This window comes from Chanos chanos, chromosome 4, assembly GCF_902362185.1.
Source record: "Chanos chanos chromosome 4, fChaCha1.1, whole genome shotgun sequence".
Lineage (NCBI taxonomy): Eukaryota > Metazoa > Chordata > Actinopteri > Gonorynchiformes > Chanidae > Chanos > Chanos chanos.
The window spans coordinates 7,443,142-7,545,399 of NC_044498.1; the positions used below are offsets into that span (position 1 = coordinate 7,443,142).

Sequence of the window (102,258 nt, forward strand, 5' to 3'; positions counted from 1 at the left end):
TGTTAGAGACAACTGTGCGGTCAAGTAAACGGATCCCTTTGCTGGACCTGTGCTCTTTGATACCTTCAATAACTGATCCAGGATCAGTCTACTTTTAGTGTGTGTCTAGTCTGAACGGATTGTGTAATCATAGCCTTTTTGCGTGTGTGTATGTGTGTTTGTTTGTGTGTGTGTGTGTGTGTGTTTTACTTCACAGCACGCTCAGCAGCTGTACAGACACATTTTCCTGTCGTGTAAAGAGCAGGACAGTACGCAGCCTCACTTTGAGATGCTCTTTGTGTTCCTGGCTCTCATCAGCATGGAGCTTGCTAACGAGGAGGTGGTGGTGGACCTCATCCGCCTGGCACTGGCCCTTCAGGTATTCCACGCGCCTCCACCTGGCACTGAACTGTGTATTATCTGTTTTCTGTTTATTATTGATTAGTTAATTATTCTCTACAGATCTGTTTTTTTTAAGCAAACACATACGTTTCTCTCTCTCTCTCTGTCTCTCTCTCTCTCCCTCGCTCATTCTTCCTGTAGGACTTGGCATTGTCCAGTGAGGAGAACTTGCCTGTGTTTAACCGCTGTGCAGTTCATGCCCTCTCTGCCGCCTATCTCAATCTCATCAGCCAGCTCACCACCGTTCCTGCCTTCTGCCAACACGTCCACGAGGTCTGTTCCTGTCTGTCTGTTCCTGTCTGTCTGTTCATGTGTGTGTTCACCCATTCGTTTCTGTTTGGTGTGTTTGTGTGTGTGGCCCCACTGGTCCTTTGCAAGCAGCTGTACGTTTCTTTCCAAAAATGAAAGAAAGACAGAAGAGGAGAGTCAGTGCAAGTGTGATAATGAAGGTGTAATTGCTTTGTGCATGTTTAGGGTTTGTTGTTTTGTTATTAAGAAATTACAGCAGGCATGGACACTGCGGTACGGCTTTTTTCCGATCATTTTCACCCTATGATTTTTCGTAGGTGATTGAGATGAGACAGAAAGAAGCACCTTACCTCCTACCCGAAGACGTCTTCGTCGAAAGTCCAAAGTAAGCCCATCCATAACCTGTTTACTGAGCCGCGCTATCGTCAGTCATAGCTCCCTGGTGGCCTGAATAAAAAACTGACCCATTCCTGACTGTGTTACCATAAGGCTGACAGGCCTGGGGGCAGTCTTTAGCTGTGGCCCAGGGACGGGATTATTACCTTTTTCTTCAGTGTCCCAACTTCTGTCTCTGCCTGTCAATGCAGAACTCTCATGACTCTCACATTCCCTCTCTCTCTCCTTCTGTATCTCTCTCGTTCGCTCCCTCTGCCAGGATCCCTCAGACTCTGGAGAAGTCTGAAGAGGCGGTTTGGTTCCTGCAGACAAAGATCACGGAGGTTCTCGGAGGCAGTGGCTACAATACAGAGAGGCTCGCCACACCTTACATCCCACAGTTCACAGGTACGGCGCTTCCCACAAGCAGAAGAATCACCCACATTGTAACAGCATACTCCATCCTCTTTGTCAGTCCTAAATGCCACGGCACGTTAGGCAGGCAGCGTAGAGCGAAAACGATATTACTTCTCTGCACAAAAGCGGGAGTCCAGATGGCTAGATCTAACCGAGACAGTTCCCAGAATGTCTGGCTCAAAAAAAAAAACAAACCCCAAGTCTGAACCCCCTACCTCCGGCGAAGGATCAGACAGCATGTTTCTCAGCAGGACTGGGCTCTTTCGCTGAGTCCGTGTGGGCGGATTGTCTAAGGTCACAGGGGGGCTGGCTGTAAAAAAAACAAGAGCAGAACACCGGCCAATCCAGGAGCTGAGCCAAGAGTCACCTGCACATTTGTCAGAAGAAAAACCGGCACAACTCAGCAAAGAGCGCTGAACTCTTTACAGTTCTGGTCAACCTGCCCGGAGAGTTTGTTTGTATCCGATTTGTAGTGTCTATTGAACCTAAGTCTGTGGTCTGATTTTGAAACTTGCGTTTGTCAGACACAATTTGTTTTTCTTTTAATAGCAAGAAAGCAACAGTGTGTGAAGACAATGTGTTTTTTTTTTTGGGTTTTTTTTGGAGCAGGGGAGGTTGATTTGTTGTTTTTGTTGACTATGGGTTTTTCAGGACATCTGCCGAAAGATCTTTTTGCTGCTTTGTTTTGACTAGCACAGAGAACTTGTTCTACTGGTTTTGGCTGTGTTGGCTGGGAAGGATTGAACTGGTAGACTTAATACCTAGATTAGACTGTTTTGAGTACAAAAAGGGTCCCTGTGTTGATAAAGCGGCTTCTCTCTGTATTCAGACGAAGATCGTCTGTCGAAGCGGAAGAGCGTCGGAGAAACAATCTCTCTCCAGGTTGAGGTTGATTCCAGAAACAGCCCAGAGAAAGAGGAGGTGAGACATAAACACACAAACACACACACATGCACTCCCAATCTTAGATGACTTCTGAATGATAACTGTATAGTATAGATACACACATAGACTCACCACTACACTCGATGTAGATGCCCAAGGCCTCAGGACGGATCCAGGGGACCTTAATGTGAAGGGCTGTTTTGATTATCGTATAAATAGTATGTTCTTCTGTAGATTCATATCCTTCTCTAATGCCGATACAATACTTTCTCTCTTTTTCCCTTCTCTTCTCCCTCCCCTCAGAGAACCCCAGCTGAACAGATCACATTTGAGACACTAAAGAATACCATTGGTAAGTCTGGCCCTCTGTGCGTGCTATGCACGTGTTGTTTGTGGGCTCATGGGTAGTGTTGACAGAGATGCAGTACTTGTCCTTCTTCAGCCGTATGGAAATTACTGGTGGTCAGTTGTGGTTTTTTTCCCCCCACTGTGTTGTCTGCTTGTGACTTTTATTGGCAAACACAAACTAGCAAAAAAAAATGTTAGATTACATCAGGCAACTTTATTCTTAGGCCTTTCCATCACAGCCATTCTGCCTATATGTATGGATGTATTTATTGTTATCCTGTGTGTGTGTGTGTGTGTGTGTGTACCAATGTGTTCTGCAGTAGACAGCGTGGGAATGGAGGAGCAGGAGAGGGAGCGAAGGCGACAAGTCGTGGAGAAGTTCCAGAAGGCTCCGTTTGAAGAAATAGCTGCCCACTGTGGTGCCAGAGTGAGTTTTTCCAGAGCCTTAATTGTTTGAGTCACACAGCTCAGCCAACGACTATGCAAGATGCAATATATAAGGGACAATGAACTGGAAACAAATCAGTCTTATTTAGTCTAACTTATCTTCTTTCTTCTCATAGGCCACAATGCTGCAAAGCAAACTCAATCAGATCTTTGAAATCACCATCAGGTAAGTGGCACATTAGCATTCATCGTGATGAGATATTTTGCTTACTTTACTGCTTCTGCAAAAAAAGTTTCATCCTTTTCTCCATCTTTCTTTCTGCCCTCCAGGCCTCCTCCAAGTCCCTCTGGGACCATCACTGCGGGTTATGGTCAGACCCAAAGCCGATCTGTCCCTGTCTACGAGATGAAATTCCCAGATCTGTGTGTGTATTAGCACTAATTGACTCAGGAATCAGAAACACACTCACACATGAACACACACACACACACATACACACACACACACAGACACTCTCTCTCTCTCTCTCTCTCTCGAAGCAACACTGACTGGACTGTCTCTCAATCTGCACTGTAACTACTGAACATGTGGAAGAAAAAAAAACAAACCTTTAAACAAAAGGTCAGGATGAACTTCCTCCGTTTCATCTTTTGTATAAATTCACGCTGAAACGAAACGCCAGAAATTTCATCACGGGCGACGTGGTACGCATCTGTAACCGGGCGCACGAGGAAGAGGACATTCGCTGAGAGGAATACGAAGCAGAAATCCTACCACAGATATTATGTCCATGCTCAGAAAGTATTGGCCCTGTCTCTTCAATTTGGAAGCAGACGTCATCACCAAGTCTCAGCTGTAGCTGCGTGTGCCGATGAAAACCAGACATTCATTAAGAAAATGTGTTTTTTTTTCTCTCCTTTGTGGAACAAATTAAAATGAGGTCAGTTTGTTTGGTTAAAATGTAGTGTTCCAGTATCCACTGTTTTTATAACTCTGATTGCATTGGTGCTACTTTTATTTTGTTGCTTTTAATGTGACATCATCCTTTTTTTTTAAAAAAAAAAAATGCATTTTTTTAAACTCACACTAGCTGATTTAGGTCAATGCAGAGTGGTCTTACGTGTACTGATTTTTTTTTTTAGCCCTGGTAACATATATGGGGTGCTTTTTAGGAACCAAAAACGAAAAAAAAAACAAAAACCCTTTGTCCAAAAGTGTCCTCCAGTTACTCGTGCCAATTCCACCCCTTTCGGTCAGAGATGGGGTGAGTCATTTGAACAGCAAAAGCATATTTCCTCCAGGGCCTGGTCCAGTCATGTTCATTCCTACAGCCTTCAGATCAATCTACATTTCCTTCTTAAGTGCTTCAGACCTATACTTGACACTTTTCTGTTGTTTCTTTTAGCATGTGCTGCATAGTAACAAGCAACACTGTACTGGTTTTATTTACTGTACACAGCATCACTCTCTTTGAGACATATCATCAAATCTATGTAAATCAGTAGGTTTTTGGTGTACGGAGAAAAAGATCTGATTTTAGACTGCACGGACTTAGCCGTAGATTCAGAGATTCTGTTGATAATAGCGTATGTAGATGAGACTAAATCCTGTGTATTTATGGATAACTAACCAGCATATCCGTATCCAAATAAGCTTTTTTTTTTTCTTTTTTTTTTCTTAGATTAACCAGCCAGAAACATAATGCGTAGCCAGTTAAGTGCAGACCTTTGGGACAGTCACAAATTGAAATGTATATAACTGAAATGTTTTTGACTGTGAGAAAGTGTTTGTGATCCTACAGTGATGGTAGCATTGTTACACAAGACACAACCCCCCATTGTAATTTCACTATGGTAGACTAGAGGTCTAGTTTCCAGAAAGTGCCAATCAGACCTCAGAGGCCCTACTTCACATCCTTAACGAATGACAGCAGGAGCCCAGCTGCCTTACATTGGCCCCTGGTTGGGTGGCTATCCTCCTGTCTTACCAGCATTGACCTCTAGAGGGAATACTTACAGAGAGAGAGAGCAAGCACTCCATATTAATGTATTATGGCAATAATTCTACTGATTGAGGTTTTTGGTTTTTTTTTGTCTTTTTTTTTGGCATTGTTTTGTGAGGTTTGTAAAAATGCTGTCAGTAGTTTCTCTATGTGTATTTTTAACACCCATACTTTATTCTTTTTTTTTTTTTATGTTCAGAAATTGATACACGAAAGCCCAGTTTACAAAATAGATTAAAGCAGTCCTCCTTATTTGCCTTTGAGGACCATGCTCTCTGTACTTTTCTGTTACTTACAGTCTTAACTCCACTTTGTTCATGTCTAACTAGAGTCTTAACTAGTCGTCATCGTCAGCATTGGAATCGGAGTCTGTTCATGTCCCCAGTATCTATGTGTGTATATCAGTGTAGCTGTACACCTCTACATGCACTGAACATGATGTATAAGCATTGGTCCAATTAATTGTGGACTTTGCACTTTAAGCTTCATCCTCAAAGCTGGAGTAGCTTTTGAGTTTAGCACAAGGGCGTTATACATATATTTTTAGGATCACTACATGTTATCGATTCATTTTGATAAGGTGTTTGGTTTTTGGTCTGTGGATCTCTGAGGAAATTTGAGTCAAATTAACAAATGGATTGATGTGATGAAAGCCTGTCTCTAGCTGTACAAACAGTATATTTATAATTATGTTGCTGTCATAAAATAAAGACAACAGTAATGTTTGACTGAAACTCCTTTTTTCAAAAAAAAAAAAGAAAAAAAAGGTAGATGCTGTCATTCTCAGTTGGCTTTTAATATTAATTACCAATGAATTTGATAATGAGGGTTAAAGAAACATTGTATTTCCTTTATGGTGTTATTTCTTTGTTGTATATAATAAGTAAAATTTAATCAGGACAATAGTAAGAACATGTTGCTAGAAGCAACAGCGAGATAGCTCGCTTAAGATCATTCTCTAAAGGATTTTTTTTTAAAATTTCTTTTTAAATACCGTACATTTTGAGTAAAATTTCCAAGGTATTTTCTGTACTCAGAGTAGTGATAAATTTCATTCATAAATATTTACATAAACAATAATAAATAAAGAATATTAGGGACATCCCTGGGATTTGTGTGTGTGTGTGTGTGTGTGTGTGTGTGTGAGTGTGTGTGTTGTTTTATCTCTGTATCATGACTGTAACATGTCCAAGTGATCTGTCAGTTAGATAAGTGCGTTTTTTAAAGTAAAGACTAAAAAAAAAAAAAAAAAACTGCACAGCTATGCCTTCAGACAAAAAATAAAGGTTCAACAGCACTACAGCAAACAGAAAACAGTTTTTTATCACACGTTTTTTCTGACTAAATAACAGGAGATGTTTAAAAATTATAAAAAGTGGTAATTATTAGTAGCGATGTGTGTATAGTGGCACACTCATACGCAATAATGTCAGTGTAGTGTGTTACACCTTGCATTAATAAAACAAATACTGCCCATCCTTATTCAGGGAAGTGCAGAGTTTGAAAAAAAAGTGAACAGATTGAATTTTTGTTCATGTTTAGACGTGTCTGAAAGTTAAGACCACAGTGTATCATCCACTAGGGGGGCTGTTGATACTTAAAAGCCTAGAAAATCTTTTTTTTTACATGCTACTATCAGTATCAACTCTCCTCCACTCGACTAAAGACATCACGGATTCTCTTATCTACTGAATAAGAGAGGAAATTAAACTAATCCCCTAATTTCATCAGAATAGCAGGAAAACTGAGAACTGATCTTTGAGAATGTATGTTCAAGTTTAGATTTGTCTAAACATTAGGCTCAAAAACACAAGTCATGTAGCAGAAAGGTATTTTGAGGAAGTCAAGCACACTAATCATATATCCTCCTATTGTTTTGCTGTCTGTTCAGTCAGAGTGTCTCTCATTAACACGGTTTTTGTCTGGTGTAATATGATAAGGGTCCTCCCACTCACCACCTGACTGCAGTGGTGCACAACTGAAAGCAGAATGAAAGTACGTCACCATTCGTCAGAACGAAGCACAAATTACAACACTGTATGTAAAGACTTTTACTTAACCTTATGCTAATGTAATAACGCATCTTTTCATTTTCCTTTCTGAAGTTATCAGATTATCACAAAAGAAATTTAAATCATCAGTAACTTTAGAATATTCAACAGATGCTGAAGTGGCAAAAATGAGGAAGTGAAGAGATGTTTTGAATGAGTCTTGTGGGAGGCCAAAGCTTGGTCGCGGAGGGAAATGTGATAGAATGATTGTGTACATGTTTGTGCGTGTGTGTGGCCATAATGAATGACTCCTCTTCCTTTCAAGACGTTTCTCTGAAACGAGAATTCCAGTGTGCCATTGCACTACAGAAAGGGCTGCCTCTGAGGTGAATCTCTCTGAGGTCTGTGATGAAACAGACGCTTGCCCCAAAATGACTGACGCTGAGGATATTTCCACTGAAAGGTCAGAAAATGTCTCATTAATAAAAGCACAATACAAGTAATAATAAAGTGGATATATCCAGTCCAACATTACTAAGTATTTTATCTTGGTCTAATCAAAAGGATTTCTTCTGCCCTTGTTCAATTCAGGAAAGCTATTGGTCATCCATTTAACAGTACTAACTGAACATAAGTAAATTAGGGCAATAGGAGTATGTGCCATTTGAATTGTTGTAAAATCTGACACAGTTTTTAAAAACGATTTTACGTAGAGGGAGCATGTAAGGAAAACATTACTGTGCCAAGAATATATTCCTACCAAATGCCATATTATCATTTCATATATCTTTGACATATGTTCACCAACACTTAGAGAATATTTTCCTAAATTGCTGAAATTTTTGAAGTTGTCAGTAAGTTCTGGGTTGATGTTTCCTATGACTTTCCTTATGAAAGGCACTGTTTCTACTGCTACTACTACTGCTACTACTACTACTACTACTACTACTAATAATAATAATAAACACTGAGTTTGCTGGATGTTTGTCTTGAAAAGAAGATCTGAAAGTGATGTGTGATTTCTGTGCAGGATTAGATACTCTTTGCATATCAGCAGATACGCCAAGAATTGATGTGTTTCCTCCTGTAGTGAGTTAACCGCCAGTGGGACAACAGGTGATGGCTCCCAGTGTGACATTTGTGAGAAGCAGCTGATGGATGTCATCCCTATTCACTGTGGACACAGATACTGCAGCCAGTGTAGGTTTGACTTGTCTAAACTAGTCGAAAAAATGTGGGCAACATGTGAGCATCACAATACAATACCAGCACTTAAGAGACCCAGGCTGGTGGACGGGACTGAAGACCCAGGGCAGCGCTACCACGCTCAAGAAGCGTTCCCTGAGACGGAACAGACAGACAAGCATGTATGCAGTGCAGAGGACCACAAGAGCCTCAGCAAAATTCACAGAGAGGTGAGTATTAATGATACGTATTCATTATTCTCTTACACGAGAACTATTCTGTAGTATCTCTCTATGTCTCTTACAGGTTTCTGGTGTACCAGGCGCTCCGTGTCCTCTCAGTGCCATAATTGAGAAAATGACAAGGGAAGACTTCACAACTTTTAAAAGGGAACTAGCTGAAGAGTACCCCAGCTACTTTGCAACTCCATTTGAGGATCTCAGTGTTTGTGGTGTGGTTGAGAAGCTGCTAGAACTCTTTGGAGAACAGAAGTCTCTCGTGATCACACAAAATTTCCTGCACATTGGTAAGACCAATGTCTTTAATATACATGTCTGATGTCATTCATATTAAGGGTATGTGTCTCACCTTATGAGGCTGATACGATACATATCTTGATACATGATCAATATCATATTCGTGAAAGATACATTTCAAGCGGCCAACAATTAAATATTTAAAATGATTTGGCCTTGTTACGATGCGAAACAAATTGGTGCAATATGATACAATGCGTTGGGATTCAGCACAGTGCAAACAGCTTGGTTTTAAGTCTAATATGTTTTTGACACTGGTTCTGTTAAAAAATCTAGCAGGCAAAAATCAAAACAACTCAGATATATGGGAGAGAGAGAGAGAGAGAGAGAGAGAGAGAGAGAGAGGGCAATAAGTGCTGTAAAATGGAAATGAGGTGGAGGGTATTTCTGGAGAGCATAAGCATGATGAGCAGTCATTGTAACTGAAGCTCTTACCACATGTGTACCAACAATCAACATCCTTTCAAAGTTATTGAAATCCACGTTGTCACTTGACAGATTGCCATGGTAACCCCCTATCCTACTTTCACAACGTCCAAAAAGTGTTTTGCAGAAGGACAACCGACTGACATTTACCACTGGCGTTGCTTTTGTCGATATCTCTTGAAATAAGACCATTTGACCTTGAAAAGCCCAAAATACTGTCAAACCGGCCCCTCTGTCTGAAAAGTATCATGTTTGTGTTCACTGGAGCATTTTGGCAGATGAATACTCTATCCCCTCTATGGTCTCGGTCTTATGATGGTGTGGATCCTTTGACAAGCTAGAAGTGAATTGTATCACTTGAACAGAGTTATATTTACACAAAATATTGAGCTCATGTTCACATATAGATTACAGTAATAATGAGAATACAATGGTATACTTATTCTTTAATGATGTGGCCTCAGAGAAAAAAGGGCATAGGTCGCGTCTATCCTGTTTGGTAACTCATGATAAAGTTAATACCATGACCAGGTAAATCAAACTGAAAACTTAATCAAAAGATCAGATTGATGATTAATGTAAAACATTTACACCTGGCTTTTTCCACATGTTGTAAGGTTAAGTACCCTGTGGTCTGTCATTACCAGACATTTCAGGATCAACTTCACTCAATACACAAAAAGGATGGAAAACCATTGGTTGCATAGGATTTGGATTTGATATTTTAGGCTTTCCAGAGTTTCTTGACACATTCATACAGTTATTAGATATTTGCTGAACTATGTAGCACCACAATGAAATGTGAAACATTCAGAATTTTACAAACTATGCTAGCTAGCAATTAACATGCATGGTATGTGGTATGTGTTTGCTTATGTCTTTATTCACTGCAGATGCTTTGAAAAAAGTCCAAAAAAACATCAAAGTGAGACTTTGGGAAACACACCAACACATGTCAGGCAGAACATTATCAACGGGAAAACTTCCCCTTTTGAATGAGATCTACACAGAGCTGTATATCACAGAGGGTGGAAGTGGACAGGTCAATAATGAACACGAGGTCAGACAGATTGAGATGACCTCCAAAATGCAAACAATGTCAGACATTAAAATTGAATGCAATGACATATTCAAGACATCTTCTGACCAAAAGGAACAAATCCAAGTGGTTCTGACAAAGGGTGTAGCTGGAATTGGAAAAACCGTCTCTGTTCAAAAGTTCATTCTTGACTGGGCTGAAGGAAAAGCAAATCAACATATCACAGCGATAGTTTCTCTGCCTTTCCGTGATCTTAATCTAAGAAAGGATGAGTATAGTTTTATTGAACTTCTCCATCACTATGCTCCAGAACTGAAGGACATAAAGGATATAGAAGATGAGAGAGTCAAATTGCTCTTCATTTTTGATGGTCTGGATGAGTGCCGTTTTCCTCTGGATTTCCAAAGAGATGAAAAACATTCCGACGTGAGAAAGCCAGCCTCAGTCAATGTATTGCTGACAAACCTCATCAAGACAAATTTGCTTCCCTCTGCTCTCCTCTGGATCACCTCCCGACCAGCTGCAGCCAATCAGATCCCTCCAAAGTGTGTCCAGAGAGTCACAGAGATCCGTGGGTTCAATGACTGTAGGAAGGAAGAGTACTTCAAGAAGAAAATCAGCGATCAGATCCTGGCCAACAGAATTATCACTCACATCAAATCATCCAGGAGTCTCTACATCATGTGCCACATACCAGTCATCTGTTATCTTTCAGCCACTGTGCTTGAGAAAATGATGAGTGATGGAGAGAAGCGTGAAATACCCAAAACTCTGACTGAGATGTACACGCATTTCTTACTCATTCAGATCAGTTTGAAAAATGAGAAGTACCACGGACAGACAACAGACATGCAAAAGTTATCTCAATCTGACAAAGAGATGATTCTGAAACTAGGAGAGCTAGCTTTCCAGCAGCTGGACAATGGCAATCTGATATTCTATGAAGAGGATCTGAGAAAGTGTGGAATTGATATGAACAAGGCTTCTGAGTATTCTTCATTGTGCACAGAGATCTTTCGAGAAGAACTGGGATCCTACAGGGAGAAAGTCTTCTGCTTTGTTCACCTGAGCATTCAGGAGCATCTCGCTGCAGTGTACGCTCACGTTATTTGTGTAAATGAGAAAACAAGTGTTTTCAGCAAACCCAAATTCACAAATGAAGAAGAAAGATCATCCCTTTTTGACCTGCACCGGAGTGCGGTGGACAAAGCCCTCCGCACTAAAAATGGACAACTGGACCTTTTCCTTCGCTTCCTTCTCGGTCTCTGTCTGGAGCCCAATCAGATTCTCCTTCAAGATCTGATGAATAGAAGCGGCATAGAAAAAATAAATCCAGTGAACACCATTTTGTATCTTAAGGAGCGAATAAAGAAAGAATCATCACCAGAGAGGATCCTGAATATATTCCACTGTTTGAATGAACTGAATGACAACTCTTTGGAGGAGGAAATCCAGACTGCCCTCAGATCAGGATCTCTGTCGGATAGAGAGCTGAGACCAGACCAGTGCTCAGCTCTGGCCTATGTATTACTGATGTCAGAGAAAGTTCTGGAGGAGTTTGATTTGAATATGTTCAAAACATCAGCAGTAGGTCAACAGAGGCTGCTCCCAGTACTGAGGACATGCAAGAAGGCCAGGTAAGTCATGATTAATATCTGTCAAATACTTATCAAATTCCTCTTTCCAAATTAGAAATTGTGACATGACCTTTTGATGTTACCCTGATATTTTTAAGCTTTATTTATTTATTTTTTTACAATTTTGTACATTCATGAATGTTGAGATAAAAATATATAGATATTGGCTTTCTTCGGGGTAAAAGAAATTGTGTGTGTTGGGGGGGGGGGGGGGGGGGACAAAAAGATGAAATCAGATAATGAAAGCAACCATGTGAACCATACGAATTTGATCCAAAGAAATCATGAAACAAGTGTGGTGTGATTGTGCTTACTGTGAAATCATTTGAAACCGATTTGAAATGCTACTACATTGTCTACCCAGATTTGTCCTCATTACCTTGACATGACTAGCATGTCTTTTTTTTTTGGTTGTAGTAGTTTGGTTATGAATTGATTGAGTAAGAGTGAAAAATGTAAACATGAGAAATCATGCAATCAGATTTACAGTAGAAGTTTTCACTATTGGTTTCTCTGCTGTGTCCAGATAAAAATATGAGATTTAAAAAACCCTGCATTTCGGTGTGCCTTACTGCTTCAGCACTTGACAAAACTGTTGAACACTGAAACAAACCAATGACTGGTAAACTGTAGTAAGAAAGGAATTGTATTATGGTGACAAACAATTTGACTTATTATCACAGATTCACTGGCTGCATCCTCTCATCTGAGTCCTGCTTAACTGTGGCATCAGCTCTGAAGACAGTGAACTCACCCCTGATAGAGCTTGATCTCAGCTTCAATAACTTGAGAGATTCAGGTGTGAAGACTGTCTGTGATGGACTTATGAGTCCAAACTGCAAAATAAAGATATTGAGGTTGGTTTGTCTATATGCGTGTGTGTGGTTTTTTGGGTTATCTATAGATGTGGATGTGCATGTAAATATGGGCATGTGTATGATATCTAATTTTCTTCATTCCACAGGCTGAACGAGTGTAGTGTCACAGATGGCTGCTGTGTAAATCTGGGCTCAGTCCTGCAATCTCCTCACTCTAACTTGAGAGAACTGGAACTAAGAAACAATGACATCCAAGATTCAGGGGTGAAGTATCTGTCTAATGGACTGCTGAGTCAGCATTGTAAACTGGAGAAACTTGAGTAAGCATCAAGTAAACTTTTGTTTTGTTGTGAGTATGTGTGTGTGTGTGTGTGTGATAACTTGTCTGTTTTTCTTCATAGGTTGAGTGTGTGTAAACTCACAGAAGGTTGCTGTGCTGTGCTGGCCTCAGTCCTACAGTCTTCTCATTCTAAACTACGACAGCTGGAGCTGAGAGGCAATGACCTACGGGATTCAGGAATAAAACAGCTCTTTGTTAGGCTAGAGAATCCATACTGTAAACTATCTGCATTAGGGTAAGCCTGCTAATGTTTCTTAACACTCAAATAATTAAAAACAAAAAAAAGACATAAAAACACATTGTTAGATAGAGAAATGTAATAGTCAGTTACGTAGTGCTGTTTTAAGAAACACTGAAAAATGAAGCTGCAATGATAAATCAAATCAGTGATTAACAAAAATCCAGGCTAAATACGCATGTATGCATTTGGACTGTCGTCCACAGGCTTGGCGCATGTAATCTTACAGATAGCTGCTGCATAAACCTGTCCTCAGTTTTGCGATCCCCTCACTCCAACCTGCGAGAGCTGGAGCTTAAAGACAATGACCTACAGGACTCAGGAGCGAAGCTACTCTCTGCTGGACTGAAGGATCCACACTGTAAACTACAAAGCCTTGGGTATACACAAAAGGATGAACTTTTATACATTTATTTCAACAACAAATTGGGGACAAGGATTTCTGGTTCTTTTGTGGGTCGGATTGTAAACTATCAGTCAAACCTTTACACCTTCATAGCTCTTCAAACTTACCTTCATTATCCTTTCTCTGATTTATCGAGAGACTTAAACTGGTTCTGCAACTGCACCCTTTCAACAAAACCGTTTTAACTTGTGAACCCCTTTGTGTCTTCTTCAAAATTAAATTTAGCCTACCCCCATTATCCCTCTTTCACCTGGTGCTCGTATATTCCTATTAAGACTACATAGTAGTTCAAGGGATTACTTTTATGTAGTCTCAACATAAGACTGTCGAGACTACATAATGCCGATGGTTCTTTTTTCTTGGCTAGCTTTAGTCAAATGCAGTTTTTTGTGCATTTCTTTAATAATTGTATGCTGAAATATTAATATTTTTAGTTGTGAAAGTTTGCAGAAGAAATACTTTGACTGTAATTTATAATATGTGATGATTTACACTTTTGGATGCCCTGTAGTTAGAGAATGAGGAGTAACAAAAACTGGAACACACTGCTTTTATTTAATAGACAGATCTAAGACAAGATTTCCTCATGTCTTACTTTATCCTGTCTTGTTTCTTTAATGATTACACTCTTATGCATGTATGCAATGTCATTTAATATTTTCAGAGACATTTATACAACCAGCAGTGTTCTGTATGTTTTTTGAGATTTGTTTTCCTCTCCTTCCTGGTATTGTCTCGCATGTTGCTTTTCTGATGTATCTCCTTTAAAGCTGTGCGAACTCATTAGTGACGACCAATTGCCTGCCACGCTGTCTTAAAAATATGCACATAATATTGTTTGATTATATGTTTTACCTTAAACATGCTGTATACATTGCATATCAACTCACCTTGTGCATCCCATGGGACCTTACTGCATATTCCCACCCCCTGCTGAGAATCACTCTTCCAGAGAATCCAGCCGAAAAACTGTTTCTATCTGTATCTCCAGGCTGTCAGGCTGTCTAATCACAGAAGAAGGCTGTACCTCTTTGGCTTCAGCTCTGAATTCAAACCCCTCACATCTGAGAAAGCTAGATCTGAGCTACAATTACCCAGGGGACTCTGCTGTGAAGCTGCTCACTGCTTTGCAGAATGACCCATGTTATAAGTTGGAAGAACTGGAGTAAGTTGTGTCTGAAGAAACCACGCTCTCCCATTTACAGTGCTGCTGAGAGTTTATTACCCTTATGCAATCTGTCTTATTTCCCTACAGACTAGACCATGGAGGGGAATGCAGGCTGAAACCTGGTCCAAGGAAATGTAAGACTTTATTTAGAATCAGTCACATGACATAAAGACAGACAAAAGGACGCGGTCAAACATGTAACAGATGTCCTTCTGCCCGGACAGTTTTTGTCATTTGTTATTTTTTGTTGGAAAAATGTGTTATTCCTTCTGTAAAAAAACTGAAGAAAACTACTTTATTTCATGCTTACATGTGCCTATTAAATAGAGGCTAAATGAATACAGTTAGATAATTGCTGAGCTAAGGTCTGGTGTATGTCAAATAAGGACAAAAACAGGAAAATGCCTTGTGATTAACAAATAGCCAGCTAAAATGGTATGGGGTGTCATAGACAAGTTCCTATTTCTGTATGAGGAACATGAAATCCAATAAGCCCCTCCCGTATTATACAGCTTGCTTTCTAGTTCATAAAAAGGTCAACCCTAGAATACAAAGATTAGACAACTCTCTACTGTGATGCTGGATCGTGTCGTTGTGTGACTTGACTTCGGAGTATCGGTGTGTGGTTTAATAATTTTCATCCAACATTGTTTTCATTAACCCTTACTTCACTGATGTTAATCATTCATGATAACGATTTTATATTAATATCAACCCTGTCTTCTACAGATGCCTGCCAGCTTACACTGGACCAGAACACAGCACACAGATCCCTTTCTCTCTCCGAGAACAACAGAAAAGTGTCAGAGTCCCAAGAGGAGCAGCCGTATCCAGATCATCCTGAGCGATTTAAGGGTCTTCCTCATGTGCTGTGCAGAGAGGCTCTGAAGGAACGTAGTTATTGGGAGGTGGAGCGGGAGGGGATGAGAGCCCTCATAGGAGTCGCTTACAAGAGCATGAACAGGGATGAGGGCCTGATTGGAATGGACGACAAGTCCTTTGGCGTGCTATTTCAGAGGTTTGGATACTCCTCCTGTCACAATGGAAAGAGAAATGCTGAAATAGCACTCCCTCATCCTTCCACCAGAGTAGGAGTTTATCTAGACTGGGCTGCTGGCACTCTTACTTTTTACAGCGTCTTCCATGACGCACTGTCTCAGTTACACACGTTCTACTCCAAATTCACTGAGCCCCTCTATGCAGCATTTAGAGTTTACCCTGAATCCTCAATGACACTGGTGCCAACTGGAATAAAGGCAGTGGGTTATTTGTAAGGGGGGGAGGGATGCCGTGCCCCTTGTAAGCAAAATGACCAAAATGCATCCCCCTTGTTAACCTGCCATCCCCCTATATACTCTACAGAGTAGTGTCAGTGACCATTGGCCACCCCCCCCCCCCCCCCCGTTAAAAAAATCACAAATCATCTACTAAATAAAGGTAATCGTCAATCAGGTCACGAAACCAGAATATGTATGGTCAAGATTCCTCTAGGTCCAGTCTCAGCCTATATGCCTTCCTTTAAAGTTGATTATGTCTATTTTTAGTCTCCAGACAGAGTTTGGGGTTTGGGAGTAATGTAGATGATGACTTTAGATGATAAACATAAATTTTTCCCCACTTTTTTCTCTTTTCCCCCCCTCTTACCACTCTGAGGTACATATACAAACTACCCACTCTAATGACATCAGCCTATGGTCCATAACCAAAGTGATCAGGCAGAGGAAAGGTTGTTATACAGATGTAGATATACTTTGCAGATCAAACATTTCCAGAAGTAAACGAAAACATATTTTTATCACATGTGTGATATATTTTGTGTGGGCCCATTGTACATCTTGTGATCTACAGCGCAAAGAATCCAACTTACTCTCAAGGTTACTGATGTGTTATGTGTTCTATCTAAAGGCATGTAAACCTATGTAAGCTGTGTTGTTATGCCAGAGGCTCGTCTAACTACACTGTATTAAAGCTTTTAATGTAAGAGTGGTCACCTGTGTGTTCCTCCTTCGTCCTGGTTTGAAGATTGGATTCCGCAAAACGAACATAAGCTACTTTGGCGGTCTACAGGGTATTGCTGGAAGGTAAAGACTGGTTCAGCCTCATCGGTACCGGGCTGTAGAGAAGTTTTACAGCCTTGTTCCTCCTCTTTCTAACCATTCTCATTATTGGTAAGGGCAGCGTGATTCAAGGACTGAGATCTGAATGTTTTTTTTTTTTCTTTTTAAATTCACCATTATCCAAACAAGCATGTATCAGTTCACAAGCACATCGAATGTGCACAGAGGCACACACAATAACATAATGCCATAATATAAAACAAAATTAAAATGAATAACTGAAAGAGCCAAATACAGCATCAGAAATAAATAACCAACAGTGTGAGAATGATGAAGAAGGCTCCTTGCTCTGATGTGTAACCTAGTGGTGACCTAGTGTAACCTAGTGGTGACCTTGAATTAGCCAGAAATCAACTGTGCAGTTAGCAGGCAAAAAACCCTTAAACATCAAAAGACTAACAAAAGACTAACATCCGTGGCTGCGTGCCCTTGGGCAAGGCACTTAACCCAAATATCCCCTGGGTGCAAGAAATGCTGCCCACTGCTCTTGCGTCTGGTGTGTGTGTGTTCACAACTAGTGTACTGAATGGGTTAAATGCAGAAGACAAATTCACTGTTCACAGTGTGTATGTGCGATCACAGAGATTTACATTTACAAATGATCAATGAAACTGAAAGTAAACAAATCACGTGTCGTGCTACACAAATGACAATGCACACCACAACAGTAAACTTCATTAACCAGCCATTTTGGCTCAAGAGTTTCTTTTGGCAGTACAAGTGAGATAATGTCAACAGGTACCATCACTTTACAGTGTGACTTTACTTTAAACTGGAGCAAATGGTTGTGAATATATTCTTGTATAATTCTGAAGATTGTTTCAGTCTCGTGAGCTTTCAGTTGGTACCATCTCCATATTTAAGTGAGTTCTGGCCAAAGGCAAAGACATATAAACACATAGGCAGTGAATGCACTAAGAAAACTGTACCACCCACTGTAGCTTTAGTTTTCGCATGCTCTGATTGCTAAAACAATGTCAGACAACTTCTCGTCAAACCAGAACAGCATGTGAAAGGTGAACGTACTGGAAAAAATGAGGGATCTTTGAGAGTACATATTCAAGTTTAGTCATGCATAAACATTTGAGTCAGGCACCCAACATGTTTTCCGTTGAGCAGTAAGACAGCATTTAGAAGAAGTCTAAGAAACGAATCTTATACCCTATTGTTTGCTGTGTGTTCACAGTTAGACTGTCTCTCATTCAGCACTGTTTGTTCAAGTGTAATATGATAAGGGTCCTCCCACTCTCCATTTGACTGCAGTGGTGCACAACTGAAAGCAGAATGACAGTATGTTACAGTCCGTCAGATCGAAGCACAAATTACAACACTGTAAGTAAAGACTTTTACTTAACCTTATGCTAATGTAATAACACATCTTTTCATTTTCCTCTTTGAAGTTATTAGATTATCACAAAAGAAATTTAAATTCATCAGTAACTTCAGAATAATTGGCAGACGCCGAAGTGGCAAACATGAGGAAGTGAAAAAATGTTCTGAATAAGTCTTGCGGGAGGCTAAAGCTTGGTCGCGGGGGGAAATGTGGTAGAATGATTGTTAATGTGTGTGTGTGTGTGTGTGTGGCCACACTGAATGACTCCTCTTCCTTTCAAGATGTTTCCCTGAAACGAGAATTCCAGTGTGCCAGTGCACTAAAGAAAGGTTTGCCTCTGAGGGAAATCTCTGAGGAAACAGACGCTGAAGTGACAAACATGAGGAAGTGAAGAGATGTTCAGAATAAGTCTTGTAGGAGGCTAAAGCTTAGTTGTAGAGGAAAATGTGGTAGAATGATTGTGTGTGTGTGTGTATGTGTGTGTGTGTGCGTGTGTGTGTGTGTGTACAGATATACTGAACAATTTCTTGTTCTACAAAGGTGTGCATATCTAAACGAGCCTCCTCCTGGACAATGTGCTAGACAAAGTGGACCCTCTGAAATGAATCCATCTGCAGACTGTGAAAAGGAAGGTGCTTCCTCAGAAATGAACATTATGGAGGATATTGGCTTAAAAAGGTCGGAAAATGTTTTAAATGTATTGCATTGTAAACAACAAAATTTAAAATGTAAATAAATAATAAAGAGGAGAAATAATTCATCAATATAGAAAACAGATAAGAGATAAAGATCTGCAAGTGGATTTTTTAGTATATAGAAATAAATATGCCTTATGTATCCAGGAACATTTACTATGGTTCGTTTAAGGTCATTATTATCATAATAGAGAACTGTGTATAATAGCACTGTTTAGTTTTTATGATCATCAGTCTTTGACATGTTAAACTGAGGGCCATCGAATGACAGAGACAGGCTAGCATTTGACTCAGCCCCAGCACTTGATTGAATTCACTCTGACTTTAGTAAAAATCTCCACTCTCACTAAATGCATAGATCACTGACCTATAGGCGTAGACCGACAGATAATCAAACTCAGTAGCAGATCTGTTAAAAACCCCCTTTTCTGCTGGAAAGTAAGACATTTCCCAGAACATTTAGAGAGAGGACTGTTGCAGCGCCCTAATCTGGTATATGTCTTTTACCAAAAATCGTGAACGAATATTTGTGCACGTGGTCAGAGTTTTTGCTATGAAAATATGTGTAAATGTTGATTGCATCACTGCTTGCTGCTACCTGCTAAGCTAGGATTTGATGCTCATCATGGATACTAGAAATGTTATCCAAGTGTGAAGTGTGCAGGGTTCTTACTAACAACAATAGCTCTAGCCCATGTGTTGCTGCAAATAAGCTGACAGATGTCTTTTGTCAATCAGAGAAAGAGAGAATGATCAGCTGGCCACCCCTGGTGATCTGAACAGGTAAGTAAGCCTCAAGTCGCATCAATTTTAAACACTAGATGAGACTTACATTCAGGTTAAGTGTAGCTTTTGCCAGCTTTGATATGTGTGCTTTGAGATAATTGAAATATGCCTAATGGCATATTTTATCAAACAGCAGACTTCTCAAGGTTAGTAAATTAGGCCACGGCTAGTTGGCTCAAGACAGGAAAGTAGAGTTAACAGCATAAATATTATTGTGCGGGACTTTTCTTATATCTACAGTGAAAGACAGGAGAGACCGCCATCACCTGCAACATCTATGTTGTCCTTAAGACTGTTTTCCAGAAGTCCTAATCTAGGAAGCAGAAACTAGGAATTTCACGCTCTTAGTAACATCAAAACTGATGTTGTTAAGCCTGTATATACATATTTCAGACTAAGAAAGGGAAGCCTCTCCTCACCAACCACTCTCCCCCTCACCAGAAATGCTTTATCAGGCAACATGATCATTGTGATGATGATCCCTTAGCTACGTTATCCGCAAAGTGAAATCGTTATTAGGATTTACTCAACATGTGCTTTTCTTTTACTCAGAAATACATGTAAATTTGAGTGCCTGATCTCCAGCATCATAGGTACAGGTTGTCTTCAGCTTACAACGGGGTCGTTGGAACAGGCCCCTATCTTAATTTGATTTCATTGTCAGTTGAAAATCGTTTTATGTTATGTGAGTCATTTCGCTTTATGTTATATGAGTCATTTCTGAGGTAAAACACCCAAACACACTGGAACCAAAACAATAACAAATATTGCTGCCTTGCGGTAGTGTGCCAGGGGCAATGACATTGCGAAGCAGAGTGAACATTCGTCGTTAGATGTTACAACCGTCTAACTTAAAAAATAATAAAAATCTAGTGAGACAGCTGTCATAAGTCTTAATGGTCATAATTCTCATCTGCTTAAGGTCAAGGACAACTTGTATGTGTGTCCTGAAAAATTCATATTGTTGGTGTACTATTCTTTTCATGACAATCCACTTATGTCCTACTATTTTGGCTTGTTCTTACACTCACAGCAGAAGAAAGAAGAGACCGCCATCACCTGCATCATCCCTTCTGTCCTTGAGGAGTGAGGTCTCAAAGAAAAGCTGTCCTCCCAACTTCAGCAAAGAACCTCAAGGAGATACTGAAAGGTCTGGGCTTTTTCCTGTTCACAATTCATCTTAGAGGTTATGACTGTTTTCCAGTGATCTAGGAAGTAGAAACTAGGAATTTTATCCTGAGAGTTCACAGTGTCACACTTTTACAATAATATTTTATAGAGAGAGAGAAACAGATGACAATAGAGAAATAGAGAATCTGAAAAAAAAAGCAGTAAGAACATAATATAATCTACAAAATCTACAGAGGATCAGTCAAGGGCCAATGCAGCTTCAAACCCTTCATCCCTCAGACCTGCCAGGATCAAAGGTGAAGCGAGAGAGAGTTTTCAAATCTTCATGCTTCAAAGTATGGAACAGGGTCGGGTGAAGAATTGGAAAGGCATTTAGAAACACATGCACAGTAGCAATAGGGCTGACACTGAAAGTATCCTCATGTAGCAGTGGTGGTTTCACCGCTAAAGGATGTCAAATTCAAATTCTCAAATATTTCTCATAGTTACATGATATCGGTAACATGAACAGCTCCACCATAATTCACTCAACCTTTTGGGGGCATGGTGCCCCATCTAGTTACACTACAAAACTTCATTTTGAATGTGTGTTGATGAAAATTTAATTTGAATAAGTAAAACAACATATGAATTTAAGTATCTAGTCTCCAGAGTCACTTATTCAGATATGAATCTTGAAAAATTCAGATTATTGTGCGGGACTTTCCTTATATTCACAGTGAAAGACAGGAGAGACCGCCATCACCTGCAACATCCATGTTGACCTTGAGGAGTGATAATTCAAAGAAAAGCTGTCCTCCTAACTTCAGCAAAGAACCTCAAGGAGATACTGAAAGGTCTGAACTTTTTTCCTGTTTACAATTCATCTCAGAGGTTATGACTGTTTTCCAGGTGTGACCTGGAGAACATCTTTTAACATGTCTTGCCTTTGGCCAGAACTCACGTAAATATGGAGATGGTACCAATTGAAAGGCATTTGTTTCTGTAGTACCACAGAGTAAGATGTTATTCTACACTGAAATCAGAATACCTACATAGGTTATTTTTATGACGTTCCCTCATGCTCTGCGTGATCCTGTGTTTAAGCCACATGGGGAGTGTAAGATAGGTGCAGAAGTCAGGCAACTAAGAATTTCATAATGTTGGTCTAGATCAAATCACATATGGATTTATACGGCATTCCAACTCAAAACAACTATGAATCAATTGTCACTGCTCAGACCCCTGTTATTATCTTGCAAGGTGTGGACAAATCAATTCCGACTTCCAAAATTCAATTTCATAACCCTCGTTTTGTTGGACTGACAACCTGTCCAGGGTGTTTCCCCGCCTTTCGCCCAGTGAGCGCTAGAATTGGCTTCAGCACCACCTGCGACTCTACTTAGCGTAAGCGGTCAGAGAATGAATGAATGAACGAACCCTCGTTTTCATGACAAATTAAACTGGTCAATACTAATACTAATACTATCGTCAATCAGTGGTGGGGTTATGCCATAACAGCTTCAGCTGATTATTGCAAACCAGAATTTAATCAGATTACTCAGTAATAAGTTGATGTTTGTCATTGGTACAACAAAAGTGCACATCAAAAACTTTGCGCAAGGTGATTTACTAGCACAGATGAAAGGTGATTACTAGCACAGTGACCCTCTTAGCACAGATGAAACTGAACAAATAATCTAGATCCTTTAAAAAGTGTTGTATAATTGAAATAGCTGTCCATAAACACCTCATGTATAGTTTGTGCTGAGTGTAGAGATGAAAACATCAGGGCATGTCAAGTCCTTATCAGTTTGAGATTTAAATGTGACTTGAATATGAGTCTCTCACTTGAGTTCTGAGCTTTTTTTTTTTTTTTACGTTCAGCTGTATTTTCATGTTGCATTTTAAATTCTATTGCATGATTCAAAATGCACCTGAGTAGTATATTCCCTAGATGTTTTAGAATCATGCAGTTGAATACAATATATGTGTCTTCTCTCCTCCATATGTCTTCTAGTGAGGATTTCTTACAATGTAACGGATGTAAGCAGAACAGGCCAGATACCATTTCCATTCCCTGTGGACATGTTTACTGTCAACAGTGCATCTGCAAATGGGACTGGATTGCAGTACAAGAAGTCGGTAAGACTCATCTCACTCGCTCTCACTTGTTTTCAAAGCCACTTATCCTAATTAGGGTTGTGGGGGTGCTGGAGCCTATCCCAGCATGCACTGGGGCGAAAGGTGGGGAAACACCCTGGACAGGTTGCCAGTCCATTGCAGGGCTTACACACAGACGAATACACTCACTCGCACATTCATACCTAGCGGCAATTTAGTGTCTCCAATTCACAAACCTGCATGTCTTTGGAGGAAACTGGAGCTCCAGGAGGAAAACCACACAGACAAGGGGAGAGCATGCAAACTCCACAAAGAAAGGACACAGGCCTGTTTCTGATGCAGGTATTTTGGCATTTTGTCTCTCTAAATCCACAAATTCAGAAGAACAATTTAGACATATTTACTGATCTTCAGGAAAGGGTTAGGGTTAGGTTTAGGGGTTTCCCCGTAAGGGAAAATGCTGTAGTACAATTCCTTAGATGGGACACATCTTAAAACAATAGAAAAGGCATATTTCATTTAATTGGCAAAATACAGTAATTATTCAGCTTATTTTTTAGAGGAAGTTCTTACCAAAGATTTTGAGACTAAAAATGCAGTTTTCCCATATAGTTAAGTGTTTAATATAATTACCTAGGGTTTTATTTTGCACAGTTTTTTTTTATTCTGCTCAGCTTTAACAAGGGGGTGATCATTTTCAGCGTGAATAAACATAAAATGCTTGTGTCCTATGCAGTCATTTACATTATGCATGTTGAAATACCTAACACCTAATATTTAACATGTCTTTTGGGGACACAATGATATTTGTATAAATAAAATCTGTAAAATGTAAAAGCTATGTGTCAAAATAGCATCACATTTCCAACTTTAACAGTAATGAAACTCAATATTCACAACCATATTTTCTTCTGATCTCTCATGACAATGTTACAATTTGTGTTATAACTATAAAGCATGTGAATTTTTGTTTTATTCTTTACTCATTTAGATAATAAGTTAGAAGTCCAGAAAGCCACCAAGGAAAACTTTCAAAAACAATATCAGTGTATTTTGGAGGGAACTCCAACGGGAGGCCAAGGAAAATTGGCCTCTTTGAATGACATCTACACAGAGCTGTATATCATAGAGGGTGGAAGTGGAGAAGTCAATAATGAACATGAGATTAGACAAATTGAAATGACCTCTAAAGGACAAACTGTGACAACTCAGGAACAGGCAATAAAATGCAACGAAATATTCAAAGTGTCTCCTGGATGTGGAGGGAAACCCCGAACTGTCCTGACAAAAGGCATAGCAGGAATTGGAAAGACTGTCTCTGTGCAAAAGTTCATTCTTGACTGGGCTGAAGGAGAAGCAAATCAAGATGTTGTGGCTTTAGTCCCTCTGCCTTTCAGAGATCTTAATTTGAGGACAGAGAACTACAGCCTTATCAAACTCATTCAATGCCATGTACCAAGCCTCAAAAATCTTAAAGGAATTGAGCATGTCAAATTGCTTTTCATTTTTGATGGTCTGGATGAGTGTCGACTTCCCCTAAATTTCAAGGAAAATGAAACATTGAATGATGTTAAAAAGGTGACTTCAGTGGATGTTCTGCTGACAAACCTCATCAAGGGGAATCTGCTTCCCTCTTCTCTCCTCTGGATCACCTCCCGACCAGCTGCAGCCAATCAGATCCCTCCTGAATATGTAGACAGAGTCACAGAGATCCGTGGGTTCAATGACTGTCGGAAGGAAGAGTACTTCAAGAAGAAAATCAGCGATCAGATCCTGGCCAACAGAATTATCACTCACATCAAATCATCCAGGAGTCTCTACATCATGTGCCACATACCGGTCTTCTGTTGGCTTTCAGCCACTGTGCTTGAGAAAATTATAAGTGATGGAGAGAAGCGTGAAATACCCAAAACTCTGACTGAGATGTACACGCATTTCTTACTCATTCAGATCAGTTTGAAAAATGAGAAGTACCACGGACAAACAACAGACATGCAAAAGCTATCTCAATCTGACAAAGAGATGATTCTGAAACTAGGAGAGCTAGCTTTCCAGCAGCTGGACAATGGCAATCTGATATTCTATGAAGAGGATCTGAGAAAGTGTGGCATTGATATGAACAAAGCTTCTGAGTATTCTTCATTGTGCACAGAGATCTTTCGAGAAGAACTGGGATCCTACAGGGAGAAAGTCTTCTGCTTTGTTCACCTGAGCATTCAGGAGCATCTCGCCGCAGTGTACGCTCATGTTTCATGTGTGAATGAGAACATAAATGTATTCAGTACAAAGGAATGTAGATCATCAGTGTCCGACCTGCATCAGAGTGCAGTGGACAAAGCCCTGCAGAGTAAGAATGGGCACTTTGACCTTTTCCTTCGCTTCCTGCTTGGCCTCTCTCTGGACTCCAACCATACTCTCCTACAAGACCTAATAACTGAAAATGGCAAAGTAACCATAAATCTTATGAGCACCATTTCATACATTAAGGAAAAAATAAAGAAAGAATCGTCACCAGATAGAACAATAAATCTGTTTCACTGCCTGAGTGAGATGAATTACAACTATTTAGTGGAAGAAATCCAGACTGCTTTCAGATCAGGACCTCTGTCAGAGAAGTTGGAATTGGACCAATGTTCAGCTCTTGCCTATATGTTACTGATGTCAGAGGAGGTGCTTGAAGAAATCGACTTGGATTCATACAAGACATCTGTAGCTGGTCGTCAGAGGCTGCTCCCAGTGCTTAGGACCTGCATCAAGGCTAGGTCAGTCATATCTTCCTCTTCTCCTTCTCTTGCTTCTTCTTAAGCAACATGTTAATGTAAGGTGTGAATTCTGGTTCTTTTGGGAAATTGCCTCCAATTTTAACCCCGGTTTGGAAACGGACACTAGAAAAATTAGGATATTTCACCACAATGTGCCCCAAATTTTTTGCTCTAAACAAGGAAACTAGTCAGGCACAAACCCAGGCTAGAATATCATGGCCTAGCTTGTATATGACAGCTCTAATGAACGTGACCACTGGGGTACATATAACCTTTATATAAGTCTAAACCATGTGCATCTGCGATCTGAACAGTGGTGTACACACCCAACATTTGTAAACCTGCTCTTTCGTATACACGGGGGGGACACTGGTCAGTATATACACACATGCAAAAATAAACAACAGGGATGTCACGCCTCGGTTTCTGTCTCCCTGTCTTTTGCCCAATCACAGCTCTGCTCATCAACCTTTGTTAACCCATTCATTATGTAATCATCAAGTACACCTATTCCTTACTCATTATCTCACCTTGTTCATATATACCCCTTGATCCCCTTTAGTCAGTGGCGAAGTCTCTTACACGAGTGCAACAAACTGTGTCATTCCAGTTAGCTTTCTTTTCCCTGTTTATTTCCTTGCTCTTTTTTGGCCCTATTCTAGTTTAGTCTTGTTCCTGTCAGCCCTCCTGTTTCCCTGTTTGCCTTCTAGAGCTTTCTTAGCTCTAGTAAATCTCCCTGTTCTTGGTGCTTTCCCGATTCTGCTTAGCTGTATTGTTCTTGTGTCCCACCCGTTGCCGGTCTGTTCATTCTAATTCTTAGTCTTGCCCCTAGAAACCTGTTTATCATGTACTGAACTCTGCTTGGCCTTGATTTTATGATGAAGGAAAGAGTTTAAGCCAGAATAACTTCTCTCCATAACGTGAAAGCATGATTAATTTAATCACAAAAAAAACCTTCTATTTCCTAAAAATACGCCTAGTTAGGTATTGGAACTTGTGGCACAGTAAAATAACTCTGTGTTTAAATAGATGCAATTGGTTTAACAGAAGTAAACCCTCTCCTCTTAACCACAGAGTCAACTGCTATGATCTTACATCTGAATCCTGTGCAACTGTGGCCTCCGCTCTCCAGTCAGTGAACTCACCTCTAAGAGAGCTTGATCTCAGCTTCAATAACCTAAGAGATTCTGGAGTGAAAATCATCTTTGATGCACTGAGAAGTGCACACTGTAAAGTTCACTCACTGAGGTTTGTCTCTGTGTGTTTGTGTGTGTGTGTGTGTGTGTGTGTTTGTGTGTGTGTGTGTGTGTGTGTGTTTGTGTGGGTGTGTGTCTCTGTGTGTGTGTGTATGTGTGTGTGTGTGTCTGTGAGTAAATGCAATCTTTTCTCCAGAGGCTGTGAGTGCCTATGTGTTTGAATGTAAGAGTATATGTTTCATATTTTGCTCTCTGTCCACAGGCTGAACTGGTGCACTCTCACAGACGGCTGTTGTGAAAATCTGTCCTCAATCTTGCAATCTCCGTATTCTAAACTGACAGAACTGGACCTTGGAAACAATGACCTGCAGGATTCAGGGGTCAAGCTGCTCTCTGCCGGACTTCAGAGTCAACAATGTGTACTGGAGAAACTGGGGTGAGGCCTGTGTATATGTACGTGAGTGTGTGTGTGTGTGTGTGTGTGTTTGATGTGTGTGTGGGTGTATTAACGAAATTTTTATCTCTTTTTCTCTATAGACTAAGTGTGTGTAATCTCACAGAGGACTGCTGTGCAGATCTGGCTTCAGTGCTGAGGTCTCCTCACTCTAAGCTAAAGGAGCTAGAGCTGAGAGGCAATGACCTGCAGGATTCAGGAGTGAAGCAGCTCTTTACTGGCCTAGAGGATCCACACTGCAAACTGCACACATTAGGGTACGCCTGTTAATGACTGTTAATATTTAATCAACAACAAAAAAAAAAGATTTCAGAAAATTATTTTCAGACAGTCTGTTGCAGCAGTATTACACCCATTTAAATAATACTTTTGGAGACTGAGGAGAGAAGCTTGTAATCAGACCACAACGAGCTCCATGGCCATGGCCAGCTGTATAGCAAACACCCACCAGTCTTTTCTCCACATTCCTCTGCAGAAGATTAGCAATGAGCTAGATAAAGATTTTGTGAGACACAGGCCCTTAGTTGCGGTTATTCAGTTATCTGTTTAAAGCATACAATGAAAAAAATGTAATAATGTCCTGGCTACAAAGAGAACAGAGCTCAGTTTGCCCCCTGTACCTCCAATCAAGATCACTCTCTCTAAAAATCAGCTCACATAAAAAGAAAAACTTACATATACAAAATACAAAAAAACATACAAAATTCCCACAATATAACTCTCTTTCATAGGTACAAGACCACTGACTGGATAGATTAATCCAAACAATGAACTACAGAAATCTAGAGTGAGATGTTTATGTGGGTATTGTTGTTTCCCTCTATTCACAGGCTGGCAGAGTGTGGTCTTACTGATGGCTGCTGTGAAGATCTGGCATCAGCCCTGAGGTCTCCTCACTCTAGCCTTAGAAAACTGGAGCTAAAAGACAATGACCTCCGGGATTCAGGAGTGAAGCTGCTCTCTGCTGGACTGGAACATCCAGACTGTAAACTGGAAACCCTTGGGTATATAAAACTGGACTAATGCATATTTACATATTATAGCAAAGATCTGTGAGTGAGTCATTTTAGCTCAAATCACACACAGCATAGAACAGATTATTCTCAAATGATTTGCATTAAGTATTCCTCTAACTTTCAAATGTTACATATTAGACTGTAAAAAATGGAGCTAGCTGATTGCACTTAAGTGGACAAACACACTCTCCCTGAAGCTCACCCATGTATCCTCATAGAAAATAGTGATTTCCATAGATTTACATCTATATAGATTTATGTCACTATTTTTTGTGGCATATCATAATATGTGCGTGGTAACATTTTCTAGTCATAAGATGCTTAGGTTAGACATCAGAGATGTTCTTACAGCTTTACCCTTAGGATGCACCCTCAGGATCTCATTTTATTCCAGTAAAAGACACACTCTATAAAAATGATTTAGGTGTCAGTTGAAGATACCATGCAGCTTTCATTATGAAAAACATGGTTGCAGACTTTGATTGCCATAGATGTAATACAAGGAGGCTAAAAATATTTTAGACAATAAATTGGTTAATTTACTTCAGTATAAAAGAATAAAGTTGTTCAGAATAAAGTAAATGAAGGACAACATTTTGTGTATTCCATTGACTTTCCTCACTCTTGGAAGTACTGACTCTTTAAACATTTATTTACTTTTAAGCAAACTTGCAAGTGAAGGATTTTTGTAACCTTAATGACTGATCACATTTTGTACCTGCAACCTAGTCACGTAACAACACGGCTGTTATATTCTTTTTTCAGGCTGTCAGGCTGTCTAATCACAGAAGATGGCTGTAGTTCTCTGGCAGCGGCTCTGAGTTCAAACCCCTCACACTTAACAGAACTGGATCTAAGTTATAATCACCCGGGAGACTCAGGAGTGAAGCTGCTCTCTGTTCATCGGGACATTCCAAGCAGCAAGCTAGAGAAACTTAAGTAGGTGTATTGTAATCTCTCATTGATAATATGCATTAGACTCATCCATTCAGTTTACACCTCCAACACAATCTTACTGTTCTTATATTCTTACAGAATAGACAATGATGGACACCGCTGGTTAAAACCTAGGCTGCGGAAATGTAAGTCTAATTAGGGTTCTTCTCTGCACATATTAGCCTAGGGCTAAGGGTGTTATTACTCCTGAGTTAAGAGGGTATTTATTCTAGGGCTGTCTGCCCTAGAACAATTAGTCTAGGGCTGTGGTTAACCCAGGGTTAATGAATGGCATTTGGAACATGAGCAAAGTTAATCTCAGACTACTTTTAGCCTAGGGTTAAGGTTAGCCATGGACTAAGCTCACTGCAGTGTGAATAGCCCTTTTAAGCTCCATACATAAATAAAGCAATAAATACAGCAATGAGGACAACCATAATATTAACCATGCTAAAATAGATACAAAGTAGCTGTAAAATTACATTGTTTTATGGGAAATTTACTGGAGGTATGCACGGCCATGCAAGATGTACAAATATGGATTATTTTCCATGGATGTGGTGGAATGGTAAATAATCAAGGTGAGGACAAAGGAGAAGCTGGAATAGGGGCAGGTTGTAAAGGAAAATGTGAGAGAAGCTCAGATGCCCAGTGATTCTGGTTTAGCTGGTTCCTAGTATGAGTTTACGAAACAGATGGTGACCTATCTGAGATCGGGTCATTAATAAATGCCCTTGCTTTACTCTATAGTCGTGAAAGTGGGTAGATGCAAGGCCCAACCAAGAATACAAAGTTGTGCGGGTACAAACAACATCAAGACATATTTAGTGTTTTGAAAAAGAGCTGTTTTGCAGTGCTTTGAAAAGAATATTGTTTTGCCCACACACTGAAATGTGCCACTTCCAGAAGCCTGCGGCACACCTTTAGTGCCTCACACAATATACAGACAGGCTCCAAATCACCTGTGTTTTGTACACTCAGACACCGACTGAGATGAACAGATCAAGAAAGATCTGTTATGTTGGCATACTCATAAGTCATGATCAGTTAGCATAAGTCTTGACAACTTCTCTTGGAAACCAACCTATACCTCAGTGTAAGCACTTTTTAGTCACAATTCCTACAAAAAAACCCAATAATGAACCAGTGTATGTTAAGTTCACAAAGATACTACTTTCATATTTTTTTTACAAGACGCAGAAAAATCTATCATGCACCAAGGAAGACCCCAAAGCGCAGCTACGAAGAGGCTGACTGTTAGTCATGATATTCAAATACATCTCCAGTGTAGAGCATGATGAGACCGAAGACTGTTTACTCAGCACACAAGCCAGCATTTTAAAGACTTAGTCTCAACCTGGGATTTCTTTGAGCAGTCCAGAATGTGCATATGCTGACGTTAGTGCTTTTAAACAAGATAAGCCTGTCTAATGTTTTGGCTGCTGTTTGAGCTCATGAATGTGCTGACCATAAAATTACTGGATAGGCTGAAGAGCCAAAATATTAAGATGAAAATTTCTTAAGCAGTTTACACAAAGATTGGCATTGCATACATTCTTAAAGCTGCATAAGTTGAGTATGCTGAGACTACATAGTGCAATACAGTGTTTTACTGTACGTTCACACTGAGAGCGCCGAGAGCGTCAAAGTGACCGGAGGTCATTCATTTTCAATGAGAGCCAGCGTCTTTAAGCGGCGAAGAGCGTCGCGGCAAAGGGCGTCGCGGCGAGGGTGGTTTGGGCGTTAAAATACAGTTGAAGTTCGGTTAACTTTATGGTAATGAGATATGACGCGGTTGGTCGGCAACCAATAGAAACTTGGAAGTGCGCCGCTCTAGAGAATTGTAGAGAACACAACAGTATAAACTATTGTTCCCACAAAACTTTTGGTCCTAAGCAAAATGGAGGAGAAACTGATTATATCGGTGGTGGGTTTCCCCATGTTGTACTGTAATGTAGGTTATGCACAAACGTTAGTGTTAATTAAAGACCAAGGCTAGTAAACGTGTCCTATAAACTCCATGCTGGAATTTGACCTAGCCTATCATTAACACAAAAGACACACAACAAAAAAAAGCTTTTAAGTAGTGTTTTTCATTAGTTTATTTTGTTACGAAATATGTAATTAGCATTGTTTATTTATTTCTGTCATCGGTCTCATTTAAAATATCTCATAAGGTTAACTTATAGCCTACTGGTGGTCAGTCAGCACAAAGATACCGCTCGACCTGTTTGTTTGCTTTATAGCCCCTTTGAAAACATTTGCATAACCAAGCTTTCTGAAGGAACTTGTACCCGCCTATTTCATCAACGGCAGAGCGTCCACAGTATTCAACAGCGTCGTTGGCAGGGAGGTTTGGGCGACTCTTGGCGCTCTCGCCGCTCTCAGTGTGAATGTACAGTTACACCATCCACAGTGGCCTGCCACATATTTCATTTTATCCGGGACTAAATTTTTCCTTGATAGTCTTGGCCAGTTTTGCCTTCCAGCCAAATTAGAGACTCAGTAAAATAAATATCAATTCATTTTAATGATTTGTAATGAAGTAATATCTATGTTGTCTGAGCAATTCTTTACCGCAGTAATATGATAATGATGATATTTTTACTCACAGATGCATGTCAGCTAACTCTGGACCAGAACACAGCGCACAGACAACTCATTTTGTCTAACGACAACAAGAGAGTGGAGGGAACGTTAACTGAGCAGCCGTACTAGAATCACCCTGAGAGATTTAAAGGTTATCCACAAGTATTATGCAGAGAGGTTCTGCCTGAGCGCTGTTACTGGGAAGTGGAGTGGAGTGGAACAATAGTATTTATTGGGCTTACATATAAAAGCATCAGCAGGGATGATGGCCTGATGGGAATGGATAACAAGTCTTTTGGCTTGCTCTCTCAGTGGAGTGGATTTTCATTCTGTCACAATGCCAAGAGAGCCACTGAAGTCTCTCTCCCTCACCTCTCTACCAGAGTTGGAGTCTACCTAGATTCTGCTGCTGGCAATTTGTCCTTCTACAGTGTTTTCGATGACACACTCACCCTCCTGCAGACATTCCATACCACTTTCACTGAGCCCCTCTATGCAGGGTTTGAGGTTTATCCTGACTCTGCAGTGACTCTGTGTCAGCTTGAATAGTCCCTAACCATCTGGTTGGTTAAAGGGAAAACAAAATAAATGCATTACAGATAAATTAATGCACTGCACACACACACACACACACACACACGTAAATAAAACTTTTTGGTGTTGTTATAATCTGCTATCAGAAACATACTAGTACATTGTCAGTGCTGCCATACAGGTGGAAAAGTTCTGTTTCTGTTAATTTCATTAACACTAGTACAATTCAGCCCTGTAACCTTGTAACTATAAACGCAAATCCCACATAAAACTGTAAAATTGTACATAAACATACACACACATACACACAGAATATATATTTAGTGTGTAAGTTACAAGTTGTGGGCTACCTCTGCTGAATTGTAGCTGCCTGTTGTATAATTATTGGTTTTTATAAAAAACTATGCAGATGTAACAAGCTCGTCTCCTCCCCCACCGACTTCAGCCATTCGGCCATCAGCGTCGCCGGTTTTCTAATCACCGGTCTATTCAATCATCACCCGCACCTGTCTTCACTTTCATGCACGCAGTCACTCTCTCCTACTTAAACCCCTCTGTTCCCATTCAACACTGCGAACTCTACACTTGCTAATGTGTTTTCTGAGCGTTTGTACTTACCTGACAGTTTGTTTGACCTAGTTCTGTAAAACCTTTGCTTATTTCAGTACCCTGTTTTGTTTGTTACTTTCTTGTGTTTTCCATTCTCTTATTTGGATATTAAAACCTGCTACTCTGCACTTGCGTCCTGCCCATTGGTGATTCGTGACAGCAGATCTTACAATTGTTTAATGATACGTTGGTAGGAATGCGATAGTGACTCTTTTTATTTATTAAAGGATATGCCATAAATAGTCTTAATAAATAAATGAGAGAAAAAAATACAACTTGCTGTAGTGATATGTTTGCGAATGCTGTACAAGCTTTGACATATTATAGTCCTTTGTGCTACTTATACCACAAGATGCTTAAAATTAATACAATTTTCAACCACAGTTTTCATCTTTATCCAGTGTATTGTGAAACTACCAGATTCTAGATCAGTCACAGTAGTAGACAAATGAAAGCCAAGCATCAGTCTGATTTACAACAGGAAACAGGTAATTCCAATCAGTGGCCAACTCATCAGTTTAGATGTAAAATTGTCTTCTCTTTTGATTCCACTCCTTTTGTAGGGTCATTCATAGGACATACGTTGCACATGTACACATCTCAGAACATATGACACAAAAACATTCATGTTTATTCTGGTTGACGTCTGCTGTAACAAAGCGTTGCTATGTCATTTTCAGTGTCAAATTCTCATTACACCCCAATTAACTGTTACAAAGCGTATTTTGATCATGTTTGAAGGAAAATTCTCTCACACTTTACACAGTGACAATATCTTGTGTGTCTGTGTGTGTGTGTGTGTGTGTGTGTGTGTGTGTGTGCACTACCATGTTATCATGTAGGACTGCCGAAAAGATGATCTTAGTACACTTTATCCAGTTTACAAGATGCATGCTCCAACCCAGCAGAGAGCAGTTTCACTCTTGAATCTTGCAGATTATTCTTACTCAAATCAAACTCTCTCAGAGCTGGGTTTGAGTCGAGAACTGCTTCTAACACTGAAAAACCTCTCTCTGTCAGGATACAGTCACTGAGCCTAAAAAACTTGGAGAGAGTCCAAATATATCATGAAAACCAACTTTCAAATGAGTCAGCTTCAAAACAAAACATTATACTCAGATTACATTGTTGTCTGACTTCCTGCCAAAGAACTGCGTGTCTGTGTGTATTTTGAGAAGTCAGCAGATGGTGCTGTGGCATAAACAGAAATCAGAGATGCACTACTGAGTCAGTAACAGAGAAGCACTTTGTTACGTGTATGTTAAAATGATAGTGGCCAGACTATTATGCTAATTGATACATTTTTATGATTGTTACCTTGAATATCAAGACATTCTCCAAGTTCCTCAGTTCACTTTTTGTAAAAGTAGTTTATTTCTTTTCCATTGTCTTATTCAAAACAAATACAACAATAAAAATTCAAAACAACAGCAACAATAACAACAACTATATACATTATATTTTAATTTAACAATAAATAAAAGCAGTCTTGCAGTTTTCATTTTTCTCTTTTTGTTGGCACACTTTGTCATCACGTTTGTCTTTCTAAGCTTCCCAAATTGTTCCCGTGTTTCCTTTATCATTATTTATCATTTGTCATTTTTTTGGCAATACCTCTCTTTAGTGTTTGTGTCTCGTAGTTTGTTATGTTTTGCAGTTCCTTAGCCACTGTTTGTTGCAAAGGCACAGAGGTTTCATGATGTGCAGGAACTCACACTAAATGCAGAGGACACAGTCATTTGTTGAAGATGTGTCAGTTCATCAATGAAAACAAATGGCTGAACATCCTAATAACAAAGCACTCATATTCAAATACAAGACCACACTCCACACACCCAGTAAGACATGAAACAGACATACTGAAACACAACGTTTCCAGAAGTTACTTTAACTATCTCACATTCCACCTTTGTTCATCACATGAGTTATGAAGTCTATGGAAATTCACTGCTGATGTCACTTTTTCATGGACACTCAGCTGGGTTCACGTGCACGCACGCACACACACACACACACACACACACACACACAGAGGTTTGTTTGCTTCTTTCTATGTTCTCACGCTTTTTAGAAAACTTGCCCCTCGTGTTCCGAAAGTTCATGCGAGACCAGCACACTTGTCAGTAGCACACACTCAAGCATGCAAATATTCACATACTGATGTGTGAGTGCATGAATACACACCCATGTGTTTGACGTGGACCATAATATTGTAGTCGAGCTGGTCTTTCTGTTTAGATCATTTCAGAAAGGTCATCTTCCTGGTTACACATCCCTTTGGACTTCCAAAAGAAATGAGAACCTGTTTCACGACAATACAATAAAATAAAATGTCCCTCTCTTAGAAATGAGCGCCTCTGTACTCCATCCTTTAGTCAAATGTGACTTTTTTTTTAAACAATGTGTTTTGTCTACACAAAGGTATTCTGGTTTCAGAAGAGCAACTTCCACTTTCATTTGCTCATGTTTCACAAACACTTGTATCCAGCTTTTAAAGTGGAATAACTAGTTTATGTGTGTGTGTGTGTGTGTATGTGTGTGTGTGCGCACGTGCGTGTGTGTGTGTGTGCGCGTGTGTGTGTGCGTGTGCGTGTATGTGTGTGCTTCTGAGAGGAAGAGACGGGGAAGTATATAAAAGTATGACTTTTTTTTTTTTTTATTAAGAATCACAAGTTCAAATTTCTTTAAATTATCATCATATTAAATTGTTATCATTATTAACATTTAATGATTAAATATTTTGAAACAACAATACTAATCTCAATACATTTAAAAGAGAACCTTTTATCCATCACTGTTAATTATTATTGTGTTTCATCTCATAATCTAATGCATCCAAATGATTTCTTATCAAGTAATGAGATGAAATGGAGGGAACTGCCCGATCTGCTACCTGAAGTCATCTTATTAGAAGTTCGAGGTAAGTTCATCCATAAACCCACCTAATGCCATAGAGTATAGAAAATCATAGCACCCTGATGACCTTTTCCACTGGTCTGAGATCAGTTCAGCCAAGTCAGCTAATCATGGTGCTCTACAGCACCATATGGATGAGAACAGATATCAAGCCATTTGTAGGCAGACATTTGAGTTGAAGATAATTTTGAGCCATTGAACTGTGGAATATACTTTCTCTCTCTCTTTCAAAGTTTTTCTTCCATCCTCAGCATCCCTGACTCTTGGAAAAAAAAAATCTGCAGGTTAATGGATATATTTGTATTTAAATCTGAAATCTGAATTTTAGATGCAAATGTATGTACATAGTGTAGTTATGTAACACAGTTTCAAAGAATTCAAATATGCATTTAATTCAGCTTTAAGACCAGTTTCCAGCTGAGGCTTGTTTCAGCCCGTCCCATGTTCTGCCTCACCAGATTACTAAGTACACCTGTTTCTCATTACCTCATCAGCTCTGTTTGGCATAAATAAGACTCTTTGTCTAACACCTCTCTATGAAGTATTGTGTCATTCTGCACTTCCTGAGCCTCCTAGTTTCTGTCTCTGTCTTACTTCACTTATCAATGATGGTAACATCTTGTAAGTACCATTTGGCAGACGAAACATGAAAAAAAGAAAAGACATTATCTGTTCTATAGTTTTACTCCCTCATGGGTCTTATCTGCAATGTGCTTGAACTTCTGACTGGGAGCATCAGCGATGGATCTATCTAATTCACTGTGTTTCTTCCTCTTAACATTGTATTAGATTTTCTCCTGAAAGTGTCCACGATTTATTTTAACATTCAGAAGTTGTAACATGTCAGTGAATGCATCTTCAGATGTTTTGAAAACTAGCTGGAGCAAAGCAGAAACAAATGTTCATACCTATGGTGCAACCTAGGCCATTTCATTTAACTGAGAGCCAGAATTCTTCAGTACTAAATCAAATGGGAGACCTGTGTGATGGGGTAGCTGAGTGTTGACAGCCAAATCAAACACAATCATTGCCCATTCCATTGCATAATGGACTTTCGGTAATACGTGGCCCTCCCCTGAGCCTTCGGCATCTTGCCAGTCCTGTCATAATGTCGAGCACAGCTAGGATAACCGCCCCCACAAAACTGGACTTTTATGATTTGCGGTGGTGGCTGAATCTTGATGAATGATGTGTATCAGATCTGTGTAGACTGTGTTGTGCAAATCTAATACAAATCAGTTCTAATACACATCAGTCCGAATGTATATCAGTTCTGATTCACATCGGTTACTAAAATTCAATCACCATTTTAATACATACAGGTCCAGTTTCACGAGGGAGGCCAGCCTGACTGTGCTTGAGTCATTACGACAGGATTGGCAAGACGCCGAAAGCTCAGAGGAGGGTGTCTGTCAGATAATGCCAAGTGTCAGCGACAGCACTTTTTGTATTTAGATATCTATGGTATTCATTACCGTCAGCCTGCACGCAGAAGGTCCCTCATTGGAAACCTGGCATGAACAGTTTTTTTTTGCCGTCATTTGAGACCCTTTTCTCACAGAAACGATCTGCCCAGGCTGAGAAGAGAACACCAAAGTTGAAAGATCCACTCAACAACCATCTTTCTTCCTTATCAAGCCTTAGTCCTCACAGAGCTTTCCTGTCTTTATGATCTTTTCTATGCTTATTTGTTTTTAATGAGGATTGGGTGGTCATGTATGCTCCACCCCTCTCATTTTACTCATGAAAGGCTTTCTATGGTGAAGTTTTCATCACATTCACCTACCACATGAGACAAGGTGCAAACAATAGACTCTCTTCATAAAACTGAAAAACATGTTCTTATTAAACTTGTTTTGAGTCCAAAGTGACAGTGATTTTTCCTGTGGCTTTTCAGTGAGTGAGCTGGTTGTCAAAGTCAACTCACAGCAAACTCCCAGGTCTTACACGGGTTTTTTTTTGTGATATGTATGGGTGTTTAGTGCAGCCGTGATCTGTTCGAGAAGGGCCCGATAGGAAGAACCTCTGAAATGACCCGTGTACATCTTAGTCCTGTGTGTAGGTTTTGGCTTCATTAATCTCATGTGTTATTCAGAGGCAGGCAAGCAATACAGAGTAAAAACAGCGGCAAATGGAGCAGGAAATCTCACTTCCTGTGTGAAAAGTGAGATTCCAAACTATTGGACCTGGATTTTGCTTTTTAGAATTTCGCATTACTTGGGCCAGGCAAGTTTTGGACTGATTATTTTCAGTCATAGTCAGATTTATTACCTCTTATTGAGATTTTAAACCAAGTAGCATGTTTTAAAAAATCACATAGCACACACCCACATCCTCATGTTTCAGAAAATAAGCACAGTTTGATGTACATTAAAACATCTTTCTTTTCACTCATAGTTCACTTATAATCTCTTAATTAAACAAACAGAACATAAAACATGGGTTTTCCCAGTCTTTCAGGATTGATCTTTGGCATCTTTGCAGTCTGCATGGCACAGTGCATATAAACTTTTCTAACCCTCATGGTGAGCCCCTTGTGATAGCCTTTTCAGTCTGAAAATCCTTATCCGTTGTGATCAGTTATGACCTACTGTATTACTGTATTATAGAAGGAATGTCAAAACCTGTCTTACAATAGGTCCTGTCCACTGATCTTTAATGTTAATTATTCTGTTTGTGTTTAGAGTGGGGAAAAACTGGATTATAAATCCCAAATACACAGATATATAAGGTCTGACCTGCAGACTAACCTGTGTGTGGGTGTGTGTGTGTGTGTGTGTGATGGTGGGGAGTGGGTTTCTAAACTTGGATAAAGTTAACCAGTTAAACAGAGCTCCATCTGAGGCAGTATGAGAACACAGTAGAGGAGAATCCACAGGAATGACAGAAGCTTCAGTTCCTCTGTATCAAGTCTCTGAGCAGAAGACACACTCACAGAGTGAATCACCTTCCTGCAATATATACACAGTATGTTACATGGCAATAACAGTAACATTAACAAAAAACAAAAAATCAAAAAAACACACATTTGCTCTATTTAAAGGAGTCAAAAGTTCAAAGGTGAAGAGTAATGTCGTGATGGATATTTTGACCAGGTAAGGATTCTGGGGCCAGGTTCACATAAGTAAGGTTTATTAAAAAGAAAACTCTTTTTAAAAAGCTAATCCTTTGTTGTGAGGATGAATTCCCTTTCTTAACCGCTCTTAACTTTTGTGACATCTTTTTCTGAGGGATACTCAAGTCAAAGTGATTTTTTTTTCAAATGTTCTCTTTAACTTAAATTTTTTTTAAAATTAAGAGTAATATTTGGCAGAAACAAATACAGAGCATAGTAAATAGAACTGGCCATAACATATAATTTATCTTATAAAGGCAAATTAAACTGAAACCTACCTTGGTTTTTGTGAGTTGGTATCCTCTGCAGTTATCTCCTGATTATGACTATGTTGTTCCAGAGCATTCTTCTGCCTATTGCATTTTCCTTTTTTGAGATCTTTCTGTAACATGGCATCAGCATTGTAAACCTCAGTGGTGTAATCCTTCTGAATAATCTCACTGGCCTTCATGAAGTTCTCCTCAGAAAGTGACTTAACACCACTCTCTTTATCAATACTCTCTCTATTAACAAAGCAACTGTCCTTTACTTCAGCGGAATATCCTCCATCTAAAATGCTGTCATTCTCAAAATGAGAATTTACAACAGTTTTATTAACGCCTGCATATGTGAAGGGAGCAGTGTAGATGTCAGTCAGTTTATTAATATTTTGCAGTTTAACATTTGGGTCATTTATCTCTGACCCAATAAGTGTACTGGACTTTGGTTCTAAGTCCCTTGCAGCTGGGGGCATCATCCCAGTATGTTGTATTTTGGGCTGTAGGTGATAATCCTGGCATGGTTTATCTGTTTTATCATCCTGTAAAACAGCTGATTTAGCTGTAGAAAGCTGTGATGATGGACGATCTTGGACTTGTTCCTTGGAGGCTGACCTTCTTACATTCTGTCCGTTGCTGTGTATTTTCATGTCCTCTGCCTCAGTGCATGATTTCATCTGTAGATCATCATCACCAACAAATGTCCATTCACCTCCATTGTGGGACTTAAAGGTTGTGTCCAGTGGCATAACTGATTCAAAGGCTGTGCCTAAACCTAAGTTAGCTGCTGGTTCAAAGCTTGCGTTTGACATTTCATTTTTCTCAGACTCTTCTTGGTCCAACTCTAAGATGTAATTATAGGCATCCTCCTCATCAGAGTCCAGTGCTGAGAGTGTATAAATTCCCTCCTCTGAGCTCTCAGAAAACATGCCATCATCAATCTCCATCCCAACAGAAAGGTTCTCCTGGTTTGAGGGGCTCCAACACTCCCTCCCAGTGAAGCTGTGACCATTTGGCTCACTGAAGCTCTCCCTAGGACTTGATTTGACTCTGGACTCATCTTTTAAATCAACAAGTTTGTGTAGTGAACTGATAGAAGGCTGTTGCAAGCTGGAATCTAGAACATGGGTGCAGCACTCTGGCTCTTGACATTTGCAGAATGTAGAGCTAAGCCTCAAAGACTCTCCGTGGCTAGTCTCAGAAAAGCATTTCCTTCTTCTCGCAATTTCTGGGTAACAAGGGGTACTGAATGTGTTGTCTCTCAGTTCTTCTAAGATTCTGTAATGACTGCATGGTTCTGATATTTCATCCTATAAATGAGAGGATGTGTAAATGTGAACAAATAAGTCAGACATAGCAATTTTTTTCCCCACAGTGCAATGGAGACCAAATTAAACAGTAGTTACCTCTTCCTGATTAGGAAAATGCTGAGGGAACTGTGCCACGTAGATAATGATAGACTGCTCATCTGGTGCACTGACAGTTATATCTGCGTAGATATTGGTAGCATAGATAGAGTGTGAAGACATAAGTGACTAGATTGCTTTATGAGTGAAGCTGGCTTCGGGTGGTACGTATTACTTCTCTGCTGTATGATGGGCTTACCTTCGGGATCCAGTAGTGGACGAATCCCAAAGTTTTCATGGGCTATCGTGAAAGCCCGCTTTACATTGTCTCTGGGTTCGGTGGATAGTGCTGTCCTCATGTCCACTAAGTCGGGTTCAATTGATTTGATAAGTGCCAGAAAGGCCAACCCACTCCTCCAACTTTTACCAAAGTCCCAAACGTCAACCCCATATCTGGTGAGAAAATATCATAATCAGAAATGAGCAATTATTAAGATTTGCCATTTTCATCTCGTGATTTAGAAAAATACACACGCACAGACACACACACACACACACACACACACACACACACACACACACACACACACACACACACAATCTTACTTTGTGGTACGCTTTAGGACCCACAGCAGAAGGGTCTTGATGGCCCTTCCGCGATACTTGATGGTGCTAGGGGCTCTTCTCCTTTTTAAGGGCAGTGTGTTGGAGATCTCATCACAGGGTGAAATGGGAGAGTAACAGTTGCACACATCACTGACAGTGGATGAGGAGCTAAGGCTGGCAGTGTAGAAGAAGTATCTATGGAGGCCTCCTGTGACCTTCTTAATCTGCACGAGGACATGGGTTGACACGAATGAAAAACAAATGCTATCCATACATCGCTACCTTTTTTGTAAGCATTTTCTCTTCATGTGTTGGAGTATACTTTACATGGAAGAAAACGATAATATTCCAGATGAGCCTAAGAACAACAGATGGATTGCCATCAGCGACATCTGAGGCTTCTATGTTCAGAAGCCTGACCTATAGAGTGGCAAAAGAAAATGCGTTTAAAGTATGTTTAACAAATACTTTTGAAACGGGATGTATTCTGGAAAAATCTCTAAAACTTACATTTCTGTCCTCCAAGAAATTAAGGACTTTGGCAATATTGTTCAGTCTAAAAATGCGATGTGGGGATGATCTAAATCTGTAAAGCTGCAGCAGAACAATTCACATGGATTACATTCTCTGGACAGGCAACATATCTAAATATATAAATTTGTAAGACTGCTTGAAAACTGAAAACTCACCATTTTACATCCTGAGAGTTTTTCCAAAAGAGCCATAAGAATCTTGCCATCTTGAATATCTTTGAAGAGGTCATGAACCTTCACAGGAGGGTCACACTGAACACACCGAAAAAACTCAGTATTCATGTTACCAAACAATACACCCTGCTACGATCCTACTCTGGGCTCAGTTCCTCTACCTTGCAACCTTGTGTGCAATCAACAAAATTTTCTCCTGAATGCATGAGAGATCCATATTTTCACGAGGGCTAAATACATTTGTGAAATCTGCCCGTATATGTACATTTATGCAGTATTGTAACTAAAAAATAGGTCTGCAGTGTTAATCTACCATTTATTTACTTTGTGATCAGAGTATAATTCATGCAAAAACCACTTGGACATCTACTAACGACCAGACTTAAGGAGATTAACTGGCAAGCCTGCTATGTTGTTTATGAAGTGAGCCATAATTTACATAGAATTGTTCATTTGTGAGTATATGTTACATCCTCATTGCTATTATTCCTCAACTATTTCAGCTCTAATAACTACACCACTGCACATTTGACTAAAAAAGTTTCCATTTTGTTTTGCAACTTGAAGGCCAGGGGTCTTACACTGCTTTGTTCACTTGCATCACGTATAAATTGGACTTGCACTGAAGACTCAAGAATATTCGGTCTGAATGACAGCAATATCTCACAAGTCTTATGCTAGACATGGCAGGAAAACGTAATTTTTCATTAACAAGTGGTATAAGAATCACAAAACTGATCCCGTGGTCAAATGCACAAATAAACTGGAGTGATTCATGAGAGACATGTGCTTTCGATCTTTTTATTCAAAGTCTTAACAATGTTAAGATTTAGGGCCAATGTATTGAATGTCTGATGTCACTCATAGCGTACCGTCTCCAAGTGCTGATTAATCCACCTGGTAAAAGTGCGCCTTCGGGTGTCTTCTCTCTCTCCTGTGAGACGGAAGCCAGATAAGGATCTTTTTCGAAAGAATGTCGTATTAAAACATTACAGCATTAAGCATACACACTTATTTTTAAGTGGTGGAAAAACACAGGTGACTTTCATTTCTGAAAAAAAATTCGTAGTTGACGACCAGAGCAGGTGAGAACAAGTTTTATCTGGGATTTGTCCCAGCCTGATACACAGTTTCGTTAGTGCGCTGAATAAATAAATAAGAAGCCCTTAACAAAATCTATCCTATACTATCAAATCCTCCAAACTATCGAACCCACTAAGTTTTCGATTCGATGGAATGGCCACTTAAACGATTTTAGTGGTCATTCTCAGCACTGTAAACACACTCCATTGGGAATGCAAATGTCAGCAAGACCAATAATCTCAGTATGTGGTAGATGGAAAAAAAGAACTAATTTCAAACAAGAATACAAGAATACTTTACAGACATACTTTTAATACTTGTACACTATGATATGTTAGTTGTCTCACTGCTATTTGCAACCCACGGTTGCGTAAGTGGACAGGTATTGATACGGAACCGAAACTCGAGTTTGTACGCTATTGTTATTTACTGAGGAGAGCAAAATCTAAGTACTTTTTAAACAGATCGGATTTACATGGAAACCGTGGGTTTTTGATGAAAAGGAATTTATGAGCTGGTTTTGTCACCTACCTTGAGATTTTGATTTGCGCCTGTCGCTGTTTGAACCGGTATATTTCTGGTGTGCGAAAGAGCCGCTGACGGTGAGGTCTGCCATTTATGTCACAGTGAACGCGCTGCCCACAAAAAAAGTGAAATGACAATATACTGACGTATTTTATCATCAGTTTTCTACAGCCTTCGGCGCAGTAACTTGGTGTATCCTTTTGGCAAATGTCAAAATAAACTTGTGCACTCGGAATCCGAAAAAAGGATCAGGGTGAACTGCCTGTACTTGCCTATCACCCGCCTCCTAACTCATAGCTGCTACAGCATACCTAAGTTAAGGTCGGTGTGTGTACTCATTGCTGTTAATTAACTCTCTAACATCTGCGGCATTAGTCAAAAGGCATAAACTTTGTCACTATTTATTATAATGTATAATGATCATCAACATAATACTGAAATTCTACATGTCAAGATATGATCGCAATATTGCTATCCATAAAATTTCCTAAATGAATCCAGTACATTTAGGGAATATGTATTAAAGTACTCTTTTAAAGTTCAAGGTATGCAGGGAGTATCAATCTTTTGGAATATGAAAGACCTTTTTTTCATAATCATACCTTAATGTACAGATGCTGGGCAGAGAATGGTGAGATGAGAGGAGCAAGAGAAATCCAAGGACTATAAGCCGTTGCCAAGTACACCATTCATGATTCAACAAGACAACGCTTACGTATTGTCAAGTCAAAATATTGTCTTTTAGTCACGTGACAGCGATGTTTCGCCACATTTCACAATGTGAAAAGTTTCGTTGTTTGTCTGGGTTTTGAACAGACACAAAGTGAAATAATGACACAGGAAATCGTCATGTTTTATACATGTTTTGCTTATATGTAAGGCTTGCAAAAACATTTATTTCACAAAAATATTCATGGATAAAACACATGGATAAAACATTAAGTGCAGTAAAAGAAAGAAAATGCTTGAACAGGTAGGCAGAGACACTCCCACACACAGAAGTGACTTAATTTGCAGGAACTTTTTTATTTCTCTTATGTTAGCCTAGCACAATGTAAAGGGAATACTTTTTTGTGTTTTTGTACATAGGAAATTAACTGCAGTGCTAAATGGTATTTTCAAGCCTGGGACCAGTCTGTTATTTTCCTACATCTCTGACAGAATACACTGGTTATAATACCCTGGATACATTGTTGTTCTTCCCAGTGTTGCATCTCTCTACGTGGGTGGTAGAGCATCATGGCGTAACATGAACCTGAACGAGTGGGCAAAGTTGTTTGCAAGGTTGCAGCTGGTGCTGTCCTCATGTATTACAGGTAGAGAGACTGCCAGGAGCAGCAGACAAAGCAACAGAAACTGCAGGGTCAGTGCTGTACGACACACACGCCACAGGAACCCTGAGCGCCTCTGTTGCAACACACACACACACACACACACACACACACACACACACACACAGCCATGAACACACAGACACACACACGCACACACAGACAGACACAGAGAGAGAGAGAGTGAGAGAGAGAGAGAGACAGAGAGACAGACAGACAGACAGACAGACAAAAATACACACACACCAGCTGAATTTACCCACCTGGTTAGGCCACAAACACATTAATTTCTGTTGGTTTCATTACACTTTTAACAGGAACCAGAAATGTCTCTGTGTTTGTTTAGCTGTCTTACCTTTCTGATTCTCAGTGGTCTCTCAGAACACATCTTACAGTCCTGTAAGATAAAGTAAGCATTTTGAACAAGTAATAGAGCAGAAAATGTCATAACCACACACATTCAAGTTCAGTGAATGTGTTACTTCAGTTATCTGTAAGAGAGCACTGCGCCTGTAAATAGAAAATATCATTCTGTTCATTCTATGATAGCTATTTACTTTAGTCTACCTGGTCATTAATACCCCTAACGTAATTTCACACAGCTAACTAGCTACAGAAATGTTCTGGTTGACCAGCTTACGTCAGCTAGCTCTCCTCACCAGCAATAACAGCATTGGTCATGTTACTGCTGTAACCACGTGAAAAATGATCGAAAGACTCAGATCCTGTGACTGGTAGCTAGCTATAATTCATGAACGAATCATTACGTTCCTATTCTGAGCCGAGGCAGCCTGTCACGCGAATAATGAACGAGACCCAAACTCATGATTCGTTAACGAATCAGTTGTTCCTGCACTGAGAATATGAAGCGGTCATGTGACAAGTAAATGGGAGACTCAGACCTGAAGACCTGTTCGTGGACGAATTGTAACTGTAGCTGTCACAATTCAGATGAACGAATCAAGTAGTGCGCATGCGCTGCCCAGGGAAAAATGAACAAATCGCTCACTGAGACGACTCGTTACTCCCGAGTTATACAAAAGATTCAGAATGAACGAATTTTTCATGCATGACACATCACTAATGAGTGCCATATCATGAACACCAGATCCTTTAGTTTAATCCCCTTAACCCCTAATATCTGAGGGCTTGTTAAGAACATAAAAAAAAACCCATACATTAAAATTGTACCATATTCTTAGAGAAGTTGCAAACTGAACATCCTTTGTTTTCTCAATAATCACCTTTTGTACTAAACGTATCCCCATATTTCTAGCCTTTCTGAGATTGGTCCTGTAGAGAGTCCAGTTATGTCTCAGCTCATCCAGCGTTTGTCCGTCCAGCTGTCCCTCGGCCTGTGCCACACACAGGCGCTGGAACAAACTCTGGCCATGTGCAAGATGTGACTGCAACTCCTAAAGTGAGATTCACAAACCAAGACAAAAACACTATTGCTTTCATAAACGGCTATGAACTGTTGATTTTTGCGGTCCGGGTTCGATCTCACTGAGGTAACTTTAGTGTCTCGGTGCGAAACAGTTCATATTACGTGGAACTCTCCTGACTGAAAAAGGGCTAAGACAATATCAAGTGAAACAAGTGTACATAGTTATCAAACTTTTTAGGTCTATATTTGTACTCTCTCACCTCCAGCCTACGTTGTCCTTCCTCCAGCTGTTTAGAACTCAGAGGTCCCTGGTGCTTGAGCAGTCTGGAAAGTTCTCTGTTCTCCCCATGTAGCCAGGTCTCAAATACCTTTCTATGATTGCGGGGGCTATCATCATACTGGAGCTCCCCTGATCTGCCCTGAGGAAGGAAAGAGGAAAGAAAGCTCTTCAAAGGATCTCGGTCATGAATATAGATGGTGTGTATCCACACAATCACCCATTTTTCCCATTTTCTCCTTTTTTTTTTACAGTGAGCTTCCAAACTCTAATCACTAAAGCTAATAAATTCTGTTATTTCCCCTCTGTGTCTGAGGTCCTGTTCCAGGCTTATCCTGTTCTCCTCTGACTCACAAACCTGACTGGAACTTTTGAATTAGGCAGTTTTGACTTTATTGATAATTTCCTGAAGAGAGCTGAGTTGACCTAAGGCCCTGATCTGCTCCACCTACATGTGAAACCGAATCTTTTGGCAGCCCATCCATCTGTGACAGTTTGCTCCATGCTTGGTTGTGTTCTGTCAGAATGATTTCATGCTGCCTCAGTGGTCTGTGTTTCATCAACAGACTGAAAGAGAAAACAGCAAGTTAAGCACACCCATCTAAGTTACACTTCCAACAACAGCGATATGAGAAAAAAAATAGCTTCTAAAAAATTGAACTGTTTTTCAAATGGTTGTAGCTTCTAATTGCCAAAGGAACTCTCATGAACCCACCTATTTAGCTGGACACTGAGGATATGCATTGAACTCCAAGACTGTGTGAGTTGCTGTAATTCATTTAAAACGTGACTTTGTCCATCTTCAGATGTCTTTGCCATTACCTTCTGTCCCTGAGCCTCCACTAAGTGTAGCTGGAGTTCTCTCTCTACAAACTCTCCCACCACAGTCTAGTGCACACAGACAGAAACATAAACAGCAGGTCTGACTGAAAGAAGCAGACAGAATACAGAGCAGTACTGATTCCTTTAAAAACAGTAGGCTAAGTCACTGTTTTTACTGCATGCAAGTCATTGGTCTTGCTCATGCTAACAATGCGCAATGCTCAATGCTCATGCAAAACAATGTACAATGTACCTACAGCTTTAGCAAGCATGGTCACAAAGAATCTGTGAGGCATCCTAGTTCAAACCATTTCAAAAGGTCTTGCTCTTTACCATGATAAAAATGAATACAACCTCTAAATGCACTAATTACACACAGTTCACGGTTCAGGTTCAGGTTCAGGTTCTGAACAGCTGGCTGAGAGATCGATAAATTTCCGAACCTCAGCATCAATGCGGCAGTCTTCTACTCTGCATTCTCCAGTAGCATCACAGAACGTGTCCAGCCTCCGTCTTATTCCTACCATCCATTTGTTGAGGTCCAGCAGATTCTCCTTGAAGTCTTCATGTTCCTTCACATTCTGCTTGCTCTCCTTCATCTTAACCTGAGGAACACATACACGCAATGTGGCATTAAAGCATTATTTCTTTACTATGTCAAATGCCTCACACAGTTCCGTAGTTTAATGCCGCGTCTCTTGTTATTTCCGAGGAGAGAGAGATATTGCTTTGTATTTGAACGTTGTGGTCCATTACCTTCACGCAGTTAAGTTGAGCTCTCCATTCTGCAAGAAGAAACGTGAATGTCTGTGTGTGTCCAGGGTTTCCCATAATGAGTTTTTCGAGGGACGTGATATAGGGTCCTAAATCTTCTAGCTCCGTCATCATCAACTAAAAAGGGAGATGCATTTTAAATTGTTTTAGAAATATCTGAGGATCTGACCACAACTCAACTGTATTAAAGTAATTTTGAAATACACGAATAACATACACTGAAGGCCTCGTGTGTTAGAGATACAGAGAATATGTGATCTGGAAATGCTCACAGTTAGTTGGTTATACTGGTTTCTCTTTTCCTGTATGCTTGGTTGGAGCAAATCCACAGAGTTTAGGAGTTCTCTCAGTGCAAACAGTTTCCTTATGGTAGTTTGATACATTTCTTCAAACTTGCTCATTCTTTTCTGTAGTCCCTGAAAGTGGTGGATTTGTCACAATGAAAGAGTTTACAAGTTCCAAACCATCCACTGTTGCATTTATTTACATATTAAGTGTATAACACACACACGTCATCTAGAGTTTAATTTAACAAATATTATTTGTACATCTCTAAATGTCATATGAGCTCTGCAGCACTTCCTCAGACATTTGCTACAATCACACAGCAGAGGGCGCTCAAGGCTGAAAGTAAGTTCCAAAACCAGTAAATACTGGCTGATTTACCTGCAGATGAGTTGTCTTCTCCAGTAACTTATCCTGGACTTCAGTCCTGTCCCTCACCACTAAGAGGAGCTTATCAGTGAGGTTTTGAGTTTCATTTGGGCCAAGCACACATTCGGTCAGTTTTAATCGCGTCAGCTGCGTGTTTAGTCTCTCTTGCAAAGTACTGCCATACTGCCGCAGTTCCTGTTTGAAGAAAATTAGCGTGCAGCAAATGTAATTGTATACATGAGGAGCTTTGAACCATCAGCTGAAAACTTCAAAATTAAACATCACAAAGGAAGGGACATGATGTAATTTCCAACACCAACCAATTATGCTCCATTTCAGTATCCAATCAAACTGATTTGTGAAAGACAGAACTAGTGCATTACTTTGGCTCTAATAGTCCACAACTGGTATGACACAATTCATTTACATATTTGATCACCTTTTAAATATTCAGAACAGTCAAAGTCTGGGAATCATAGCAGGGAGATGAGTGTAATATAAGCGTACTATAATCTTCAAGCTATTAGGAGCTGTGTAAATTTGTGTATAAAGCTTGAGAACAAACAAGAGGCAACTGGTGGCTGACTGTTCCTATGTGACATCAACAGTTTTGACTCTCAAGTCTTTCACTGAATGAGTAATCTGATAAATATAGTTATTTAACAGATAGCTACATACAAACCCAACAATGAATACACATACTCAACCCAAGAAAATTCAGTAGCATGAGATCATGAGCTTAAGATGCAGACAAAAAAAAAAAAAAAAAAAGCTAGTACACTTTGTCCTCTCTGATCACAAATTGGGCCTGTTTTTCCTAGCCGAGGTTTGAGAGAGAATATTTAAGCATGTCAGGGTGGGGAGTGAGCCTGAGAGAGTGTTACAGTACCTCAATACTCTTCATGAGCATAGCAATGTGGCTAATTTCAGCTGATTCCTCTGACATCTCCAGGAACTTGGTGGCCTTTTGTCTCCACTGGCTAAAATCTTGGAATAGATCTTGTAAACTCTGATGAAAGTTTGATTTCATTTCCAAAAACAGCTTCGACGCCCGATGTTTCACTCTGTGCAAATATTGATAACAACGTGTACAGCGCAACAAAGCAGAAAGATGTATTCCAGTTGTAGACAAAATGAAGAAATAAATCTAATTTATTGAATGCATCTTACAAGTTACCCACTCACCCATGAAACTCCTTGATAACAGCCAGGACCTCGTTAAAAATGGAAGTTGCGTTACGTGACTGCTTGATTAGCTCCCCAAGTCGAATCTTCAGCTGTTCCACACGAGGTCCTTCTGATGTCACCATATTGTAAACATTCTAGGAGAAAGAATTTAAAACAAGACAGTTGACAGGGCCTTGGACAGTATTCAAGCTTATTAAATTAATTATATGCCTTTTTATATAGTGAAGTGATATGTTAAGAGTCTATGTAACAAATCAGTTTATCTACCTGAAAACCTATTGTTGGTAAGTATGGTTTCAATGGACACTTCCACTACCCTATGTGCAGTAACCTTATGACTGCATTTTGTTTTAGAGGCCCTTGAAATAAGGTCCTTATTTCACCGGTAATAAACATACCACATACTCTGGATGCTTTATGACTTTTGAATTTTTCTAATAGCTGTGGCGGGTGTTGCCTGTGCATGTGGCTTCGCTTAAACACACTTTAAACACACTTTCAGAATGTTCCCTCAGGTACTAAGCCTGCAGGACTAAATTCTTGTCAGTCTGAACAAACCAGGGACAGGCCCAAAGAGTTAAATCCATCACTGATGTACTCTGCAGTGAAGGGGAAGGGTAGTCTTTAAGACAGATGAGGGTGAAGTCCGAGAGCAAAAACACACTGCCTGAAATGCATTCCACAGAAGCAGTGAGTGGTGATTGAAGACCCCATGTTTACATTAAATCCTTTTTTTTTTTTTTTTTTTTTTTTTAGTTGTCTGATTGTTCAGATACTTTCCCCTAATCGCTTGTTAATGTTTTTTTTTCCCCAGAGAAATCTTCTCTGAAGGCATGGATTCCTTCAATTTTGCTATCTCTGTGATCTCTGTGATTTGATCTCTGTGATTTGAGAATATTGTTGAGCAAATTATGTTCTCATGGTATCATAGTTAAGGAACAATGGCAGGAACAGAGGTGAAAATGAAGTTGAATGCAGTACACTCTGATATCCTCTGCCAGTAACCACTGCAGCATTACTGCACTTCTTATGAGTGTATCTAAGTACTCCAATATATGTTCAATGCAAGACTACAGTAATGAAGCTTGCTTGGCTGGATTCTCAGATGCAGGTTAATCCAAGTCCTACAGTAAATTGCACTAAAAAAAAATGAATTGCCAATTAGAATGCAGTTCAATCCAGGACCAGCCTTGATACTTGTCTGAGAAAACATCTTATCAGCTTCATAACAATGTAATAATCTGGTTGTATTCTAAAGGTAGTGCATGTAAGAAAGCAGCCTCTTGACACAACGGATTACATCCGTAGCAGCTCTTACCACTGTCTGCTGCCAATCTCTTGCCATATTATTCTCTCTCCTGCTTTGGGTGTCCTCCTCCAACTCCTTCAGCTGCTGGTTCAGGCTCTTCACAATGGCATGAAGCCGAGTGACCTCCTCATGTAGCTCCTCACACTGTGAGACCAGGGCCTGTTGAGAAAGCATGCTGGAGCGCTTGCTCTCCTTCTCCTGTAGGACGCGCTCTCTCAGACCTTCCCAAGCTTGCCTCAGAGCCTCCATCTCTCGCACCACCTGAAGGGATCCATCCGGCGAAGAGCAAGCCTTCACCTCCTCTGCTACGTGCTCCATTTGTTGCAGGAGCTCCTCTTTACCACTAACCTTCTCAAAGATCTCCTGAGGAAGACATAAACAGTAACCTAAACTAACCTGTTTAGAACAAGGGAAAATTTTGATGGCTAAGCTATACTACAGGAAAATGTTGAAGGCTAAGTCTCTGTGTATTTATTTATTTATTCAGAATTTAAGAAACACTCATATTGAAGATTCCTTTTTAAGTTGAATATTTATAAAGTGGGCTAGCCTTAAAATAGTAAAACAGTAACTTGTAAACGAGTAAAGTTTCCCTTTAGTATATCTATTCTTTTCCCCCCACAGACCTATTCCTTTTGAAAAGGCAAGGTCTATTCATCTCTGATAATTATGAAAAATCTGACAATAAAATATTATTACTATAGACTACAGGGAGATGAGTGTAATATCAGCGTACTACAAATGAAAGGTATTTAAAAATATCCCCAAGTACATAGGTAAATGTTTTATATGCTATATATCACATACCTCTACTCCATACATGAACAAGTACTCTGTTAGTGAACAATCAGAATTTACATGGGAGCACTGGTGCAAGAAATGAGTGTCAAATGAGACAAATATAACCTGGAGTGTGCTGTTCTTGTCTTCAGTTGATTTCTCATCCTCCAAATACTGATTTAGTTCATGGTTTTGAGTTGCCAGCCAAGCTTGAAAGTTCTGTACCGAAGAATTATATGTCTGCTGCTCTTCAACTATCTTTTCCAGCGTTGCCACTCTCTCCTACACAAGAGAAAATATTGAGTTAAAGCGAAGAGATTACCAAAGTTATTCGTTCAAATAAATATATGTATATGACTCAGGGGCAGAAACAATGAAGGACACTCTAGTCTGAACATCATTACATGTAAACATGTCCAAACAGTTCAAGGTTAATTACAGCTGGGTGTAACAAGCACTTATGAGGTTTTTTATGAGGTTTCTGACCTTTAAGTGTGGTTCACCACAAAAAAGACAAAACAACCAAATAGAGAAAAACATTCACATATTCCGAATGCCCACTGAAGGGCTAAATTTTGGGGGAAAGCTCCCAGACTTTGGTCCATAATGTAAAGGATGGTTAATGCCACCTGCTCTCTGCAGATGCCATGAGTGTGACAGAGGATGACACATCAACAAAAAGTTTTGTGGCTGGCAATCATGCCAACATGATCAATCCAGACAACAAAGTGAGAATGTATCTGTACTCAAAGTGGGTGTGGAAGCCAATTCTAACAAGACAACTTAGCCTAAAGCAAAATTTGTTCACACGTATTTTTAACCACATACCGCTTTGTTAAAGCACAGAGGAGTGAACTTTGGAAGACCTGGTGTTGTATTTCCTGGTAGTAGAAGGTAACATGCTATCAATTTACAACACCCTGCAGTATATTGCTTGAAATGTTAGTGTCGTGTTTGTTAAAAAACAAACAAACAAAAAAAACCATCAAAAAGTGACGTGTTCTCTGTTGTTTGATTTGCTTAACAACTGCAGAATGAAATTCTTGCATTTGAGATGAACACTACAACTCCTCTGTAGGTTCTGCACACATTACAAAGCACTGAAATAATCAAACTATATACCTATTACCAGAACATGCACTTTCAATAAGCACCGAGGGATCATTTGCACCTGTTTAGAAATTCTAAGACATTCAAATATGCAGTTACTCAGGTAAACCCACTGGAGTTATGTCAAGTATATATGTCATGTGTCATTGGGAACAGTACCAACTAGATAACGAACACAGCACTTCACCACTACAAATCTAACCTCATGGTTCTCACCTGTGCCTTGTGCAGAACCTGTCTATAAACATCCTGGAGGTTCTCCATTGCTTGTGGTTCCAAGCTTGGGTCCTGAGTCTTGCTGTGTAGGGTGGCGGCCTCATCAAGTAGTCTCTCTAGAGGTTCTGCATGGTGCTGGATATCTATCAGAAGCACGCGGTGCTGATCCAGCTGCCAGAGTTTCTCTCTGGTCCCAAGCTGCAGCTCCGGGTATCGCATCACTTCCGAGTGCACTTTGGTCAGCCATGACCAGAAACCTTCGTATGCGCGTACATATTCACACCAATGCAGCCAAACCCACTTCACTCGGCTGTGATGGGAGATACACACACATCTCTCGTCATATAAATTTGGTCATATCCCGTAACAATCGCAACAAACATAAAACACTTACATTCTATGATAACGTAGAGTGTGCCACTGTTCTAAGTCAAACTGTCAAATTCTTACTTCCTTTGACTGTAACGGGGTGTGAACCAATTTAAAAGAGCCATCTACAGCTGCAGATCACACTGTCATGTTTACACTCCCGGTATTTACCGGAACTTCAGTGCAGGCTGAAATCTACAAAAATAACCTCACGTGAGGAGGAATATCATGCATTTCTCTTTCCTCACACTCTACAAAGCTGATTAGTTAAAAACTCCCATGGCTATAAAAGTATGACTCGGTAAGAAAGTCCTCCGGGGGAGTGGTCCTAAATCCCCCTCCTGGGGATGCACAACACAGCACATTTTCTCTCTGGCTCAGCATTATCACACCTGACTCAGTTACTCTGCTGACCAACTGGCCCTCGGCTTTTTTTTTAACCAGGTGTGCTAGTGCTTAGCGTTAGCTTAAATATGCAGCTCAGTGGCTCCCTAGGACTGGAGTTTAGAAACACGGCACTTGGTATTGTTATTCTGTGGTTATCTTGTTTAAGCTACATGGCAAAAGTTTAGACATCTTGTTTGGTTCAAAAGTGAAGATGAACTAACTGACTGACAGCTATGATATTGGGGTTTTTTTTTTTCCCCATTACAGAAAAGCCCATTAACTCCCTGCTGCACCTGTGACAATGGATGATATATGTGGACGTCTCCTCCCACAGCGTTTTGAGTTCTCTCAGCTTGGAGCGTGTCTCAGCCCTTGTCTCTTCACTGCCATTCTGGATCAAGGGCTTTGAAGCTGAAAGAACCATGTCTACCCTTGCGATGCCTTCGTGTTCGAACTCACAGATCTCCTGATGTAAAAGCAGGATGTGTAAAACCACAATTTTGTAGCCCAAAAATATTTTAGTTTAGTTTCTTGGGCTGTCTGTCTTAACTGATGCCATCTTAACTGATGAAATTGTCTATGGTGGAGTCTGTTGATTTTACAAGTAAATCATCTGTATGTTTTATTTTTTCACTATAAATTGATATGACAGCGACACTCACAGCTTGTCACTGTGCAAACTCGGAATAGTTTCACATTTACGTTTAGTGGGTGGATAACAAAGATACAGTAGGTTGGACAAGAGTTGTTACCTCTGTCTCTCGTACCCGACCCTCCAGAGCTTCCATGGGTCCCTGTGTGTTGTCATTGGATTCCAGCCTCGTCTGTATCTGTTTAATCCAGCAGAGGGCGCTGTCCAGACTCTGATCAAACTCATCTTGCTCCTGCTGAGTCATTTTACAATGCTGGCAGGAGTGATAATTTAGTTCAGGTGGCTAACGAGCTGGATCCTGAAACATTTTGCAATATTTGGTCTGTAACTGTATTTCACAGTCTCCAGATTGCTCTCCTCTAGTTATAGAGCACAAGTCTTGTTTATTACCTTTGGTTTCCTCAAACCCAACTCAAACCAAAACACTGTGCTTGAGACCATGCCAAACAATGTCTGGTTTAATGATTTGAATATACCCAGGAATAACACAATATCTACCTCGCCCAGCCAAAATGCAAAGTAGGTTCTATCATAGCTAGAGGTTGGGGGTGGGATGGGATTGAAATTGCCATTATACTCTTCATTTTCCCTCTGCTATGTCTACCTGCTGTTACTACTATATTTAAATTTAATGCTTTGAAACTCGAAGTGAATATAACAATAACACATCCATAGCATAACTCAACATGGAGATGTCTTGAACTCTTTTCTCCCCTGCTCGCCTTAGCTGACAAAGTGAAAGCATAGATTAACCTACGTGCGTGCTGTTTTCTAAGGAACCGAATATTCAAATATACTTGTACTCCACGTTTTAACTGAAGCGATCAAGATATTAAACAAACAAACAAACAAACAAACAAACAACCAAAGCAAAAAAGAACAAACAAACGAAACAAAAAATTACAGGCTATTAAAATTCTTATAGTTTGAGTGGCTATAAAACAAAATGCACAATGCAACACAATGCTGTCCTTTTTCAAAACACGAATAAAGATTGGACACATTGAAAATGACCGTGATACGTCAACTATAAAATTTTTCTCGGTCACCTGATACTTGAGAGAACAATTTTGGAAAGCAAAACCTTTTAGTTTAGCCTTACAGGTCAATGAACAGCAACCGAAACACTTACCCGGTGCTTATCAGTCGATGATAGAAAACGATAGAGAGGGCATTAATGGTAATATTTAAGCCACTCACCTGTTCGCGATACAGCTTTCCACATGTGCTTATTTTTACTTCAGTAGCACTAAAACAGGTACAGTCTATGAAATACAAAACCCCTCCCTCTCAGTGAATAGAGGAACTTGTATGACTACAACGCCAGCGTTGCCAGAAACGATGCGTCCGCTTACCGACAGCCATACTGTGGCATTATGGTGATGGGAAGTTCGGATCTTTTTACTGACTCGGATCTGTGAAACTCGTTCAGTAAAATAAACGAATCTTTTTTTCAAGTCATTCGTTCATTTCGTTCACTGGAGCTAGTGTGGCACTGTAGCTGTCATCTGACAGAAAGACAAACATTAAGAGCAACATGTTTTGCTTCACCTGGTAAAATATAACACACAAGTTCACTTTTGTTAAGCTCTTAAGCAACCTTTTGGACCATAGCCTTCTGAGTTATTCAGCTGATAATGACTGATAACTTAATTTGCCCGTGTGAAAGAATTATCATTATACGATTCACTTTAGCCTGCCGGGTCATTGAAGACCCGTAGTGTATGAACACATTCCAACGGAAAGGCAAATTAAGCATCCATTCAATACCCTAGTGGAAATTCCAGTTGAAAATCCAGTAGCTAGTCTATTGGGATGAAATGGTCTCAAATGGTCTGTACTGGTTTCAATTGGTTCCAACTGGGTTTTCAGATTCTAATGGTTTGTCCAGTTAAGAATACCAGTTGAAACCATTTAAAACCCATTTAGACCAACAGAGCCATGGGCAGTGGCTGCTTCACCAGTTCATCCCAGTTGAAACCAATAGGATGTAACTGGTGTTGTCTGCTATTCATGTCAACAGGAAACAATTGGTCTCAACCCGGGTTCAACAAACCCGATACCTGCACTTGGTGAGAAAGTGCTGTAAATTGAGAATGCACTCAAAAATAATGAAATATAATGAAATGAATTGTTTGATTCATCAGTTAACAACGAACAAAGTGCACTAAAGAGAATACATTGTTTTTTGAAAATGTCAAGTAATTTGTAAAACGTTTTAACCGTTAGTGTTTCTTTTAAAAATAATTGTTTTTAAACTGAACATGAATTCATATTCAGTTTAAAAACACTAATTTTTAAAGTTGTATATTGCTTAAAGAAAGTTTTCTGCCTTCCTACTGGTCAATTTTTATCAGTTGTATTTTGCCGGCTATAAACTGACCAAAGAAGTGCACACACTGTTCATTTGGACATGATCACTACATACTGAAACAATTATAATACATCAGAGCAGGCATTATGATTACACGATCAGCTTGTCCTCCGTCTTGACTGAAGAGATACCTGGGAAGGGGGCGTGGCTTCTAGCCCTTCTTGAATAAACTGATTATAGCTACATAGCTAATGTTAGCCATCCAGCTAACAAGCATTAAATATCTTTAAACAGACTCTCGCTGGGAACTGCCAGTTGTTTCCGGTTAAGATGTTCACATATGCATGGTATGTGCGTAGGAATAAATTTTTCGACTAAGTGATTAGGCGCATGTGCAGAGCGGAACTCGCTGTCTGCCTTCTGTCAAGTCTTCAGGCTCAGAGCAGTAGAGAGAATAATAGCTCTTTTCCACTAGTGTGGTGCTGGTGCCGGTGCCGGCTTGGTTCCCGCTGAGCACAGGCACGCATTTCCACAGGTTTGGGAACCAAATGTGACGTCATAGCCCGTTCTCTGGTTGCGTGGCGGAAGTGGGCATTATTTCGGCGAGGAAGCAGCAACAACCATGGCGGACCAAGAGCATCTTCTTCTTCATGGCGCAGTGTTTATGAACTTACTTTTACCTCTGTTCAGGTTCACCGCAGTAAAATGTGCACACATGCGTAGTACAAATCGTGCAGGAATAAATTGTTTCCGATTACGTCGGTACGCACATGTGCAGAACGGATCGTGCTTCGGAGTATGAATCGTGGACTATCCCTATCTGTGCTGCTACAGATATGGATATGTTTCCATGTTTGTGAATCCTGCGCTCACAATGGCAGGGACTTTTTGTCACCAAGTCGCTGTCACTTGCAGCCAGCTTGTGGGCGTTGCTAACGTAGTTTTTAGAAAGTGGGCTACAGGACAGGAGATGTATCAGTTTTCCTAAGAATAAAAAGTATAGCCTATACTAACAAATATTACAAATATCTATTATATGTTATGTTTCTTTATACGCTATATTTGTCGTCTTTGCTATATTCATCGTGAAGCTGTATGTTAATTTCAGCGGCTTGGCGACACAGCGACAAAAAGTCGCTGCTGGCGTGAGCGCGGGGTTACACAGACCCGTTAGTGAAAGAAGCTGAGCCTGCGTGGCGCGCATGTGCGACCGTGGGAAAGAATGAATACTTCACGATTTCTGACTCCCGAGCCAAACAAACGATTAGTTCAGAATGAACGAATCGTTCACTAACATCACTAGTGGCATATTCAATGACAAAGAGCTAAGGGGCTGAAAATCGTTTGGCAGAAATGCTTAGCCAGACTGATGATGCAGTCGTTGCTTCCATATGAGGTCGAGATCTTGATAAACCCAATTTGTCAAGTTACTTTAAACACACTTGCAGCCAACGGCAGGGTAGGCCTATATTGGAATTTCGAACATTTGTGCGGCTACTATCTTTACATCAAAACAAAAAGCAGTTTCGAAAATAGTGTTTTATTTTAACTTTTCATAAGTTTACAGACTGTTAAGTAATCAAAACATAAAGTTTTATGCAAGTATTTAGGCCAGAGAAAAAAAAAACTCGTCGTATGGTAGCACAGCGTTCCGACAGGACAGTTTCCTAGGGAGAAAAAAAGAAACTTATCAGCCAGCAACACTGAAACCGGACTCGATAATAATAGGTTTAAACAATTTGGTGGCAACTAAAGTTAGTTTGTGGCAACTAAAAGTGTCTGTAAAGGTGAGCTCTCCAGTATAGACAATATCGGGTTGCCTGTTGCTCTGCCTGTTTTTAGATAAGTAACGGCACAGAATCGGACCGTCACCGCCGTGGAAACAGGATGCTCGATGTACAAAGAATATCGCACGAAGAACTTCTAAAACTCCAGAAGTCCCGCCTTAGCTTCTTATTTTTTACTGTATGCAATTCTGTTTTGCCAAAAGCCACTTTGATGCGCTCGAGGCCGCAACAAAATTGCAATAATTACCTTACATTTTTCATGTTAGAGACGGGGACTCACTCAACAGCACACTGGTCTTAAAGCTTTGACTGGTGACAAGCAACTTGCAAGGAGATATGCTGCCAAGAGGGTTCAGAGACCTGGAGTCAACCAGACTACTAGCTAGCAAGCTTAGTTGACCACTACATGAGCGAGTCCCTGCTTACTTTCACAGAACGCTAGTTAACTTACGATACTACTTACGTGGTTATGTCAATAAAGAGCCTCAAAACCTTGCCGTCATCCGAATGGATTTGCATCTTTCAAGGTGTGATATGCTCCAAGTAGCAGGTCCATTCTTCCTCTGTGGCTGTGGAGCGCTTTTCGGACGCAACTTTAAAGATACATGCCGCCGCCTAGTGTTTGGTGTTTGTATGCAAGGACCCCCCCCCCCTTCCCCCGCCTTTTTTTCCCCCTACAGCTCATGATAGCGCTTGATCCTACTTTGATCTAACGAGTTATTCTGATTAACTTAAACAGATTAATGAGATCATTTCACAGTACAGTTATTTAGTCGTGTAATATGAGTGTATGTCTAACAAAGTGCCTTTAAATAGTTTTTAAAATTATTTTGCTTTTCAGTTGCTAAATTAGATGTATTAATGCCAGTCCCTTGGCTCTCTAAACTGGTCTAAAAATAACTCCCACTCCAGCAGATGGCAGTAAGGCTTACAACTTGACAATTACAGTTTCATCAGTTTTCTCAAGAAAAAGATATTTTCATTGAGCATTAGAACTTGACATTGCATTCAAACTCTCTCTCTCTCTCTCTCTGTCTCTCTCTCTCCCCCTCTCTCTCTCTCATTCACACACACACACACACACACACACACACACACACACACGTGCGTGCACACACAACTCAATTTGTAATCAATACCAAATGAGTAGTGTGTGAGTATTGAAGTACCTGAAAATACACTATAAATATATTCTGTACAACATTGACACGATCTGTGCAAAAAATGATTTTTTTTGTATAAACCACAAATACTCGCATGGAAAACTGTTTAAAAAAAAGTTTTATTTGACAGTTGTGACAGTGTGTGTTTGTATATGTGATCTTTGGTTGAGGTAATACGACACATCATGTCTGCCTTCGTGCGCACAGACGCAACCTGATGGTGTTCTTCGGGAATAAAACAGGCTTGATGGGAACAAATGGAGTGTCAGAAAGCTCTCTCACTGCTGGACCATCCTATGAGAGCACAATTTCATTCTAATTTATCCTGCCACAAGACACATCTTTTACATTCGGATGATTCCATAAGCAAATCCATCAGAATAGAATATAAAAAATGTAAGATTTTTTTTTTTAAGATTTCCAGATTACAAATGAACAGACAAAGTCCTGTTTTCTCTCTGTGGTATGAAGTCTGAGAAGTAAAAAGGGAGGTGTTTAAACTAGCTCCGCCTACCTCCTCAGCTTTGAACCTTTTATTTGTTTCATTTTGAATAAGGGGGCCAGCCCTCTTCATGGCACCCTGACACATGCTTGTGGAACTGCTGCTTGAAGATGAACTCTTGGAACTGAGGCCTGATGACGGCAGCTTGGGTTCTACCGGGTCAAAAGTGGACGTGGTTGCCTCCACTGCTCCAATGGACCAATTCATATTCAGATGACCATTTTCAGTTAAGACAATCACAGCTAAGCTCAGGTAATGGACAAATGAAAGGAACGCTAGCGAACATCAACACTTGCCTTTTGAGTGTGACGTGGCATCCGCTTCAGAAAGGGTGAAAACAAACCCTGCCAAGCTACGAACAGAGAGACTATAAATACAAAGTATTGTGTGTGTGTTTGTGTCTGTGTGTCTGTCTGTATATGCAGTACTGGTCAAAATGATTAGAGCACCTGTTTAAAATGAACTAAACATGCATTTAGTACTATGTGGTCCTTTATTTACACAACTGCTGGTTATACAAGTATTTAGTAGGCCATAACAATTTGAAAGTCCTAGGCTATTGTGATGTAATTTTTTTTTAGCAAGAACTCATTCAATATTTTGTGTGAAACCCCCCCCCCCCCCCTTTTGCACCAATTACAGTTTGACATCTCTCTCTGGCACACAAAACATTGAATGAGATCTTGCTAAAAAAATCTACGTCACAGTAGTCTGAGACTTTCAAATGGCTTGTTATGGCCTACAAAATAATTGTATAACCAGCAGTTGTGTAAATAAAGTACCAAATAGTGCTAAATGTAAGTTTTGTTCATTTGAAACAGGTGTTCTAATCATTTTTGACCAGTACTGTATATAAGGCAGATTAATGAAACATTTTGACCTACCCTTCACAGTTGCTGACGTGGTTTGGTGTAATGTTCTGGGAGTCTGTGTCTGAGGTGCCAGTCAGGGAGGAAACAGAGGTATCTGTGCAGAGGGACTGATTCAGACTCTTTTCAGTCTCTGAGCCTATGCCTCGTCTCAAGCACTACAACATAAGGCAAGGGAAAATGATTATGGGTTTAAAACAACAGTTGGAGTCAATCACACAACAGTTTACAGTAGGTTTGTACAATATACAGGCATATCAAATACACGAAAAAGCAAAATAAATGTATTCAAGGGAGTATTAACATAGTCAGGCTGACTTTTCTCCGTTTCCGAATGGCCATATTTGGCCATAAGTCGTGCAGCTGTCGCCTTCTCATATGAGTAACTGTAATTTTCATGCCCTTCTGAAATATCCGACTGTTGATGGCCTGGGAGTACACTAGAGCAACACAGATAAACAGCAAATTATTTTCTCATGTCACAGTTGTTTTGGGTCCTAATTCCCGTACCCCTCAATAATCAATAGTTTTGGCTGCACAGAGATGAGGACAAACTTTTGAATAAAGACGTAAGATTGTTTCAAAATTAGGAGATATGAGAAATAAACCTCAGACCAGTTAAATGATTTCATGTGTACAATGTACTTCAGAATATGGTTCACAGATTATGAATCACAGAATATGGTTCACAGATTATGAATTACAGCAAAAAGCTCCTGGGCCTTTCAATTCCTATTAAAACAAAGTGAAAGTAAAACCTGTTTCTGTAAAAGAGTTGACATCAGAACGCAAATCTACGTTCACGTTTTTAGCTCCGGCTCCCTTATTAATCACTATGCCAATCGTCCACGCAGAGTAGTATCTCCGCCTGTTTAAAGTTGAGTGAAACGTGCAGTTAGAGATACGCATCAAAGAGTAGTACTGTTATACTAACTTTGTAATTGGATCCAAACAACCCAGTTACAGGGGAAATGCAATGAGCACATTTCATGTTTTACATTAGATCATTATTCTAATAATATGATTATAATATAATATGATGATATGTTCATCAGAGTAAGAGAGGGGTTGGATGATGATTTTTCTGGAATCATTTCGCTGACAGTCTAAGTAATTTCCCTTCTTTTAATGATTTAGCCGTTATACTCAAGAGCCCAGTTATACTCAGCCATTATACTCAGAGCCCTGGTTTATTACAAAGTGTGTAATAACTCACATTTTTGTTCATTATGTGATACCCTAAACAAAATCTTCGGCAAAAGAAAGCAAGAAAATGATTCAAACCAATGATGAACTCTAAAGAAAATATGACCAGTCTCACTTTTTACTGCCTTCCGGGGGCATCTGGCATAAATGGGGATTCACATGGGCCAGTGTAATGAATTCGTTCATCTCTAGCTTTCCCACCAGGATTCTTATCTTAGACTCCACAAAGCCAGCCCTATCAGAGCAAAAAATTGTAGGTTTAATGTTTGCCTTCCACGGGAGTTTAGACCTCAGTGGATGCATCACAGAGAATAAGCCAATAAGTCCTTTATATAACTGAAGTCTGTCTCAAACACATAGTGAAAAATGAATAGCAATATTGTACCGGTTTAGCATTAGAGATTTTACCAGTTTAGTACTTGAGGGCTTGATACTCACCACTCCAGGTGCTGTTTTTTGCTTTTTGCACTTGCCTCCAGCACAATATAATGCCTTGAAATATAGAATAAAAAATGAAAAAAAAAAAAAAAGGCAGCAGCAACAACCGAACAATGCAAACAATAAAACAGCACAGAGGACAAAAAAAAGGCACACACAACAGTGCTATTTAATACTGCATCATTTAGCCAGAGACTGATCATCCAGATATTTTTTTTATGAACTTAAAGAAATGTTACCTGTCATTTAATACAATATCAAAGCTAATTTTCAAACCAATTTCCAGCAGCTGATGGAACCCAGGATTATTCAGCAAACACAGTGTATCTCTTCTTTTGTAAAATAAATCCTTCCTAACTGAGTAAAGTCTTATCAAAAGATTTCAGCGGCAAGTCAACCTGTTTCAGCGCCATACATACTTGTATTTCTCATAGAAATTTTTAGGCTGAAAGAGTTTTGACCAATCCGCTTTATCGTTCACTATTTCCTCCATGACAGCAAGACCTGAGAGGAAGCCAGAGAATTTCAAAGTAAGACTCAGATCACACAATCTTTCTGTTTCACCAACAACCTCATGATATTTGTCACGAATTTGTCACATTCAAGGCAGATCCCATTCTTTAATAACTGATGTAAAAAAAGCATGGTGAAGAGCCCTGTAAACATGACTCACCATGTTTAATCTCTTCCATAATAACGGCCCGTGTTGAGACGGAGATGTTATAGGCGGAGTTCTGCTGGGGGTATGCTGGAGTAATAATGGGCATAAGGTGGTAGCGGTCGTTGCGTGATGTCTGAAAGAAACAAGGTCCCTTTTAGCAGGTTATCATTCACCAGACAATCAGTCACGATCAGCTAAATGAATATTTATTTCATATGAAAAGAACTTAACCAAAATTTTTTGACACATCTGAACATTTACTCCTGCTAAGTAAACTGACATTAAATTGATGGGGAATGTCAAATAGAAACTTCAACAATGATATGAAAAATGATATATGATAAAAAAAAATCATTTTTTATTTATTTTTTAAAATATATTTTGGTCCTTCAGTATGCATAGGGAATAATCATGAGTTCACACATAAGTAAATGTTATTGTAAGATAAGAGGAATATTTTTGATTAAACAAGAACATGGAGGGAGTTGCATGAAAGAATTAAGAGTACCCTTGGATCCCAGACAGGCAAATTTAGCTTAGACTTGACTTGCTTTCTCAGAAGGACTGGGATGGGCCACTCCCTGAAATAGAATACAGAAAAGCCAGTCCAATTTTAGCCATTCTGTAGAGAGAGAAATTCCAAACTGCTCCACATCACTAACTGTATTTCTTAAGAAGAGGAAAAACTCACCATTGGGCAAAGACCATGAAGAATTTATGAATCAAAGTAGAGGGTACCGCATTGGGGTAGAGCTGGCAGATCCTAGCCACCAGTATGGCCCAAGATACTCCGCCCAGGAAGCCTAGACTGTTTGAGTAGATATTGCAGCCTGAAAGTTTGGACAGAATATCAGAAACACTGCAGTTATTTCAAAGAGCACACAGTAAATTCAGCAGCATGACAATTTGAATGCCGCAGACTTTAAAATGCGGTGGTAGCTGTGTTGAGCTTTGACCAAATTTCCTGGTATGAATGGATAAAACTGATGAGATTCACCTCATAAGAATGAGGGTTTTACAAGTCACAAACAGAAAGCCCACTCAAAAAACAGAAAGCCCTACTCTCTGCTGAATCCTGATTTCTGATTGGTCACAAGGGGTCACCAGACAAATTACACCAATGCTTCAGAGAGAAGGTGAGTTTGAACAGTATAAGTGACTAAAGAGCTGTTAAGTAAAAAAAAAACAAAAAAACAAAGGCAGTCTGTTTTCTTGCATTTCTGTACCTCACACAACACAGTAAACTCTGTTTGGGAAAGAGAAGGGGTGGTATGGTTGTGGTCAGGTAGTGTGTTAGATTTGGTTAATTTGGGTCTTTTGCTGATTCACCTCAGTGTTTTTCAAGAGCATTCTTATTTCAAATGGTTTTCCAGTTAATGTCAAAATTAAAGTCCTTCCTTTGTTGTGGACCCACCTTCTTGTCCTCCTGTGTATGTTCAGGAGCACAAAAAAGCACCTGCATATCTATTGAGCCGCATAATCTCATTCGGGCAGCTAAATTTTACACATTGTTTTCAATTTATTCAATTAACTATTTCAGTGCACTCTAGCTCTCATATACTCACACGGATATAATTCTTATTAAGCTCACACGAGAACGCTCAACCGAAAGCTTACTTACGTTTTGCCCACAGTTTGATGGCTCTGAGGGTGAGTCTGAAATTTTCAACGTTGGGAACTTGATTGAGAATTTCGTCAGTCACTCTGCAACCTACGCATAACACTCAGGTAACTGTTTTACACGGAAATTCTCTCATCACCAACAATGCTGTGTTCTCATTGGTTGTCAGGACAAAGGAAACACCGCAATTTTATTCAAAATTACCATTTAGACTCCTTATACAATGGATGTCCAAGTTCTCCAGCAAGCGATCATCTTTCAGATCCAGGTTCTCTGGCATGGTTTCCAAGGCTAGCTGAGCAAACAATAAATCAATCTGCACCACATAGACACAAAACATATTGGTCATTCACACAGCATTTGTCAAAATTGTGCAATTTCTGGTTTAAATAAAGTTAACATCCTACATCATTAAAGCTAGAATGACAGCCATTCAGGCTTATATGTAAATAGCATACCTCAATGCCATCAAAGGTCAGTTTAATGATTGGAACAAAGGCCTCTTCTACAGCCTACAAGACAAAGGTTCAGATTTGTGAAACACAACATATCATTTTTTAAATATCTATAAACTGTAATACAAATCAGGTGGGTTTTGCACGGATGTCATACCACCAAATCTTTGACCTTCTTTTGCTCTGTTAATATCTCATAAAATGAGGTAAAGAACTCTGATCTCTCTACGTGATGGGGGACAACACAGAGGGCATCAATATCACCACCTGGACACGGAGAAACAGAACGATAATGTTTACTGATTGACATCAGCTTTGTTTATTTAAAGCAGTTGTGTGGTACCCATAGTTGTAGTCAGTGTCATGGCTTTGGGTTGCAAAACAATTTAGAGCAATACAGCGCGGTAGCATCAAACAGAGTAGGGTTAAAGATGGGCACATGTTGCAGTTACCTTTTGTGTGAACTCCGAGTTTATAAGAGCCGAAAGTGAAAATCTTCCCTCCGACAACATCCATTAAATATGGAGGTATTTTCTATGATTTAAAAAAAAAAGAAAAAAAAAAGACCCTTATATCATGAGTAATTATTAATTATTGTATTGTGTGTCCAGCTTTATTTGACGCCTTTGAGACATTTCTATCTATGATAGATATTTATGTTTATGTGATAACAATGAACAAAATTGTACCTTGGCCTCGCTGATGTTACACATCCACTCTTGAAACAATGAATCCAATTTTCTCAACACCAGGGATCTGTTCAGAAATAGTTGTTTGTTAATATATCTATACATGCCCCCAGCCCCAATCTCATAGTGTGTGTGTGTGTGTGTGTTTCATTTTGCAATAGAGAGAAAGAAAGAAAGAAAGAAAAAGAAAGAACAGTGTGTCACCTGTGCTGCAGCTCAACCTCATCTTCAAACACATTGTAGGATATGAGCGTCTCTGTCAGTTTCTGGTTGAGAACCACGTCCGTCTCCTCAGGTGGAGCCAGACTGATAGGAGAAGTTATTCCGTAGAATCTGGGGGGCTGCTGGGGATCATGTTCCTCATCACTGTCCGAACTGCAGGAAAAGAGTGAAAGGGCAGCACATATTCGCTCATCAACCCACCCTGACAAGACCCTGACAAGGCCTTAAACAATCACTACACATATGTTTTATTTACGAAAAGTTTATCAAAACTTGATTCATTCGCTGTGTTGAAGTCTCGCCGGAAGAATTTGCGGCATGACAAATCGTTTCGAAAGAAACAATTAATTCGAATCGATATGAAAATTCGATTCGACAACAATATTTTATCATCCATACATGGTAAACTTCAAGAAATATTATATTTTTTCATATACGTTCCACCTGTAACTTTCCATTCAGTCACTTGATTTTGGAAGATAATTGGTGGCTTAACGTTTCTTTTCCCCAATGAACCCGAATAAATCAGGTTTGACAGAAGGTAAAGAGATAAACGTCGCCACTTACCAGGTTAGAGACATGTTATGAAATGAACGAAGAACGTTTTCGTTTATAGAACTGGAAAATAAGAATGAAGAACGAGCAAATGCAAAAATATGGAAAGACCGCGAAGACAGATGAACACAATAAATGGTTGCATTCTTTAGTTTCTCTTATTGCGTCATTGACGATTTGCGTTTCGTGTTTTAGATTCGAAAAATCGGTATTACCGAGACAAAAAGAATGTTAAGAACGAATAGGTATTATTTCGTAGGTTATTAAAGCTATAGGGATGAAACTTTGGAGGAATAGTTTATATGGTGTTTTGGTATGAATTAATGTGATGAATTAAAAGAAGTGATGAATTTGGTCTGTATTACATGGTAAAAATTGACAGTAAGAATAAAAAAAGAAAACTTCATATTTAACAGAGAGAGAGAGAGAGAGAGAGAGAGAGAGAGCTTAACATGCAGTGCCCTTATCTTTATGAGTGTCTGCATGAATTGTTTGGGAGCTGATGGCTTAGCCACTCTGAGGTTCTTAAACAAAATCTCATTGTCTTTCGCTCCCTCTCTCCTATTTGCACCCTGGATCTTCCATACGGTGCAGAAAAGGCACTAGCAGAGAAGGGCATATCTCTTCATCCTGTTATTTGGCCCCATTTCTTAAAATTCCATAAGTGGGGATATTGCGGTATGGGGACATTGTAGGAAAAATCTCAGCTCATGCAGGACTTGCCTGACAGAAGGCAATATCTTAGTCCCTTATTGGGAAACTAGAGCCGTAGCCTGGCGTCCTTTGGCTTACAATTTGAGCCTTCACCGGGACCCTGTGCAGAGGCTCCTTAAGGTGGTGGGTATCAGTTGCTGATCTGTGGCTAGGCCTATACCTCTTAGCGCTGCACCACTGCCTTGCAGGGACTTGGACAGTTACAATTTTCTTGAATTATTACTATTTCCTTTGTGGTTCTTTTATTAGTGGCCAATAAGCAGCCACAACTGGTTGCTGTCAGTTAATATTCAAAAAGATGATACAAGTGAGCAGTACTGGTCACATTAGAACCGATAATCTATAAATTATCTTTTAAAACATAGAAGCCCTCAAAAGTATAAGTAAATAGCTATGATCAAAATGCTGACAGGCTGACAGAAGGATAATCTTAAAGAATAATATAATATTTGCCACACACAGTGGAATGTAAGTATTACATCACATTAAAACAGACTTCAAATACACTTACAATTTACAATTTACAATTTAGTTATTTGGCAGACGCTTTTTACCAAAGCGACTTACAATCAGTGCATCAGTCAGAGTCAGATTTCTAATACCTTGTGAGCAGAGATCACAATAAGACCGAGCATAAAATTGCCCCTTCGTATTGCACCCCTGGAATACTTTGACAAACGCAGATACAAGACAAAGGTTTTTTTTTTTTTTAGGAAAGGGAGGTTAAGCATTGGGGGACAGGTGGGTTCTAAAGAGGTGGGTTTTCAGTTTCCTGCGGAAGATGGTAAGAGATTCCGCAGTCTTGACTGCATGGGGGAGGTCATTCCACCACCTCGGGGTAATGGCGGAGAAGAGGCGTGGTCGGGAGGAGCGGTTGCCGGGCTCCCGAAGTGAGGGGACCGTCAGTTGTCCAGACGTCATAGAGCGGAGGGTCCTAGTTGGGGTGTATGGAGTTATAAGAGCCTGAAGGTATGATGGGGCAGAGCCTCTAGTGGCCTGGTAGGCCAGCACCAGTGTCTTGAACTGGATTCGGGCTGCTACCGGAAGCCAGTGGAGTGCAGTAAGCAGTGGAGTGACATGAGAGTGCTTAGGGAGGTTGAATACCAGGCGTGCAGCGGCGTTCTGCACGAGCTGGAGCGGCCTGATGGCGCAGGCCAGCAAGCCAGCCAGTAGCACGTTGCAGTAGTCCAGGCGGGAGATGACAAGCGCTTGGACCAGGAGCTGGGTCGCCTGTTGTGTTAGGAATGGGCGGATTCTCCTGATGTTGTATAGGGAGAATCTGCAGGATCAAGTGACTGCCGCGATGTGATCGGAGTAGGTCAGCTGGTTGTCCAGGGTTACGCCAAGGTTTTTGGCTGCTGTGGTGGGGAATACCACAGATCCCTCGATGGTGACTTAACACAGAATGAAAGTAATCTTTCAGTCCACATGAAAGGATATATCCTTGGAGATTTTGACAAGATTTAACTGTTCATTGTAAAATTTTCTACATATTCTCGAAACGTAAGAGATTCTGGCTGAAGACATTTGTGACATAGTAACATAATATTTGTAACATAATATTCAGTATTTGTGCCACCCACTATAAGAAGAAACGTATTATGAAAGGTGCATGCTTTGATCTTGTGACCCAAACCTTTGCTATAAAGCAATGTTGTCCCAGTATTATTTGCTAATTTGCTATGACTGACTTACATGGAAACCCATTTTGTTAACATGAAAAATCAAAATTGTGCTTTAATGCACAATTTAGTTAATCAGGTAGAGGTCATAGTGTGGAGAAGTCAAATTTTCAAACATTTCATGCACTTTTGAATGTGTAGTGTGTCCTGCTTAATTATCACACCCGCTAATTCATTACTTTGACATTAGCTGCTACAGTATAAGTATTATCATCACTATGAATGATAGATTCAGTTTCATAAACATTTTGACACCTTCAATATAAACATTTAAAATTTAAATTCAATATTTTAAACTGATAATAGTAAAGCATTTGAGAGACATGAATGCCATGTTTGTTTTCACTGAAATTTGTAAGAAACCACTAAAGGTGTTATCAATCGTAAATATTTTTTATTTTTCCAGATCACAAATTTATTCAGTTGCAATTTAAACCTTTGGTCAGGAAGTCCTCCCAAACGCTCTTAGTGTCTATGCATGCACTTAAAGCTGTGACATCATACACCTTGTACAGCTTGCGGTTTGTTCCTGAAGCTGTGATTTGTGTGTGTGAATGGATTTTTGTCAGTGTGAACAGATTCATCACTATGGAGTCCAAGGGCCGTTATGCAGCAGTAGGGTCTGTGATCTTGCCCATGAAGAGGATAGTTCTGGTGCTGTCTTCAACAATCAGCAGGAGGAAGGGTCTGTTCAGATCTATTTTCAGTTTCGGTAGATACATCTGAGGTGCAAACTGTACAGTGGTGACCGCAGCTGCCTCAGTGCCTTTCTCATCCACATTTAGAACTGCCTTATGAGCCACCTGGAGAATTAATTGACAAAAGAAACAAAGGTGTGAGGCATGTTAGTGCATTTCTCAGAAACTCATATCAACTGTCTTTTGATAGTATAATGTAGATCTGCAAATTATCAAGGGCATTCTGCTGAGACTAGGCAAATACATCTACTTCAGATGGAAATGAAATCCAACTGCACTTTATCCTGCAGGATTGAGATTGTGTAGGAGGACGAGTTCTTAACCTGATTTAAGATTAAATGAAACCAAGAAATTGGACAAAATGAAGAGAAAAAAGGTAGTGCTGAAATTTAAAAAAATTCTTTAGTATACCTTTGAAAGCATCAGCTGTTCTGTCTCTGAAATGCCAGAGAGGTCTGCTGATTCTGAGAATGCACTGACCATTCCCATCTCCTTCAGAGTGTCAGCCAGGGAGTAAGTTGCTGATATGGAGAACTTGGGCACAGACACTGTCAATTCAGCTCTGTGAAACAGACAGTTTCATGTGTTCATGCACAAAATTATTTATTATCATTGTAGTAAACTTGAATCATTTCAAGGCTTCAATGGTTGCTTTTGTTCCCTGCCAGTGACAATATCACATATCATAACTCCTCTATTATGTCAAATGGATTAAAAGTTATTGCTAACTAAACGGAAAGATTATACACAGTGCAGGACTGAGAAAATAATGCACAATTTCCCAAGAACAACATGACAAGCAATAACACTAATCTAATCAATGTGTTTGCACACTTAAAGAAGTACAAGAAAAAAACATTTCCTACAGTTCTATCCAGTCTTATGAAGCAGAATCAAAACAACTTTAAAACTCCATAGTACAGCTCACGGGACAGTGTTAGACTTATTCATCTTAAGGAGATTCTTTCTAGAATCACTGGCTTTTTTGAGACTCCTACCCTACCTCCAAAGACTGTCGCGCCAGTGTTTGATCTGTTCTTTAGAGAGGAGCCCCTCCACCTCCTGCATCTTCCCCTCATCAGGAAGTAGGATCATCATGGAAGCATTGCCCTTGTACGGCAACATCAGGATAGTGATGTGGTTGGCTAGGTCTATATAATACTCATAGACACCTTCCCTCCACATCATGTCCACTGTCACTTTGGTGTTTTCATCCACATGGAAGTCATCTTTACGAGTGTCTTTTGCATCAAAAGCCCCATACCACTGACCTAAAGGGAAAGATTTCTAAACATACTTGAACATTCCAAAAAGAAAATTTCAATTTAAATTCAGCTTTAAAATTTGGAATTTCATGAGTAATACCATTATTTACACCTTCATTTGGTCTGTTGTGAAGACTAAATGAAATGTGAATGTACCTTTGAAAAACAAATAACTTATCAGCATCATGACAGTGTCTTTATCCACATCCTTAACCAAGTCAGTGATCATGTCCTCTGTCTTCTTGGCAATGTACTTATTGATCTCTTGTGCAGCCACATCAGGTTTGCTGAAATCAGCAGTGAAAGCCTCACTCTGATAGTAGTGTTGGGCATCCTGCAGGAACTTGTCAAGTGGCTTGAAGCCCTGTCTGACAGCTAGAGAAGTGCCCATCTCCAGCTGAAAGGCGTCTCGGCTGTGATTGAGCATGTGGAGCAGGTGCTCGTATCCCTCATTAACCTGTGCGGGCTGGAGGTTACTGTATTCCAGTACACGGTAGATCTCTGAGTGAGTGTGTTCCTTGGCGCCCAGGGCTAGCAGGGATAGTGCCATAGAGATGCTCACAGGACTGAAAAAGATGTTCTTGCCTTTAGAGTCGGGCAGGGCATTTAGCTTCCTGTACAGACTGAAAGCAAAGTCAGCATTGTGTGGGGAAAGCAGATGGCAGTCTTGGTGGGCACCCTCATGGCTGGGATGGGGCTCCCCTTTGGCGTGATGAAGATGTTTGTGATGATCTGCAGAGTGGATGCCATGATCGTTGCTAGCTGGAGCTGCAGCACAGGCTATGACCAGCAGCAGGCCAAAGGTCAGATAACAAGAGAACTTATCCCACATTTTGTTATCTATGTAAAAAGGAAAATACAGAGGAAACAGAATCTTATGCTTGACCCTTTGCATTGTTGTTCACTGCAACGCAGTTTATACAACTGCACTGCAATAAAGAGTAAAAAAACAAGGTAGAGTATCAGAAGAGGTAGATGACACTCAAGCAGTGTGATAAATGGAAGAATTTAATTTGTATACATACAGTACATCCATTCATACAAAATATTTTTAAACTGTAATTTGTTGAAAGCAGCAGTCAACTCAAAAATATGATCTGGGACCTTCCAAGGAACTTCAAATGTTATACTGTATACACATGCCTACTGAGGCAATGTGTCTTCTTTGTGCATATTCTGATCAAAATGTATTCCAAGTAAAACTAAAATTGCCATGCACAAGTCTTATGGTAATAGTATTCAAACAGATTTTCATTTTTGCAAAATGACAGAGGTTTTATTCATAGGATCCTGGATTTTCCTCAAATATGATACTTCTTACAACACAGATGTCTGCTGATGCACATATCCTCTATTATTACATAGCTGTCAGAATCCTTAAGGTTTATTACAAAACACATTGCCTTCTGGTTCCTTCCTGAGAAATTGTACAGAACATGGGGACAGCGGTCAGTGGACTGTTCTACTGACCCCCAGCCCAGGCTTCAGTATGGTTTTGTAAAGCAGAGACTCTTATTAAAAAGATTTATTGCAGAAAATATCACTCTTTAGCTATATGATTATTCCCATGTTTAATATTGTTAACATACAGTAAAACTTCTTATCATGTCAGATTCCTGCCTGATTCCAATCGAAATACTGCATTCATGTAGTATTCAATGCTCACTAACTTAAAAGTTCAATTTGCTTAACATAATATAATGACACTGTATTTAATCAAAATGTCTATCAACTTACCATAAAGTTAATGTCTGCAGTAGTCTGTTCCATCCAGCATTCAGTTTGGTCATTTTTATACTCTTTCAAAAATCAGAACCTAGCAAACATTGCTCAACTTCCATTCTGTGAACTGTGATTCAAAGTTTCAAAGTTATGTAAGATTTTCTGGAGGTAATGTCAGGTATCAGGAAGTGCACTGACTTTTTTTTTAGCTGTGCAGTTAGCCCCACATTCTGAGTTTGGTCATTTGTCTTTGGCACATCATGCACCCTTGCCTGCCCTTACCTTACCTACCTTATCCTCAAAAATGGAACATGCACATACACACAGAGTTGTCAATATATTCCTGACATTGCACAAAGAACTCTTTTTTTCTGATATACCTCTTTCTGTACAGCTTTTGTACACAACTTGACAGACTTGGCCATTTTTTACTGAGTCAGCTTTCTGACAGGGCAAGTACTACCATGCAATACATGCATGTGTAAGTGTGTGTTCACTGTATGTGTGTGTATGGGCATGTATAACAATAATAACTTGAAAGTATTTCAAAGCTCTTAACAGTGGCTTGAAACATTCTATCTATTGGACTGTGAAACCAGCAAGTGATGAGTTTAGCCAAAGTCCATTTAAACAATCTGTATATTGGCTAAGAAAATATTTATTTTGAAAACAGTAGGTCTCTGGGGTCATCAGAGAACATCTTTCTGAAAGTAGACTATATTGTAAATAGCAAGTGAAATGTGGGTTTTAGTAAAACAGATTACTTATTGCAGCAGAGTATTCAGAAAAGCAAGATACGACATATGTCAGGGGACATAGGTGCAGGACAGATGTAAACAAAACAGGACTGTATTGAACAGAAAGAAATCATGCAAAAGTCATGTTCTGTCACAAGACCTGTCACATTTTTTTTTAAAACTATCATGAACATTTATATATGGTCCAAAAACTGGGGCCAGGAGCAGAAACATCTCTTGAATTCAGTTTATGTAGAAATAAATAAATAAAATCGTGGAATACTCTGAACTAATTTGTATCTTCACAACCAAAATCACCAGTCTATCTAACCAACAAGTCCGCTGCCAACGTCTTTTAGTCACTCATATTTTTTTTGCTGTTGTTATAATGATTATGCTAGCAGTTATAGTAGACAGGTGAGATGTATTCTTCAGTCCAGTGACGATCTCGATCTCTATGGTACTAATCCTGTTATTTAACTAACTCTGAGTTTTCACGTAACCTGCCCCTGGTGTGGCTCCCGCCCCCTCGTTCTGGCCCGACGAACCAGAGATGGAGTGCCACTTCCAACTTGACCAACTACAGACAGAGTGCCCAAATTTAAAGTTGCCGGATTTGAAGTGGAAAGTTTTTGATCTCTTTTTGATCCTTTGTGCTTTTCATGTGACGCTAGTTTACAGACTTGCCTATGTCGTGCTTGACTCTGTATTCTCGTTTTCTGACTTTGTTTATGGATTGTGCCTTGGCTTGTTTGTACTCGATCGTCATATACCTTTTTTGTTTGTTTAGAAAAGAAATTGCAGTAAAAACAAGGCTTCATGTTAACTTCATGAGTGTTTATTTTGATCAGCAGTGTGCACCTGCAGACATGAAATTACATTCTGTGTCCCTTTTTAAATTTGTTTCATGCATATACTGTATATATATATACATACGGACACACACACACACACACACATAAATATATATTACTGGACGGAATTTTGTCAAGATATGTGAACAGATATGTGATGATGGAGTCCATGGGCTCCACTCTTCTCTATTTTTGTTCGGTCACTTAACTAAGACCTAGAAAATAAAAATGGATTTGAATTCAGTTTGTTAGCACACGCTTAGAAACTGCATACGTAGAAGACAATTTCAATGTTTCCCTTTGGGTGATTTCGATAGAACAGAATGTGAATATGACATAGCACACTGTTTAAATATGAAATCTAAATCATAATTTTATTCTGAATTTAGGTTAGAGGGTAACATCATCATTAATAATATGCAGAGTTTTATGAGTAATATATGTCTATATGTAACCATCATGGAGAAATGATATGCATTTGCAGATGGAGTCTGTGTTGCACAGCTGACTAAATGTTGAATATGACAGAGACACGAGAGTCTTAAGTCTCTCTTTTACAACTCTGCCAGTTCTAAACTTAATATTATATATTTTTTTCTTTTTTATGAAAACAAATTGCAATAAAAACAAATCTTCAAGTTAACTTCATGGATATTTATTTTGATTAGCAGTCTAGCTGTCGAGGTGCACTTATGCAGCAGTGGGGTCTGTGATCTTGCCCATGAAGAGGATAGTTTTGGTGCTGTCTTCAACAATCAGCAGGAGGAAGGGTCTGTTCAGATCTATTCTCAGTCTTGGCATTACTCCTGATAAGCCTCCAAACTCTTCAGTGGTGGCAGCAGCTGCCTCAGTGCCTCTCTCATCCACTTTGAGAACTGCCTTATGTTCCACCTGGAGAATTTATTGAGAAAGAAACAGAGGTATGAAACATGTCATTGTATTTCTCAGAAACTCATGTCACCTGAACTTTGCCAGTATGATATAGAACTGTATTATGGCTTGTAACATTTCTCTACAAAGGATTTAACTCTGATAATGGAGAACTAAAATCAGTGTAGTAAATTCTTCTCTTGGAGGGCTAAACATCACTCAGAACATTGTGTGCCAACTGGGCAAATACATCTATTTCTGATGGAAGTTAAATCCAACTCTTACTGTTAACTCTTAAAACGACTTTCATTTTACCCTGCTGAAATGAGATTGTGTAGGATTGCTTACCCTGATTTAAGATTAACATGGAGCCAGCAAAATGGACAAAATGAAGACACAAAATGGAGTTCTGAACACGTGTTGAATTTTTTTAATATACCTGTGAAACCTTCAGCTGGTCTGTCTCTGAAATGCTGGAGAAGTCTGCTGTTTCTGAGAATGTACTGACCATTCCCATCTCCTTCAGAGTGTCAGCCAGGGAGTAAGTTGCTGATATGGAGAACTTGGGCACCGTCACTGGGAACATTTCTCTAGAGAGACAGACAAGTTTCAAGTTTCAAGTTTATTTAGAGCCCAGTATCACTGTTTACAGTCCCAAAGGGCTTTACAGGCCACAACAGTCAAAATCAAAACAGGACGGCACCCCCTGACTTAATTCTCATGGCAGGCAAGAAAAAACTCCCCAAAAATCCAAAATGGAAATGGGAAAATGGGAGAGACAGTTTGACACATTTAAGTCCCACATAATCTTTAGGATGCAGTATCACTGCGTTCAATGAGTGTGATTTCAAGGCTAGTGTGATTTCAAGGCAACGATTGTTAGATTTTTTTGCCACAGACAATGTGACACGCAGTAACTCTGATGTTACGTCAAAGTCAAACTTAACGCCCATTAAACAGAGAGATCATATCTAGTGCACAACTAACCAAATAATGCGCAATTTTCCAAAAGCAAAGTGACAAGCAATTACAGTGCACTGCAGAGGATTTCAAACCACTATGTTTGCACACACCTGTGCCCGGGTCATGTTTTCAGTTCATCTAATATATGTATTTGTATGCTATGGCCTTAGCTGTTGATGTCCCCTTTAAGAACCCAAAGACTACAGTGATGTCATTCTGTAGTAGGAAACTGTCAAATGTGGTGCATTCTGAGTATGTAGAGGAGAACGGCAAAACTGCAAAAGGGATGCCGCTGTCTTTTGACAATGAGCTTAATCCTCGTTGATGTTCTTTGTAAGTATATGTATTTTCATCTAAAAACAAGGTAATAAGAATTTATTAGTCTTTTACAAAGACAGATGAAGTTATATGAGTTAATCTTCCTATGATTTTGGTGGATAACGAATGATGGAATGATATGTGGGTAACACATTAGCATGATAGTCTTGCATTAAGTGCATGAATATATTTTATGTGCATGGGTTTAAATGCAATACCTGCTCATTCTTTGAAGGTGTAGAGATTTTATGAGAGGTACGATTAGCTAGGGAACAGTGCAAACCGTGTTTCTTGAAGTAATACATGCAGTTACCTTCCACCTAGCCATGAACAGAATCCTGGTGTAGAAGACACATGTGCCTGTGTATTGACGTGTGTGACTAAAGTAAGTAAACTTAGACTGAAGAAGTACAAGAAAGAACCATGTCCTACAACATTACCAAGTCTTATGAAACAGATTCAAAACATGACTTTTAACCTTGCTCCATATAGCTCAGAGAAGAGTGTCAAACTTTACCATGTGAAGGAGACTCTTTCTGCTCTCACTGGGTTTATTAAAGACTCCTGCCCTACCCCAAAAGACTGTCGTGCCAGTGTTTAATCTGTTCTTTAGAGAGGAGCCCCTCCACCTCCTGCGTCTTCCCCTCATCAGGAAGAAGGATCATCATGGAAGCATTGCCCTTGTACGGCAACATCAGAACAGTGGTGTGGTTGGCTGGGTCTATGTAATAGTCATAGAAATCATCATTCGACATCATGTCCACTGTCACTTTGGTGTTTTCATCGACATGGAAGTCAGCTTTATGAGTGTCTCTTTCTTCAAAAGGTTTCTCCCATTTACCTAAAGGGAAAGATTTCCAAACACACTTCAACACTCCCAAAGATCTAAGTTCAATTTAAATGAAAGCTTAAAAAGGTAACATTTCATAAATAATATCATAATTTCTTCCCACATTCGGTTCATTGTGAAGACTAAATGAAATGTGAATGTACCTTTGAAAAACAAATAACTTATCAGCATCATGACAGTGTCTTTATCCACATCCTTAACCAAGTCAGTGATCATGTCCTCTGTCTTCTTGGCAATGTACTTATTGATCTCTTGTGCAGCCACATCAGGTTTGCTGAAATCAGCAGTGAAAGCCTCACTCTGATAGTAGTGTTGGGCATCCTGCAGGAACTTGTCAAGTGGCTTGAAGCCCTGTCTGACAGCTAGAGAAGTGCCCATCTCCAGCTGAAAGGCATCTCGGCTGTGATTGAGCATGTGGAGCAGGTGCTCGTATCCCTCATTAACCTGTGCGGGCTGGAGGTTACTGTATTCCAGTACACGGTAGATCTCTGAGTGAGTCTGTTCCTTGGCGCCCAGGGCTAGCAGGGACAGTGCCATAGAGATGCTCAATGGACTGAAAAAGATGTTCTTGCCTTTAGAGTCGGGCAGGGCATTTAGCTTCCTGTACAGACTGAAAGCAAAGTCAGCATTGTGTGGGGAAAGCAGATGGCAGTCTTGGTGGGCACCCTCATGGCTGGGATGGGGCTCCCCTTTGGCGTGATGAAGATGTTTGTGATGATCTGCAGAGTGGATGCCATGGTTGTTGCTAGCTGGAGCTGCAGCGCAGGCTATGACCAGCAGCAGGCCAAAGGTCAAATAAAAAGAGAACTTATCCCACATTTTGTTATCTACCTAAAGAGCACAAGACAGAAGAGACAGATATTCTTATCACTGGCCCTTTGCATGGTTCTTCAGTATAATGTAGTTTATAGAAGTGCATCGTAATAAAGAGTAAAAAAGCAAAGTAGAGTATCACAAGTAGAATGTATTAATGTATTGCAATAAAAATCAAGAAAATCATTCGTATATATATAAGTCGATGTGCACAAAAATACTGAAATAAATGTAAAATAATATGCTTAAATTATAAACTATTGAAAATAGTGATCATTTCATAAATAACCTCTGGGATCTTCTCAGACACCCTGAATATTACACTGCATAAATGAAATGCCCACTGAGACAAGATGTCGTCTTTAATTATATTCTCGTCAAAATACATTCCAAATAAAACTAAAATGATCATGCACAAGCCTTCCTGTAGTAATGGCCAGTACATTACATGAATGTCATTCATACAGCTGTTCAGTTTTGTAAAATGGTAGACCGTTTATTCTACTTATTATTGCTAAAATATTACACTACTGACAACATGTATGCCTGCTGATGTGACATTTCTTATATGGTTATATTACACTTAGAATTCTTGTGGTTTATATAAAACATGTTGCCTTTTAGTTCTTTCTTAGGATATCATGCAGCACATGGGGCCAGTGGCCAGTGGACTCTACTGAACTCCATCCCTTGGTTCAGTGTATTTTGTCAGGCAGTGAATCCTATTTGTTAAACAAACAAACAAACAAAAAAAAAGTGACTGCAGATAAAATATCAGTCTGTAGCCATTTAAGTATTTCTGTGTAAAACATTGTGACCGTATAGGAAAAACGGCAATCATCATATCTGATTAATGCCTGATCCCAGTTGAAATACTCTATTTATTTATTAGCCAGTGTTTGCTAATTTGAAGGTTCAATTTCCTTAATGTGATAACATGACACCGGGTAAATCAAAATGGTTATCAGGTAACTTACCATAGGAGTACTGTCTGCAGGAGACTGTCCCAGTCAGCAGTCAATCTGGTCATTTTTATACTCCTTCAAAAATCAAAACGTGGCAAACATTGCTCAACTTCCATTCTGTGAACCATGATTCAAAGTCTTAAAGTTATGTAAGATCAGATGTCACGTCAGACATCAGGAAGTTCAGTGACAGAAGAGGTGAATTTTTTTCTTTTTTCTTTTGGTAAAACAAAGAGTTCACAGTCTTGTGAAGTCAATTTATTTAGTTGTTTTGATTTGGTGTTATCCCAGTTAGTGCTTTTTTTTTTCTATTTTTGGCTGAGAAGTTATTTCCCAACATTAGTTCGGACAGTTCGTTTAGAGTTTGGGCATCTGTCTTCGGCATGTGAGAGGCACTTTCATCACCTTGTGCACCAATTACAGGCCTCTTTCAAGAAACATTGAGGTAGAGAGACAGATATATAGAGATAGATAGAGAGAGACAGAGAGTGAGGGGGTGGGGGGGAAGTCAACAAATCTGCCTGTTTCAGTTTGTTTTTTTGCAAAATTTGACAGACTCGGTCATACATTACTGGGACAGTCTCAGCCAGATCTTTGTGATGACTGGATTGCTTGGCTGGATGAGTTTTGGGTGGAACATTTTGCAATGCACCTTTCACCTTATCTGAGAGTGCTTGCAGGACTACTCCTTCAGACAGGCAACAACTACCATGCTCCATTCAATTCATGTTTGCATATGTGTGTGTGGGCATGTATAACGATAATGAATTGAAACTATTTCAAAGCTCTTAGCAGTGACTTGAATCATTCTGTCTATTGGACTGTGACATTAGTAAAGGAAGAGCTTAGCCAAAGTCCAATCAAACAAGCAGTCGACTGTATATTGGCTAAGAAAATATTTATTTTTAAGTGAGTGGGTTTGCTGGGGTCATCTGAGAACACGTTTCTGAGAAACTCACAAAACTAGCAAGTGAGATCTGGGCCTTAGAAAACAGGTTACTTACTGCAGCAGAATGTTAATAAAACCAAGAAAAGAATTACATCCAGTATACATAGATTCAGGACAGATGTAAACATTATAGGCTGACATAAAGCAAGAGACAAATTATACAGAGTCATGTTCTCACTTAAGACCTGTGACATGTCTTTCATAAATATTTTCAAATACATTAATTTTTAAGTCATATTCCAAAAAATGGAGTGCAAGAAGCAGAAGCAACTCTTTAAATCATCTTTTTAAATAAAGTGTTGGAATATGCCGAAGTAATCTGTATCTTCATAACCAAAATGACCAGTCTTTCTCAAATACCACTTGAAGGCAAATGCCAAAGTCTTGATGTCAAATATTAATGTGTACATTTTTAAAATTGCTTCTACAGCGTAATGTATGTTGCTTGAATCTAAAAGCAGGGTAGTTCGACAAGGCTGACCTCTAGAAAAACAGTTGAGCAGGTTATTATAAAGGATATTTTTAGGGATTAAAAGTCAGATAAAGGTAATATTCTTGATATATGCATTATGACTCGTCATTGTAACAGAGTCTTTTGACTTTTCCCAAGATACTTGCGGAATGGACTTTTCTTCGTTTGACTTTTCTTCCCCAACTTGCTCCTGTGTTTTGCGTCTGTTCAACAGCAGGATGTTTTTGGCCCCTGCAAAAAATGATGTCAGTAATACAGCTGACAAGGCCAGAACAAAAGCTCTTAGATCCTTAGGTATGCTATGTTCTTCTCTGATTGGTTACATGATGTTAGTCCTCACAAAGGAGTGGGCAGTCATTGGAATGAGAACTGCTTTTTTGTGAAGTAATGTCAAATTCAGTTTAAATTTCTCTTCCAGATAGGTGAGATGAAGAGAAGTCTTTCTGAGAGAAGGTCACTATCAACAGCATCAAAAGCTACAGTGTGGCTAAGAGCTGAGATGAAGTCTTTTGATTTCAGGTCATTTCTCAGATTCACAGAAATTCAAAGTAACCTGACTATGGCCTTTGTTAAGGTCATATATATGTACACTCACAATGTACAAACAGTTGAGTGTTCTGATATACATCTATGTACACAACAAGTCTGTTCTCCAGGAAAAAAAGTGAACTGACTGATTTTCTTTGATTTTTCATTGCATATATACAATCACAAAGTAAGGGTCTTGTCCCAAGACATTGCTGAAAAGAGCAAAAACAAACAAAAAGACATAACTTAGAGCATAAGCATATAACTGTGTAAAAATCTGCCAAACTAAGATGTGGTCCCATGCACATTAAAAAACAAAAAAGCTACAAAACAGTTGACTCTTTTCTAAGTAAGGCAAATAAAACTGTATTTATTTTGGACTCTGGTCAGACACTTCATTATATAAAGCCCTTGATTATGTAGAACTTAAAAAAGTTCTAATAAATGATTTGCCTTTTAGTAGTTCACATCTGGAGAATTTATTGTGAATACTGAATCTTTGTCATGTTATACTAACTTTAAGTAAATGCTTTTGTAACCAAAGTGCTCTCTGACTGTAAGAATAACAGTTATTTCATGAAAAATTTGTCCAATCTCTATATCAGCAAAGGCAATATCTTTTTACTTACTATGTATGTCACTAGTCTGGATGTTGGATTGGATTTTTTTATGATTCTATGATCGTTTATTTTTTGTTATAGTAGAAGAATTGCAACTGTTGTCATCTTAGCTCCCGATTTCACAAGTGTATTTATAGGTTTTCCAGAACACAATACATAACACAGCAATCTGTTTTCTTAAAGTCTTTTAATCCACTGGATTACACGTATGATGTTATTGCAATTTAGGAAGGTACACTTGCTAAATTATATGGTTTTCATGAACACACAAATAATCGTATTATTTCGTTTATTTTCAGCCTTGATTGTGATGATCTATACAAAGTGATTTCTTGGCTGCAGTATGGACATCCCATCATTCTTTACTGTTGTTCATTAATTTGATCAGTTTATTTTTATTACAAAACAGCATGTGCAGGTCAACTTTAAGACAGGGTACTAAAGACAGAAAGGTTAAAGGGTGGGAAGAGGTGTCCCAGCTGTCTTTATATATTGGACTCTTTGTAAGTTGCTTTCTGTGTGAGGTATTGACTGATCCACTGTGTTACCGAGCCTCTGTTTCTTGTTGTTCTATTTTCTCAGTTTCTACATAGGACTTGTCTGTTTTGGCTGATATGTCATGTGTGGCCAGACGTGACAAGGCCTTACGTTTCAATATATGAAAGCTGCAACAATGCCCCAGAGGACTTTCACCTCAAGAGTATAGGAGCATATAACATACCAGGAGGACGGGTTCCTACACGGTTAAGTCGGTATATTGAGAAGCAGAGACATGATTTCAGTTATACAAATAAAAGTTTATTGGTAACGAAAAACGAAAATGATGGAATAAAACTGAAATAACAAATTGCCTCTTCCATGTTAAAATGCAAGTATAGAAAAGTAAAATTATTGAAGTTAATAAAATAAATGAAGTGTATAAAAACTTTAAAATAGCCAAACCAACTTCGGGGAATATAAAGAATCCAGCTATGTAACTGGTGGAGGGCAGAGGGCTGACTGCAGGGGCTTTAGTAAGACTAAAGGGAGAATAAGCTATGACACTGCCACATTAAATTTGGGGTCTGATCATTTAAATTCATAATGAAGAGCATAAATGTAATACTTGCAGTGTAATACATACTGGGTTCACTATCTATGCGAAAAGGTAGAGGTATGTATTTTCCTTTGTAATGTAAAGTTACGTTGTTGTTTTTTTTACCTCTTTCACAAAATGATATGTATGTGTATGTGTGGGTTTCTTAAAGTATCACGAACCAATGTTATTTAAGCAGGGTGTGTGTTAGGCAAAGGGGTGGATTTACGGGGAGAAGAGGAAGCTGTGTATCATCTGTGTGGCGCCAGTTTTAAAGGACTGCAGCAACGAGTAAAAGAAAAACTTCTTAGTTTGTTTCTACACAAGCACTAAAAGAAAGGAAATAGAAATGAACTGGGGAGCGGTGCGACCTAAAGTTTCTTGCAAGGCGTTCCTGCTACTCTTAGCGCGTCCCCCGCGAGCGGACGCACAGCTCGGAAGAGGGACAAACCTCATGGATAACCTCCCTCCACAGATCCCGGTGAGATCAATGCCATTTTTTTTTACATAGTATACCATTATAAAGCAATCGCATTTTTTTGGTCATGAGTTTTCGTAATTTTTTTTCTTTGTGGATTTGATTTTTCTTTTTGGTGGACCAACGCGGGATAGCTGTCGCTTTTGGCCGCCTTCCTGTTTCTTCTATGGGACTTAAAAACTCTTTAGGACGGTCTGCTGTGGACTTAATGAAATATTTCGTTTTCACGGACTGTTAGTTTAATTTGGGGATCAGGAAAGGGGAGTTTAAGGGTTTATTTTCTTTGTTAACGATATGTTCATTCTGTAATACATAGCGCTGTGCGCCACTTGACACTTGTGCGGTTCATTCGTACACTGGTTGAAGCCAAAACTAAAGTTTGTAGATATTTTGTGTTTTGGGTGATCTGACATAGGGAAAGATTTCCAAACACACTCAATTAGTCTACTTCCCAAAGAGAAGCCTTAGGTCTGCTGCTGACCCCTTTTTCCCCAGCTACAATGGCGGGCAATCATCTGTCTGCGTGATAGAAGAAATACTTTACAATTTTTTGTACCAATACATTTTTAAAAAGCTATTTTTGTAAAAAGGAATTCCTAATTATTGCTCTACCTTGTAACACCCAGGGTTGATCTCACCTATAATAAACATCTTTTTGCTATCAAACTGGCTTTTGTTACTGGAGTACTTTTGTACACTTTCAGTTTTGTAGTAATTCCACTACCTCCTCAGTCAATAAAATTAATTTTACACCTGAAATCACATCTCTGGCTTCTTGGTATCAACAAACCTGTGTTTTGTGTGCAAGCACTAGGATGAAACTTTCTGGGTGAATTTCCCAGGGTGGTGTAGCTGGCCACATTTGAAAAATTCTTTAGCTGACTTGGTGTACTTAAAGGTCTTCCCTGTGCAACATTACCATCATGGAGAAATGATATAGATTCGCAGATGCAGTTTGTGTTGTTGTAACTACCTCGCCTCCCCCCTTGGCAACTTCAGCCACTCAGCGTTCAGCGACGCTGGTCTACTGATGACCGGTCTGATCACCATTCACCTGCTTCATCTGTTTGCAATTTAATTTAATTAATTTTGTTTCTTATTTAAACCCCTTAGTTGTACACCTTCTTTGTGAAGTCTTCACTTGGTTTTCTACCAGGAACCTTTGCCAGTGATTTTTGTGAATCAAACCCAGGTTGACCGAACTTTGTGAGATAAACCCTGTTGCTATAACCAGATCCTTTGTTCTTCTCTGCCTTTTGTGAATTAAATCCTGTGTTGCGCACTAGCGTCCTGCCTCAGTTCCAGTCTTCTGACAGTTGTGCTGCTGAGTAAATGTTAAATTATGACAGAGATGCAGAAGAGCCAGTTCTAAGTTTATTTATAATATTATACCTTTTTTGTTTGTTTAGAAAACAAATTGCAGGAAAAACAAGGAGTCAAGTTATCTTCATGAGTGTTTATTTTGATCAGCAGTGTGTTCTTGCAGACATGAAATTATGTTTTTTGTCTCTTTTTAAATCTGTTTCATATATATATATATATATATATATATATATATATATATGTGTGTGTGTGTGTGTGTGTGTGTATATATACATAAGAACACACAGACACATACATATACTGTATATACTTCTGAATAGAATTTTGTCAAGATATATATGGAGTTTGCGTTGTACAGCTGATTAAATGCTGAATTATGACAGAGACACAACAGTCTCTTTTACAACTCTGCCAGTTCTAAACTTAATATTATATATATATATATATATATATATATATATATATATATATATTGTTATGAAAGCAAATTGCAATAAAAACAAATCTTCAACTTAACTTTATGGATATTTATTTTGATTAGCAGTCTAGCTGTCGAGGGGCACTTATGCAGCAGTGGGGTCTGTGATCTTGCCCATGAAGAGGATAGTTTTGGTGCTGTCTTCAACAATCAGCAGGAGGAAGGGTCTGTTCAGATCTATTCTCAGTCTTGGCATTACTCCTGAGAAGCCTACAAACCCTACAGTGGTGGCAGCAGCTGCCTCGGTGCCTCTCTCATCCACTTTGAGAACTGCCTTATGTTCCACCTGGAGAATTTATTGAGAAAGAAACAGAGGTATGAAACATGTCATTGTATTTCTCAGAAACTCATGTCACCTGAACTTTGCCAGTATGATATAGAACTGTATTATGGCTTGTAACATTTCTCTTCAAAGGATTTAACTCTGATAGTGGAGAGCTAAAATCAGTGTAGTAATTTCTTCTCTTGGAGGGCTTAACATCACTCAGGGCATTTTGTGCCAACTGGGCAAATATATCTATTTCTGATGGAAGTTAAATCCAACTCTTACTGTTAACTCTTAAACCGACTTTCATTTTACCCTGCTGAAATGAGATTGTGTAGGAAGAGGATTGCTTACCCTGATTTAAGGTTAACATGGAGCCAGCAAAATGGACAAAATGAAGACACAAAATGGAGTTCTGAACACGTGTGAATTTTTTTAATATACCTGTGAAACCTTCAGCTGGTCTGTCTCTGAAATGCTGGAGAAGTCTGCTGTTTCTGAGAATGCACTGACCATTCCCATCTCCTTCAGAGTGTCAGCCAGGGAGTAAGTTGCTGATATGGAGAACTTGGGCACCGTCACTGGGAACATTTCTCTAGAGAGACAGACAAGTTTCAAGTTTCAAGTTTATTTAGAGCCCAATATCACTGTTTACAGTCCCAAAGGGCTTTGCAGGCCACAACAGTCAAAATCAAAACAGGACGGCACCCCCTGACTTAATCCTCATGGCAGGCAAGAAAAAACTCCCCAAAAATCCAAAAGGGAAATGGGAAAATGGGAGAGACAGTTTGACACATTTAAGTCCCACATAATCTTTAGGATGCAGTATCACTGCGTTCAACGAGTGTGATTTCAAGGCTAGTGTGATTTCAAGGCAACGATTGTTAGATTTTTTTGCTACAGACAATGTGACACGCAGTAACTCTGATGTGAAGTTAACGCCCATTAAACAGAGAGATCATATCTAGTGCACGACTAACAAAATAATGCGCAATTTTCCAAAAGCAAAGTGACAAGCAATTACAGTGTACTGCAGATGATTTCAAACCACTATGTTTGCACACACCTGTACCCAGGTCATGTTTTGAGTTCATCTAATATATGTATTTGTACGCTATGTCCTTAGCTGTTGATGTCCCCTTTAAGAACCCAAAGACTACAGTGATGTCATTCTGTAGTAGGAAACTGTCAAATGTGGTGCATTCTGAGTATGTAGAGGAGAACGGCAAAACTGCAAAAGGGATGCCGCTGTCTTTTGACAATGAGCTTCATCTTTGTTGATGTTCTTTGTAAGTACATATATTTTCATCTAAAAGCAAGGTAATAATTATTAAATATTAAATATAAATATTAGTCTTTTACAAAGACAGATGAAGTTATATGAGTTAATCTTCCTATGATTTTGGTGGATAACGAATGATGGAATGATATGTGGGTAACACATTAGCATGATAGTCTTGCATTAAGTGCATGAATATATTTTATGTGCATGGGTTTAAATGCAATACCTGCTCATTCTTTGACGGTGTAGAGATTTTATGAGAGGTACGATTAGCTAGGGAACAGTGCAAACCGTGTTTCTTGAAGTAATACATGCCGTTACCTTCCACCTAGCCGTGAATAGAATCCTGGTGTAGAAGACACGTGTGCCTGTGTATTGACGTGTGTGACTAAAGTAAGTAAACTTAGATTGAAGAAGTACAAGAAAGAACCATGTCCTACAACATTACCCAGTCTTATGAAACAGATTCAAAACATGACTTTTAACCTTGCTCCATATAGCTCAGAGGAGAGTGTCAAACTTTACCATGTGAAGGAGACTCTCTCTACACTTGCAGGATTTTTGAAAGACTCCTACCTTACCTCAAAAGACTGTCATGCCAGTGTTTGATCTGATCTTTAGAGAGGAGCCCCTCCACCTCCTGCATCTTCCCCTCATCAGGAAGAAGGATCATCATGGAAGCATTGCCCTTGTATGGCAACATCAGAACAGTGGTGTGGTTGGCTTGGTCTATGTAGTAGTCATAGAGACCCATCCTCGACATCATGTCCACTGCCAATTTGGTATTTTTATCCACTTGGAAGTCAGCTTTACGAGTGTGTCTTTCATTAAAAGGTTTCTCCCATTTACCTAAAGGGAAAGATTTCCAAACACACTTCAACACTCCCAAAGAGCTAAGTTAAATTTAAATTAAACCGTAAAACGGTAAAATTTCATTTAAAAAACAATCTTCATTGTGAAGACTAAAATAATGTGAACATACCTCTGAAAAACAAATAACTTATCAGCATCATGACAGCGTCTTTATCCACATCCTTAACCAAGTCAGTGATCATGTCCTCTGTCTTCTTGGCAATGTACTTATTGATCTCTTGTGCAGCCACATCAGGTTTGCTGAAATCAGCAGTGAAAGCCTGACTCTGATAGTAGTGTTGGGCATCCTGCAGGAACTTGTCAAGTGGTTTAAATCCCTGTCTGATGGCTAGAGAAGTGCCCATCTCCAGCTGAAAGGCGTCTCGGCTGTGGTTGAGCATGTGGAGCAGGTGCTCGTATCCCTCATTAACCTGTGCGGGCTGGAGGTTACTGTATTCCAGTACACGGTAGATCTCTGAGTGAGTGTGTTCCTTGGCGCCCAGGGCTAGCAGGGATAGTGCCATAGAGATGCTCACTGGACTGAAAAAGATGTTCTTGCCTTTAGAGTCGGGCAGGGCATTTAGCTTCCTGTACAGACTGAAAGCAAAGTCAGCATTGTGTGGGGAAAGCAGATGGCAGTCTTGGTGGGCACCCTCATGGCTGGGATGGGGCTCCCCTTTGGCGTGATGAAGGTGTTTGTGATGATCTGTAGAGTGGATGCCATGATCGTTGCTAGCTGGAGCTGCAGCACAGGCTATGACCAGCAGCAGGCCACAGGTCAAATAACAAGAGAACTTATCCCACATTTTGCTCTCTACCTAAAGAGCACAAGACAGAGGAGACAGATATTCTTATCATTGGCACTTTGCATAGTTCTTCAGTATAATGTAGTTTATAGAAGTGCATCGTAATAAAGAGTAAAAAAGCAAAGTAGAGTATCAGAAGAAGTAGAATGTATTAGAGTATTGCAATAAAAATCAAGAAAATACTTGGTATATATAAGTCGATGTGTACAAAAATACTGAAATATATGTAAAATAATATGCTTAAATTATAAACTGTTGAAAGTAATAATCATTTCATAAATATCCTCTGGGATCTTCTCACACACCCTGAATATTACACTGCATAAATGAAATGCCCACTGAGACAAGATGTCTTCTTTTATTATATTCTCGTCAAAATACATTTCAAGTAAAACTAAAATGATCATGCACAAGTCTTCCTGTAGTAATGGCCAGTGCATTGCATGAATGTCTTTATACAGCTGTTCAGTTTTGTAAAATTGTGGACCGTTTATTCAGCTTATCTTTCATTACTCAAATATTACACTATTGACAACACGTGTGCCTGCTGATGTGACATTTTCTATATGGTTATATTACACTGAGAATTCTAGTGGTTTATTATAAAATACACTGCACTCTAGTTCCTTCTTATGGAAATCATGCAGCACATGGGGCCAGTGGCCAGTGGACTCCTCTACTGAACTCCATCTCTTGGTTCAGTGTTTTTTGTCAGGCAGTGAGTCCTATTTATAAAAAAAAACATATTGCAGATAAAATATCAGTCTCTAGCCATTTAAGTATTTCTGTGTAAAACATTGTGACCGTATAGGAGAACCACAATCATCATATCTGATTAATGCCTGATCCCAGTTGAAATACTCTATTCATTTATTAGCCAGTGTTTGCTAATTTGAAGGTTCAATTTCCTTAATGTGATAACATGACACCGTGTTAATCAAAATGGTTATCAGGTAACTTACCATAGGAGTACTGTCTGCAGGAGACTGTCCCAGTCAGCAGTCAATCTGGTCATTTTTATACTCCTTCAAAAATCAAAACCTGGCAAACATTGCTCAACTTCCATTCTGTGAACCATGATTCAAAGTCTTAAAGTTATGTAAGATCAGAGGTCATGTCAGACAGCAGGAAGCTCAGTGACAGAAGAGGTGAGTTTTTTTTCTTTTGGTAAAACAAAGAGTTCACAGTCTTGTGAAGTCAATTTATTTAGTTGTTTTGATTTGGTGTTATCCCAGTTAGTGCTTTTTTTTTTTCTATTTTTGGCTGAGAAGTTATTTCCCAACATTAGTTCGGACAGTTCGCTTAGAGTTTGGGCATCTGTCTTCGGCATGTGAGAGGCACTTTCATCACCTTGTGCACCAATGCCAAGCCTCTTTCAAGCGTCAGGGTCCTTAAGGATGGAAGAGAAACACTGAGGTAGAGAAGGAGAGACAGAGACAGAGAGGGAGAATGGGGTGGGGGTGGGGGCGGGGGGGGGGAGTGGTGCTGGTGGCAGTAGTCAACAAATCTGCCTGTTTCTTGTGATGACTGGATGTTTGGCTGGATGATTTTTGGGTGGATCATTCTCAATGCACCTTTGAATTTATGTGAAAGTGCTTGCAGGACTACTCCTTCAGACAGGCAACAACTACCATGCTCCATTCAATTCATGTTTGCATATGTGTGTGTGGGCATGTATAACGATAATGAATTGAAACTATTTCAAAGCTCTTAGCAGTGACTTGAATCATTCTGTCTATTGGACTGTGACATTAGTAAAGGAAGAGCTTAGCCAAAGTCCAATCAAACAAGCAGCCAACTGTATATTGGCTAAGAAAATATTTATTTTGAAAAGAGTGGGTTTGCAGGGGTCATCCGAGAGCGTGTCTCTGAGAAACTCATATAAAGGGCAGGAAAAGGTAATATTCTATATGTGCATTATGACTCGTCATTTTAACAGTCTTTTGACTTTTTTCAAGGTACTTGTGGAATGGACTTTTCTTCAGTAATACAGCTGACAAGGCCATAACAAAAGCTCTTAGATCCTTAGGTATGTCACGGTCTTCTCTGATTGGTTACATGATGTTAGTCCTCACAAAGGAGTGGGCAGTCATTGCAATGAGAGCTGCTTATTTGTGAAGTAATGTCAAATTCAGTTTAAATTTCTCTGCCAGATAGGCAGAGTGTGGCTAAGAGCTGAGATGAAGTCTTTTGATTTCAGGTCATTTCTCAGATTCACAGAAATTCAAAGTAACCTGACTATGGCCTCTGTCAAGGTCATATATATGCGTACACTCACAATGTACAAACAGTTGAGTGTTCTGATATACATCTATCAGCTCAGCTTTTGTTCTGTAGAAAAAAAAGGTAAACTCATTGTATGTGTACTGAAAGATGATGGAAAATCAATCGCTAAGTAAGGGTCTTGTCACAAGACATCACTGAAAAGAGCAAAAACAAACAAAAAGACAAAATTTAGATAACTGTATAAAAATCTTCCAAACTAACGTGTTGTCCCATGTACTTCAACCCCCCCCCCCCCCCCCCCCCAAAAAAAAACCAATTGACTCTTTTCTAAATAGAGCAAACAAAACTGTATTTATTTTGGACTCTGGTCAGACACTTCATTATGTAAAGCCCTTGATTACAAAGAACTTAAATAAAGTTCTAACAGATTATTTGCCTTTTCGCAGTTGACATATGGTCAACACGTTGCAAATACTGATTCTTTAACTGAATCTTTGTCTTGTCATACTAACTTTAAGTAACTGCTTCTCCAGTGATTTTTTTTCATGATTATATGATTATAATTATTTTTGTAATAGTAGAAGCATGGCAACTGTTGTCAGCTTAGCTCCTAATTTCACAAATGTTTTTCTATAGGTTTTCCAGAACAGAAATATACATAACACATCAATCTGTTTTCATAAAGTCTTTTACTTCATTGGATCATGTATATGATGGTATCACAATTTAGGAAGGTACACAAGCTAAATTATATGGCTTTCATGAACACACAAACAATCTTACTATTTCATTTATTTTCAGCTTTGAATGTGATGATCCATTCAAAATGATGTCTTTGCTGCACTATGCACATCACATCAATTTTTTTTACTGTTGTTCATTAATTTGATCAGTTAGTTTATTTTTATTACAAGACAGCATGTGCAGGTCAACTTTAAGACAGGGTACTAAAAATAGAAAGGCAAAAGGGTGGGAAGAGGTGTCTCAGCTGTCTTTATATATTGGACTCTTTGTAAGTTGCTTTCTGTGTGAGCTACTGACTGGTCCACACTGTTACTGAGCCTCTGTTTCTTGTTGTTTTATTTTCCCACTTTCTGTGTAGGACTTTTCTGTGTAGGACTAACCTCTATCACTGGACTAAATGAACAACAGTCCTAAAACCCAACACTTAAGGTAAAACATGGAAGAAAACATGAATGACCAAAAGAAAACCCCCAAAACAATGTGACTTAAAAAAAGAAGAGTTAATCAAACAACATACAGTAAGTGGAGGGCAAAAGAAACCAAGCAAATCAATGATAAAGACAAAACCAATTAGATACTCAGGTTAAGCTCAGATGAGAGGAGGTGTGTCACTATGGTGGCTGCACTAGGCCAAAACACAGCATAGGGAAAGCAGGGAGGAAAGTTCCTCCAATTATGAGACATGCTCCTCTGGCCAGGGGAGAATGAGTGGGAGTGAACTACAATTCTGTAGAAGCGAGAAAATAAAAGATGAAGAAACTGAGCTCTTGCAGGTCCAAAGTGAGATGACATCTCAGGTTGAAGAAGTTTTACTGGGGTAGTCTGGCCAGTGAGGAATCAGACAGTATCAGCAAGTGCCACTGGTGGTCAGGGAAATGTGTTTCTGTCTCTGTGTTTTGTGACATGCAAAGTCCCAGGTACCTGAGACCAGAAGAGAATCAGGTGTAGTGATAGAATTGCAAGATTCACTCCAGGCCTAGATCTTTGGATCAGTGCACAACTCATTAAATATCATAGTGTTGTCTATAACGAATGTCATTCTTTTGTGACATGTCATTTTTTCTACTGAAATCATTACTTTCCTCTGGTGTAAAGCTCAGTGTTGTTGACCTTTACTGAGCAGAAGATGCTGAGACAAAGAAGTGTGTTTTACTGCTGGAGCTGGATGGATTTTCGGGTAATGTACACATTGAATGAATGAATTAATGAAGGCATGAATCTCAGTTTTTTGGTTTTGTCATAAAATTTAAGAAAAATATTAAGTCTGTTAGTTAATTAATTAGTTTTTTATCATTGTGTTTCTATTTTATTGAGAAGCTTTGTTGTTTTGTGAGAATTATATGACAACCATATATGTGTTAAAATTTGAGAGTGGTGACATAGATCTCTGACTTTGTGAAAGAGACTTTCTTAAGTTTTCATATTTGCATATTTGTAACTACTTTGAATTCAATTTTGTCCAAAAGCTTATGCAAGAGATTCAAATGAAAGCTGAGACAAGAGAAATGGTGCCCTCACATGGACAAATGATGGAAGGAGTGTTTGAGAAATGCTAAGATAAAAAGAGCATATTGTATTTGAAGCTCTCTTTAACCTCTAACTTGGTTATTTGCTGACAACATTAGAAGCCGGTGAACTACATCTTAACGCTATCCAGCAAGCCATGCTGTAGCAACTGTCTGACATTCACTATTTCTCATTTGAATGTGTTTTAGTTGAAATCCAGAGAAACACTGGACAAGGTCTGTGCTCTTAACATAAATCACAAGCACAATACCTTTGTAAAAGTTGCAGAGTTACATTAAAGAATAAGAATTTAAGAAAAAAAAGATGTACTGAAAATATACCTTCACGTGGGTATTTTTTTAAATATACTTGAGTGACCTGAAGCACCTGTACTATTGAATTGGACTGTGTGGAATTTTTTCCACCACAGGTTTCAGTGGAGCTAAAGACTTTCAGAATGTCCACCTTTGAAGTCATGTTGATTGTGTAGTTTCTGAATTCTGGTGTGATTACATAATGACTTTCTGTTGAATGTAAGTGTTTGTAGCTTCTTGTAAACTGTTTTGACAGGTCATATTTTAATATTAAGAGTACTGTGTAGGGAGAGAACTTAACTTTGCAATGTTTATTTTTAAACAGACCCAAAATCAGATGAGGAAATTACCTTTGGTGGAAATAATCAGATAAACATACATAGACACAAATATAAACATATGCACACTTGAAAGAAGAATGATCTGATGATTTACAGTCTAAAATGTCAGAGCTGTGGAGCAGAATTTCTTTTCATTCAGCCTTGGTATCATCTTACGTATGTATAGATACACGCAGCTCTGGATGAATTTTTGTCAACAAATGTGAAATCAGATATGTGACTATAAGGTTCAGGGGCCCTTATGCAGCAGTAGGGTCTGTTATCTTGCCCATGAAGAGGATAGTTTTGGTGCTGTCTTCAACAATCAGCAGGAGGAATGGTCTGTTCAGATCAATTGTCAGTCTTGGTAGAGATGACCCAAGTAAAATCTCTACAGTGGTGGCAGCAGCTGCGTCAGAGCCTCTCTCATCCACTTTGAGAGCTGCCTTATGTTCCACCTGGAGAATTTATTGAGAAAGAAACAGAGGTATGAAACATGTCAGTGTATTTCTCAGAAATTCATGTCAACTGTCTTTTACCAGTATAATATAAAACTGTATTATGGCTTGTAACATTTCCCTACAAAGGATATAATGCTGATAGTGGAGAGCGAAAATCAGTGCAGTAAATTCTTCCTTGGAGTTCTCAGTTCCGCAGGAGGAGAATTGCTTTTGCTGATTTAAGATTAACACGAAACCAACAAAATGGGCAAAATGGAGACACAAATGGGAGTCCTGAACAGTCTTTGATTTTTTTTAATATACCTTTGAAACCTTCAGCTTCTGTATCTCTGATAGGCCGGAGAGGTCTGCTGTTTCTGAGAATGCACTGACCATTCCCATCTCCTTCAGAGTGTCAGCCAGGGAGTAAGTTGCTGATATGGAGAACTTGGGCACTGTCACTGGGAATTTCTCTCTGGGAAACAGACAGTTTGACACATTTAAGTCCCAGATAATCTTGAGGATGCAGTGTCATTGCATTCAACTTGTGATTTTAAGGCTTCAACGACTGTTATATTGTTTTTTTTCGCCAGAGACAATGTCACACACAATAACTCTGATGTTACATTGAAGTCAAAGTTAGCACCTGATAACAGAGACATACTATCCAGTGCAAGACTGAGAAAATAATTCACAATTCTCCAAAAGCAAAGTGACAAGTAATTGCAGTGCACTGCAGCTGATTTCAAATCATGGTGTTTGGACACTTAGATTGAAGAAGTACAAGAAAGAACCATTTCCTACAATCTTACTCAGTCTTACGACACAGAATCAAAACATGACTTTTAACCTTGCTCCATATAGCTCAGAGGAGAGTGTCAAATTTTACCATGTGAAGGAGACTCTTTAAACACTCGCTGGGTTTATTAAAGACTCCTGCCCTACCTCAAAAGACTGTCATGCCAGTGTTTGATCTGATCTTTAGAGAGGAGCCCCTCCACCTCCTGCATCTTGCCCTCATCAGGAAGAAGGATCATCATGGAAGCATTGCCCTTGTATGGCAACATCAGAACAGTGGTGTGGTTGGATTGATCTACATAATACTCATGGAAATCATTACTCCACATCATGTCCACTGTCACTTTGGTATTTTTATCCACATGGAAATCGCTTTTACGAGTGTGTCTTTCTTCAAAAGGTTCCTCCCATTTACCTAAAGGGAAAGATTTCCAAAAACACTTCAGCACTCCTGAAGATCTAAGTTCAATTTAAATTAAACCTTAAAAAGATGACATTTCATAAATAATATCATAATTTACTCCTACATTTGGTTCATTGTGAAGACGAAAATAATGTGAACATACCTCTGAAAAACAAATAACTTATCAGCATCATGACAGCGTCTTTATCCACATCCTTAACCAAGTCAGTGATCATGTCATGTGTCTTCTTGGCAATGTACTTATTGATCTCTTGTGCAGCCACATCAGGTTTGCTGAAATCAGCAGTGAAAGCCTCACTCTGATAGTAGTGTTGGGCATCCTGCAGGAACTTGTCAAGTGGCTTGAAGCCCTGTCTGATGGCTAGAGAAGTGCCCATCTCCAGCTGAAAGGCATCTCGACTGTGGTTGAGCATGTGGAGCAGGTGCTCGTATCCCTCATTAACCTGTGCGGGCTGGAGGTTACTGTATTCCAGTACACGGTAGATCTCTGAGTGAGTGTGCTCCTTGGCGCCCAGGGCTAGCAGGGATAGTGCCATAGAGATGCTCACTGGACTGAAAAAGATGTTCTTGCCTTTAGAGTCGGGCAGGGCATTTAGCTTCCTGTACAGACTGAAAGCAAAGTCAGCATTGTGTGGGGAAAGCAGATGGCAGTCTTGGTGGGCACCCTCATGGCTGGGATGGGGCTCCCCTTTGGCGTGATGAAGGTGTTTGTGATGATCTGCAGAGTGGATGCCATGATCGTTGCTAGCTGGAGCTGCAGTGCAGGCTATGACCAGCAGCAGGCCAAAGGTCAGATAACAAGAGAACTTATCCCACATTTTGCTATCTACCTAAAAAGCACAAGACAGAAGAGACAGATATTCTTATCTTTGGCCCTTTGCATAGTTCTTCAGTATAATTTACTTCATAGAAGTGCATCGTAATAAAGAGTAAAAAAGTAAGGTAGAGTATCAGAAGTAGAAGAATGTATTAAAGCAGGCGTGGGCAAATCCGGTCCTAGAGGGCCATGGTCCTGCTGTTTTTCTTGTCAACCAACTAAATACAGTCTCTGATTGGCTGAAGAGCATGCACACCTGTTTTCAAAGTGAAAATCAATAGGCAGCTAAGACGTGAAAACAAAAACCTGCAGGACACTGGCCCTCCAGGACTGGATTTTCCCACCCCTGTATTAGAGTATTGCAATAAAAATCAAGAAAATAATTGGTATATATAAGTCGGTGTGCACAAATATACTGAAATATATGTAAAATAATATGCTTAAATTATAAATTGTTGAAAGTAGTAATCATTTTATAAATATCTTCTGCGATTTTCTAAGGCACCCCAAATATTACACTGCATACATGAAATGCCTACTGATACAAGACGTCTTCTTTTATTATGGCCAATGCATTACATGAATGTCATTCATACAGGTGTTCAGTTTTGTAAAATGGTAGAAAGTTCATTCAGCTTATTATTACTAAAATATTACACTATTGACAATACGTATGCCTGCTGACGTGACATTTCTTATATGGTTATATTACACTGAGAATTCTAGTGGTTTATTATTAAACATGTTGCCTTTTAGTTCTTTCTTAGGAAATCATGCAGAACATGGGGGCCAGTGCACTCCATCTCTTGGTTCAATATGGTTTTGTCAGACAGAAAATCTCATTAAAAAAAAAAAGAGCGTATTGCAGATAAAATATCAATCTCTAGCCATTTTAGTGTTTCTATGTAAATAGTAAAACTGCAGTCATCATATCTGATTAATGCCTGATCCCAGTTAAAATACATTTTTTTGCCAGTGTTCGTTGATTTGAAGATTTAATTTGCTTAATGTGATAATATAACACTGGATTAATCAAAATGGTTATCAGATAACTTACCGTAGGAGTACTGTCTGCAGGAGACTGTCCCAGTCAGCAGTCAATCTGGCCATTTTTATACTCTTTCAAAAATCAAAACCTGGCAAACATTGCTCAACTTCCATTCTGTGAACCATGATTCAAAGTCTTAAAGTTATGTAAGATCAGAGGTCATGTCAGACATCGGGAAGTTCAGTAGCAGGACAAGTGAGATTGTTTGTTGTTTTGATTTTTTCTTGTCTTTTTTTTTTTGTGGCTGAGGGGTTATTTTACCGTTTGCACATCTGTCTTTGGCATGTCATTGGCACTTTCATCACCTCATGCATCAATGTCAGGCCTCTTTCCACAGGGACCTTAAGGATGGAAGAGAAGCCTTGAGGGAGGGAGAGAGAGAGAGAGAGAGAGAGAGAGACAGACAGACAGACAGACAGAGGGAGAGAGACAGACAGAGACAGAGAGGGAGATAAAGAAAATCTGAAATGCCTGTTTCAGTTTTTGTGCAAAATTTGAGAGACTTGGTCATACATTACTGGGACAGTCTCAGCCAGATCCTTGTGATGACTGGATTGCTTGGCTGGATTAGTTTTGGGTGGATCATTCTAAATGCACCTTTCACTTTATATGAAAGTGCGTGCAGGACTACACCTTCAGACAGGCAACAACTACCATACTCCATTTAATGCATGTATGTGTGGGCATGTATAATGATAATGAATTGAAACTATTTCAAAGCTCTTAGCAGTGACTTGAATCGTTCTGTCTATTGGACTGTGACACTAGTAAGGGATGAGTTTAGGTAAAGTCCAATCAAACAAGCAGTCAACTGTATATTGGCTGAGAAAATATTTATTTTGAGAAGAGTGGGTTTGCAGGGGTAATCTGAGAACACGTTTCTGAGAAACTCACATAACTAGCAAGTGAGATCTGGTCCTTAGAAAATAGGTTACTTATTGTAGCAGGGTATTAATGAAAACAGAATTACATCAAGCATATGCAGATTCAGGACAGATGTAAACATTATAGTCTGACATAAAGCAAGAGACAAATTATACAGCATCATGTCCTCATTCAGGACCCCTGACATGTTCTTTGTAAATATTTTTCAAACAAATTTATTTTTAATTCATAATCCAAAAAATGGCATACCAGGAGGAGAAACAACTCTTTAAATTGTCTTTTTAAATAAAGTGCAGCAATATGCCGAAGTAATCTGTATCTTCAGAACCAAAATGACCAGCCTTTATCAAATACAACTTGAAACCAAAGTCTTCAACTCTGACATTAATGTGTACATTTTTAAAAGTGTTTTAAAATGTTTCTTCTTGTTTCTATTTTCTCATTTCTTAATAATCTTTGGTATTTAATTTCAGGTCATTTCTCATATTCACAGAAATTCAAGGTAACCTGACTATGTCTTCTGTCAAGGTCATATATATGTGTACACTCACAATGTACAAACAGTTGAGTGTTCTGATATGCATCTATCAGTACAGCTTTTGTGCAAGACAAACTTGTTCTCTAGAAAAAAAAAAAGTAAAACTAAGCTCTCTGACTGTAAGGATAACAGTTATTTCATGAAAAATTTGTCTGATCTCTCAGTCAGCAAAGGAAATATCTTTTTAATTACCATGTATGTCACCAGTCTGCATTCAGATGTAATACATAATGCTGGATTGGAAGAAACTGAATGTCTTATCATTTAAACTTTGATTGTTCTCCAGTAATGTTTTTTATGATTCTATGATTATGATTATTTTTGTGATAGTAGAAGCATGGCAACTGTTGTCATCTTAGCTCCTAATTTCAAAATGTTTTTATAGTTTTTCCAGAACAGAAATATACATAACATATCAATCTGTTTTCATAAAGTCTTTTACTTCATTGGATCACGTGTATGACGATATCTTAATTTAGGGAGGTACACAAGCTAAATTATATGGCTTTTATGAACACACAAACGAACACACACACACACACACACACACACACACACACACACACACACACACACACACACAATCTTACTATTTCATTTATTTTCAGCTTTGAGTGTGATGATCCATACAAAGTTGTATCTTGGCTGCAGTATGGATATCACATCATTTTTTTTTTTACTGTTGCTCATTAATTTGATCTATTAGTTAGCTTTGTAGGACGGCAGGGTGGTGCAGTGGGTAGTGCTGTTGCCTCCTAACAAGAAGGTCTTGGGTTCGATTCCTGGTCGGGTGGCCAGGACCCTTTCTGTGTGGAGTTTGCATGTTCTCCCTGTGTCTGCGTGGGTTTACTCTGGTTTCCTCCCACAGTCCAAAGACATGCAGGTTAGGTGAATTGGAGACACTAAATGATTCCCTGTTCTTTGAGTGCTAGGATAAGCTCCAGCACCCCACCCCTAATCAGGATAAGTGGCTTGAATTAGTGAGTAAGTTTTTTTTTATTACAAGACAGCACATGCAGGTCAACTTTAAGACAGGGTACTGAAGACAGAAAAGTAAAAGGGTGGGAAGAGGTGTCTCAGCTGTCTTTGTAAGTGTCTTTCTGTGTGAGGTATTGACTGATCCACGCTAGTACTGAGCCTCTGTTTCTTCTTGTTGTATTTTCCCATTTTCTGCACAGGACTTGCTTGTTTTGTCTGATGTTTCATGTGTGTATTAGCCAAAGTCCAATCAAACAAGCAGTCAACTGTATATTGGCTAAGAAAATATTTATTTTGAAAAGAGTGGGTCTGCAGGGGTCATCTGAGAACACGTTTCTGAGAAACTCACATAACTAGCAAGTGAGATCTGGGTTTTAGAAACAGGTTACTTATTGTAGTAGGGTATTAATAAAAACAAGAAAAGAATTACACCCAGTATATGCAGATTCAGGACAGATGTAAACATTATACTCTGACATAAAGCAAGACACAAATTATACAGAGTCATGTCCTCAAGACCCCTGACATGTTCTTTGTAAATATTTTTCAAACAAATTTATTTTTAATTCATAATCCAAAAAAAATGGCACACCAGGAGGAGAAACAACTCTTCAAATCATCTTTTTAAATAAAGTGCAGCAATATGCCAAAGTAATCTGTATCTTCAGAACCAAAATGACCTGTCTTTCTAAAATACAACCTGAAGCCAGATGCCAAAGTCTTCAACTCTGACATTAATGTGTACATTTTTAAAAGTGTTTTAAAATGTTTCTTTCCTTTCTATTTTCTCATTTCTTAATAATCTTTGGTATTTGATTTCAGGTCATTTCTCATATTCACAGAAATTCAAAGTAACCTGACTATGTCTTCTGTCAAGGTCATATATATGTGTACACTCACAATGTACAAACAGTTGAGTGTTCTGATATACATCTATCAGCTCAGCTTTTTCTCTGTAGAAAAAAAAGGTAAACTCATTGTACTGAAAGATGATGGAAAATCAATCACTAAGTAAGGGTCTTGTCACAAGACATCACTGAAAAGAGCAAAAACAAACAAAAAGACAAAATTTAGATAACTGTATAAAAATCTTCCAAACTAAGGTGTTGTGCCATGTATATTAAAAAACAGCTGACTCTTCTCTAAATAGAGCAAACAAAAACTATATTTATTTTCGACTCTGGTCAGACACTTCATTATATAAAGCATTTGATTACATAGAACTTAAAAAACTTTTAACAGATTATTTGCCTTTTTGCAGTTGACATATGGTCAACTCGTTGCGAATACTGATTCCTTAACTGAATCTTTGTCTTGTCATACTAACTACAAACTGATGACCAGGACTAACCTCTATCACTGGACTAAATGAACAAGAGTCCTAAAACCCAACACTCAGGGTAAAAAATGGAAGAAAAGATGAATGACAAAAAGAAAACCCTCAAAAACAAGGTGACTTAAAAAAAAGAAGAGTTAATCAAACAACATACAGTAAGTGGAGGGCAAAAGAAGCCAAGCAAATCTATGATAAAGACAAAATCAATTAGACACTCAGGTTGTAAGCTCAGATGAGAGGAGGTGTGTCACTATGGTGGCTGCACTAGGCCAAAACACAGCATAGGGAAAGCAGGGAGGAAAGTTCCTCCAATTATGAGACATGCTCCTCTGGCCAGGGGAGAATGAGTGGGAGTGAACTACAATTCTGTAGAAGTGAGAAAATAAAAGATGAGGAAACTGAGCTCTTGCAGGTCCAAAGTGAGATGACATCTCAGGCTGAAGTAGTTTCAGTGGAGTAGATTCTGGTCAGTGAGGAATCAGTGTCAGCAAGTGCCACTGGTGGTCAGGGAAATGTGTTTCTGTCTCTGTGTTTTGTGACATGCAAAGTCCCAGGTACCTGAGACCAGAAGAGAATCAGGTGTAGTGATAGAATTGCAAGATTCACTCCAGGCCTAGATCTTTGGATCAGTGCACAACTCATTAAATATCATTGCGTTGTCTATAACAAATGTCATTCTTTTGTGACATGTCATTTTTTCTACTGAAATCATTGCTTTTCTCTGGTCTAAAGCTCAGTGTTGTTGACCTTTACTGAGCAGGAGATGCTGAGACAAAGAAGTGTGTTTTACTGCTGGAGCTGGATGGATTTTCGGGTAATGCACACATTGAATGAATGAATTAATGAAGGCATGAATCTCAGTTTTTTTGTTTTGTCATAAAATTTAAGAAAAATATTAAGTCTGTTAGTTAATTAATTCGTT

General features: G+C 39.3%; 9 protein-coding genes, 1 non-coding gene and 1 pseudogene across 12 annotated transcripts in view; 3 read left to right on the plus strand and 8 right to left on the minus strand.

The window, feature by feature from the left end:
- LOC115809831 (protein EFR3 homolog B) overlaps window positions 1–3,478 on the plus strand; it is a 12,235-nt gene extending 8,757 nt beyond the window's left edge. The window contains exons 13-21 of one of the 2 annotated variants that reach the window (XM_030771660.1): window positions 197–358; window positions 523–654; window positions 948–1,015; window positions 1,286–1,413; window positions 2,252–2,343; window positions 2,611–2,659; window positions 2,976–3,082; window positions 3,219–3,268; window positions 3,373–3,478. In XM_030771660.1, the coding sequence (XP_030627520.1) occupies window positions 197–358; window positions 523–654; window positions 948–1,015; window positions 1,286–1,413; window positions 2,252–2,343; window positions 2,611–2,659; window positions 2,976–3,082; window positions 3,219–3,268; window positions 3,373–3,478 (894 nt within the window). The remainder of the gene's footprint in view (window positions 1–196; window positions 359–522; window positions 655–947; window positions 1,016–1,285; window positions 1,414–2,251; window positions 2,344–2,610; window positions 2,660–2,975; window positions 3,083–3,218; window positions 3,269–3,372) is intronic. The other variant, XM_030771661.1, reaches the window with a different exon arrangement.
- Window positions 3,479–8,268: 4,790 nt separating this feature from the next.
- LOC115809289 (NACHT, LRR and PYD domains-containing protein 12-like) lies at window positions 8,269–16,103 on the plus strand. The gene is made up of 10 exons (XM_030770883.1): window positions 8,269–8,451; window positions 8,528–8,747; window positions 10,077–11,859; window positions 12,543–12,716; window positions 12,824–12,997; window positions 13,079–13,252; window positions 13,462–13,635; window positions 14,653–14,826; window positions 14,917–14,963; window positions 15,559–16,103. Exons 1-10 carry the CDS (start codon window positions 8,269–8,271, stop codon window positions 16,101–16,103), a joined length of 3,648 nt encoding a protein of 1,215 aa, XP_030626743.1.
- A 3,769-nt stretch (window positions 16,104–19,872) lies between these two features.
- On the plus strand, window positions 19,873–32,535 carry LOC115809290 (NACHT, LRR and PYD domains-containing protein 3-like; annotated as a pseudogene).
- Window positions 32,536–38,821: 6,286 nt separating this feature from the next.
- clmnb (calmin b) lies at window positions 38,822–43,736 on the minus strand. The gene is made up of 10 exons (XM_030770884.1): window positions 43,652–43,736; window positions 42,910–42,971; window positions 42,020–42,115; window positions 41,841–41,924; window positions 41,658–41,750; window positions 41,331–41,554; window positions 40,984–41,177; window positions 40,785–40,867; window positions 40,002–40,688; window positions 38,822–38,920 (listed from the first exon to the last, which is right to left on the minus strand). The coding sequence occupies exons 1-10, from the start codon at window positions 43,734–43,736 to the stop codon at window positions 38,822–38,824; spliced, it is 1,707 nt and encodes a 568-aa protein (XP_030626744.1).
- Window positions 43,737–47,842: 4,106 nt separating this feature from the next.
- Window positions 47,843–55,145, minus strand: LOC115809293 (nesprin-3-like). The gene is made up of 8 exons (XM_030770886.1): window positions 55,002–55,145; window positions 54,543–54,715; window positions 53,494–53,803; window positions 52,294–52,449; window positions 51,397–51,750; window positions 50,076–50,212; window positions 49,780–49,954; window positions 47,843–48,067 (listed from the first exon to the last, which is right to left on the minus strand). The coding sequence occupies exons 1-8, from the start codon at window positions 55,143–55,145 to the stop codon at window positions 47,843–47,845; spliced, it is 1,674 nt and encodes a 557-aa protein (XP_030626746.1).
- A 3,828-nt stretch (window positions 55,146–58,973) lies between these two features.
- Window positions 58,974–59,245, minus strand: LOC115811001 (small Cajal body-specific RNA 13). The gene has a single exon (XR_004025262.1).
- A 1,462-nt stretch (window positions 59,246–60,707) lies between these two features.
- On the minus strand, window positions 60,708–67,409 carry LOC115809294 (poly(A) polymerase type 3-like). The gene is made up of 18 exons (XM_030770887.1): window positions 67,396–67,409; window positions 66,811–66,981; window positions 66,607–66,673; window positions 66,370–66,451; window positions 66,075–66,184; window positions 65,921–65,974; window positions 65,667–65,778; window positions 65,463–65,552; window positions 64,533–64,671; window positions 64,350–64,422; window positions 63,854–63,974; window positions 63,600–63,684; window positions 63,181–63,234; window positions 62,858–62,977; window positions 62,295–62,404; window positions 61,855–61,976; window positions 61,552–61,694; window positions 60,708–60,819 (listed from the first exon to the last, which is right to left on the minus strand). The coding sequence occupies exons 1-18, from the start codon at window positions 67,407–67,409 to the stop codon at window positions 60,708–60,710; spliced, it is 1,779 nt and encodes a 592-aa protein (XP_030626747.1).
- Window positions 67,410–70,151: 2,742 nt separating this feature from the next.
- On the minus strand, window positions 70,152–73,581 carry LOC115810085 (alpha-1-antitrypsin homolog). Its single transcript, XM_030772002.1, has 5 exons — window positions 73,480–73,581; window positions 71,899–72,582; window positions 71,481–71,748; window positions 70,889–71,039; window positions 70,152–70,582 (listed from the first exon to the last, which is right to left on the minus strand). The coding sequence occupies exons 2-5, from the start codon at window positions 72,572–72,574 to the stop codon at window positions 70,385–70,387; spliced, it is 1,293 nt and encodes a 430-aa protein (XP_030627862.1). The 5' UTR covers window positions 72,575–72,582; window positions 73,480–73,581; the 3' UTR covers window positions 70,152–70,384.
- Window positions 73,582–75,688: 2,107 nt separating this feature from the next.
- On the minus strand, window positions 75,689–79,894 carry LOC115810087 (alpha-1-antitrypsin homolog). 2 transcript variants are annotated; one of them, XM_030772004.1, is made up of 5 exons: window positions 79,847–79,894; window positions 78,200–78,887; window positions 77,780–78,047; window positions 76,365–76,515; window positions 75,689–75,946 (listed from the first exon to the last, which is right to left on the minus strand). In XM_030772004.1, exons 1-5 carry the CDS (start codon window positions 79,847–79,849, stop codon window positions 75,746–75,748), a joined length of 1,311 nt encoding a protein of 436 aa, XP_030627864.1. In that variant the 5' UTR covers window positions 79,850–79,894; the 3' UTR covers window positions 75,689–75,745. The 2 variants fall into 2 exon arrangements, with proteins under 2 accessions (XP_030627864.1, XP_030627865.1); XM_030772005.1 differs by lacking the exon at window positions 79,847–79,894 and adding an exon at window positions 79,487–79,580.
- Window positions 79,895–85,791: 5,897 nt separating this feature from the next.
- Window positions 85,792–89,973, minus strand: LOC115810086 (alpha-1-antitrypsin homolog). Its single transcript, XM_030772003.1, has 5 exons — window positions 89,925–89,973; window positions 88,287–88,974; window positions 87,886–88,153; window positions 86,467–86,617; window positions 85,792–86,043 (listed from the first exon to the last, which is right to left on the minus strand). Exons 1-5 carry the CDS (start codon window positions 89,925–89,927, stop codon window positions 85,843–85,845), a joined length of 1,311 nt encoding a protein of 436 aa, XP_030627863.1. The 5' UTR covers window positions 89,928–89,973; the 3' UTR covers window positions 85,792–85,842.
- A 4,063-nt stretch (window positions 89,974–94,036) lies between these two features.
- Window positions 94,037–97,652, minus strand: LOC115810092 (alpha-1-antitrypsin homolog). The gene is made up of 5 exons (XM_030772009.1): window positions 97,609–97,652; window positions 95,877–96,564; window positions 95,458–95,725; window positions 94,837–94,987; window positions 94,037–94,530 (listed from the first exon to the last, which is right to left on the minus strand). Exons 2-5 carry the CDS (start codon window positions 96,550–96,552, stop codon window positions 94,333–94,335), a joined length of 1,293 nt encoding a protein of 430 aa, XP_030627869.1. The 5' UTR covers window positions 96,553–96,564; window positions 97,609–97,652; the 3' UTR covers window positions 94,037–94,332.
- Window positions 97,653–102,258: the final 4,606 nt, after the last annotated feature.

Excerpts from the sequence above, each read along its gene's own strand:
- LOC115809289 (XM_030770883.1), top strand. The coding sequence starts at position 8,269 with ATGTGGGCAACATGTGAGCATCACAATACAATACCAGCACTTAAGAGA. Across the intron at positions 13,253-13,461 it reads TGTAAACTATCTGCATTAGG|GCTTGGCGCATGTAATCTTA; the intron begins GTAAGCCTGCTA and ends TGTCGTCCACAG. Across the intron at positions 14,964-15,558 it reads GAAACCTGGTCCAAGGAAAT|ATGCCTGCCAGCTTACACTG; the intron begins GTAAGACTTTAT and ends TGTCTTCTACAG.
- LOC115809293 (XM_030770886.1), bottom strand. The coding sequence starts at position 55,145 with ATGACTCAGCAGGAGCAAGATGAGTTTGATCAGAGTCTGGACAGCGCC. Across the intron at positions 54,716-55,001 it reads GTCGGGTACGAGAGACAGAG|GAGATCTGTGAGTTCGAACA; the intron begins GTAACAACTCTT and ends CTTTTACATCAG. Across the intron at positions 53,804-54,542 it reads TATATCATCCATTGTCACAG|CCGAGTGAAGTGGGTTTGGC; the intron begins GTGCAGCAGGGA and ends CTCCCATCACAG.
- LOC115810086 (XM_030772003.1), bottom strand. Across the intron at positions 88,154-88,286 it reads AAGTTATTTGTTTTTCAGAG|GTAAATGGGAGAAACCTTTT; the intron begins GTATGTTCACAT and ends CTTTCCCTTTAG. Across the intron at positions 86,618-87,885 it reads TGGCATGACAGTCTTTTGAG|AGAAATGTTCCCAGTGACGG; the intron begins GTAAGGTAGGAG and ends CTGTCTCTCTAG.
- LOC115810087 (XM_030772004.1), bottom strand. Across the intron at positions 78,048-78,199 it reads AAGTTATTTGTTTTTCAAAG|GTAAATGGGAGAAACCTTTT; the intron begins GTACATTCACAT and ends CTTTCCCTTTAG. Across the intron at positions 75,947-76,364 it reads ACCAGCTGAAGGTTTCACAG|GTGGAACATAAGGCAGTTCT; the intron begins GTATATTAAAAA and ends TAAATTCTCCAG.
- LOC115810085 (XM_030772002.1), bottom strand. The coding sequence starts at position 72,574 with ATGTGGGATAAGTTCTCTTGTTATCTGACCTTTGGCCTGCTGCTGGTC. Across the intron at positions 71,749-71,898 it reads AAGTTATTTGTTTTTCAAAG|GTCAGTGGTATGGGGCTTTT; the intron begins GTACATTCACAT and ends CTTTCCCTTTAG. Across the intron at positions 71,040-71,480 it reads TGGCGCGACAGTCTTTGGAG|AGCTGAATTGACAGTGTCTG; the intron begins GTAGGGTAGGAG and ends TCTGTTTCACAG.
- clmnb (XM_030770884.1), bottom strand. The coding sequence starts at position 43,736 with ATGGCAGACCTCACCGTCAGCGGCTCTTTCGCACACCAGAAATATACC. Across the intron at positions 42,116-42,909 it reads TTAATCAGCACTTGGAGACG|TGTGACCCTCCTGTGAAGGT; the intron begins GTACGCTATGAG and ends CGGTGTGTTCAG. Across the intron at positions 38,921-40,001 it reads TACACAGCAACGGACAGAAT|AGACTTGATACAGAGGAACT; the intron begins GTAAGAAGGTCA and ends TCTTCTGCTCAG.
- LOC115810092 (XM_030772009.1), bottom strand. The coding sequence starts at position 96,552 with ATGTGGGATAAGTTCTCTTGTTATCTGACCTTTGGCCTGCTGCTGGTC. Across the intron at positions 95,726-95,876 it reads AAGTTATTTGTTTTTCAGAG|GTAAATGGGAGGAACCTTTT; the intron begins GTATGTTCACAT and ends CTTTCCCTTTAG. Across the intron at positions 94,988-95,457 it reads TGGCATGACAGTCTTTTGAG|AGAGAAATTCCCAGTGACAG; the intron begins GTAGGGCAGGAG and ends TCTGTTTCCCAG.
- LOC115809294 (XM_030770887.1), bottom strand. Across the intron at positions 65,553-65,666 it reads TTGTATAAGGAGTCTAAATG|GTTGCAGAGTGACTGACGAA; the intron begins GTAATTTTGAAT and ends TGTTATGCGTAG. Across the intron at positions 64,672-65,462 it reads CATCAAACTGTGGGCAAAAC|GCTGCAATATCTACTCAAAC; the intron begins GTAAGTAAGCTT and ends CCAAACTTTCAG.